The 141313-nt window shown below is 40.3% G+C and overlaps 4 protein-coding genes across 11 annotated transcripts; 1 reads left to right on the forward strand and 3 right to left on the reverse strand.

Moving 5' to 3' along the window:
• Positions 1-7854: 7854 nt before the first annotated feature.
• On the reverse strand, positions 7855-21073 carry LOC126648787 (lysozyme g-like). Its single transcript, XM_050332263.1, has 5 exons — positions 12203-21073; positions 11299-11388; positions 10019-10215; positions 9650-9788; positions 7855-9019 (listed from the first exon to the last, which is right to left on the reverse strand). Exons 1-5 carry the CDS (start codon positions 12243-12245, stop codon positions 8889-8891), a joined length of 600 nt encoding a protein of 199 aa, XP_050188220.1. The 5' UTR covers positions 12246-21073; the 3' UTR covers positions 7855-8888.
• A 150-nt stretch (positions 21074-21223) lies between these two features.
• Positions 21224-30094, reverse strand: TXNDC9 (thioredoxin domain containing 9). 3 transcript variants are annotated; one of them, XM_050332260.1, is made up of 5 exons: positions 29961-30094; positions 28193-28409; positions 25881-25999; positions 24204-24458; positions 21224-22757 (listed from the first exon to the last, which is right to left on the reverse strand). In XM_050332260.1, exons 2-5 carry the CDS (start codon positions 28379-28381, stop codon positions 22640-22642), a joined length of 681 nt encoding a protein of 226 aa, XP_050188217.1. In that variant the 5' UTR covers positions 28382-28409; positions 29961-30094; the 3' UTR covers positions 21224-22639. The 3 variants fall into 3 exon arrangements, with proteins under 3 accessions (XP_050188217.1, XP_050188216.1, XP_050188218.1); XM_050332259.1 differs by having other exon boundaries at positions 29957-30041; XM_050332261.1 differs by lacking the exon at positions 29961-30094 and adding an exon at positions 29181-29200.
• Positions 30095-31775: 1681 nt separating this feature from the next.
• EIF5B (eukaryotic translation initiation factor 5B) lies at positions 31776-67793 on the forward strand. Its single transcript, XM_050331254.1, has 24 exons — positions 31776-31872; positions 44109-44234; positions 44326-44413; positions 44811-45462; positions 45928-46148; positions 46436-46586; positions 47869-47964; positions 48986-49072; positions 50445-50534; positions 52708-53003; positions 53636-53743; positions 53890-54000; positions 54871-54938; positions 56082-56223; positions 57838-57969; positions 58641-58823; positions 58951-59112; positions 61399-61530; positions 62765-62896; positions 63005-63081; positions 63199-63363; positions 64334-64472; positions 65022-65183; positions 66018-67793. The coding sequence occupies exons 1-24, from the start codon at positions 31838-31840 to the stop codon at positions 66123-66125; spliced, it is 3663 nt and encodes a 1220-aa protein (XP_050187211.1). The 5' UTR covers positions 31776-31837; the 3' UTR covers positions 66126-67793.
• On the reverse strand, positions 67267-121143 carry REV1 (REV1 DNA directed polymerase). 6 transcript variants are annotated; one of them, XM_050331253.1, is made up of 24 exons: positions 120997-121143; positions 106704-106770; positions 105811-105943; positions 103904-104072; positions 100720-100869; positions 97850-98562; positions 95961-96068; positions 94363-94479; positions 89633-89765; positions 88536-88664; positions 87714-87868; positions 86763-86882; positions 85129-85349; positions 83940-84112; positions 81267-81369; positions 79436-79592; positions 78880-79082; positions 77041-77274; positions 72919-73027; positions 71661-71872; positions 71334-71493; positions 70387-70489; positions 68778-68844; positions 67267-67374 (listed from the first exon to the last, which is right to left on the reverse strand). In XM_050331253.1, the coding sequence occupies exons 2-24, from the start codon at positions 106758-106760 to the stop codon at positions 67267-67269; spliced, it is 3834 nt and encodes a 1277-aa protein (XP_050187210.1). In that variant the 5' UTR covers positions 106761-106770; positions 120997-121143. The 6 variants fall into 6 exon arrangements, with proteins under 6 accessions (XP_050187210.1, XP_050187205.1, XP_050187204.1 ...); XM_050331248.1 differs by lacking the exon at positions 67267-67374 and having other exon boundaries at positions 68422-68844; positions 89633-89762; positions 120997-121142; XM_050331247.1 differs by lacking the exon at positions 67267-67374 and having other exon boundaries at positions 68422-68844; positions 120997-121142.
• Positions 121144-141313: the final 20170 nt, after the last annotated feature.

Raw genomic sequence — 141313 nt, forward strand, 5'->3', positions numbered from 1 at the left:
GACCATGCAAAACAGCTTGAAAATCAATTACCCATCATTGGCACGCATGAAGACATGAATATATCTCACTGCTTGCCGAATAAACACAAATTCTTTCCAAGCTGATGGGGTATTTCTCTTGGTTGAGTAGGCAAAGTGACAAAAGAAGTCTCATCTCTTTGCGTAAGAGGCCCCAATGGCAGCTCTCCAGCACAAACCAGCCTTCAGCTGTCCATGAAAGACTTGTGACTTCATGAGACACTCACACTTCTGCTGCTGTTTCAGATCCATCTTTTACAGCATCTTGGTGACTTCCTCCAAACTTCCTTAAACTCCGATGTTTAATTCAGGAAAAATAAAATCAGTAATGTTCTGTAATGTTAAAATTAGTAATGTTTAGTGCTGTGCTCCCACCGTGAGTGCCTTTATTCCCTGCCCATATTCTGCATACCAACCTCCTTTGCCACAGCTGGGCAGTTTTGCCTGAATACCCCGAGACTTCCTTTATGCTCAGCTAGCTCTTCAGCCTCCATATAGAGCAACCTGACAGTCCTGCTACTGACATTTTTTGTATATGTGGTAAGTGCTGTATGTACCTATAGTACATACAGCAACAGCCATGCTGATCCATTCAGTGTCAGTGTCCATGCACTGTCAGTAAGGAAGTATTCACTGGTCACAGGAGTTGCATGGGGAAGACAATTCTGGTTTACCCAGAAGCCAGGTTGCAGGGCACTGGATCAGATCTGGTACCAGCTCCTCTTTACTCTTCTCTCCTGCATCTGGTAGGAGGGAAGGACTGCCTCTGGCAATTAAATGCTTCAGGGTGGACATCTGTGGGATAATCTGGTCCTCTATATGGCCCATGTGGCTCAGGTGTGCAGACATGTCTTGTTAGAGATTGTCCCCATTTCCAAGGAAAAGGTACAAAAATATGTTTCCAGGATTTTTATTGTTATGACAGGAACTCCTGATTTCTGTAACCAAACCTCTCCTGAACTTTGTCAGTTGCTTGATCTGAATCAACTGAGGGGTGCATGAATAAGTAGGGAATTCATAAAATAAAACCTGATTTAAATGACAGAAATGAGTTAAATTTCTCCTTTCCTGCCTTGCAACAAGATACTTTTCCAGTTCTTGGAGTGTTTGTGTAAGGCTGAGGGTTGCAGCAGTAGAGTCAGGTCAGCCATGTCCTCACTGTGTGGGTTTTTTCATGTTTTTGAACATTTCTCTTTATTGCTAATTAGCTTAATAAGGTGTGGGTAAGAAATGAGTGATCCTAGTTATACTTTCAGGGGAGAAACTAGGCTGACATCAGCTTCCCAAAGCAATTAAGCCCATTTAAGCTCCGTGAGGTTAGCCAGCCCATATCAGGAAGGCAGGATACTCTGGGTACTGGGACCAGGTCCCTTGTCCCAAAGCTGCATGATGGCCTCAGAGGGAGATGCAGGGGCTTGTAGATGATTGAGACATGTGAGAAACTGGCGAAACTTCATGGATGAGAGAAACAGCCTAGAAAGGTAGGCTGTACCTGAGCTCTAACACAGGCAACCTGTGTCACTAGAAATTGAAGAGCTTCTAAGGGAGCATTTCCACAAGAAGCAGGGGAAAATTGGCAAATGCAGAGGACTACCCAGTTTGAACTGATGTGATGTACAAGGTGGACATGGCTGACATTCAGTTTACCTCTGAAAAAACCAGGAGGGAAATAAAGAGCACAATCCCAATAAATGAGACAGACAAAATAGGCAGGAATACAGTGGCAAGGGTTTGGTACATGCAACGTTAAGCAATGAAGTGAGGGCAAACTTAAAATTCCTCCTACGCCGTTGCTGAAGACTTCAAAATCAAGCCAGGAGAACCCAAATTCCTGGTGCCAAGTAACAACCCTGAGATAGCAGACATTTCATAGGCTTGGGGGCTAGAAAACCAACAGGACACTGCATTGCCAGCCTCTGGAATTGCTGAGTAGGATGCAGAGGTGCATGAGATGCTGTATGTGAAGGATAAAAGTGTCACAGCATAAAAATATTACAGGAAAAGAGAAACATCCCTAAAACCTGTGGGTGGAAATGCCAGTCACTATCAATAAAAACACTGTAGTAGGACTATACTGTCAATCTTTTTTGAGTTCAATAAGTGTGGTCAGTGAGGACAGAGAAGCAGCAAATACAGGATGGCGATACGAATGGATGGATCAGTGCCAGGATGAGATGCAGAAGTGGAATTTTTGGTTGCAATAGATCCCTGCTTCCAGGAAAAGCTGGTTCAGAAACCCGCAGAAACAAACACTAGGGAGTGGCATGGCTTTGTTTGAGGGGTGTTAGTGGGAAGCGGCTCTGAGGTTGCGATCCTACGAAGTGAGCACTCTTAATATTGAAATGGGGAAAAGCAGGTCATGTGCATCCAATATGGGTGTACTCAGTTTCAAGGAAGGCAATTAAATAAACTGAGGCAAACATTAGAAACTGTCACTCCCAACTGCAGCACTGGCTCCACAGGGGTCCTTGGGATCACAGGCTGGTGCCCGTCCTGAGCAATATAGGAGAGTGTATTAAAGATGAATGTGGTAGTGAATAAACCTGGTCAGCTGAGAGACGGTCAGCCCAGCTCCCATAAGGAGCAAACCTGCCTTGATTCCTGATGGTGTTCTGGGATGATGTCAGCAACTGCATGGATAAAGGCCAGTGGGTGAAGTATAACTGGGTCTTCAGAAAGGAATTTAGGAAGATTCAAAGTGGCATTATTGAGGGACCTAGATGTGTCTTTGCCACCCAGGAGGCTGTGGAGGCCAGTGGCACCAGCACATTCCCAAAGCGGCTGGATGGATTCATGCACAGCAGTGCCATACAAAGGGTGGATGTTTCCCACCCCTTGTGTTAAACAGCTGGGAATGCTGAGGGCACAGGAGGAAAATGAACTGTAGAAAGCAGCCAAGTTTTCCTGCTGCTGCTGGAGACAGACTTTGGGGTAACCAATCACCAGTATTACCCACGTGGCATGTCCTATAGTCATCTGACACTTCTGGTTTAAAGGGGGGCTGGTGTTGCCTTTTCTGGCCTGAATAAAACATGAGGTTTTTTTTATTGGGAAGAAAGTCCCATAAGATGAGACTAATATTTTGGGGGGTTGAGCTCAGTGTGCCCAAGGCAACCACTAGAGAAGCCCTGTCCTGTGAACAGGTCACTGGCCAGGAAATCCCAGCTCACTTTTTCAGTGAGTAATGAAGCAGAACAAATGCAGTTATTCAGCACTGCATTGCTGTGCTGACAATTCCCTTTGTTTTCTGCATGTCACAGGGAGAGGGACATGGACACGTGGTTTAAACTGATCCAACTCCAGCGTTCACAGTCAGCCATCAGAGCAATCTGTTCCACCACGTGGCTTAGGGCTCTGGACCACGGGGACTTGTTTTTGATAGTGGTTTCCTGCTGTTTCAGTTGCTGCTGAAACAGGTTGTTTAATTGGTCCCTCTGCTTGGTGTCTATGAAAGCCAGTCATTGCAGCCCCAGACTCCAGACAGATCCCTGCCTGAGCCATGGAGGGATCAGCCCATACCACCTGCAGCTTGACAAGTCGATGAGAGAGGAAGCTTGCAACCTCACGTTTGCTCTTTATTGTTGGAAACACATTTAAACATCTTTCCCAGTACTGACATCAGTTGTGAAAACAAAACACAGGACTCTAACAGAGAAGGTTTTTCTTCCCTGTCTGTAATTTTTTTTGGTTTACCGACTGCTGATTCTGATGCAGCAATGTTAGCCTGGAAAGGTCCTTAAACACTACCTACTGCACTTCCTCTCTCTACAGCAGTATGGTGATAAAGAGAATAGGTTTAAATTAGATATCAGGAAGAAATTCTTTACTGTGAGGGTGGTGAGGCACTGGGAACAGGTTGCCCAGAGTTGTTGTGGATGCCCCACCTGTGGAACTGCTCAAGGCCAGGTTGGATGGAGCTCTGAGCAACCTGGTCTAGTGGAAGGTGTCCCTGCTCATGGCAGAAGAGTTGGAACAAGATGGTTTTGAAAGTCCCTTTCAGTTCAAACCATTCTGTGATTCTTTATGATGTACAACTACTTTTACATGTTTGTCATGGTTTTGCTGGTTCTTAAAAACTAAGTAGGAATTTTTCCTTTCCCCCTGCCCCCTGTGTGCAGAGCTGTTAAGTGGGTACTTAAGGCGTACTAAAGAAGCTGTCTTCTGGTTAATTGCTCAGAATCTCCTCTCCTGGGAAATGGGGGATGGGGGGTGTGAGGAGCTCTTCATTACTTTTTTTCTCTCCTCTCCTGGGAAACGGGAGGGGGAGGTTCTTTTGGGTTTTTTTTTTTTGTTTTTGGGGGGGGCTGGCTGCGGAAGCTGGAGTGGGGTCAGAGTGGAAGCTCAGTGGTTCTTTCTGTTCTCGGCCTGCTTGCCTGCTGTGGATCCTGCTTGGATTTTTCATCAGAGAGGAGCTGTTTTCTGGAGGTTTTTTTTCCCCTTCTCTGTTCCCATTTGTTTCTTTCCTGGCGATGGTCCTTGTGGATGTCAAGGAGAGAGGGAGGACTGTGCCACACGATTGGACCCGCTGAACAGAGTGAGTTTTGGGGTTTTTTTCCATTGGGGAGGACTTTTTTTTGTTGTTTCTCTCTCCCCTCTCTCTCTCCCCTTTCCCAGTGTGTGAGGGAGAGGAGGGAAACCCTTTTTTTTTTTTTTGGTTTCTCCAACACACCCCAGAGGGTGTTACACTCACGTGGCAACAACCAGTGATTCCACAGTGCCCAGTGCTGGTCAGCATAAAGAACTGCAGGCTCTGCATCTCCAGTGATCCAACAGCGCCACCTGGTGACTGGCACAGGACGCTACGAGCTCTGCATCTCCAGTGATCCAATGGTGCCCCCTGTTGACTGTGGTTAGAATTGCACCAAAGGGTGCCAACTGAACTGTTTACCTTTTTTTCTTTGCTTGTTTATTGGTTTGTTTTGAAGGGGATTATCTGTGGGTATAGGAGCATTGTTTTGTTGTTTTACTTGTTTTCTTTCATTGTTTCTGCCAATACACACATACCTTTTAATAAAGGGTTGTTATTTTTCCCTTTTCCATAAGTTTTTCCCCTCAGTTGGAGCCTTCTAATTTCGAATTTATAATTGCTTAGAGGGAGAAGTTTGGGTCTTTTTCTCATAACTCATCCTCAGCAAAACACCTGTGTCTCATTTAAACTGGGACAATGTTGGTCTTGGTTGTTCTTTAAAACGCCCAGGTAATGTTGCATTGCTTCATTATCTTGAAAGTTTTTTAAAGTATCCAACACAAATCTGCTGCCAGACTCACTGCTACTGACCCTCAAGAGTAAAGGGAGTATGTGGATCATTACCCTTCATTTGTTTTGCATATTAGAAAATCGTAACTGTATGCTTTTTTTTTTTTTTCAGGGAAAAAAAAAATCTAATTCTGTATTTCTTACAGGCTCTACTTTCCATCTGAGTTGTGATTGTCCTGAGGGCATTTTTCTTGGTGCAACAAACTCAAACATTTGCCAAGCCCCAATGATGCTGACAGCTGAACATCTGAGAGAAGAGTTAGCCTCGGTGCTTCATACACAGTGCTATGATAGAGATAGCCCCCCCAAATGGGATTTTCCCTCTTTTTTATTTCTTTTCTCCTCCTCCACTGGCATCAACTTCTTTGTTTCCCACTAGAACCTCCAACCCTTTCCTTGGGATTGTTGCCTGCCCGCTACACCTCCTCAAGTGTGTTGCACCTCTGTTTGATTGATTTCTGTACTTTGGTTCCTAACTGTTTTTCGTAGTTTCTAACCATCAGTGGAAGAGCTCGCATTCCCACTCAGTGCAGCCCATGGTTTGATAGCTCACGTCCTCCATTAATTTTACCACCAAAAATTTGAGACAAACTGGCTTAGAACAGACTTGTGTGGCTCCACTTGAAATGCCTCACCAGTTTGGCCAGAAGCTGCTGATAACCAGTGCTTTTTGTACTGAAGGCCCTTCACATATGAGGGCACTTCAGATTTCTGCTGAAAGCCTTATTGAGCTCATGATGCAGCACAGCCGTGGTTTCTCTTTTGGCCACTTCCCCAGTTAGATAAAGACTTTGGTTGGTCTGAGGTGATTTTTCCCTACCAAGTCAGGCTGCCAGAAACCTCCAAAGTCTTGCTGCTTTGTTGTCCCCCAGGATCTCTGAAGCAACCATTCAATCCTTTAACATCTTCTTCAGCGTTGCATGCAGATGTCCTGGAAAGTGATTCCCTGGACCTTTCTTTCCCCTCTAATTCGTCTTTTCTCTTTCCTTACCTGAGCTTCTGCTTTTGTCTGATACATTACTTGGTATTAGATCATTTGCTTTGCAAGATGTCAGGGTTTTTTTTTGTGGGCTGTGGGTCAAAAGGTTGACCAAGAGCACAACTGCAGCTGCCCTGTCTACACCAGGCAGAAGAGTAAGGACACAGGTGACTAGAGAAAGATGACAGAGAACAGCAATCTGAACTCGTTGTTTATCAGGAAAGCTTTTGCTCAAATCTGAAGGCAATATGTCAGTGTTGAACTTTCCTAATTATTTACTCCTTCCTACCAATTTATCAAGTTTCAACTCATTTTCTGCAGAGGTTTTCTGTATTCGCTGCAAGGTGCTGATACCCTAAAACAATATTTGAAACAAAATATGATATTCCCATAACTGGGAATTTTAAATAGACTTTAAAAATAAATAATCCTTTGTGGTGATGCTGCACAAGTCAGCAGGCAAGTCTGCAGGCCCTTGGGTGTTGCTACAATAACTTGAAGCAGCAGCTTTATGTGTAACACTCGTGTAAATTGGACTCCTGAGGAGCTCACAGGTCTGCAGGGATGGCAGCACCAGTAGTGGTGACAAGGTGCTTGCTGGCAGTGATTGAAGGGAACCAAACATGAAGGCAACCAAAGGAAGCTCCACTCTGGTTCACCCTCCAAACTCAAACCCCAACTTTTCACACACAGGCAGCAATGAGGTTCCCTGACCCATTTGAAGTTTATACTGATCTACCAAAAATGCATTCATAGGCTTTATGTAAGAGTTTTATGTAACATGTATATAAACATATCTATATTTATATAACATAAATAACATAGAGGTTTACGTAACATAATGCACCAAAGGCTTTATCCTATGAATTTTACCTAAGCTAGGTAAGTCAAGTAGAGGGGATCAAACCATGTGATAGGCTTCATACATTCATATTACAAAGTAACAATTTTAGTAAAATTATATAAATATAGTGCTGAATTCACTAAAGACTGAATAATATATAGTTCAATACCTGTGGTTGCTCAATACTGAACTGTTTACTGTAGTCTTAAAAAAAAAAATCAGTAATATTTGAGATACCCTAGAGTTCCTTTGGTCTCCAGAGGTGATAAAATGAATTTGCTTGTGAATATGTTAGTGATGGAGAATCCTTGCTGTGACAGAAAGCAGATTAGTGACCGGCAAGACAAGGGGCACAGCATTAAAAGCTGTCTCCAAACCAGCTCTCACATTTTCTGTCTTGACTCTGCCTGGCAGCCCCTGCACACACACAGCATATCCCTGTGCTGCCGGGCAGGGACTGCAAGGACATCACTTCTACATCAGCAAAGGTGACAGATGGCAGAAAGGTGCTCTGACACCTTCAAAATGGTAATTCAAAAGGCTAAATGTGAATGTCCTTATTCCCTTGTTCACAGGTTTGGGTCAGTGTCCGGGCTCAGGCCCAGCTCTTCTCATCTATCCAATCTCTAGCAGCATTTTCCTCTCCCTGTTCTCAGATTAAGTTCTAGACCCATTCCAAGAGTACCAAACTGGGTTATTTACTCAAGTTGTAGGTTGTTACCCATTGAGCCCCATGAAATTGAAAAAACCCAACACTGGAAGTTAACATTTGTCTTTATTTTCTCTCTTATTGTTAGTCTCAGTATTATTCTAATTAAACATAAATTGGCAGCCAGAGACCCATCCACATTGAAGACCACTTTCAAACAGACCTTATAAACCCAGAGCTAATTCACTCTTATTAGAAGTTGGGATTCCTGGCAGAGGGATGGATGCTGAAATGCTTTTAAATTTGGGGGAAACCCAGCATAAGGGTGCCGAAGTTAAATCAGGAAAGGTTATGGGTTTTTTTACCAACACTGTTGCTGTGATACAGCTCCTGGGGTGGGTACATACGGGGCTGACTCCTACTGAGGGCTGGTCTCTAATGGAAAGGTGTTTTGCACGCCTGCTATGGCACTTGCAGTACTTTCCATATAGAGGATTTCCCCTGTGTGAGGCTGCTTTTCACCCTGAGGAGGTCCCCATCCCCACCATGGCCATGGACTCCAAGACTTGGTAGACTAACCAAGTAGTGTTTAGCATTGCCCCCCTCAAGGCTGGCCACAGGAATACTCAGCTACTGCAGAGACCAAAGGCTTGGTGAGAAGTCTCTTCACTGCCCCTTAGCCAGCAGCATCAAGGGGAAGGAAAACTTTAGCTCAGGAACCTCATCCGCTGTATTGGCCATGGAGAGGGAAGGAGGTGGATGGAGATGATGGGAAGAGCACAGCTGATGTCCAGGGAGAGCTGCTTGTGTGCTCGCATCTGGGGGATGCATGAACAGCCCTGGGTTCAGCTCCAAACAGGAAGAGTCACATTCCTCACTCAAAATTTAAACACCGCTGGTCTGTCCCCATCTGCCTCTCAAAGGCCCCAAGCTTGTGGTATCTCATCCCTGTGGGTCCCCTGGAAGGCAGTGCTGAGCTCGCCCATCGGTGAGCGGGGAGCTGGGGTTTGCTGGAGCGAGCAAGGTGCTGTTGGCAATGCTCCCAGCATCGGTCCTGCCAGAAGACCTGCTCTGGGTACTGTGATCGCTACTGGGCTAGTCTGTGCAGAGGAGAGGCTCGGTGGTGGGGCGGGTTCATGAGTTAGAACCCGTTTCTCTTGAAGTACTGAGCTCGCCTAATCACGCTGTTGACGTAGTTGTTGTCTCTGCTGCATGGGTCTTCCTCGTAGACCGGGAGATTGCCCATTCTTGAATGGTAGGTGCAGATTCCCCCTGGAAAGAGTTAAGAAGGAGTTGTTTTGGGCTTGTACATAAGAAATAGAGTTTTAAGAGTAAAAATTTCTAGCTGAAAGGCCCATGAATCTCACCAAACATACACAACTACTTGGTAAAATGCTAACTGTGCATTGTTGTTGAAAAGTGTCTGGTTTTGTAAAATCTTTATTGCTATAATGAAGGAACCCATGACTCTCTCCAAATGCAGGTGGAAACAGCATACTGTTCCCAGAAAAGGGTGTAATCTAAAAAGGCAGTATCAGAGCAAGGATGGGAGAGAAAATTGTAGCATAGAGTGAACAAACCACCATGAAGATAACATGGACTATAAGGAAAGCTGGATCCCAAGATTCCCGGACACAACACCCTGCCATGATAAGTTCATTGTCTTGTGGTGCCTCAGTTTCCCCAGTGGCTTATGTTTAGTTATTCAGCTATTTCACATTGCTTATCTGCCAGTTTGGAACTGCCTCTTTAGATTTAGAAAACTGGGTTAGGTTGGGGTTTTTTATTGTAAGACATGCTGTAAAATCTCCCAGACTGATACTCTCTTTCCTTTAAAAGTGAAACCGAGAAGTGCACAATACTCCCAGTGTATCCCTTTCTAGTATACAGCCCATGGTGTACCTCTCAGCTGCCGATCCCAGGTCCAGGTAGGATGTCTTGCACGTACTTCATTAATTGAAAGAACCAGGATATTTGAGCACTGATTTATGTGTTCTTCACTATCCCACAGTGCATAAGGCTGCTGTAGCTGCCTGCTGATCTAGAAAAGACAAGCAAGAAAATGGGTTTCCCTCAGAATGCAACCCCTGCTATAGCTTCTTTCTCTTCATTGGACTCTCAGGCTGCAACTCATTGAAGTGACCTTATTCCGGACACTTAAGCACAACCTTTGATTTTAGTGCCATTTTGAATACAGAACAGTCATTTGGTAAGGTAGGGAGCTGGGATATGCTCTAAATTACTGTGCTGTTTCTCATCATGCTGAGGTACCTGCATCAAGCCGTACTTCTGCCGTCCCTGGTCCCAGCCGTTGTTCAGGAGCAGGCCCACACGGCTCTCCTGGGACATGATGGCACCAATGAGAGCTGGGTCCAAGCACAGGTTTCGGGCTACTCTTCTAATTGGGACCTCATATCTCCTCAGGCGCACGAGGTCTGCCTCAGCAGTCCTCCGTATCATGGCATATCCTGCAGCGTGGGAAAAGGCAGACTTACACACATCCCTGTCCAAAACCCTTGCCTTCCCCTCGAGCAGCTGTATCAAAGAAGTAACTCAAATTCTGAAGAAATTGTATCTACACCGAACTGGGCAGTGGAGCTTGAGGAACAAGCACAGACCAATATATTGGCTCTGACCGTAGCTGGGAAGCTGCTGTGCCAGTACCCAAGGGAAAGAGGAAGGATTCTTAGGAAATGGGACCGCACGTTCACGGTCCTGTTCTTCTGCTGTTCCACTGGAAATGTGGCTCTGGAGTCAGAAGAGTGAAATTTCAAAATGGATTCGAAAAAATAGATATGCATTACTACTGATCAGACAAACTGCAGTAACAGCTGTGTTCTATCTATAGAAAGGTGGGTTTTCTAAAGGTGTTTTTTTTAAAGCAATTTTGGAACAGTCTGGAAAGAAGCAGGTGTGTTCAGATCCATGCTTGGACACTGGCAGTCAAGGTGTCTGCCCTGAAAGAGCCCACATCTGAGATATGTGGCCAAATTCCTGGAGATATCAGCGGTGTGAACCTGACACAGTCAGCTGTGCAATGCACGGGGCGGTAACACAAGGAAAGAACAAGAGAAATGTGAAGGAGTTACCAAAAACTAGTCATCCAGAGGTAGGATGGCTACATCCTTGGGACCTTCACCCTGTAAAATGTGTCTCTGGCAGGTCACCACTGGTCAGCTCAGCCAACATGCCAGCACCCAAACCTGGCTCTGCACAACTTCGCCTTCCAGCACACAGGCCCTGGGGTTTTGTGAGGATGCTGATGCCAAAGTCCTGGCTGATGAAGAAGCCGTCTAACTGAAAAGGGGTGGTACTATTTCCCTTTACTCTGAGGCTGAATATTCTGACTGTAGGACCTGGGATTTGTCCTTCCACTTCCCATCAGATCTGGAGGCTTCACAGCATCCACCATTTTAGGAGAGGAAGTGTCACTTTCTCCCTTTTGGTTAATTGAATAGCTGCACCACATTTAATTTGGCAACAACAGTAAGTAAAGCATCTCTCTGTCAGGTAGAAACAGGTTGACAAATCAAGCAATGAATGATACCTACCACAATCTGGGGCTCTTACAGTTGTGCAGGACATCGTGGGGGCTTGAAGAGCACTTATATCACCATAGCAACTGTAACTCATGGATGGAGCTGAAATATTAAACGGAGGTGTTTGAACACATAAGATCTCGGAGCAGTATTGTACCAGTGCTGCAAGTGCATACAAGTTGAGCATGAGGGAATCACCCAGACCTGCAACCCACACCCCCTTTTGTTGGCCCTGCTTGTACAGTTGCCATTGCTCTCCATCAGAAATGCTATCAAAGAAAGCAGGGAACAGAAATTGGTTTTTTCTAACTGAATATGTTGAAGTAAGTGGATCTAATGAAAATTTAGATGAATATGTGCCTGCCCGTCAGGTCTAAAGGCTGGTGTGGGAGTGAAGAACCACAGTCTCTGCATTTATTTCAGAGGGCTCTTCCCATTCAATACCCCACAGTGTCCAGGACCCCTCAGATGATGGCTGGAGGCACCTGAGCATCCTGACTGGGAGTGTCTCCTATGTCCCTCCATAACCTTGTGAGGAATTAATTCAGGAGAATGCTTGCCTCAGGCTGTGAAAATTGCCCCATTTCCTCAGTGACTAAGGAACAAATAGCCTCCATCAAACAACTTGCCACATTTGTGAGACTATTTCTGAGCAGGCAGAGAGATTGGATAAGCTGGAAAAATCAAGAGGAGCTATGTCTGTGACTCCCTTTTGGTTTCAATCCCATGCTCCAGATGTGCTGGTTTAAAAGACATGTATGGGCAGCCTCATACAGCAGCTGAGGACCTTCAGCCACACAGGGTTTACAGGGAAAGGCAGAAAGGGAACCTCAAGCCTGTCTGCACACCTCCTCTCTGTGGTCCTTCTGCAAACAATTCCCAGTGTGCTTTTGACAGCAACCCAAACCCATCTTACCGACAAGGGCCGAAAGGCCCAGCAAGAGCAGTGCGGGGATCATGGCGATGGCTCTCCTCAGCTGTCCCAGGAGACCTGGAAACACAGCAGTTTGCAAAACGTGAAGAAATCACTGCTGATCTTCGACAGCACTGTAGCAAAGTTGGGGTGCCAAAAGCTCCCACCCTGAGGCACCAGACACGGATGGCATTTGCTGAAGAGGGGTTGAGGACCAGAGGTACCTTCTCTGCAGGACACTCTCCCCTTGAGGAGCTTGGGATCAGGGAGGTCCCTGTTGGCAGCCTGGGCCAGCAGGGAGCTTTTTAGCCCCTTTCAGTTCTCACTGCTTGCTCACATGGCCCCTCCTGAACACACGTACCGTGTCTTTACAGTGACAATGTACGCTGTCTTTGCTTTAATTTTATAGGTGTTTGAAGTCTAACGTGCTACAAAGTGCACATATCCACTGCTTCCTGTTCAAAAAGGATTTTTTTTGGCTTTTGGGAAAACTTGTCTTCAAAAATCTAGCAATATGACCCTTAATTCTCTGCTAAGAGCATGCAAGGCAACTCCAAGATTTATTTGGTGAAATAATACTTCTCTGGGCAATAATAGCAGATAATCACTTTATTAATAAATGCATCTGTTGTGCTTATTAGTAAAATTCCAAAATGTCATCAGATAATACCTATCAAATTCAAAAAACATTGACTGTGCTTGCCTTGCAGGTGAACACATTTAAACAGAGCAGCATTTATGGCTTACAGATACTTTTTTTCCCCAAGAAGATTTCAAATAAAAAACACACCATGAGTCTTGTAGGCAGTCATCACTAATGCTGTTAACACTTGAAAATACATTATTGATTTTAATCATGTGTGACCTTTTCTCTAGACTGCATTTCTACTGCAAACCAGACTGCACAGATGCAGAAACACAAATAGTCCACCAGTGTCATTGGATAGACTCCAATAAGTGAGTGAGCCTGTTCAGGCAAAATGTTCACAGATGGAGGGAGCTGTGCACATGCAGGAGCTCAGTTTGACCTCTGACACTGAGTACTTACAAGCCCGGATCAATATAGCTTGACCCAATATCTATAAATTCAGTGGCACATCCATATGGGTCTGCAGCAAAAGCTACAGGCTGTAGCTCTTTCCACATGTAGGAAATTGCCAGTTATAAAGCTTTAAGTTACCAGCCATTTTTTCCCCTCCCATCACAAAAACCTCACAGGCCTGAGGTAGAAACAGCATAGCAATCACAATATTGACAAAATGCTAAATCAAAACAAAATGCTAAATCAAAACAAAATGCTAAACCAAAACAAAATAAAAGCTTCTGGTTCTAAATAAATGTTCTAAGAGTGAATTCAGACTCACCTGTATTCAGTCAGCCTTCCTCTGAGGCAGGTCACTTGATGACTTTTATATATACATGTAGGAAGAGGTATCCACCCTATGGGCTTTGGAATGTTAATTCCTACCTAGTGTGATGACTGTTTTAAAGCACAATAAGTAATACATATTAAGAGCTTAGAACTCTTACGATTTGTTTCATCCAGAGATTTGCACAAGTAGTTGTTAGACTCAGGACAGCTCTGTGAGAGGAAATAAATACTGTTTTTTCTCCATCAATACGCACATTGCTGCACAATAAATGACTTGCAGAAAGGATTGCAGTGAATCAGTGGCAGAGGCTGGGCAAAAATCAGATCCCTGTCTAGTGCTCTCCTTGCTTTGTGTCTGAGTTAGTCTGGGAACATTTCTGGAAGGATTTTTTTGTCTCACTTCCTCAACGATTTCAGGTTGTCAAGCTTTTAATTAAGAATTCTGCTTTCGTATGAATTTTTAAAAGGGTAATTAAAGAGAAACATCTCACTGCTTCATTGCTTACAGCAAACCTAATTCAGGATGGGAACTTGAATACTTTGAGGACAGAGGCAGGGTTTGACTTTCAGATTTAGGGAGGCAGGATGCTGCAGCTGAAATTAGGAGGAAGGAAACTAGCCTCTCAGCAGCTGAAGCTAGCGGGGACACACAGAGGGTCTCTGAAAGACTTGTACCTTGTGACCAAAAGACTTTTCACATATCTAAAACATCTGAGTCACTTTGAGAAGGAAAGATGGTCTGGGAGGCCAGTGCCCTTCAATCCTGTCCCCTTTGCCACATTTTTCTCTTCCCAAGACTCTGCCCAGCATATGTGGGGGTTAGGAAGGCAAATTTTTTTTCCAGTAGCTTTCTGTTCATTATTTAATAAATCACAAATCCATCTATTCCCAATTGCTCTTTTGGGCTTGAGATGTGGCAGGTAGGAAACACTGTTTTGGTCAGACACTAATTACTGGTTTCAAAATCAAGTGATGGCTATTAGTCAGTAAAACACAGGAGATGATCAAGTGGGTCTTGTCACCTTAAAAATCAGTAAACACAAGTATCATAACTTAAATACTGAGATAGTATGAAAGAGGGAACCTTCACTGGAGAACTTAATCCTGTTGTTCCAGGAGGGTTGGAATGAGTTGAGTCTTAAGTATAGAACTCATAATGACATCTTCCCAAGATTACAACAATGCTAGGCAATCATTTTCTATGTATGAACCTGGTATCTTATTGTGGTATCTCAGAGTAGATTATCACTTAATTCTTTTACTGGGGTTTAACACTTCAGACAGTAGAGGTTTAACAGGTAGAAAATAAACATCACATGTACAGTGTGGCTTTAATATTTTCAAAAGGAAATAGTGACTGAAGAAATTCTGGAGGGGAAAAAAAGACAGAAGAAATGATCTGGGGAAAGTTAATAGTGCACAGCTTGATGGCAACAAACCGAGTAGATGTATTCATTTACCTTCTACAGAACACAGCAATTTATATTAGAAAGAGATGTATTCTCTCAAATATATTATAGTAATTTAGTATTAATATCCAGTTACATTTTATAAAATCAGCATCATGTTAGCGACAATAAACTAGCGTTTCTCTGTCACTGAACCTGTGTTCATGCCGATGACATGGGACCTTTTTTTGAGAAGTAGCCTCTGACCATTGGTAAGATTTCTTTCCTAATGTGTTGGTCACTTGCTGACAGTCCTTAAGATAAAGTTTTGAATTTAAATACTGTTTGGTTTTGCTATGTATTTTTCATTTATTAACCATGTAACCACATATTTTCTACATTTCACAGTAGTCACATGAATTCTTAATGCCTCCTCTGCATTGCATTGCTCTTTATACACTTATTGAATGACTGCTATATTTTAAGTGCAATTATTTTTATCTGTGCTACTGTAAGCTCTTAGGTCCCTGGGACAGATTCCTTGTATTCACATGATTTCCAGTGTAAGCCCAAATAAGAGGATATTTTCTCAGTAGCGCTATAAATTGGACTTTTTCTCGCTAAAAACCTCCTTATCCTCACAAAATTTGCTGATTGCCTTACAGAGTAAAAGCCCAAAGCAGGCAGCCTCTGTGGAAACACAGTGGTGCTCACATACACTGAATGGAGCAGGCCAGTGCGTTTGCCCCTGGCACTACCACGTAATGAGAGCTGCGTGATGTTAGAAAACACCGTCTTCTCCTGTGGGGCTGTAAACCCAGAGCATCGAATTCAGGTGAACCATTTAAGTTAAGAGTAGGCTGCATCTGTCACTAGTACAGAACAATTTTTCATTTTCATGACAGATTTAATTCAGAAAATCACATCAAGAGTACAGTACTGATACATATTCTCTTTGTCCTGGATTTTGGTCAGCACAGCAAGTGACTGGGAGGGAGGAGGTGGAAAGTTAAGGAAAGAGGAGGTGTTCACTTCTCAAATGGTATCTGCATCTTAAATTCAAGAAGCAGGAAAGCTTCCTGATATTCACAGGGGCATCCTGGCAATAAGTTGCAGTCAGTGACCACTGACATGGTTTCTCCATGGTCTGTCACTGACACTGTTACATTGAGTTAGAGACAGAACAGAGTGGACAAAAAAAAATGTTACCTGACAAAATAGCATTTTCCACTTGTTTTACATAAACTGGAAGGGAGAACACCTGAGATCTAAAGCACACCAAGGTTCAATGCCATCAGTTCTTTCCTACTCACAGATTTTGACATTGGTTTTTTTTTTATACCCTCATGCGAGGTGAAGTTTTTTCATTCCACTTAATGGAAATGTGATCGAAATGGACCACCATTTTTTAAATAGCATTATATATTGCATATATTATTCTCCTTCATGTTGCAGGTTACAGCATCACATGTCACTGGGTGGTGAGAATACTATGTAAAATTACCTGGAACAATACCACATTAATTATTGTCTCTGTTGAGTTTCAACCGGTTTCATAACATTGACAGGCAGATGCATTTCTCAGGTTGTTCCTTTTGTCTTGGGTGTAATTATAGGTAACACTCAGGTATTCACAGACTTTATAACTGCTTTATAGGGAAGCTGCCCATCACTGCTGACGCACGTTGGATGTCTACCACTAACTGACCAGTTAAAAATGCATCCATCTGTAGCATCGTCTCAGACAATCCCTCCAGAGCTGTCCTCCCCATCTTTTTAAAGAGACACACTCAGTTTAATAATTACATTTCTATAGTGTTTCTTTTCTACCTCTAATATACCTGGAAGTAATCATAGAATCATTTAGGTTGGAAAAGATCATCTAGCCCAACCCAGCACTGCCAAATCCAGCCCTAAACCATGTCCCTAAGTGCCACATTTACATATCTTTTAAATAGCAAAATACATATCTTCAAACTTGTAAGACAGAAGGCTCTCAGTTTTCACTGTGTTCAGAAAAGAACAGGTGCTGAGGGCCCCAGTCTCTTCCTTTATCTTGCTTTTCTGAAGAATGCAGATGAGCATTGAAATAACATTCCACTCTGCCTCTGTTTAGCCACAATATTTATGAGGGAGGAAAAAGTGTTTTCCTTCTGCTCTCTTAAAGTGAGATTTTGAATTTTACTGTAGCAAAGGTGTTCTGGCAAAGGGGACACTGGATTGGATGTTACGAGGCATCCAGCTTAAATACAGATCTACCACCTAAAGCAAGTCCTTTGGAGTTTGAGCCAGGATCCTGCATGTAGGTCAGGGGCAATCCCAAGCACATCCACAGTCTGGTGGATGAATGGATTGAGGAAAGGGACTTGGGGGTGTTGGTTGACGAGAAGCTCAACAAGAGCCAGCAACGTGCACTTTGTAACTGCCCAGAAAGCCAACTGTGTCCTGGGCTGCATAAAAAAGGACTGTGACCAGCAGGTCGAGGGAGGTGATTCTCCCCCTCCACTACGGTCTCATGAGATCCAACCTGGAATACTGCATCCAGCTCTGGACCCCCAACGTAAGAAGGATGTGGACCTGCTAGAGTGAGTCCAAAGAAGAGCCACTAAGTTGATCAGAGGGCTGGAGCACCTGTCATACAAAGATAGGCTGAGAGAGTTGGGACTGTTCAGCTTGGAGAAGAGAAGGCTCCAGGGAGAGCTTACAGCACCTTCCAGTACCTGAAGGAGGCCAACAACTGAGCTGGGGAAGGACCCTGTGCAAGGGCATGTAGTGATAGGACAAGGGGTACTACTGAAAGAGAATAAGTTTGGATTTTGGTTGCCCAGAGAAGTTGGTTGCTCTAGAAGTGTTCAAGGCCAGACTGGATGGAGCTTTGAGCAACCTCTTCTAGTGAAAGGTGTCCCTGTCCATGGCAGGGGGGTTTGAACCAGGTGATGTTTAAGGTTCCTTTTAACACAAACTGTTCTGTGATTCTATAACTATTAAGAGCATTTCTGTGTGCCTGGAATTAATGATTCAAAGCATTGATGACTGTCAACATTTTAGACACCAAACAGGAAGCAATTTCAGATTTTTTTCTAGGGCAGCACACTAACAAAAGAAATAATTAGCAAGGAGGAAGTAGATCAGGAAGGCAATTAATGTCGTTTTGTGTATTACAATCACCTGATTTTCATGCAATGTCATCTAGAGAAAAGCCAATCATTACTGGAGATTGTGTGGTTTGTGATGCATGTAAGTTAATTTTTAAACGTTTTTTTATAGGAGTTAAATGTTGAAACCATACCACCAGGCAGGTGACACTTGAACAGGTGGTGCTCAGAAAGGCAAAATATATTAACAGATTCAACACTGAGCTATGTGGCTACTGGATCAGTTGTGGTTTATTTTAGGCAGCTTAAACCAGGGCTGTAATAACTGATCCAAAAAAATGTAGCTTTACAACATGCACCTCATAGGATTTCTAAAAGCACGTTTTCTTAACTACTTCCTTTCCATCCACAAGCATCAAATCTCTCTCAGTGCACATGCACTTAAAATTAATTCACCAAGTTTGAACAAGAGTTTTTTGGGTGAGGCTTTGGGGTCTTATGTACTACTTCAGCCAGTTTGATGTGATACCTTTAAATTGATGAAGAAGGTATGAGCATAAGTTCCCTTTTGTAGCACAGGATACAGAATGGTGCTCTGCAGGGGGACAGGTAACAAGGAGCAGCTGCCAGGCTGCACTGTCTTGGATCACCACAATCATACCGGACAGGCTTATTGCTGAAGGCTCCAAAGCATGATCCAAGAACAAAAGTTCAGAGTAGACCTTTTCTTGGCAAATGTGGTGGAACCTCTATTTATCCTTTAAAGGGGGCTCAGGGGCAATATTCCCCTCAGAACATTCTAAAATATTTTACTGTAACATCAAGTACCCTCTACTTCCAATTCCTAGAGAGGCTTTTCTTCAACTCCAGAGCGTGACTCTCACTCTCAAACAGTTGTATACAGCTGTTCTAAACAAACAGACAGATCAACCCACTACTGAAAGAATTTTCCTTTCAAAACCTGAAATACCCAGCTATTGTATATGCAATGAGTACAAAAGCCATCTTATTTCTGCATCAGCTTGTGCTTGTTTGTGTGTGAATATGGGAGATGAAATTATAGCATTCCTCACACTGAGTTGAAGACACCAGCTTTGCTCTTACATGGAAGACAAAGGGCTTATTTTAGAAACTGTACTGTTCAAAGCCTAAATTTGCTACAGAAAATTACGTAGAAAAGTTTTCCTTTTAGAATTTCCAGATGGTAAATAGCACAATGGGGGTTACTTGGAACACAGGACTAGAAGGCATCAATTCATCTTTTGAGTTGGCCTCCCTCAATGACACTCATGACACAATGACTCCCTATGACATTTGCAAGTGATCCAGCCTGCTAACGAGGTCTGAGAGCAGCTGTGCTGTTGTCCCCTTCTACAGAGTTTGTTTCTTGTCTTCTCTCTGTCTGGGACTAGACTTCTTCATTCTTTCCAAATCCCAAAGCTCAACTCAGCACTTAATTTCTGGGTGGATTTCTTGAGCAGACCATCACAAGGGAAACACAAGATCAATCAGCAATCAAAGTGTCCAGTGAAGTCCAAACAATCCAGCATTAAGAGCTGAACAAACCAGGTCCTGTTTGGTTATTACTGCCTTCATGCATTTCTTCGATGTTCACTTCATGCAAGCACCCAGCCCAGACTGAAGCACTAATCATTACTGAAGTGACATGCTGAGTTTGGGCGTAAGGCCCCTCACTTCCAAGCTAGATGTGAACATTTCTCATCTCTTTGCTGTCAAAGAGCCTTTCATTGCTAACATGTGCCACACCAGGTACCATTTTGTGATTAGCCTGGACTCAGGAACCGTAGTCAGTCATGTTCTCATATATTCACCTATCTACCACAAGCAATTAACCATGTGCAACATGAGCCCTTTCTGGATGTTGAGTATCACCATCATCACCTCATTTATTAGACAGGTGGCCACTAGATCGCTGCTAACGAAGTTAATCTTTCTGCTTTTCAAGTCTGAACAGCTGGCATTTGTTTCAGCTGGTGTTCTCTGTATTGTGACACCTCTAGCTTGGCTGTCCCGGGTTTTATTATCATGGACAATTCATTAAATCAAAGGCACTGCAAAATCATTGAACTCCACAACAGAAGAATTTGTTCCTCAGTATTCACACTAGACCAATTTCCCATTTCTTGAAGAACTTATAGGTTTCTGCAAAAACAACATTTTTGGGTTTAGATTGTTCATATCAAAGTAATATGTGGAATGGAAATGTTACCAAGAGGACTGTTCAGTAACAGTTTTAGTGTTCATTCAAGACATGAAAGAACTGAAGGAAGATATGAAGGAAGAGATCTATAAGACTGCTACTTCAAAATAAAGTTAAACTTATTATTACAAACAGTCTCAATTTCCCTCTTCACCCATGGCAAGAGTGTCCCTGTCCACGGCAAGGGGGTTGGAACTAGATGATTTTTAAGGTCTCTTCCAACTCAGGCCAGACCACGATTCTATGATTCTACCCAAAGCACACATTCCTGCAAACTCCTTGTATCAGCACTGGAGTACGTGTGCTCATGTTACAAGCCCGATGAAGAAAGAGCTCCCAGGAAGAATGAAGGAAGATTAACCTAGAAAAAAAGAAATCATCAGCTTAAAGTGACAGGAAACCACAGACTCTGAGTAGGATTTGTGTTGAGTTTGTAATGAGGCTCTTCACATGTGGAACTGAGTAACCTCCAACAACGCACCATGCTGGAATCCTGACAAGCCCACGTTTCCACACAGCACGCAACTGCATTAGACATGATTTTATATTTCCATGGCCTATTCAACATTATTAGACTCAGAGAGGAGTCCTGCTAAGGCACTTATAAAGATACTGTTGGAACACTGGTTTCCTCAATTTCATGCAATTGGATGAAGAACAAAAGAAAAAGGAGTGCTTTCTAATGCATTTGGAGAGTTTGTGCATTAAAAAGGGTATCAACTCGAAGGAAGTCTACTTTATACTTCTCCTGGATGAAGAGGCAGCTGTGTACATCTTAAGCTGACTGCCTTCTTGCCTTCTCAGTGATCTTGTAGTGTTAAGACAGAACTATAAGTAGTTCACTAGAAATCTAGAAAGAGCTCATAAAACTTTCTGATGGACTCTATTAAAAGAAAATTAACCCACAGCACCTAGAGTTCCTTCTTTGAAAGGATGCAGTAGTCAACATTAGAATTAAAATAATTTTATTTCAATGTACATGAACAGAAATAAAATATAATTTTTTAAACTTAAAGAGATATATTGCTGGGCTGGCCCAATCACAAGTGTTCTCCACTACAAGGCAGCAAGACTGACTAGACCCACTTCACTGCTTTTTGGACCAAAAGGATTCAAATACCACCTCAAAAAGGGTCCTTCAGCACAAAGCAAATTATTTTTTTGAAAACAAAAAGAAAACTCATCAACTCTTCACCTAGTCAGAAATTTTACATTGTGCCCAAGGAAGATATCCCTTGAAAATTCTGCCCAATACTGAAGAACAGTACACAGTATGCGGTGCTGTATCTAAACTTAACGATCAAGGTTTCTCCCAAATACTTTTCTCTATTCTACAATCTTGTACAAAGCATCTCCTATAAAATCCACACATTCACAACCACAGAATTATACAAACCCATCAACAAGGCAGTTTTCAATATGCTTGTTGCTATGTGCTCTTACCCGCTGTATCAGCTCTGACATGCAGTGTCGTGACATAGATGGTACAAAGGCATTTCTCCTGGCCATCTGTTTCAGAATTCACAGAAGTTATGACTGTTTTTACAACTTATAGCGTGATGCAGTTAGAATTTATTTAATGTCATGATATGGCACCATAAGATAAGCAATCATTTGTTAAAATGCACAATTTATTTACTAATAATTTTGTTGGGTTTTACTGATAATATAAGTAAGAATAAATTATAAAAAACTGGAAGAGGAACTGATGGAGAAAAATAATTTTTTTAAAGTGTCTGTTACCTCTTTTAATAAAGAAAAAACAGAAAGAAACTCCTGTAATCATCAGATTTAACAAAATCAACAGGAATTAGTTCCTCACACAACACGGTTAAACTGTGGCCTCCTTGCCACATGAGGTGGATACCTGGATACTATGAGGTTTTAAAGAGATCTTTCTTCCATTATTTTAACCAGCAAATGCTCTCAGATACAGAGTTTCCCAAGCCACAGATTGTGGGGAAGCATTGCTATCTGCTCACCCTGTTTTCACTCCTCCTTGTGCATCTGCTTTTAGCCACTGAGACTGGATGCTGGGCCAGAGGGACCTTTGGTCTGACTTCGTACAGCTGTTTCTAAGTTACTTCAAAACGTTTCATAAACTTATACTTAATAAAACCAAAATTCATCATTTGCCATGTCATTTAGTTAGAAGGACTAAGATTTCTGAATTACAAATGACTTCCAAAAGAGGAAAAAAAATATTTAAGCTTTTTTCTGCTATGACTCAGTTGTATAAAACTGTATAGAAAAATGAGAATTATGTGCAGATGTAATGAAAAGCAGTAAGCTTTATAAAAAACATTCTTAGAAATGTATCACGCATAAACAAAAGATGATTTACAAATATATTTAGTGGCTCTTCTAGTCATCATCAGAATCTGAATCATATATCTTTCCTCTGATGGTCTTCTTATCCAGCTTTGTAAAGCTTGTTCCATATTTCTTTTGACTTTGAAAAGGTGGGTCCATCAAGTTTCCACTAGAGGAAAAGGGTAAGACAAGTTGATTAAAGACATATTCATACAGACAATAAGCAGTATCCTCTAATGACCTGTTTTCCCAGAAAGAAAACCGCTGTAAGAGAACACAACACCTACTCCCTAAAGCCATTTTAAGTAGCACTGTGATGTTGCCAGCATAGCATACTGACCTGAACCGTTTTTGTCCTAAATACAGTTTATCCTTTCACCATCTGCTATCCCACAGGTTGAAAGCAAATAACTATTTCTAGGCTCTGAGGAAGACTATGCCCTTTCAAGGAGCTCCAGAGAGCAGGACATTATTTTCAGAGCAGTGTGGAAACATGGCTCACTTTGCAAACCCAGGGTCTGGCAAAATGAACAAAAAAAATGAAACAACTTCCCCACAGCACAAGGAGCCAAAACCAAATACACAGTACCACTAAGGTCAAGTAGGAAGCAGAATTATGCCATAAGACAAGGTATTCACGTTTAGCAAATTCAATGTTGTTTGGTATAAATCCTGTGAAAGACTTTTCCCATAAAAGGCTGTTGTTGTCTAGAATATACATCCAAGCTGTCTTTGACTCCTTTGCTGATTTGCTCGTTACTGAACTCGGAATTACCACTTGTTCTGAGCTATAAATTTTAATTTCAGTCATTTCACCTGAAGTTCAACAGCTACTAAGCCAAACAGAACAGTAGTTTCTTTGGCTTTAAGATACAACAATACTTCTTGACAAAATTTGGACACTAGACATTTAAATAAATTCAGATTAAATTCAGAAGTTTAAAAATGTGCCAAAGACATTAAAAACAAAAGACCAAAATTAATCTAAAAAGATAAAGATGACATTTGAGCCACACTGGAAAGCAAAGCAGAAAATTTTGATAAATAACTCTCCTGTAAAGGTAGGCTATCGTGGTGACATATCTACTACTGCCTTCTGTCCTGTAGTCTTTAATGTGGTATCTATTATGATTATATTGTACTGGTACTCAAATGATTTCTTTACACTTCGTCGACTTATTTTCCTTTTCTGTACTGTTCATTGGAAAACAAACATATCCATGTGTGTAATATGGACTAAAGATGACTTGCTGAGTTTTCTCTGAGGTGGATTGAAAATGCTCAGATTTTACTGCGTTGCAGCTGCAACAAGAAGCATCTACAGCCAATTTAGAGAGGATTACATTACACACATGACTCTGAGGCCATATCAAAGCAGCACAGCTACTCCATACACCTCATGGCAAGAACTGGCTTTATTTCTATTACTATACAAAAAGGACAACATAACACAACGCTCAATACTTTGCCCAAGACATTCTCTTCTTTCCCTTGCGAGAGCATTCAGAATAAACTCTTGTATCAAAGTTAAAAACTTCCACAGATTTTCCTGTCTGCAAGTATGTTCTCCTTGCACTTTATCTGAAAATAAAACAACCACAAAACAATTAATTACCTGTAATTAATTATGTCTGCACAGCCTAATCTCCATTCTAAGGTTTCTGTAGTGAAGTCATCAGTGTTACCGAGATCAGTAAAGCCCACAACGTAGTCTTGCGTTTTTCCATCTTTTATTAGTGCTAGAGTGGGAATTACTTTGATTCGCAGTCTCTCGCACAAGAAAGGAGATTTTTCAGCATTTAATTTCAAGAATTTTGTCTCAATGTGCTTTTTTGCCAATACAGTCAAATGCTTGTCCATTATTTGGCACCTGTGGAAAAAATTACCCAAAATATGTAAAGTATTAAAATGAATACAGTGAATAACACGTATTTTAGAGAAAGTTTAAAAGGAGCAGTAAAGAGCTAGTTCTATCATGTTACTACCTCAGACATGACCTTTCTAATTAAGAATTTAGTTTCAATAGAAACTGTGTTTTAGAGGTAGCTGGATTCAATGACTAACAGAGGAACAGCCGGGAGCACCTTTAGTGCACAATTACACCATCCATTTCTCTAATTTCTTCCTAATTACTTCCACATAGACCTGAAAGCCTCTCTCTCGTTTCCTGAGGATCGCATTTATTGCTGAAATTTTACATTTCACAAAGCACTTCCTCTAAAGTTCCTTGTCCTGTCTGAGTCTACCAGACCCTTCTGGTTCAAGACATAAGAATCAAAGAACCTAAACCTGTTTCTAAGCTACTTTATTTGCAGTGACAGCTTTCAACTTCTTTGAGTAAATGTTAGCCAGATAGAACCACTTTGTGTGTTTCTGAAACTTAAAACACTGAACTTAGAGAATGTGGGACACAGATACCTCACTGCATAATCCAGCCTCGACCTCTTTCAATTTCTCACACTGAGGCTGTTTCAGTTTATATTCTGTGAGCTAGAGAGAACATAACACCTTTGGGGGGAAAAAAACCCCAACAAACCAAAAGCAGGACAACTGGCTCCTCCTTCAATAAACTACTCTACTTTCCAACTGCATTTTAACAGAACACATTGAAAGAGACCCAATGAGGAACAGCCTATACGCCAGACCTTCTGAAATTCTTCCAAGGAAGTGGGAGATCTCATTTTCAGTTCCTATTCTGAGTCAGGACATATTCTCAGATCTAGGTGTCTTGTACCCTAAGAAACTGACATAATCACAAAGGCACAGTCACAAAGGGAAAGCAGCTGCAATTTGTATCCAGAAATCCTTTAAAACTAAAAGGTTAAATTCTCAAGATGCATAGACAAGAGTTTGGTTGTATTTTATTCTTGTTTGCCAGATCTGCCCAGAATATTTCTATCTGGAATAACCAAAGACATCTTTCTGAAATGCTGCTCTGCTATGGTCACTGTGCTTACAGACCTGGCTGCCTCAAACTAAATCAATAATGAAACACAGCAGTCTCTCAAATACTGTAATAAGGTTATACATTTATGTTTTAAACAACTATATAACTACACATATATATAAAACTATATAATTGTTGTCAAGTCGTATTCAGAATAACTGTAATGGAAAAAATACATTTTTTTAAAAAATCAAATGTCTTGAAAATTGAGATTTGTAATAAAAGAATTTGAATACTTCTAAAAATGCCTACTTATTTAAGGGATTTGAAAGAATAAAAGAACGCATCTGTTTTTGTAGACACCTCTACACAAAAGGTTTCTTCAGCATGGCTTATATATTATACCTGAACGTTGTATCTCTATAGAAATGGCAAACAACATTTTTACTTTCTTTGACTTCTTGGAAAAAGTCTCTCTCACTGGGGATTTCTCTGTATTCTCCGTGTCCTTTTGAAAGCCATTCCTTTTGGAAAACATAAAAGGAAATAATTAGTATGGAGTTTGTTAGTCCTGCAAGCTCTACAGATTTTAGAAAAACTAAAGAGAGAGCCTGCAGTGAAAAACCATTTCATACAGTAACAGAGAAAACAAATTACATCCTGCGCTTCACTTATATTTTGGAAATACATAAATACCACTAGGCCTCGTTTTGGGGTGGCCTCTTTTTCAACAGCAGATATGTGGTTGAGCAGTAAGGCCACCTTGCTTATTTGGAAATACAAATCTTGTACAAAATTCTGTAATGCAGCCTCTCAGTAAGACAAGACTAGTTCAAAGAATACAGTAACAAAAATTCTCAGCATTTGAAAAGTGCCAATTGACAGGTTGGGCTACTCTCTCTGAAATGTTTTCGTACACTTCACAACTCTTCTCTAAAACTTAATCGAGTCACTACATGTATTAAATAAATTTCTTCTAAGTTTTTCCTCTGTGAAAAAAAGCCTACTAAATCATCTGCAATAGACGATGTTTATCTATCAAATATACACTGAAGGGATGTTAACATGAACCAGGCTCACAGAAAACTATCCAGAAAACACATATGCACCACTAATCCTAAAATGTATGGAGAAACAGAACTTCACGAGCTAAAATTTATATGTAACTTCAAAAACTGCCTGATTAAGTGTGTAAATACAGTTTACAAAAAGCTGATCTTCCAGATTTTCAACAAATACGCTTAAGGAAAAGAATCCAGCTTCTACATTACTAAAAGTTAATTGTAGTGTATTAAAAGAAGTATAAACTAAGCTAGGTGATTAGAAGTAGCACAGTACAACAAAATTTGACAAAACCCTTTAGTTTCCAATGGGCAGGGAAATTTTGATAAATCACTGTTCTTGATCTTGCAATTTTGTCTCAGCAGAGTGAAGATAAAAAAAAATAAAAAGGCTTCTGAGTGAACCAAGATATCCTGTAAGCTAAATTAGGATAGAGCAAAGAATTTCCTGAATATTGTATACATTAAAAATTCATAGAAGTATGAGCATATGAAAAACTCATCATGATGCAAATGATGATGAGTATGTGAGTATGCATTAATTCCTTTTATTCTGGAATAGTGTGGCAGCACACTCCTTTTACTGAGCAGTATCCCACTTCACATTTGCATTTGAAAGTGTATGAGAACAATGACTTAAGACCAAACGACATGGAAATGTTTTTGCATGAGATCTATCACATGTTCACATCCAAGTGTTATGACTTCTGAAAAAGGAAAACACTAGAATCAAACATAAACTGAACTTCTGAAAACAAGCAAATAGTGTGCCACTTTCTCTACTTCTGCATTTAGAGAATCCAAGCTGCTAATGCTGCCTGTCCTCCAGCATCTCAACCATGCCATGCCATGCCATTTTACTGCATTCCTGTTTCAACGCCTGGCATGAGTTTTTAAGGATTCCATCACAGGCAGAGCATCTCCTTTCAACCCACTCACCTCTCCCCCATCAAAATCTATTTCTTTAGTTAGGTTTGCTCAGGTGGAGTAAGCTAAGAAACCACAGCTTCCCTGTTTACAATGCAGGTCTCACACCATATGTTACCAAAATTTTGGTGAGAACTACTGTTCAAAGAGACTTTTGAGGGAGCATAAAGACCACAATTTGACATGAGGTATCAGGGATCAAGGGAGAATTTCTTTCCCATAAGAAGACATGAATGTTCATACAAAGACAACATCCCACTGGGTTAGGAGTGTGACAAACGATTCCACCCTAGAACAAGGAAAAATCCGGTATCATCCTTCTACAAAATACCTTCAGAGAACAGCATACATCACTTATATGCCATAAGTAAAAATCCAGAAGCCTCAGAAGGAAGCTTCTGAAGAAAGAAACAAAGAAGCCTAAAGGATTATGAACAGGTTGCCTACAAGGCTCATGCTTCCAGATAGTAAAGTTCAGTGAAAATGGACACACTCAAATCTCTATACAAAAGTCTTTCTCCTATCCGTATTGTAAACAAGAGGTCCTTCCTCCTGTTAAAAAACACAAAGCATGTACACATAGACAGACATTTGCTTTCCTGCATGGAAAGGTGAGGAAGAACAAAAAAGCCCCAAACCAGCAAAACAACCCCAAAACACCTAATTCACATACACATTTCCCTAGAGTTTCCCATGCTACACATCAAGAGTCTGTACTACAGGAATTACTTGTTTCTGCTGCTGCGTCTTTTTTAGTGCCTCAAGTCTCCTCTGTTTAAGGCGTTCCAGTTCATCCTCATCCATTTGGTCCAGCTTCTGTATTTCAGCATCGAGGTGTTCTTCCACAACCTTGGTAGACTGAAGGATTTCATTCTCCAGGACTTTCTGAAGTATGTCAACAGGGGTATCGGCAGCCATCTTTAGATGGAAAGTGATCTCTTCAGAGCTGTGGAAATAGTGACACAAAGAATTAACATTTATGCAAACACTTAATTAAAAGCCTGATCTCTCTTGCAGTTCACACCCTAGAGAAACAAAGCACTGTGTAGTTTGAAGATAGGAGTTCTTTTCTATACTACAACCCTCTTTGGAAAATACTTTCACAAGGAACATGGAAGGCAACCAAGATACAAGCCAAGTCCTGTTCTCTCAGCCCCAAAGCAACATAGTGAAAGTGCACAGGAGCCTGAAATTGCTTGTCAATATAAAGAAGAAAAAAATCACCAGTTCCAAAGCGGTGAGCCAGATGCACCTACCTTTAATAAATATTCTGAAACAAGAAGATGCAGTAGGAAAGCTCCAAGCTGCTGGTATAGGAGACATAAGATGTCTCAGAACAAATCTAAACAATGCTTAGTATGTAAGTTTCTGGTAGTAGTTTAAATGCAATTACTTTAAGCACCTCAGGCACATTAACATATTTAAATCTGCATTAACACTCCTCAGCTAGAACAAAGGTGAGGTGCTCAAGAGCAAATGCTTTAGGCCAGTACACTGCTTTAATTAGTACCAGAAAACTGCTACTGCAAACACCACCCTATGGCAAGCCCGCAACAGGATTTAAGAGCCACTACCAACTGCTGTGTGAAGAAACACAGCCCAAATCATTTTCTGTGGAGTTCTCCCCACCTAAAAAACATCAAAAGGCACAAAATACTTATTGGGGTGCACGATGAGATGTGACAACACAATCAGCTGTTCTCACCAATAAACTTACACTGCAGAAAACCGTCAGTGTAGCGACTGACAGTCTTGAAACAGGGACAGTGCAGTGTCACTCTGCTCAGATTCTCAACCTGCAGACCGCAGTTCTGACGCGCTGAGTTTGGGTTCCAGGGTACTCCTGGCTGTCTTTCAAAGCAGCCAAGCAGCCAGTGCCCTTGGCTCTACAAACACGTTGCAGACACAGGCAAGAAAAGCACTTTAAGTAGCGACAGGCAAAGTACCAACACGAGGGCAGCACTCCAAGCGTACTGCAGCACCAGCAGTGCCCAGCCTGCCGCCACATCCACTCGTGTCACTGCCACACTCCCCGACCCGCAGCACCTCGCCTTCCCTCACTCTTCCCAAAGAGTCTAACCTCGAAATCTCTCTGTTCCCTAACCCCCTTTCTTGTACTTCCAAAAGGAATAGGAACCTTGCCGGCGCAGATCGGAGGCCAGCAGGTCTCCAGGAGAAGGGAGGGAACTCTGCTCAGGTGGGGCGAAGGGAGACTCGTCCTCCCAACAGGGAGGAAAAGGCAAGACCAATCCCAGCCAGGACCTACGACAGCCCGAGGGCTCCCGGCGCCCCAGGGGAATCTCGGGTGCCAACAGGATCTTCCTACGCAGCCGGAGGGTCCGGCACCGCCGCCAGGGCCGCGGTTCCGCAGCTGGGCCGGGAAGGGGCCCGGCCGAGGGGGCGGCACACGGCGGGAGCACCGCGCAGGCGCCAAGCGCGCACCCCTCCGCGGGGCCGCTACGGACACAACGCTACAGACAAAAGACAACGCACCCACCCAGTTCCGGACGGGCTCTCCCGGGAAGCCGCCCCACTCGCCTCACCGGACCCGGCGCCGCCGCCGCCGCCGCCGCCCCCCGCCCGGGCCCGGACCCTGCGCCGGTACGGCCGCTCCCCTCAGCCGGCCGCGCCCCGGCCGCGCGCTATCGCGAGAGGAGGCAGCGGCGGGGCGGGGCGCGCGCGGAGCTGGCCGCCCGGCGCGCCGATTGGCCGGGCGGCGCGCACGCGGAACCCCTCCCGACGCGCTGATTGGCCTTCCCCCCTCCTCCTCCTCCCGCGCGCCGCCCCGGGTGGCCCCGCCCCCAGGTTGGCTCCGCCCTCCCCCTCACACCGCGGGGGGTGTGCCGGCCCGGGCGTTGCGCAGCTTCCAAGTCCGCCTCCTCTTTCTTTTCCCGGCGCTCCCGGAGGTTCTGGATGCTGTACCGGGAGGTGGGCCGACACATTCCCCCGGGGCTGCGGCCCCGGCACCCAGCCCACGGGGAACCCCGGGTTGGGCGTGTGCTGCCGAGCCCCGAAGAGGATGTCCCCTTAAGTAATGGGATATTAAAGCGTGTTCTCAAAAAGCGTGTTCTCAAAACAACTCAAGTGTTGTGCTTTTCGTGGTTTCTTTGAAATCTGACTCCTCGGTGCCGAGGTGGGCTGACGGGCAAGGTGCGGCGGGGAAGATAAAACTCGGCCGTATCTGCAGTCTGCTGGGTGGGAGAGACTGATAAGGAGCTACGGCTGTTCAAAGGCAGGGAGGAATAAGAAGCCAGGGTTTTAGGGAGCGAAGCAATCGTCGGGTTGAAAGGTGAAGAGGCCTGCTCTGTCCGCCCGAGGAGTTACTGTGATGACAACAGAACACCTGCAGCTCTCAGAGCCTATTAAATAAGTACACAGATTGATGGCTGTGGTCCCTGTGAGCGTTGTGATTCCTGCTCCACCTTGCTTTGCTCTTGCCAGGAGGAGGTGGGGTTGCACCAGAGAGCCCCTCTGCTCCAGTACACTCTTTGCTGCCTCGCTTCCTTGCTGTCTGTGGATGTCAGCCGCCTCCTGCCCAGCACCGTGTCTGCTCCCAAGGCTCCTTGGAGGGAAAGCTTGGTACACTGAGAAAGTCTGGGAAAGGAGGGAATTAATGACCATGCTTTTAGTGCTGCCCGGCAGCCAATTTCCATGCCATGGAACATCTTCCATCCCTGGAGCTGAGTTTGGTCATTGCCGCAAACACGATGCTGCCTCCTCAGCCCCCCTGTGAGGTGGAAGGCCAGTCACCTCAGGGTCAGGTGGTGGAGTTTTGGTTACACTTCACCTCTAACGTGTGTTAGTGCTGGGGATGAGGGACCAGTAGAGCCCTCGAAGGACTCGGGGAAAACTACTTGTGTGCCCAGAGGAGCAGTGTGGTGTCCTGGGCATGTGCTGCACCTGAGCTACCGCTTGGTCACTGTCCTGCTGCCCTGTTTCCTAAAAACTTGCCCCTTAACCTTTCCATTCCCACACTTTGACCTAGCCGTCCTATTTGCCTACAGGTAAAACCTTTCCAAACATGCTAATTTTGACTGTTCAGTCAGGTTTCGGGGACAAATGGGCCACAATCCTGCCAGCAAGCCCTGGGCCCCCTGGGGAGGCAGGATGAGAACTAGGAATTCGGGGCGCCAGTTGGACGGGGGCTGCCCGAGGGCCGGACCGCCGGGATGCGGGCGGGTTCCCGGAGCCGCTCGGCCGCCGCAGCGCCGCCCGTTCCCCCTCCGGCCGCCGGGGGGCGCCAGCGCGCGGAGGCCGGGCGGCGTGGCCGGGCGGGGGCGGGGCGGGGCGGGCGCGTGCGCGGCGCGCGGCAGTGCCATATGCGCGGGGCGGTGCGCGGGTGTCGCTGAGGGGCCGCGCGCCGGTGTCGCCGCCATGGGCAAGAAGCAGAAGAACCGGAGCGAGGAGAGGTGAGGGGTGCGGGGATCCCCCCCGGCTTGTCCCGCCCCAGGGACCCCTGCCCCGGGCCGCCCGCGGCGGCGTGACACGGCCCACACGGCGCTGAGTCAGGCGTCAGGCCCGGCCGGGGCTCGCGGCCTCGTCGCAGGCGGGGCGCGCCAGGCCCGGCTCGGCCCGGCCGTGCGGGTGTTTGTCCGTGAGGGGCAGGCGGCTCGATTTGCCAGCCGCAAAATAGCTGCTGAGTGCAATTGCAGTGCCTCAGGTGTGGATTTGTTAATTATTTTTTCTCTCTTATCGGGCGTCAGTGCTATAGATCGTGCTGTGACAGTGATATCTACGTGCTTCGTGCTGTAACAGGGATACCTGCACGTTTAATAAATGCAGATGTTGGATATTCTGCTGGTTGGGTGATAAGAGGATCGCCTCTGTGGTTATGTGCATATCGTCCTGGACACTACCGCATCGGTGAACTTTTTTTGTGTGTGAGAGTTTCCCATAGAGGCAGCTGTATTAACCATATGGAATGCTGACCGAGTGGCGTTGTGTATATGCACAAGCAGGAGAGAACGTGTATTTACGTGTCACTGTAGAAGTAATTAATACAAAGATACAGTCAGTTTGGAGAGTGTTTTTAGCTTTTAATACCTACAAGTAGTTAAATAAAAACTTATGTCTTAAAATGTGTATGAGCTGCAAACTACAACTTTTTTTCCTTAACTTTTTGAACCATTAGGTGTTCTTAATTTGGATCTAAATGTTACAAAAAGAAAGAGCAATAACGCAGTTACGGCTACCCTCACTGTTGCTGGGTGCTGAGGTCCCTGGTTTCGTCTTGGTGGTGCTGAGGAGCTGTTGTGGGGAGCTGTCACATCAGGTGTCCTTCACAAGGAGCATGTGGTGCTCGTGTTGGCTGGTTCATCTTGCCCACTCAAGGATCCACTTGACATCATTTTTATATGCTTGCTAATGTGACTTTGCTCTTCGCTGGTTCCTCCAGCGTGAAGCTCCATGGTTAGCTAACTCTATTGGTAACTCCAGATGTATGAGAGGCACTGAGTGTTAAATGCTGTCTCTTTCCTCTTACCCTTAAAACCAGTTTTGTCCAGGTAGGTCTGCATTTTTTTTTTAGCCAGCCTCTGTCAGGTTGTGGGGTGTCCCATGAGTCTATAGAAGAGTCCATCTCTGTTTATCCATGCCTGCGCTCCACTGCGTCCTGTCTCTTCGCTTCTCAAGGCCACTGCTCCCATACCAGGCCTGTATTTCTCTACACTGCATCATTGTTGTAGAGTTGTGAATATCTCATTCTGTGCAGTGCCTGCTGTCTATATGAAGCTGTGGTTGCAGCATGCTTGGGTAAACAAAAGAGAAGCAGTTGGGCATAGGCACCTGGTCAAGTAGAGAAATTGCTGTTGCAGCTAAATCGAGGAACAGCTGCAGGCGGGTCAAGAGAAGTTCAGCCAAAATAAGCCTTGGAAGTCCAGTGATGTTTTGGAATAGGTGTTACCTGCAGAGGTGACTTCTGTTGTCTGAAGTATCTTCTGCTGTTGGTTCTAGCTTACTTCCCTGGGAATGTCAAGTTCCCCTGAGGGAGAGACTGCATCACATATTTACATCTATAGCTTCAGTTTGAACTTTGAACATTCCTGATCAGTCTCCCATTTCCAGTAGAGTGAGAGAGGAACAGCTTTGCATAATCAAAGGCTCCCAGCTGGATTTGTGTGCCACATCTTCAGACTTGTGCTATGCAGTGTTGTTTGTTTCCTCCTCCTTTTCTTCTCTCCTTTCCCAACAATTATGTTACAGGTACAGTCCCTTACATCCCTTTTGGCTGCAGTTCCCAAAGAATGTGGCAGCTCACAGGCACAACTTACAGTGCAGAGGAAGCAGGTGGGAAGATGCAGGTGGTATGTTTGTGTGTTGTGAATACTGATTTGAGAATTGATGTGGTGGCAGGAAGATTTTCTGCTCGTCTTCTGACACAGTGAGACAAGTTATGTAAGGTACAAGTCATGTTCACTTTGCTTTTCTCCCATCACCCCCATAGCTTTGACTTACATAGTGGAGTTTCCTCCTCACTTGTTTCTGCTGAGTACAGTGGAGGTCATACCAATGAGTATTGTTATATGTCTGGGAAGCGTGCTGGGAAATGAGGCTGTGGATTAATTTTGTCCCTTTGTACTTATTCCTTGTTCCTGTGACAAGACCCTGAGCGAGATGATAGCTGTGGTGAGCAGGAAAAGGATGGGAATGCAGGACTTGGCTGTTATGAATGCAGATTGCTGCCCGAACACTGCAAATTGGTTCCTACTGTACGAGCACCTCTGTTATGTTCTGGTGGAACTCTGTTATTGACTCCTGCTGCTTGATTGCTGTGCATCTGCCAATGAAGAACATGTTTACCTGGAATGGTCAGATACATGGTCACTGTGTGGTGTGTTAAGTGCTTTGTAAAGGGTGGAGAGTGTCGGCTTATGAATAGCTTGTGAGCCGTTGGGAAGCTTTGGCATTTTTGTGTTTGTGTTGATCACTCATTTTCAAATAAAACTTCTTAGCAAATATTTCAGTGATAATGTGATGTATCTGAATTTTCAGGCTTTCCTAATTGAGGAGTAGGTATTCTGATGTGTAGTCTAGCTCGCTGTGGAAGTAGTGTTATGTTTTGGCTCTTTGATAGAGTTGTAGTGGCAGAAGGTATGTCAGAGTTCTATTCTGCCGGCTTTGGAATTTAGTTAGGATATTTTTTTTTTTTAATGTGTGGGAAGAAAGGCTGTTATAAACTACCAGAACTGTGCTTTGAGTCCAAGCCTTCAACTGCTATTGTAGATTTCCTAGTAAGTGTGCTATGTGCTCTATGTTACAGATTATTGCCAGCCTAGAATATGGATCTTTCCCCTTGATGGTGTTAGATTTTGATGTGTTTTTCCTCTTCTCTCAGCTTTAAGTCCTATTCCCCTCCTCTTAGTAGTTTTCCTTAGGTTCCAGTAGGTAGTATTTAGGTGTGTTTATTCTGCTGCCCTTTAATAAAGTGACCTGTTGCCTCAGCATACCAGTCTGATCATTCATGCTTATTGCTTTAGAAGTTCCAGGTGCCAGCTGTGATTCTGCAGCCAAGAGTGAACACTGCTGCTAAAATAAGACTTGCAGCGCTCTTGCTGATGTGTTGCTTTGTGTTCTACAAATTAAATTGCTAGTATTGTCGACTAGTCGTTCTGTTTGGCTCCTCTCTTATTAGTGTGTTAAGTAAAATCTTAATGCCCTGTAGGAAAGCTCTGCGAAGGCTATAATGGCCAGTCTTCGTAAGCGAAGATCCGGGGAAGGTCTTTACACCTTCCAGCCTGCGCATTGGATTTTTTAGGTGAGACACAGTGTGCGCAGAACTGAGCCCACCCTTTAATCCTAAGGTTCATCTGCCGGGGCCAAGCGAGCTTGGACGGTGGCAGCGAGGTCCTCAGGACGTAGATGGATTGCCTACAGGGCTAATGAGCTCCATCTGCCCGGGAAGTGCTAGAAAGTGTACAAACACCTGTAGTTTGGAAACATTGTGTACACCAGAAAACTTACAACAAGTGCCTCTATCTGCTTTTCAAAAGTATTTCCTTGTGCAAAGCTTTCTGCAGCTCTGTCAAGAACAGCTGATAAACCCTTGAGATCCCTGTTTTGCCCGTTCTCATCTGGAAGACGGAAGATTTTGTACTGAAAGGTGTAGTAAAATAATGCAAAATCAATTCTCCATTATAGAAAGTTATTGGCCTGTTCTATGCAAATTTGTTCCCCCAAATTTATTTTTTAACACAGGCATTTCATATATATATATAAGAAAACTATCTTTATATTAGTTGGATTTTTTTAAAGCAAAGCATCATTGTAAAAAGATTATAAGGATCTTTAAATATTTGTGATAAAGGCAAGATAAACCAAGAAGCACTACACTAAGGAGATTGTAAGAAGCAACTTTTCTTGTCAAAATATTGATTCTCTTTATCTATTACCTTCATGAAGGCATCTAAATCTTATGTATAACTATGTTTCTGAAAATTATGAAAATAGTACATCTCAAACCAGCAGGAATTGCAGAATCTGTTCTTTCATTTCTCTGAAAGCCTCTGGAAAGCCTCACTTATAAGAGGTTTATGGTAAATTAAGCTTTGCTGTCGTTGTTGACACTCATAATATCAAGCCAGACAAGCTCTACATCCCTTTCCTGGTTTTAATTGCATTAGTGCTGTCATATTTTTCCGACTCTGGGCTCATGTGTGTTGCTGGACGTTTATTCTGTGCTGTTCATCCCTTAGAAGCTGCCTAGGAGTGAAGGTTACAGTTCTGGACAAAGTCTCCAATTTAGTAACTTGTAACGCTTGCATAATATTCATTTTCCTCCTCCCTCTCACTCGTCCACAAGAATAGTCTCCTAGGACTGGTAGAGGAGATAATTTTTCTGCACACAAATTATGTGTGCACATAATTCAGTCATTAAGCTTGGCTTATACAGTGAGATGTGGAGGATATGGAAGGTGTGAAACACTGAACTTGGAGGTAATTTCTGTCATCTTTGCACTTTTCCTAAACAAACAAAACCCAAAAGAACTAGGTCAAGGAAGACTGAATGCTAGTTTTTTACTTAGTGTTTCATATTCCATTCTTTTAGGCATCTTATTCTCTTGAGATGTAAACACATAAACTGAACCTTGAATAGCTGCTTTCTTCCAGAGATCCGTGTTGCCAGCTACTAGCCACAACAGAAGCTTTTTATTTTGAAGTTTTGCTATATCTTTGTTTAAATGGGAATTTTAGGCTGTGGTGTGCCTTTTTTTTTTTTTTTTTTTTTTTTAAATCTGGGTTGAATAAAGGAAACTTTCTGTTTTTCTAGAACCTGTTTGGGTTGAAGGTTAGGTTTTCTATCTTTTTTTCCGAAGGTTTTGCTTAGCTGATACTTATGCCACTCTGTTTCCCCAGCCAGACTTGAAAGAGAAGGCATGGCTCTCTAATATTAAAAATGGAATCATTGCCTTGGGAGCCTGAATGAAAAGCAATTACCCTTTTAGTCAGATTTTACTTATTTGCTGTCTCATGTAATTAGGGAGCTTCACCAGCTTCCTTCATCTTTGAAAAATCACAAAGGTGTAGTTTCATGAATTGACTTGAGCTGTCAGACCTTTCAGACCTTTTGGTGCTGCTCTCCCTGTCCCCACCTACCAGTGGTAACTGCTGCCATTGCAGGGGATTCAGTGCTTATGTGCCCACGGTACAACTCAGGTGCGTGATTTGATCTGCCACCACCAACGTGTTTTCTGCAAGGATTTGTGGCCACAGGATTGCCTGCCTGAGCTGATGAGAGGGGCAAGTGTGACTGGGAATGGAGAAAGAAGTCAGTTCTCCCCTTTCCTGCCCCATAGCTCGAGAAAAAGGCAAGAGGAGGGTGCACTATTTCTGGGGCTATGATTTTTATTTTTATTCTTTAAGCAGTGTCAGCAGCAGTGGTGAGTTGCATAGCTAGTGCTCATATGGACATTGCTTCACTTTTTGGGCTGACGAAGGAGTGCAGTTCATTCTTTCCTGAATTTCAGACTGTCTCAGCATATGTAATTTAAGTGTTTTCAGTGGGAGAAAAACCAGGTGGCTGCTTCTGCTCTAAAAGGAGAAGTTTGTGGCATTCACATCCTTTGATAGGTCAAACTAGAAGAAGGCCAGGGCTTTGTTTTCATGTTTTGAATAGTCCTGCTGAGCCAGCAGATGCTTGCATTTTTAATGTCATAACCCACTTAAAGGTTGTGGGGTTTTGAACAATTAAATGATAACTTCCAAAGTGGTTTATGTTCTGTAGCAGTTTAAACCAGTTTCTCTAGAGGAACTTAAATTGGCGTTCTGTCTTTCAAACAATCTTAATGCTTACAAGTGAAAACACCTACAAATATGCCATCCAGCATTGGTAACTTGCTGGTTTTGGATAACCTTGTATTTAGAAATGCATCCTTGTTACACAGCTTATGACCTGCATATGGAGGATTGACAAGATGCTCTAGGGAAGTAATGGTAAAGATCTGTCTAAAAGTATTAGTTTTACTTGGTCTAAAACTATTACAAAACTAAACACAGGGAAACAGTTCAACTTCTTTTCAGTTGTTCTGAAGGTCAAAGGCTTTTTTTTTTTTTTTTAAGCAAAAGAAAATGACTTAATGACAATGATGTTCCTTTGAAGGTGGTTAGAAGAGCTGGTGTCATGTAAATGATGAAATATCTCCAAAGTTGCCTCAGCAAAAATGAGTCCTCTGATTACACAGGAATGTGGGCAGGGAGCTCACAGCAGTGATGCAACTTTCTTGCTGTGTGGACTTGCTGACTCTTCTGCCCCGTGCTCATTAATGTTTGGGTGAGTTTTTTTAGGTCAGGTTTTGATCATATGGTACTTTCTTACATTTCAACTTCACCTTTACAGAGACAGCCTAAACCAGATCTTATGTAAAAGACTTTTAACATAATTTGGCTTAGCATGTTAGCTGTAAGATGAAGGCAAGCGTTAGTAATCATGTTTGTGTTGGTCAGTGCAATGGATCAAAAAGTGCTTGTAATCTCTGAGTCTGTGAGTACTCTTCAGTTTTAGTTTCAGTAGGAGAGTGTTATCTTGTTGACTTTGTTTGCAAAGCTGGAAGTTGGATTTCCAGTAGTTAAGGATTTGTCTTGTTTTAAGCTGAATCCTTCCACTTAATTTCTGCAGTTTCATTTACTTAATTTCAGTAGAGTCAAATCGCTATGAATGATGGCAACTCAACTCCTTTGTATAATCCTGTTGTTCCACCCTTTCAGCTCATGAATGGATTAGTAGTTTCCTTTGCTCTTTATCTCACTGCTGCCTAGTCAGGATGCCATCTCTGTCACGTGTAGCTGCACGGTGCTTGTTTATAATGAAGTTTTTCCCTGTGATTTGGGATATGTGTTGTAGGTATGGTCATAAGGATGCTGAAGGTCCTAATTGTATGTGTTCTTAGGGAAGCACTTGAGGAAAACATGAACATTTGCTGATGGTCTTGCTAATGTAATGAGCTTGTCTGTTATTAAAGAATATCTGTGAAATGCTGTTGGTGTCAGTTGGCTTTCCTTCACTAGAACTGGCATGGAAAGCTGGAGGAGCTGATTTGTTAAGGAAGAGCAGTTATGCATTTTAGCTGCAGAAGTTCACTGAGCAAGGAAAAATGATAAAAGCCTATTAGCTCTTATTTCAATAGCTGTAGTCCTGTCTTCCTGCATTTGGCTTTGTTTGCCTTGGCAATGCCCAGGAAGTCTTTCAAATTTCCATGCCTAGATTTTTCTGTTACAGAGACTATATTGCAGTATCTGTCCTTTGTATGGAAGCTTCACACTCTGGAAATCCCTTAATGATGAGTATATTAACTATGCCAGTACTTGGAGCAGTTTTTTTAACCTTCCATGGAAGAGAGAAGTGATAAATAGTTAAAGTTTATATGTAACTGTTCTGACATACTTTGCTAGGAAGTGTTGGTAGTTTTTATCTTATTTCAGTATTGTAAGTTGAAGTCTTTGACTTGAAGCATGACAGCTTCTGCTCTGGGGAGCAGTGCACTGGTGAGCACCTGTAATAATGTAGACTGGGAAAGAAAAGGTAAAACTTTGAACTTTAAAAATACATCTTGCTAATTGTGAACAAGTGTTAGAAACTGAACTTCACTAAGTGAGGTTTTTTTAAGCAAAATGGTAAAGTATACCTGTAAAAGACTAAAGCAAACCCTAAAATGTGGAAACTAGGATTAATGTAAGTTTGAGCATCTGTAAATCAAAGCTTGTGTTAGGGTTAGCTCTGGCCTACAGATGGCTTCCACAGGGATTTTCTAGGTTCTGGTTGTTGCAGGCCATTGCATCAGAAAAAAAAACTTGATCCAAAACTGTGCTTGTTTCTTGTGTTTTAAAGAACACACCCCCTCAAAAAAAAAACCAAACAAACCAAAAAACCAAAAACCAACACCTTAAGGCATGTGCTATTTTAGTATTTTTTGGCATATGTGATTTAATAGCTGAGGGTTTTTTTAATTGTTTCTAGTCTTAAATATTGTTTTCTTGCTGTACTAGCAAGAGAAACGCAGCAGTATTGGTTTTTTCCTACAGAATATGCATCTATCAGTCACGAGATTTTTTTTTTCCACTTTTCTGACTCAATAGCTTGCAGCTGTGTGGGATCTTGTAAGTAGGAGAGCTACTGGCTGTCTTTGTACATCTGACTGAGCAGTGGTAGGTGACAGCTCTTTTTTTCCTGTTTTCATCTTCCCACTGGAAAAAAACCAACATACTTTCTCTTATAGGCAGGATTTGGGACTGTACCTTTATTTGTTGCTGATTTTGTTTAACATGTAATGTGAGCAGCTTAGATTGTGTTTTGGGTTAACTTTGCTAGTAGCCAGATTTGATGCTTTGTTTGCATGAGAGATGTTACTGAACTTCCTCTGTTGGTCATACCTGTCTTAAAAATCTCCAAAACTTACTTGGGATGGTCTGGATGATCCCAGTTTGGTACCGAATGGTGTGTTAGCACAGTGTTTAACTAGTGACTGAGTTAATATTCAGGAATCTATCCTTCAGTGGCATTCCTCATGTAATGTAGGTTTCCATTAGATTATGCAGACAACTTATACTGGAACCCTTTTGGGCAACAGTTGATTTTTTTTAAATGTCATTTCTAGGGCACTAAGGTAAATATTTTTTCGGTATAAAGTATGTAAATGTTTCTATGTGCTGTTTTAAAAATGCTTTGGAATATTTTTAAGTCCTGTATTGCTGTAATTCTGCTTTAATGGCAAAAGGTGGTGAAATTGTGTAGGGGAAATGCAGAGCACTCTTTCTTTTTGATTAGTAATGTAATTCTGAAGAAAAATAGTTTTGTTTGGTATCTGAAATGTAGTGATCTCTGTGTGCTTGTTATTGATTACTGCCCTCTGCTTTAATTAATCTGTCTGCAGTGCCTTTCTCCGCTGCAGAGTTTTGCCTTATATTAGGCACAAACCTCCATGGAGGAATGTCTGCAGCCATTTGTTTTAAAAATTGCTTGTTTTGGTTTGAGTGAAGTGCACACACCTAACTCCTGGTGTAATTTAATGGATTGCAGTGCTGTTTTAGCAGTATCAGAGCTCTTTTTATATCTGGCAGCAAAAATAGAGGCTGGAATCAAAAGATATGAATAAGAGAAGTGGCTTAGGCTTCACTTGTGAAACAAAGACAAAGGAAAATCAGGAAAGTAATCCCTTCTCTGCAGTGAAGTAGCACTTTGTTGTAATTTTTTCACTTTCTAGACCCCCTTGAGCCTCTTGTGTTGGGGAGACATGGGGTTATTTTTTTGGTGCAAAGCATTCTGAGCTTGATGGTCTAAGCTAGCGAGGCTGTGAAATCTCTTTACAAAGTCTTCATGCAAAAGCAGTTCGAGGTCAAAACTGAAAACCATTTGAGCATGTTCTGGTCCTTTCAGGTTGATGGATCAGGCCCTCTTAGGGTTGAACCCTTGTAAAGGCTGAGTGGAGATCTTTCGGAGATCTCAAGGAAGATGTTCTTGCAAGAGCATTTGTGTTTCTGAAATGTGTTTGGGGACTGCTTAAAAAATTTTACAGGTAGAAGTTCCTAAGTGTATCTAAGAATACCATTAGGAAAAAAGCTTTTCTGGTATGGATCTAGGTGTAGTGGGTTCCTTATAACATAAGAATCTCCCAGGATGAGGGAGAGTACCTTCACAATCTTCTATTTGACTTCCTTTTATTATGAAATCCTAGTGGAATATTATTAGAGTTTTAAAAGGTAAGGAAATTCAAGGTCAGTAGGGGAATTAAACTTGTAGTAATGGAAGCCAGTGTTTGAACTCCTTTAGCTTTCCAGTGATATTCTTGTTTGTCAATTCTTAAGAATTATAACTGTATATATGGCTGTATATATAATTGCATGCAGCCTTAATTTTACTTCATTGAGGCTCAAATATTTGAAGCTTGCTGTGTCACTTCTTAGTAAATGGAAGTGTAGTGGAAAGTATAGATTGTTTTTCAGAAACTAAGCAGTAGAAGCCAAGTTTTGAAAGGCTTTTGTACTATAGTGATGCCACTATTGTGACATCTGGACAGTCTTTATTCCTAAACTGTTCTTGCTTATGGGTGTTAATGTCTGTGAATTGATTTCTTCAGTGTTTGATTCTTTCCTTGTAGCAAAAACCCCTTGTGTTCTATGTTTGGACATAACTTTCTGCTAAGCTGTATTGTGAAAAGTCAGCCTTGAGAATATCCCTGTGAAATATAAACTGTTACAGTCCTGGTGCTTTGTTGTCTGTACAACCACATGGTTAAGATCCTGTAGTAGTGGGAGCAGTACGACCTTGGAATTAGTAGCAGTAGAGCATGTATTTTGGTCTCTTTAAACTGTTTCAAGCTTGGATTTGACTCAATCTCCTCCATTAACTCCTAGAGCAGAAGGAGGTGAGAAAGTGTACTTAATAAACTTGATATTCTGCAGTTAATGCAAAAAACAAGTGTGAGGGCCCATGTGTAGAGCTAGGTGTAGGTAGTAGAGTTAGCCTGAGATTTGGGCTTTAATTCTAGGTGTAGAGATGACATTTTTATTTCACCTGTTACCCCTGGTGTACGACCAGTTAAACTGCTGAAAAACCCAGCTCTTCAATTGCAGAAACATCAAGTCAGCTTAAGGGGAAAATGACCAAAAAGTTTATTTTCTCTTGAGGAGGTGAAGATTGATGATGCAGGTGCTGTACAGTGAGGTGCTTTGTTGTGCTGCTTTTTAGTTGTTCAGTCTACACAGAAGAAAATTTAAGATCTTAAAAAATACAAGTAATCAATCTTAGCCTTTAAAAAAATGAAGTGCATTGTTGTTTAGTTGTGCTACTGTCACATATAAACAGTGTTTGGTGACTTGCATATTCCCAGCATTTGGCATAAGTTGGGTTTGTGCATGTCATCATTCACTTAAACTTGTAAAATGATTCAGCCCTTTCCTTTTGCAAAGAGAAATACAACTTAGACTTACTGAATTTCAGGATCTGTAAATGAATAATTAAATATTTGATTTTCTTTATTAAGATTCAACTCCTGGGTTTATAAATTGGCGAGGCTGAAGCTCTCTGTTAGTTTAGAATTTCCTAATATCTTGAAAGTCCTGAATTTGGAATAAAATTAATTTCCCTTATTTTCTGGTTATAGTTTCTGGTACTTGGTGCGTCAGCCTTTGGCTGATTTGTCTTAAGTGGGTGGGATTAAGTGAAATTGTGTTTTCTGCCCATGTATCTGAGAGAGTTAAATGAGATATTAACAGCTTATTGATTAAATGGTTCTTGAAACTGCAAGTTGTGATAAAAGTAGCATCCTAATATTTGCTACTTTATAGACCAGTTTCTGTCTGAGTACTGAACTTTTAAGTGTGAAGCAGGGGATAAGTAAGTCTCCTTTCTTACAATTGTACTGTGAGCATGATTAGGTGGTAAAACATTTGTACAAAAACTTTCATCTTTCTTTAGGTTTGGGAGAGGTAATACTTAGGCAAGTGGTGAAAATGAACTGTACTGGGTTTTTTTTATGGACTGCTTTAAAGTCTGGCTTGGGGCTGAACTCTGTTCCTCTGTGTGACTTATTTTCTTGAAAGATAGAAATATTCAGTCTGATGGCAAAGCATAGGCAACTGTTACTGTAAGTTGGAAGCTGTAAAGAACTTCCACTTATTTGCTAAATAAAAATACAGCAGTTTTTCTGTTTGCTAAAGGGTGTTTAAAGGAGCAGATAAGTACCTCTTAGTAGAATTTCCTAGTTGTAAATTCCAAAATTTCTTCTATTTGTGCTTCATTTTTACACTTTGACTGTGGTGGCTGCTTTTCTATCAGTGACACCAACTGTGATTTGAAGGGCTAAAAAGCTTGTATTTTGGAGGAACGAAGTCAGTCTAGTTACAGTCTTCCAAGAAGTTTTATCAAATCTCACAGCTAAACTTTTAAAGTTAGTGTTGCAAGACCCGAATGTGTTTTACCATTCCACGTCCCTTCCTGTGGATGACATGTATGAAGGTTTTTTCCTTTCTGTCCTGCTGAGTGGAATAAGGTAACAGTGCATAATAGTTAAATGTGTGTGGGGGTTCCCTTGCATTGCTTATATTTTGTGATTGATTTTGCATTTTGAATCTTTTATTTGTTTTATGCAGATGGCTTCTACTTATGTAAACTTAACGTTTGAATTCTTGAAAATGCTGCTTTCCTTCTCCATTTTAGTGCAAAAGATGACATTGATATTGATGCCCTTGCTGCCGAGATAGAAGGTGCGGGAGCTGCAAAGGATCAAGAGCCTCAGAAATCCAAAGGCAAAAGGAAAAAAGAGAAGAAGAAACAGGATTTTGAGTAAGTTTGGGGTTTTTTTCTATCTGTCTGATCTTATTCCATTGTCCAAAACCTCAGTTACTTAAGTACCCTAACTTCTTTCTTATTTTAGTGAAGATGATATCCTGAAGGAGCTGGAGGAACTGTCAATAGAGGCGCAAGGAGGGAAAGTTGACAGGGAACAGCCTTCTACAGGAAAGGTGAACACTGAGAGGGAGGTGGGCTTTTTAACAGAAAATTATTAAAATATGAGACACCTCTGTCCCAGAGAAGTTGCAGTGATACAGTGTAGTTGGAGATTCTATGTGAAACGTGCAGCTAATGTGTTTTTTTAATTATACTTGATCATATTTTCATAATAAAGTCAATTTTTAAAGATTTTACCAAAAGCCATGTCTTTGTGGTGATAATTATGCAAAGCCAGTCAGAAGAAATTTGAATTGTGGGCTAACGTATGGTACACTCAGAAGGAATAGTCATTGCTTTCAAACTTTGTCTTCAGTAAAAGAGTTTTTCTTGGTATATCTCAATGCTACTTCTTAGCTCATGATGGCAAGTAATATTTCATGGCTGATTATTGAATTGTTTAATTACCAGGTTGAAAACGACAATGAAGAAAGCTTATCAAAACAAGATAAAAAAAGGAAAGGAAAGAGTAAAAAAGCCAATCTGGAAAATGACTATGACAGTGAGGAAGTGGAAGATAAAGATAAAAAATCCAAAAAACCTCAGAAAGCAAAACAAGACATGCTTTCTGGCAGTGATGATGATGATCATGAGACACAACTTAAGAAAAGCAAAGGGAAAACTCAGAAGTCAAATAAAAAACAAGATTTGTCAGAAGAAGATGAAACTAATGTTAAGAAAAGCAAAGAGCGTGGGGGGGGAGCATCTACAGGTGAGAGCGGTGATGAATCGGATGATGTCTCCCAGTCTAGAAAAGGACAAAAGAAAAACCAAAAGCCAAAGTCCGCTCCTGCTGCTGAAAGTGGGGATGATGAAGAAGAACCTTCATTCAAAGTAAAAACGGTGGCCCAGAAGAAGGCAGAAAAAAAAGAACGTGAAAGGAAAAAACGTGAAGAAGAAAAAGCCAAACTCAGGAAGCAGAAAGAGAAGGAAGAATTAGAAGGCGGTAAAGAACCAGGAAAGCCAAAAGAATCTCTAAAAAAATCCGAAGAGAAGGCCTCCCCTGAAATCACAGCAGTCCCTGGCCCTGGGGAAAAAGGAGAGCCTCCTGCAGGAACAGAGGGTTTGTAACATGGTTTCTAAACACTGTAGCTTTTATAAGGCCTAAGAGGTGGCAAGCAGTGAGGAAAGTTTGTTGGTTTATTTTGAATTATGCAAACTAGACATTTGGTAGCCTTGTCTGCCTCTCTGTGTTGGCTCACATGTGGCTGTGTTTTCTGGCCTGTAGTTTGTTCAGGTATATGAGAAAATAAAAGCCAGATGGTGAATTCTCATTACAATATATGGTTAGGGTTCTTTATTCCAAGAGTACTTTTTAATTTCCCAGTTATTGTGTTACTTTAAGGCTTCAGGCCCTGACTTTGGAACTTAAGAGACAGTTTTGTTGGTTTTGTTATGGAGTATTTGTGTAGAAGCCAGTGAAAATGTTCCTCAATTGGTGTTATTTATCATGTTTCAAACATTAATGTTATTTAGAGTATCTTTGAAATTTCTGGGATCTTTGAATGTATGCTGCTTCTTTCTATAGCTGATGACAATGAGGGGGACAAAAAGAAAAAAGACAAGAAAAAAAAGAAAGGTGAGAAAGAAGAAAAAGAGAAAGAGAAGAAAAAGGGTCCCAGTAAAGCCACGGTTAAAGCTATGCAAGAGGCCCTGGCTAAAATGAAAGAGGAGGAGGAAAGGGCAAAAAGAGAGGAGGAAGAACGCATAAGACGACTGGAGGAACTAGAAGCGAAGCGGAAAGAGGAGGTACTGTATATCTCACTCCAAGGATAAAATAAGGGAGAAAGTAATCTTAATCTGTATGCTTGCTGGTGCAGTTGGTGAATGACACTCTCAGGTACATGGTGTGACTCTTAGGGGTGTCCCTGTGCAGGCCTAAGTGTTGGACTTGATGATCCCTGTGGGTCTCTTCCTACTCAGCAGATTCTGTGAGTTAGTCCTTAATATGTTTCTCATGAACAGAATATACTGTTGAGCAGCTTTTGTGCAAAGCATGCTTTATAATTTCTGCATGTTTCCTAATCTTTTTCTAGGAACGATTAGAGCAAGAGAGGAAAGAAAGAAAGAAACAGAAGGAAAAAGAGAGGAAGGAGCGTTTGAAGAAGGAGGGAAAGCTTTTAACAAAAGCTCAACGAGAAGCCAGAGCCAGAGCAGAGGCTACTCTTAAACTACTCCAAGCTCAGGGTAAGCAGTAAAGTTTAAAATAATAATAATTTTAAAAAACCCCACAAAACAAAAAACCCCACTCAAACTTCATACCTGTTACTGCTCTGTGTTTGTTTTCACTGTTTGAAGTTAGGAGGGCAAGTACTTAGTGATTCCATGTAAAACTGCTCTGTTGTCAAGGAATGCCTTCCTTGCTCCCCCCTTTTTTTAAAGTAGGTTTAAATGTCTGTATTTTCATCTTACACTTTAAATATCCAACTTTTTAGTGCATTCTACTTGCAGTTTAAAGATGTTAGTTGTGAAACTTAAAAAAAAGCACTTAAAGAAGTGTCTTAGTCCAAAGGTCAGGGAAAGCAGATGGGCTGTGCTCCAGAATTTGTAAGACCAGCGATCTGGATCTTGTTGAATTAATTCACATGCCTAATTAGGCAAGTGCGTTGTTTTGCCTCAAGTTATCTAATAGTCCATGGGGATGATATGTTATCATCTTGGATTTGCAGGGGTGTGTAGGAGCTTTCCTCCTTTTATGTGAAATATAATCTGTTTCCATTACAATGAGCTGAATTGTATCCAGTATATTGTGAGTAAAATGTCCTGATTTGTTCTTGGTAACTGGTTTGTGACTGAAAAAAGGAAACTCATTCATGAGTGGTCTGTATCTTTGTAGAGAACGCCCTCTGACAGTTTACTGGTGGGTGGATGTGTAAATGTAGGAATCTTTGTAGCTAGTGAAATATTTGGGGCTCTTAAACATACATAAGGGCCATTTTTCCTTGGTCATTGCTGTAGTGTATTAGAATCCTTCTGTTTATGTGCCCCTATAACTGGATTTTTGTCAAATCTACAATGTAAATCACACAGTACCTGAAGGAATTTTGAGTGTTTCAAAAGGTGCAGCAGTAATTAAATTATTAATTTGTCTTTGCAACAAACTTCTGGTTTTGGTTGAATCCCTTCATACATTACAGCGCTTGCTTTCTGGTGAAAGAACCTGAAGCTGGTGAATTGAACCTGATGTTATTTTAATGCCTGAAACAATCAATGTTAAATAAAAAAGTTCCTGAACAACACCCCCTCCCCCAACAGGGAACAAAAGGGAAAATACTATCTGGTGAACAACTTTGATTGAGTTTTGCAGCTTTTGAATTCAGACTTTTAAAAAAGATAAAGTATGCATCAAACCTACTTTCCACTCTTTCTTCCTCCATCTTCTAATTTTGGAAAACATGTTCTCATTTAAACCAAAGTTTGTTTATCAGTTACCTGGGATTTTCTTTCTAACCTTTTTTTTTTTTTGCAGGTGTTGAAGTGCCATCCAAAGACTCTGTGCCAAAGAAGAGGCCAATATATGAAGACAAAAAGAGAAAGAAGCAGCAGCAGCCAGAAAATAAAGAAGGTGTGGATTGCATGGATTCTTAATAGATTAGTCACATTTCTGGAAGTGTTTGTGAAATAAATCAGCTAATGCTAAACTAATTGCACTTCAGGGTGCCTCTGAGGTTCTTTTGACACCCCTGCCCTCACATCCAAGTGCTGATGCCTTAGGATCCTAGAGTTGCTTTGAAGGTTGCTCACTTAATCTTTTGCTTTACAGTCTACTTGACTGTTATTTTTTCCTAACCTGGGTGTTGTCTTTAGATTTTTTAACTGTTGGAGATGTCCAGGATGTAAAGGCCTTGTACGAATGTGACGTTGAATGCTTTGTGTGCGTATGTAGGTTAAATACAAAGCAGTGTAAGTAATAATGACTTATAATTAAGTCTAAGTTGATGTCCCAGGATGAAAGGGAATTGATCCTCGGTTTAGTTCTGTTCTTTTATGGTGGAGACAGTTTGTTCACTTGTTTTCTTGCATATAAAAACAGATTTCAGTTCCTGGGTGCAAGTCATTCAGAGTAGTTCAAAGAGCTTGCATTTTTGGAAACTTAAGTTTATTGCACTAGGTAAAGTGGGTTGAATGTGTCAGCTTTTTACTTTTGTGGCTCATGGCTTTCCTCTGGAGGTATTACTGTGGCTCTTTTCAAGACTAATCCTTAATTTAAAGAATTCAGATTTACTTCTTTTTTTTCATTTGACATAAGTTGTGTGACTACTTACCAATTAGGCAATATGTGTAAAGAATTGAAATGGTGCTCATCTGAATTGTGTTGGTGACTTTTTATTTTTAATGGAACAGTAGGGAAAGTATGGCTAGTTCATTAGTGTTACTTCATTTTCTCTTATTTTTTAAAGAAAGGATGCTTTTAATGTCAAGAGCAATAGTAATCCTCTTAGCCAATGACTGACCTATCTCATAAAATCTGTTCAACTGCTTAGAAAGCCGAATGTTTTCCAGATAAGCTGGCGTGGAGCTGTATGTCTAAGCTGGTTTGCACTTTGGAAGAATGTAGCAACCAATTTCCTGTCTTACCATTTCAGAAAGTGTGGAGGTAACTTCCCCAGCTGAAGATGCTGTAGAACTGGAAACACCAGTGAAAGAGGACACTCCTCTTCCAGTAGAGCCAGGTTGGTAGTAAATGCTGGTAAGCTTCAAACCCTTCAACCTGTGTGTCAGTGCTGCATGAAAGTTATCATACCTCATTGGATGGGGCTGAGGGACCATTCTTTCTTGAGGTAGTGGCCTTTTTTTTTTTTTCTTAAGGTTGGAACTGAGGAATTTTATGGAATAAAGAGGCGTGAAGCTTCAAAATGAGAATGTAAAGGTCCCTTATTCTGGGTGAGCTCCAGTGTTCAATTCGCTTAGGCAGATAGCTCAAATAAGCACATCCAGTGCCTTATGATTCACTCTCCTTGACTTTTCATTTGCTCCTTACAAGGCTTGTCAGCAGTTAGGTGAAGGCAGGGAGGAAATACGCTGCCTCTGGTGTTGATAGTGTAATTATTCACAGTGTTTGTATTCTTCGTGTGAGATGTTTTGCTTTCACGACTGCTGAATGCAGTGGATATGGGTTAGCTTGTGCAAATGAGTTACCAACCTAGCAAGTGATTGTTTCCCTCATTTTTGCCTATGCACACAGTACTTGTTTTGTCAAAATCACGTTGTACCAGACTTCTTCCTCAGCAAGGAGACTGTTTCAATTTTTACCCTTAAGTTAGACAAAATGCAGGTTTTGAAAACAAAGCTGAATGTATGCTCTAATTCTGACTTGACTTGTTGCATGATTGCTATTCCGTTGCCATAAGAAAAGGTCTCACTGGCAGAATGTAAGTTCCTAGTTTCTAGCAGTGTGGAACCTACTCTTCATTTCAGAGAGCTGAAATTTTGGAATTCAACATGTGCTGCAACAAATATATATTGTATAATGCCTCTTATGGAGAGGGTTGCAAGTTTGCATTTTTCCACTTGTCTGTTATTAAAGAGTCTCTTCATATATCTGACTGAATTCTTGCTGAATTAATAAATTTAGTGCTTCTAAAATTCATGGTATAATTATGTTGAGGCACCTGGAGTCCTTTTTACAGACAATTTGTATTTTGCCACTAGTTAAAGTTATACTGCAACCCAACTTGCATTCGTGTTTCACTTTTGTTACGCATGGCTGCCTGTAAATTGGGCAGCTCCTCTCAGGGATCGTGGTTGTGGTAGAGGTTTGTGTGGCAGGCACTGGCACGATATACAGACAGGAACTAGATGAGTAGATTTGCTATGTCTTCCACAAACGTTTCACTAGACAAAGATGCTACGGCTATACAATTTTTGTGGAGAGAATTGGAGATTATTTCTTGAGTTCTTGTGGAATATGGAGATATTTGATAGAATTATGGTAACAAGTAACTTGTAAGTTGCAGCTGTCAGTATGTCAGAAGAGGGGGCATCTAAAAATGTTTTATGTTGCTGGACTGACTGCTTCTTTTCTTTAAATGTTGGATTTCTTAGTTTCAGAAGAAAAGGAGGAAGAAGATGAAGCTGAAGATGCAGGCTTGGATGACTGGGAAGCTATGGTTAGTGATGAAGATGGAGAGAAAGGTGAGCATGCAAATACCAAATGTGTGCTTTTTCTGGTTAAGGGGTTTCTTTGGGCTGAGTTTTCTGTTTCTGTAGAAAACTATTTTATTTAGATATTTTCTCTACTCCAATAGTACAAATCGTGAGGTAAGTGGTGATATAGATATAAGAACCTCTTCTCAAAGGCAGAGCTTTCAGAAGCTGCACAAATACTGCTTGAGACAAACCTTTGGAAATATTCACTGTTGTAGAGTTGCCACCTAAAATAAATTGGTTGGAATTTTTTGTTCTTTTTTATGGGACTAAAAATCCTCTTAATATGTGCTTAAACCACATCTGAGAGTTTAGGGAAACCTTTTACCTGGTGTTTTATTTCTCTAGTAATTGTTCCAAAGCCATTAACAGTTTCACTACACAAATCTGGCAACATCTAGGAGATGTACTCTCAAAGAAGTGGGGGACAAAATGGTGTGAAGGTTCATGGGCATGCCTTATAGTAAGTTCTCTCCTACAAGGAAAGGCTGAGAGAATTGGGGTTGTTCAGCCTGGAAAAAGAATGCTTTGGGATGACCTAATTGTGACCTTTAATACCTGAAGGGAGCCTACAAGAAAGATGGAGAGAGAGACTGTTTAAAAGAGCATGTAGTGACAGGAAAAGGGGAACGGATTCAGACTGAGAATGGGTTTAGTTTAGATATTAGGAATAAATTCTTTACTGTGAGAGTGGTGAGACACTGGGAACAGGTTGCCCAGAGAAGTTGTGGGTGCCCCATCTGTGGAAGTGCTCGAGGACAGGCTGGATGGAACTCTGAGCAACTGTGGTCTAGTGTCCCTGCCCATGGAAGTGGAGTTGGAACAAGATGGTCTTTAAGGTCCCTTCCAACCCAAACTATTCTGTGATTCTATGATATACTTCTTTCAGAGGCAAGTGAGGGAAAAAAGGAAAGAATTACCATAACATCCATATTCCTGTGTATATATACCAAAAGCTATATTCTGTCTGCACTCAACAACAATTTTTATGGGGAACTTAGAGCTGTACAACAGTCCAGGATAACTTCTCAGATATTTTCTTCCAGTTGGAGGAATGTGTATTGCTGTGAGCCGTCCTGAGCAGGAGTCAGTTACTGGTCCTAGTGCTTCCATAATGTGTCTGCATTGGTTCCTATTCTCAAAAGACTGTCAGGCCTGTACTTCTGACACCTGTGCTTTCAGGTGTGATTCTGTATCTACAGACACGTACAGCAGTAAGGATTTCATTCCAAAACAAGTGTGTTCCTGCGGTGCTGGACTGTTCTGCTTCCAGTTCTAAGGGCTGCTCAGACAGTTTTAGTCTGGCGCCACTGTGCTGGGGAGGTCATTGCACTTCTTGCTGCTTGGATTTGAAGGCTCTGCCAATGGGATCCAGAAGAAGAGCTTTCCTGGGAATTAGATTTAGTGTATTACTAAGCTAGCTGATGGACTTTTAGCGTAGTAAGGAAACATAACTAATCTCTAAGAGCGGTGAGCCTCCTAGCAGCACTCTAAGAAGGAGAATGCAAGGCTTTAAAGTGTTCCTTGTGTGTTCCAAGTGTTAGCTTGCCTCTTACGATTTCTGAAGTAATTATAAATGGGAAGCTTTCAAAGAAAGAAAATTACTTTTTGATAGTTCTTTTTCTTTGTTTAGTGAAGAATTTGTTTGAAAAATATTAATCTTCTCTGAATGGTCTAAGAAAATGTAGAGTTTTTTTATAGTTGTAGGAGAAACCACTTGTTCTGATTGTTATGTCTGCTTAAATGTGCACTCCTGATCAGTAGCATACAGAACCCATATAGTAATGAATTTGGAGTATTTTGGCTTTCTTTTTAAAGGTGTTGTTGCATTCATTCCTTTATGAAGTGCATACAGCTTTGAAAGATGTCACTTTGTCTGAATATTTGCAAGTAATGTCAAGCATAAATGTGCTGATAATATCATTCTTTCCCCCAGCCCAAACTTGCTCTGCTTGCCTGGATTCTAAACACGAGTCAGCAGCTGTGAGCATGAAACACTTTTACATTGCAAGTTGAAAAATTATCTTGACAAGCACTTATTGTAGAACCTCCTCTGTCCTCACTCTTCTGTAGTAGTCTCTCTTTTACTTTTTCTTGCCAGCTCCCCCGTAAGTGTGAATTTAATAGAGAATTTTTACTTTAATCTTTTTTTTTTTGACAGAGAGCAAACCTGTTCACATTGAAGTCAAAGAACAAAATGAAGTGGATGAGGAAGAGGAGGAAGAAGATGAGGAGGAGGAAGAAGAAGAAGAGAGTGAAGAATCTGAAGACAGTGAAGGCAGTGAAGATGAGGATGAAAAGACTTCAGATGAGAGAGAGGCAGATTCCCAAGCTATCGGAAAACAATCTATGGAAAAAAAGGCCAGCAAGGAAATTAGCTCTGATTCTGAATCCGACTCTGACGATGACCGCACTAAGGAAGAGCGTGCTTATGACAAAGCTAAACGGAGAATTGAGGTATTAAGATACAGTTGGACTCTTGTGTTGTATAAGAAACAATTTTCAGTTAATTGGAAAACCTTTTTGTTAAATTTACCAAAATGATAGCTGTGTCAGGGCTAATGTTTAGGTAGGTTCAGAAATTGTGTTAATTGAGAAAAAACCACCTGGTTTTGTCTGAAGATGAAGTATTTACTTTTAGGCAATTTGAGCACAAAGATGACAATTTCAGTGTTGTTCCCCTCCACCTCTCTCCCTCCTGGAGAAAGAGGCTTTTATCCGTTACAGGTAGATATTTCCAAGTTTTAAAAGCTGTGTTTAAACTGTTCAACACTTCTGTGGCTGCTGATGTTCTTGGTTTCTTCACCCAAGATACTTCTTCAGAATGCACCATCAACAAAGCTGCATGTTAGTGGATATAATAACTTAGGCTGTATAATAACAGTAGACTGTAAGCAAAACCAAACAAACAGGAACTTAACTGTTAGTTGAAAATTTTTGATTTGCCAAAAGAGAGATGACAGACCTTGAATTGCCTTGAAAATATAAGTCCTGCTAGTTAACACTGTGTTTGTATGTATGTAATCAAATCAAGAGGTGAGCTGTGGTTTTTGGTTTATGCTTACCAATTCTCATTGTCTTTTATGTAGAAACGGCGAGCTGAAAACAGCAAAAATATCAACACTGAAAAGCTCAGAGCACCAGTTATCTGTGTCCTGGGGCACGTAGACACGGGCAAGACTAAAATTTTAGATAAGGTAAGGTGTGGAGTGTGAAGGCACTGCCTGTGTGTCTTGTTTATGTGCATGTGGTTTTTTTGGTTTAAGACAGAAATAATTAAAGTGTGCTCAGAGAACTTTAGTGTCTCACGTGTCAGTATTTCTGGTCTGTTTTTTGCCTTTAGCTCCGCCACACGCACGTGCAGGACAGCGAGGCCGGTGGTATCACTCAGCAGATTGGTGCCACTAATGTTCCCCTTGAAGCTATTAATGAGCAAACCAAGATGGTGAAAAATGTAAGTTGCACAGCTTCAACGACTGTTTCTTAAATATGAAATGAAACTAATTAAGGATATGTGAGATTTCCTGACATGGACAGATGTACTTATCCCCCATCTCTAATTTTGGGGTTGTTTTTTTTAATTATTTTTATTTTATTTTTTTAATTTATTTTTTTATTATTATTTTTTAAATTCTTATCCTTCCCCCACCAAAGGGATAGGCTGTCTTATTTTTCATTTTCGTTGATAAATTTGGTTTCAATTAATGCATTGTCCCTTCTCCAGAAAAATATGCAAATACTGCTTACTCTGTTCTGGACAGTGCATGTAAGTGCATAGACTGCTTATTTGTCAGTATTTTGATTGTAAATGGAGACTTCTTGAAATCTGCTGAGTATATTTTCTGTTAAACTTACCATTTGCTGTATGTGCTGGAATTGGACCAGTTCCTGGGTGATTCATTTTATTGTGTTACAGAAATAGCAACTGTTCTATATTGCTTGGTTTGGATACTATATCCTATTTTGCTTGCTGCAGCAACTGACTGAAAAGCCTTGGCAGTGATGGCTTTTTTGAAGATTTTTAAAATTTATTAAATATGTAAAGTCAGGGGAAAGGAGAAAATCATCAAGTCAAGGATGATAAATCTCACTACCCTGTAGGCTGTCTTGTCTTACAGGTTTTAGATTATGACCACTTGATACCTTGGGGAATGTGCTACTTTAATATTGAAATGAGCTTTGGCTGATTTGGTTTATGAAGAGTGCTGGCCTTTCTTAATATATGTATCTGGATTCTTGAAGTGCAGGATATCAGTAATGTTGCCAGCTCTTGTTTTAATTCTTGTGCAATCTCTATAAGAGAACTAATATTTTGAAATGTTAGTTTGACAGAGAGAACATAAAAATTCCAGGCATGCTGATAATTGACACTCCAGGACATGAGTCTTTCAGGTAATGTTTTCTCACAACGTTGTACTTACTAGAAGTGACAACTAAAACATATTTTTAACAAAGTGCGAGGTCTTTGCCTAATTCATTGTGTTGGTTCCCATTTGAAAAAAAGCCCAACCAAACCAAAGTAGAGGAATAAGTGGATTTGCTTCATTTGCAGGTGCTTTTTATATCTGGTTAATTGCTGGCCTTTTATAGCTGATTAATTTTCTGTCTTCGTGCCAGTTGAGCCATGAATATCTGAAAAAGCATGTAAATAAATAGTTAATGTACTAAGAGAAAGATGGAAGCAGGAAGCTAGCTGGAGAAGAAAAGGTGAGAATTTCAGGTGACCTAAGTGCTATGAAAACTTAAAACTTCTGTCCTAGTCTCCTGTTCATAGTGTCAATGTTAAGGTAACTGAGTTCATAAGACTGGGAGTTACTAATTGCACAAATCATCTGAGTCTTAGAAGAGATCAGATACTGTCTGGTGGCATGCAGGCAAGCCACTAAATCAGCTTCAAGGTTAAAGCATGGCATGCATAACTGAACTCACTGGGATGAAATCTCCAAACAGAAGGATTAAGACTTAAGTATAAACCTTTGCAAGCATTGAAATGCCATGTTGTGGGGCACTTGTTAATTTCAAGATCAGTAGGTTGGCATCGTACCACTTACAGCTCCTCCATCTTCTAGCCAGGTTTTGTTTGGCACCAAAGATGTGATAGTCTGTTTATATTGTTTAAAAAATATAACATAGTGCTTATGTAGCACTGTATAAAAAAATGTCTTGTTCAGGTTTTGCACTCCTGTATTTCACTTTAACTGTCCCAGTTCTGGCTCAGAAGATGATCAGAACAAGTCTTACATGGTAAAAATATATAATATGAGAACTCTTGGGAGAATAATAGTTCTTATTTTTGCTTACACATACTTTAATAAATTCTATTAAATTTGCTTACGCATACTTTAATAAATTCTGTTAAATTTGCAAAGTTTCATTTGAACTTTTTTAATATAGTTTACATTTTTGAGGGGAAATAACTACTTGATCAGCTTTAACTTTTTGTTTGTCAGTGCAAGTTTGACACTGTACTTGGTGTTTTTATTAAAATTCTGTTGCTACATTACTGATTTTTTTTTTTGTCTTTTAATGCCACAGCAATCTAAGAAATAGAGGAAGCTCGCTTTGTGATATTGCTATACTTGTAGTTGACATCATGCATGGTTTGGAGCCACAGACAATTGAATCAATAAATCTGTTGAAATCAAAGAAATGCCCCTTTATAGTAGCTCTCAACAAGGTAGGATAACTTTTTACTCTAATAGTGTATTTCCCTATGCTAAAAATGTATTTGGCATTTGACAATTGTCTGTTTTCTTCCTTGAACTGGAATTTCTTGTGTAAAGTCTGATAGGATGGTTCTTGGATCCTGTGTTTGTAATTTTTGTGTCCTTGATACCACGATGGCTTTACAGGAGCTTTGTAGAACAGTCAGTTCTTCTTGGAGTCCTTACTGATGAATTTTGTTTACCTTACGTAACTTCTGTATTTGATTCACACTTCTGGAAGTTGTACTTCAGTTGTGTTTGGTTTTTTTTCTTGTACTTTACTTACATGATTTTTGTACGTTTTCTGATAAAATTCACACACAAGCTTCGTGTTGAGAAGTTACACTTTATTTTAACCACTGATACTTGTTAGCTTGACTTTAAGACAAGCTGACTTTAAGCACTCAGAGCAGTAGTGTTGATCACTGGTGCAAAGTGTTTTGGCCTTTGCAATATTAGATGGTAAAGTAGCCAGTTCCTTTCAGCCCTGTTTTTAGAAATCCTGTGCATGAGAAGTTATGCTGCCTGTTTGTGATGACTTGATGAATTACATATCATTCATATGAACATACAGATGAATTATGTATGTGGAAATTACTCATGTCCAATGACTTTGGAAGCCACTGACATGCTGACATACTGACAGAGAACTGTCAGAAATATTCGTGTGCAGTGTAAAAAGTGCAGTATACTTCAAAAAATGAAAGGAGCATTAAGATTGAAGATGGTTGGAACTGAGGAGGCCATTACCTCATTGCTGAAAACAGCTACTTTTTAAGAAGAACCCAAACAACCCACTGGATGGAAAGGTGTTAAAGCCTTATGGCAGAATAGTAAAGAGTTCAGTCTCAGTTTAGACATGAAGACCCAACTACGTTTCACAGCTGTCACAGGCCTACAGTGAGCCTGAGATTAAATAGCCAAAAGTTCCTGCATTTCAAGTTATAATTGTATTGTTTGACCAGGTTATAATCCATTTTCTTAAGATGTAATTTTGATTTTGTACAAATGTAATAGTCTTTTGGACTAAGTCAGTCCTGCTTTGGAAAGTTATTTGGGGAAGTGTTTTTTAAGTACAGAGTCACATCTTCTGAACAACTCACTATGGTCCCTTCTGTGTAGCAACACAGGAAAGGGTCCAAATTCAATAATAAGTTTTAGAAGTTCTATGTAAAACCAGTAGAGTCTCTTTTTGGGGGAAAAACCCAACACCTCATGATTTCTGAGGGTTTTCTGTGTGTTATGTGAAGCTATACATGGCTCTCTTTCTTCTGAATGTTTTATTTTAAACTTGATGTAATTAAAACATATAAACCTTTTCCATATGAACCTAGATAATTATAGCTTGAATTTTTAAAACCTGAAGTAATACTTCTATCTTGAAATGATATCTGATATTAGGTAAATACATAAACAGAGCTAAATATAGCGGCTAAAGCAGATAAAAAATATTTAATTTGAATTACTGGAGCAGATAGATGGCTGGCTAAGGTGGTTGGTAAAGTATTTCTCACTGATAATGTGGCATAAGCATAAAGATGCCCTTTAGTAAGCTGCATAAGATGACCTACTGCTGTATTTTCAAGATTGATAGGTTATATGATTGGAAAAAAAGTCCAGATACAGATGTAGCTGTCACCTTAAAGAAGCAGAAAAAGAACACAAAAGATGAATTCGAAGAACGCGTAAAAGCTATCATAGTAGAATTTGCAAAACAGGTAGGCTGGAATATTCAAGATTCTTTGCTTAACAAAAGTGATAGAAAAGGGGTGGGTGGGTGGTGTGGTTTGTGTGTGTTTGTTTTGGGGTTGTGCATGTTTTTTGTTTTGTTTTGGTTTTTCCGTCTTCCACAAAACAACTCAGAATATCAAGAAAACTGTTGCATCTCCCCTGACACATTGGTGTTTACCTCTCATAAAACAAACTTTGTTGTTGTTACATTAATCTGTTCTAAATGCTTCATCCTTGAAAGTGTTAGTGTGGAGAAAAGTAGCTAATTGCTGTGCATGGTCAAGTGGAGTCATGAATAGCAGATGAAGTTTTATGTCCCTGTTCTTCTTCTCTTTGGGAATATCCCGAGAGAATCTCATCTGTCTCTTTTTCCTTTGGATGCTGGCAGGGTATGAATCACATCAGTTCTGGGAACTTTTTCTGTTAGTGACATACAGTGCTGTGTAGAAGCTAGATGGGCTAATTAGCTTTGTAGTGTTATCCCACACTGCTTCCAAGTGTGGATTGAGGCTTCATGTTCCATAGCATACTGTCAGTAACAGTGTTGTTTTTTTAAACTGGGCTTTAAAAAATGCAGTGGTACTTGGGTGGGGTTGAATGTTTCTGTTAACACTGGTGTATATGTTTTTCCCTGTGTAACTATTAATCCTGATTCCAGGGCTTGAACGCTGCCTTGTTTTATGAGAATAAGGATCGCCGCACTTTTCTTTCTCTTGTACCTACCTCTGCTCACACAGGGGATGGCATGGGAAGCCTGATAGCTCTTCTCGTGGAGCTCACGCAAACTATGCTGACTAAGAGGCTGGCTGAGTGTCAGGAACTGAGAGCTCAAGTCATGGAGGTAATCCAGCAACTCTTCCTAGAAATTCACACAGAAATTTCTCCCTTCCCTGTCCCTTTTTTTCTGGTAAAAAATTGTATGTTTGAAGTCCTTAAATAGGGAGTAACTTTTTTCACCTTTCATTCAGGTTAAAGCACTCCCAGGCATGGGCACTACCATAGATGTTATTCTGATTAATGGACGCCTGAAAGAAGGAGACACCATTATTGTTCCTGGGGTAGAAGGTCCTATAGTGACTCAGATTAGAGGTCTTCTGCTACCTCCTCCTATGAAGGAGCTACGAGTTAAGGTACGGCAGCTGGTTTTAGTGTACTGGCTTTTAAATCCAGGAAAAAACAAATTAAGCTTTATGAAAAATGGGAATGTAGTAGAGTTCAGCTGTATTAGCAGTATCTAAGGGTGGCCTCAAGGGAAAGACAGCGCACATCTGGCATTGTGAATGTACTTGTACGTACCTATTGGTGTGTGTGTTACAGTACTGGCAAGGAAAAGGATCGAGGAATTATCTTGCAGTGAGGATTAGGATGTGCATGCTTTAATAAGGGATTCAAGCGTTTGACTACGTGTGAGAGGGAGATACCCATCTTAAATGGAAACTGGAGTGTACTGGTACAGTGACTTCTGTGTTCAAATTACATCATTAGTAAAAGTGGGGTTTTTTACTAACAAAAATCATATATACTTAGGTTTGAGAAAAGTGAACAAGTGAGTTTCTGGGGCTGTTTGGGGAGTGGCAGTGACCAGAACTGCTGCAGAATCTGCAACCTCTTGGCATTTTCAAGAATTGTTGGTTTTGCTGCCCTAGTCTTAATAGCCTGAGGAGAGAAAGTGAAATGAGGAGGTGACACAGAAACAAAAAGCTATAAATAAATTGATAAATATATTAAGATTCACGCATACAATTCAGACATGATTAAAAGAGGTGCTCTGATTTTTCCTGCTTAAAAAAGTGCCTGCGCAGATTTTGTTTAAGGCAAAAAGCTCCATACAGATAACCTAGGTGTATGTAATAGGATAGGCCTTAAAGGTTTGGTTCAGAGGTGTAAAACTAGTGTCCCTGCAGAGCACTGTAGTCCTTGGTGTTTAATCTAGTTCCATCCTGCAAATGTAGGTACTCTTGTAAGTAATGCTAATAATTGCTGGGCCCTGGGCTGATGTTGGTATGAGATGGTTGTAGCCTCAGAGGTGCTGAAGGATGCGGTGTTGGTGCTGAAGGATGCGGTGTTGGTGCTGAAGGATGCGGTGTTGGTGCTGAAGGATGCGGTGTTGGTGCAGAGGTAGAATCCGAACAAGATCCTTTTGACCTGCTTTAAGTAGAAAGACAAGCCCTTCTTTCCGCTTGGCCGGATTATCGGCTGTGGGGTGGGACAGTTGCCTTGGCAAATCTAAGGCTTCCTGCTCTGGATGCAGCTTTACAGTAATACCTTGGTAAGGGCTACAGAGGGACAAAAGGGAAACGGATGTTTATGCTTAGGTTTTGTTCTCTGCTTGGTTGGAAGCTGCTGAGTGTTTTGCTATCATGAGGAATGAATTGAAAGCGTTTCCATCCATTTGCTTCCCTTTATTTGAAAGCAGAAGGTAAATCGGTGTGTGAAACTCCTAGAGACTCCAGGGTTGTTTTGGGGACTGAATAGCAGTGTAACATAACGGGTTCCCATCAACATCTTCAGATGAGTTTCTGTCCTTTGGTGGGAGATGGAGCACAGGGTATCGGCATCATGATGAATGCTGGATTTGGGAACCTTGAGCTGGGCAAGTGGATCCAGGATAGCTGTTGCGTTTTTTTTAAGCATACAATGAGGAAGCATTTTGATTCAGCTTGTTTATGCAGAATTGTCATCCTTGAAATAAGACCCAAATTTTGGGGTAGAGGGCTAAAGCATAGAGGCTTGCAGGAACAAAGTGCTTACTGAGGAAGGAAGCTGCCTTGCAGTTTTAAGAAAAGGATCAGACATCTAAACAAAAAAATAAAGAAACAAACCAGAAAATCCTTCCAACATTGATTTAAAGATCTTCAGAAATAACTGGTTTTGTCTTGCCTTGGGGCCATGCCTTGAGTGTGGAGAGATCTTCAAGGTTCCCCTGCATGGGAAGGAGCAGCGGGGAAACTGAGCATGGAACTATGCTGGATGAGAGGCCTTTAGTGGGAGAGTGAGACAGCTCTTCGTGCACAAAACCTAGGGCTGTGTATCAGCTAAGCTTTAGTGCTTTTGTTGAGCAGTTGGCATCTTCCCCTCACTTCTCTATGGATTTATTAGCGAGTAGCTGCCTATTTGCTGCTTGCTCTTTTCTAACCTATGTTTCTTTTTGGCCCCTTTCTCTGTTTTTAGAGGATTTCCCTATGCCCTGCCCCCCTTAGCAGAGGTGCAGGGACATCTGAAGGGAGAGGAGTGTGCAGACAGGAACATGCAAATGCAAAGCAGAGACAGTCACTGATGAAAGACGGGAGGTGCTGCACTTCAGTGTCTGCTCTCGGCTGTGCTTGTGGGTTGCAATTTCTTCAGCTGCTCGGCACTTGTGTTGCTGTGCACCATCGACACGAACTCTTTGCTAGTGTGTATATTCTCTTTTTCAGAACCAGTATGAGAAGCACAAAGAGGTTGTTGCTGCTCAAGGTGTGAAGATTCTTGGGAAAGATTTGGAAAAAACATTGGCTGGTTTGCCATTGCTTGTAGCTTATAAAGAGGATGAAGTCCCAGTCCTCAAGGTGAGGTGGCTAATGTTGAAATACAATACACTAACTTGAGTTCTCTGGTGATGAAACTCATTCAAATGTTGAGAGCTCAGTACACAACTAACTGGCTTTTTTGGTTGCTTTAAAAACTGTTCCAGTAACGTGCTGTAGTCTTGTGCCCATGTGAAGCTTTGATGTCTTTAGTGTCTTGACCATTAGCTTTTTCCCTGATATTTTGCTGGGGTCTCTCTGTTGGTAGAATGAGATTTGAAAGCAAGTATTATGGCATAGTTTGACTGTTAATTACTGATTTGATATTTGTTGTGATTTATACATATATTCTAATTACATTATATTAGGTACATATCTGCTAGTGGAGTTCTTCAAACTGTCATAATTGCAAAGCTGATTTAAGACTTGGGTAATTTCTTTTCTGACTTAAAAAATGGTGGAGAGGATGTAGCTATCCTAAAACCCAAATTGTGGTGAGATGTTACTGTTCTCCAAAGGCAGGAAAGTATTTTGGAAAGGAAACTCATGTGTTAATAGTTTACTCTTAACTGTAGTTTTACTTTAGTCTTCTGTCCACTTATTTGTACCTCTAAAGGGAGGTTTAACTTTTGGGATGTCCAAACACAGACCTAGTTGGTTGGTACATACAAGAATGTGTATAAGGGAGTAGATCTGTGGTGACCTCAAGTAAATGGCAACACCCATTTATCTGCCAGAGGAAGAGATGGGAGTGTTTGGGTTTAAAAAGGGAGGTGCTCTGAAAAATGTGGTTTTGACTCCTCTGAAAGCAGCGAAATGGCCTTGCTGCTCTTGCGTCCTGTTTTGTGCCCAGGCCTGAAGAGTTCAGGATCCTTTCCAGCTCATGGCTTTAGGTGTCAGGTTTAGCCATGGATCCTCAGGCAGCCACAGGCATCAGCACACACTAAGTGTTTGCTCAGTCCTGCCTGCAGACAGGGGAGAGCAATATGCATTCTGCAGAGAAATGTTACTGACTCCCAAGATGGGCATTTGCTGTTTTATATGATCACATTCTTGCAAAATCCTCAGGTCTAGTTCAGCTCAGGCTTTTCTAATGTGAGAAACAATCACAGTGTCTGTCACAAGGCTGTGTGTGACTTACACTGCAAGTCTGAGCTGGGACCTGTCAGTATGGCTGTCATACTTTCACCAGCTCATGAACAGGAAGATTTTGTACCCTGAGCCATAAATAGCAAGAGAACTAAAAATTTCCTTTTTTTTTTTTTCTCTTCTAAAGGATGAACTAATACATGAACTGAAGCAAACACTGAATGCAATCAAATTAGAAGAGAAAGGTGTTTATGTTCAGGCTTCTACTTTAGGCTCTTTAGAGGCATTACTTGAATTTCTTAAAACGTCAGAAGTGCCAGTAAGTATTTCTGTGCCGTATCTGATGTTGTTGGTTCTGTGTTTTAGTCACTGTTTTCTTTTGACTTGGCAAGTTTAGTGACTTGATTTGTGTGGCTTTCTTCAACAGTATTCAGGAATTAATATAGGTCCTGTCCATAAAAAAGATGTTATGAAGGCATCAGTAATGCTGGAGCATGACCCACAGTAAGTAACTCTGCTTGACTCTGTTGATAAACGTGCGGTGGGGCTGCGGGAAGGCGCAGTGCCCTCCTTGCTCTGGCTCTGTGCTCTGTCTGGTAACTGCTGCACTGTTCCTTACAGGTATGCCGTCATTCTGGCATTCGATGTGAGGATTGAGCGCGACGCACAGGAAATGGCCGATAGTTTAGGAGTGCGTATCTTTAGTGCTGAAATAATTTATCACTTATTTGATGCCTTCACAAAGTATAGACAAGACTACAAAAAACAGAAACAAGAGGAGTTCAAGTAAGTATGAGCAGTCATATTCTGGATGCTTCCCAAGTAAGTGTGTTGCTTATTTCAGTATACCTGAAACTGCATTTTACCTCATTTCCTTGGTATTACTTGGTGATGGGAAGGAAGGGGAGGGTAGAGCAATAAATTTTCAAGAATTCAGTGCTCCAGACTAATTGTTTACATCTGGATTAGGCATAGTAGGGTTAGAGTTGTGAAAGCTGTGCAGCAGGTACAAGATTCAGCTAGAACTGTTATGTAACATGGAGTGGTTTTTTTTAACGTTTGCTTTCTATACTTGGCTTCTGTTTCTAGTTTGTGACAGATGAGTTAGTGCTCACAGCCTAAGAAAACAAAACTGAAGGGATTTGGATTCTATTGTTTTATATTTTACGCAATTCCAGTGTAGAGGGCTTCTTTCCGACTGCAGTAACATGAATATGCAATCATTTAAGGATTTATAGGGACCCAAAATAAATTTTTGGAATCGTGTCATTGGGGGATCCTCAGTAAACTAAGTCAAAATAATAAATTAAAATGTGTTTCAATTCATATTGATCCTAATTTGAGTTTGCATACTTCAGCATTTAAATGTATTTGTTCACTTTACAAACAAAAATCTTGACATTTTTTGAGTCCCTTGTGATGAGTTAAGGCAGCAGTATTTCTACTCCTGTGCTCTTCTGTGGCTGTTATTATACTGTAAAATTCCTACTCCTTCAGTCTTGGTCTAAGTTGAGTGCCCAAGCCTGTTAAAATAAAATCCATGCCAGCCATGCTTGATTATTGTTCCCTGTAGTTCTTGAAGATCAGGTATTGACTGGAATTAGCAAGTTTGGAAAGCAGGTTTTTTCCTGCTTGATTTTTCCCCAAGTGACACTCTTAGAAAAATGCTCAAGAAGTGTGGGAGAAGGCAGAGCTGTTAATGCTACATAAGCTGTTCCAGTATCTCTTTCCAAGTGCCTTTTCTTTCATCTTCCAGGCATATAGCAGTGTTTCCATGCAAGTTGAAAATCCTCCCTCAGTTCATTTTCAACTCTCGTGACCCAATAGTGATGGGTGTTGTTGTGGAGGCCGGCCAGGTGAAGCAGGGGACTCCCATGTGTGTACCCAGCAAAAATGTGAGTAAGCGCCTCTTCCCAGGGCGTGTTTGATCCACCTGGTAGTTCCTGGGATGAGGCACCGTGGAATGTTTGCACACCTTTCCCCAGTGCACAGATTTGGGGCAGGAGGTGAGGTTCAGACTTGTAGATCGAGTCTCTCTTCTGGGGGTCAAGGATCTGATTGCCAGCAGAGTTGAGCCCTGCCACTGGACACAGGAAGTGTGGCTGGAAGGTACCTGCCTGAGAGCCATCCTGCTTCCCCACTGCCCGTTCTGTGCTGTAGTAACGAGCACAGTTGCCATTCCTGGTAGCTAAGAAGGGGGGGAAGTCAACTCCCAACACTTTGAGATAACCAGCTGATATCCCAGTGAGCTGTGGGTGGTTGATGTTGCTGCCCTTTCAGTACGAAGCACTTGCTGTGCCATGTTTAGCTTTGGCCACGCTGAGGCGGCAGCTCCAGCAGTGCTGTGCTTCCTGCAGCAAGTCTGCACATACAGAGGGAGCTTGGGAAGGGTGTGTGCATGGGGGGGTGTGGATGTGTCTTACAGCTGCTTCATTGTATTGCAGTTCGTTGAAATTGGAATAGTTACAAGTATTGAAATAAACCATAAACCGGTGGATGTTGCAAAGAAAGGCCAAGAAGTGTGTGTTAAAATAGAACCAATTCCTGGGGAATCACCTAAAATGTACGGACGACATTTTGAAGCAACAGATATCCTCGTCAGTAAGGTAAGAGCAATCTGTGTTTTTGGAGAGGGCTTAGGACAGAGGGGCAGCTTGCCTGAAGTGGAACTGTTGCATGAAACCTAAAAAACACGCAAGGACCTTCCCCTTGGAGACTGACAGACACTTGGAACACGGTGCGTGTGTAGCATCGTTCAGCTGAGTTTCCTGTAGCCTTGGTTTGAGGTCTGTAGTGGTGTCCCCGGAGAGGCCTGGAGGAGCAATGGGCTGCGGCTGAAATACCTTGCAGCTCCCAGCACCCAAGAGGGTAAAATGCTACACTTGCTATTCACAAACCACTGTCCATAGCTGGTGCTCAGCAGTCCCCCGGAGCATCACAGCTGGTGTTGGAAATGATGCAATAAACAGCTGCCCTAATTCTGGAACACTGGGCTTGGATGGGGAGATGATCACTTGCTCAGTCTTTACTGTTGGATGCAAAGCCACAGCTCTCCCCACTCCCAACTGCTTTAGTCACCATGTTTTAAAACATCCCCTGCCACACACATACTGGGGGCACGTGCTCACAAATGAGGGGTGGGAGTAGGGCCTGGGACAGGGACAGGGAGGGCGTGCTGGTCCTGTGGGCCCTGGTGGAAGAAGGAGACCTCTCCAGTTCTTGCCTTACTGCATAAGGGTGGGATTGTCTGTCCATCTGCAGAGACAGACCACATAAGGGATGTGATGAGAAGTGAAGGGAAATGAATGGGATGGTCATACAGCTCACCTGCTGTGCAGACTGATGCCCCTTCTTCAGATTAATTATTTCCAATGTACTGAAACTGCCTTTAATGCACCTGCACGCGTGTGTTTCTGATGGGATTGTCTTGTGTGTTACAGATCAGTCGTCAGTCCATTGATGCTCTGAAGGACTGGTTCAGGGATGAGATGCAGAAGTCTGACTGGCAGCTTATAGTAGAACTGAAGAAAGTGTTTGAAATCATCTAGATAACTTTTTACAGCAATGGGGAGGAAGGAATAAATGCACTCTTCCTGTTCTAAAAAAAGTTACCAACAAAGTCGTATATTTAAGACAGTGTTGGATATATGTTTGGGAGGAAAATATGTGGGTAAAATGTTTTCCATGAGAAACCAAGAAATTTACACTGGTTTGACAGTGGTCAATTTACATGTTCCCATGGTTCCAATGTGCCTGTTCACCTCTCCTACTGCCCTTCCTAAGACTGGCTGCTGTTTTAAAGTTTGCCCTTCCTTCTCTCACACCTTCCTTCCACCCTTTGTCCCTCCCTCTCCAAAATAAAATAAATTGAATTTTTATTACAGAACTAAAGCTCTTTCACTTTTCTACTGATGAGAGCAGTGCTGCAGTATTTGATTAACCAAGCTTCTGCAGACTTTGTGATTCTCGGGACATTTTTGATGTAAGAAGTACTTCTTTATTTATGCATACCTCTTCCCTTGACTTTCTTTTCCACCGTTCTTCTGCTTTGTGCCTATAGAAATTTTTTTAAATAGAAAATTAGGCAGTTGGATATCTCTGTATTTGCTTTGTGTGAAACGATGTTGTAAAGCATAGCTGCCCACCTTTCACTGCTTGTACAGTTCATGGAAGTCAACCTGTAATCATTATAATGCAGAGCCACAAATAAAGGAGATGGACAGAGTGTAGCCCATTTGTTTCACAGTTTGCTTCAGTAATCACAGTTTCACTCCATGGGCTGTGGCAGATGTGGAAAGACCAGGAGGGGCTCTCTTGCCTCTCTCTGCTTGGCAAAATGGCGGAGGCGCATTCCAGCAAAGGTGTCTCTTCCTCTGGCTGCACTTCCCCCTGCAGTGTGTGCAGGGTGCTGATGTCCATGTTCCTGAAGCACTGGAGTGGCAGGCCAGGTGTTCAGTATGGCACAACTCCTGGAGGAGTTCAGAGCTGGCATCTCCTCTCCAGCTGCTGCTCAGAGCGGCGTCAGCACCTGCCAACAGCTGCCTGCCAGGGAGGTGCGACTCGGGATGCTGCATCAGAGCTGTTGGATCATCTGACACCGTGGGACGGAACCAGCTCCGAAGTGGATGTTGTTTGTCATGACCAGGAGTCAGCCTGTAATTCCAGTGATTTCCTACCCTACCTTCCCCTCTACCTCCCTGCTGGATGACAACTTGATGTATTCCTGTTCAGGTTATCTCTGGGTATCTTACAGCTCATGCTGACAGGAGCAAAACAACCGCTCTTCAAAAGCACAAGCTGAAACAAAATCAAGAAGGATCTTTCATGCAGCCGAAATTTTTAGCATTTAAGATATTTACAAGAATTTAACTTGCAACAAGCAGTTTGATCAGATTTCTTCTGTCACTTTTTTTTTGTTGGAAAAATATGAATGTTATAATTGGGATTGTGTGGACTCGATTACAAAGGAACATTTATTAACTCACCTTCTTTGCAAATGGAATTTAATTTACTGGAATTGTTTTTTTGGTTAAACTTCAAACTTGCCCTTGAAAAGGACCTTTTCAGTATGGTTGGTGTGTGGTGCAAATTCCCATCACTGGGTGAACAGAATTATCAGAGGGAGAAGACTGCATTTAATTGTTAACATTTTCTTTTGCAAACTATGCAATCATGAAAACTACACTAATAAAGTTCTTAAAAACACAGATGTCAAACATTGTGGTCTTGATGTATTCTTGATTTGTTTTCTCAAAGCTGGGTGTTCTTTCCACAGGTAAAAATGCTGGGAAAAAGACTGTGCTTCTTTAGTGGCTTCTTGTTGTGGAACTTTAAAATACCTTCACTAAAAGACTTAAGGAACCTCAGGAGCTGGGGCGATTTATTTCACTTCTGCTACTCACTACAACCTATTCTGCAATGTTGCAGAAAGGAAACACAGGCTGGGACGAACTGTGGTATTTTAGAAGTGGCTCTGTCTTGAGCAGGAGCAAGGCAGAGGACAATGCTCCAGGTCAGCCTTGTTCTCCTACAGAAGCACGGGTGTCCAGAGGTGACAGAACACACTTGGGCTTCAGCAGACGCTGTGCTTTGGGAGTGGCCAGGCCACTCTGGTTTGAGTCTCTGAAGGATGAAACTGAACTAATATTCTTCCCTCAGCTTAAAATCTGTAATAAAGTGTAGAAGAAACCAAACGTGGCCAGGTGCACGTACAGCAGCCTCCTCCATGTGCTGAGGCAGTGCCACTGTGCAGAACTTTGTGAAATTAATCAGAGCTGCAGCTTCAATAAAAGGCGCTTCACTACATTCAAACTGAAGCATCACAAAATAGAATCAGTACAAAAATATACATACAGTTCTTTATTAAACAACTGTAAACACTTCACTGTAAAAATCCATAAAACTTTATAAACAAACATTTTGTAAATAGATTCTATACTACAATAAAAGAATTTTAACACAATTATTTACATGCAATACTGACAAATTTGGCACTTTCTGAAAAGAAATGTACAAAACACTTTGTTGTTTAAAAAGAAATTTGAAATTATAAAAACTCAGGGCATTACTATCATGCACTTTGCAAATACCTCACAAGCACTTATGGCACAGCTAGCGGAGAGCTCCAGGCTCTCATCAAGCTCTTTACTACAAGTTCAGATAACTTTTAATGTGCTTCCGTAAGTTTGTTGTAAAACTACCTGAACATTGTCAAGAATGAAGTCAAATGCCATATTCCAAACTGATTCCACAGATGACTGCATTAACCTGAAGGTGAAAAGGAAGAAGAGAGTGAAAATTACCATTACAGAACCAGACTTTTACAATCAGGTTTGGTCATCACAGGGTCACAGCAGTTCACCACAAATGGTGTTTTCATTCAGCTCTGGTAAAGCCCTCCCTATTTAAATACACCAGGTCTTAGATAATCCCACAGATTCCTCTGCCACCCACTGGCAAAACTTCTGGTGTGGGCAGTGTCACAGCAGGTTCTAAACACTCACATCTAGCAGTGCTGTGAGCCTGTGATCGGGTGACCTTCCACCCACCTCACATGGAGATCAGAAATTACAGGCTTCTGGATCCTCATCTTTCCTTCCTCATTCCGAGACACAAATGCTGTTTCTCCCAGCAAATGCCAAGAGTGATGGACACATTTAAAGAATAGGTTTTGGGGGCACTAACACAGAGTTTATTGCTAAGAACAGAACCAAATCATGGAGGCCCACGGAGAGCTAAGAGTTACCTCTATGACTCAGCTGCCACTGGAACCACATTAAGCAAATGCCCAAGGAAAACAAAGTAGCTCTGCACTCTCACAATCTCCTTCTAGATCACTATGCTGTGGGAGAGCAGAGGTTCCTACACTTAAAGCTTTGGAGGACGTAACTTTGGTATCGTATGGACAAGTGCACATCATCCAGCTCCTGATTCCTTGTCCCACACTTATTACAGGGCCTTGCAGAGACACACTGCCATCGGTACAGAGCTCGCATAACTGGACCAGGAATGGGACATGATGATTTCTGAAGAGTTTTATAAAGAATTCACTATGCAACATTCATAAAACAGTTCACTGCAATCACTGTGTGTTTTGCATTTTCTAGGGCCTAAAGACTTCCCGTAATACAAAATCCTAGTGAAGTTTCTACATTGCTGTAGTCTTTTAGGTATTGATTATTCTGTGAAATATATATTTTTCAGATATAAAACATAGAAAGCTGAGCTCCACAGTTAAGAACCAGTTAGTAAGCAAGTCATAAATGGAATTTGGGTCTCCTGACTCATGGGAAGAGTAATAACAGCATAATAACTATGTAATAGGAATGGATTCAGTAAGTTGGAGGTGAGACAGGATCTGGATACAGCAAGAGAATGAAGTCAGGTCTAAGATACCATGAAAAATTAATGAAAATGGGATGAAAAGAAGGGACAATGCTGATGAAAACTGCATCCTTTGTCTAGAAACAAAAGACTTGCCCAGAGAGAAGTTGTGGACGCCCCATCTCTGGAAGTGTTCAAGGCCAGGCTGGATGGGGCTTTGAGCAACCTGGCCTAGTGGAAAGTGTCCTTGTCCATGGCAGGTGGTTGGAACAGATGATCTCTAAGCCCCTTCCAACTCAAACCACTCTGTGACTCTAAGAAATACTACTTAAGTGCTACCCCAGTTTTTATATAAAATTTAAACCTAAAATATTTATACTCATCAATGGAACATCCAATGGGCTTGTGGCCTCACAGTGAAGCATTTAGTGTATAAATATTAACAAAAATAGTCTAAAATGTCACAAGTACTAGCAATGAAGTTACCTTTTCATGTACTTAACAACCAGATCTAACTTTTCCAAATCTTTTTCTTCTATTAGATCAGTACAATACTTCACAACCTGTAGAATGTCTTCTTCCATAGGATCTGTAATACAAGAATCATTTAAAAAAAATGAGATCTTCTAAGTATACTCAGAAAATAATCATAGAATAATGGGAATACAATAGAAAGAAATTCTGCAGTGTCAGTGCCTCAGGGGCCAACCTGACAATTGCTGTATTCCCACATGACCCCCAACATCAGAAGTTGTGCACAACACAGGACTGCAAGGTCCTCAAATATCTGTCTTGTAGACATCTTTTTCTTCAGTAAGAACAACTAACAGCCAAGCTAGCACTAACCAAAGGGAAAAGAGACTGGAATTTAGAATGGAACGGCTGTTTTAAAACTTTTAGAATAGTAATGTCCAGGGTAGGAAGGTCAGATTTTCCAAAATATAAAGGAGTTGTTATTTGTTTCACATAATGTTAAAAGTCAAATCACAATGTAGCACCAGTGTTAACACTTTGGCACTTCTTTTTTTCTCCTCTAGTTCTTTCCAGCATTTATTTTGAGAAAAAAAACCAACCGTGCATTCCTTTGCCTCTAAAATTACGTTTTCATAGAAGAGGAATTTCCTTTCAAGAAGTTTCACCCCAGTGGTTGTAATACATGTAAAAAATCAGGAAAACCTCCAACACAAGTAATATCAAGGCACAAGACAGATGGGTTAAGGAGGGAGCATGCAAATTTTCATGATGTTAAACAAGACACAGGAGCTGGCAAAACCACAGAGTGACAAGTGATAGAAAGAATCAAGTTTCTCCAAGACTTGCAGTAAAGATTTCAAGGTTACTGTGAAAAAAAAAGGAAGAAAGTACAAGAAGTCTACTAAAAGTAGTCTTCCTTATGTTGTATGCCAAGATTCCCACTAGTGTGACATCCCCACCTGAAATAGTTGTGATCCATTCCTTCAACAACGCCTTCACATCGTTGAATTCCACAGCTCCAGCAAGGTTTGGTGCTTGAGGCCTAAATGAACCCAGCTGCTGGTGGGTCTGCAGAGCTGAGGGGCCTGAAGAATCCGAAGTTGATGGAACTGCTTCTGGCTGTTCCAAACATAAAAGTTGATAATGCTCTGACAAATATGGTAAAACCATGTATATACACACAGATAAGTGTCTGGCAAGGAATCCAGTAAAGGACACCAGCTGCATTTGTGAACATGAACTAAGTCTAAAGAAGCACACAGTTCTACTATTAGTGTGGAAAGTACCTGAGCAGCAGTTCCTTCTTGTTTCAAGAAACCATCTATTAGCTTCTGTGGGCTTCCAGATGTAGCTGGCATGTTTTTTGCAGGGCTACCAACATGTCTGTTTTTCAGAGGACTCTGAATCTTTCTTACAGGACTGCCTGGATTTTTTTTCCGTATTTTTTTCTTATTTTTCGTAGTTGTATGCTTCAGGTTTAAGAAAGGATTTTTTGACACTGAAAAACACAGGAATAGTCAGTTGTTGATACATTTAAAACTTAAAACTTTTCCACTGAAAGGGGAACTCTGTATTTTGCACAAAAATCTAAGAATCACGTGGGAGAACACAACCTAGATAAAGCAACCTTAACATTCACATGCCATTCCAGATCCTGGCAACGTTTTAAGTATTTGAAAAGCACTGCTAGACATTACTGTACTCAGAGGATACTCAGCTATTTGTCAGCCTTTCAATATGGAGTATTTCAGTACTCCCATATAAGCAACTGGTGAAACTTGAAGTCTACTGGACAAACTGCCTCACCTCAGAGCACTGTCCCACCAGTGGTTATCAGCAAAGCCAGCAGTGTTGAGACCCCCCAGTGCTTTTACGAGAGTTCATGAAGGAAATTGTTCTCGCTCCGTCATACTCACATATCTGTACTAGTTCACTGGCTATGAAATCAAGGTGTTATTATAATAATGCAGTATTTAACTGGCAATGAACCCAATGACATTTCCAACCGATTTCATGAGAAAGCACGTTCACAGGGCATTAATCTTATTTCTTTCTACTGATTAGAAAAAGGAGACCTGGATGATCAGCTCAGAGTAAACCATCTGACTACCAGACACATGGTGTGATGTAGCCTACCTCTAGCTGCCCAAAACCCATATCAGTGTTTCAGAGAACCATGAGAATGCTCTCTGAACACAGCTGAACTACTGTAGGTACTGAAAATGCAAGACTTTAAATCACAAGACATATCAAGTTTAGATTCCATTCTGCAAACATATGGCCATGGGTAAGTTTAGTGCCAAAGTCCCCATGAATTGAATTAATTACCCATTTGAGTAAAGCTGGGCATCTGTTTGCAAACTGAGACCACAGCTGGTTGTAGCTGACAGTCTGTCAAAAATAAATACAGAAATTCAATTGAACACAGCATCTTCACAGAAGCTTTCTTTAGCTGTATTTTCCAGTTTGTTATTTAGGGTTGGGTAACTGTTTGCATAGTAACCAACTCCTATACAAGACTGCTGTACAACTGTATATTCTCACCGAAAGTGTTAGCAGGTTGCTGCTCAGATTGCTTTTGCCTTTGATCATATGCATCTTTCAGCTCTGCTTGCAACTCAGCAGGTAGTGCAGCGAAAACCTCGGGATCCACCTGAACAGCAACAGAAGATTCATTTGATTATTTTAATAGTGAGCAGCACTGTTTGCTTCCCCCTAGGTCACTCACATGAGAAAGGTATTCACATTTTATGCCAAGCAAAAATAAATGAATTTATTTATTCTGTAACACTGTAAAACGTGGTGTACATTTTCTTTGTGCATTTTACTTTGTAAAAACAACAATTTTTTCCATCTAACATTACCCTACTTTAATTATTTCATAAAATTACTCTTGTGGGCCTCTAATGCACTAACCATCTTACCTATTAACAGCACGATTAAGCCTAATTCAACACTCCATTCAAATTTCAAAACACAAACATTGTGACAATCAGACTTTTGTTCCTTCTTTTTTTTTGATACTTCTGTTTCCTGGAAGCTGCTACACAATTCAAAATATTCTTGGAAATAATCTCACTTCTTTAAGTCCAGAAAAAGCCAAGTCCAGCTATGTCTTTAACTAGCACAAAAAAGGTTTAATTTCTTTCTCCCACAGTTGTCCACCCCTTGTCTGACTGATAAAACCACAGTCCCTTGCAACTGTCCCAGGGACTTGAATTCTAGACAGGAAATAATTTGTTGCCAATTGTCAGACACACTCATATGGACAAAACAAAATTTCTTGTATTATCAGTTACCTTTCATCACTGCATGTCTGAAGGAGGAAATTAGTGACAGGCTAGTCTTGGAGTTTCCCATTATTATTGGACAGTGTTTTCAGCTCATAATCAGCAAAATCTAATTCAAAAAACCAAACCTATCATTTGAAGGATTAAATCTGCCAGTGGGAGAGTGCCCTTCATTTCACTAGTAAAATTCAGAGATGTGCACAAACAACAAAAAATTAGCCAAAACTACAATTACTACTCTAAGGGCACAATACAATTTCTATCATTATCTGAGATACTGTATTTCTTACATGTACATATGCACATGAATCAAAATTTTCCTCCTATTTTCCAAGGAGATTTGATTTTTAAAAACCAAAATATATATGCCATGACAGGAAGGTAAAGTGTGCTGTTGACATGCATGATGTCTAAATGACCTAGATCATAAACAAAGACGTGCTCCTACAGCACAGGTTAAAACTCATCAATTTAGCACAACCCTTCCTTCCCGTTTTTAGAACTCCATGTGCCAACAGAAATTTTTCACCACTCAAAATATGCGCTAATTAAAGGAGGAAAAGTGAACGACTCTGACCTCAATTACCACATACATTGTGCACAACAAAGCACTATAGTGGAATGCAGCCAATTACACCCAGAGGTGTAAGTTGTTTTTTTAAATATAAATTTTATTTAATAAAGCTGTTTTAAAAAGGTTAGTGTTCTCTGTTTAAGCATTTGAGAGTCAAGAATTTGGTCTGAATTGGCACTGTTTTTTGTGTATATCACTTACTAATTCATGTAGAAATAATTCAGTACAGGGAACTGGATGCACTTTTACTCGCCCTATCACTGCCCTCTCAGAGCATTAACATGAAAAAATTCAGTGAAGAGGAGCCATCAGTCAAGTTCATATGAATTCTACACTAAAAACTGGACTTTCAGGTAATTTACTGTACAGACAGAATGTTCTAACATAGCTATCACATGCCTGTATCATATTCATATTATGGAGAACCTTGTTTTATAAATTCATGTATTACCTCAGCATACAGCTACAGGTATTTTTGATGTGCTTATATAAATTTCCTTAGGAGGAATCTATACCATGTTAAGACAATGTAAGGATGAGATGAAAATTTGCCACTGCTAATTAATGCCACTACTACAAATCTCATTCATTTCTAAGCATCTCTAATCTTTACTTTTTGCATCCTATGCTTCTAAAAAATTCAGCTGCTACAGAGAAGTACAACTGCTCTAAATTTTAAGATTACTCCAGCAGTTAATGGAAACAAATGCAACCTATCTGGATTCCTTTTATAAGAGAACCTTACCCAACAAGAGACATTTTCCACACGTTTTCTAATGAATAAATTACTATCAGCCAATTAACTTCGCACCTGGTAATAAAAGCACAGCTCAGACAAAAGGAATGAAAGGTTGAAAAACAAACCTAATTAAGCTATAAAAAGATGGCAGGGCATAATTTACATCTGCTGAGCTGATGTAGCTAAAGCACTCCACTTGGAGTGGCTGGCAATATTTCTATACCTGAAACCTAATACTACTTATTTCACTGCATCATTTGCCAGAAAGTAAATTTAAATGTTTGTGTGCAATCACAGAATATACACTCCCACAAAGACTTAAACAGAAAAATATGTGTCAAACCATATTTAGAGTAAGATGGTATTTTTGAATTAAGTTGATGTTGATTTTAACAGAGAAAAAAAAAATCCTCCTGTGTTAATGAACTGGGTGTAGCATGGTTTTTTTCCACCAAGCCTAAGGGAAGCTATTAGACCATACTATTCTAGGTAGTAAACTTGGACCTAATTTAGACAATGAATATTGTAAATCTTACTCCTCTTTTTGTCAATAAGGAAAATCTGGAGTACATGCACAAAACACTAAAATAAATGCAATGGATATCCCTGACAAATAAATAGGAAGTAGCCAATTCTTCTTGAACTACATCTTCAAGCAAATAGGCTGCTCTGCTAAGCTGCATTTTTGGATCAGAATCACAAAATGCACTGGGAGACAGAGAAAGAAAAGCCAGTGTATAAATTAATTTTTCTAAGAAAACTTCAAAAAGTAAAGCTGTTCTTAAAAAAACCCAATCAATTCCTGACTTCTTAACTAACAGACAGATAAAGCATAAGCACAAACTAAAAGGAATTTCTATAGAAAGCCATATGCAGTTACAATTTACGCTGAAAAACAGTACTGAGTGGTAAGACAAGTGTGGAGGGGTGTACTTTAAAGAACAGCATAATTTGACACACAAATCCAAGACAAACTCTTGTTTAGAGACAGATGTAACTACATAATTTAAAACAGCTGGGGTATGTAAAACTCAGATACTATTTACACACTAATCCACAGGGAAAACCAAACTTTGCAATTCAGGAATAGAAACTGACACAACTGTTTCTAAATCAATGAACTTGAATCAAGGTGGGGAAATTTTAGTTGTAGAATAGACTACACATCTTTTTAATAACACTTATGCATTAACTATTTAGTGAAAACAGGACAGGAGTTTTTACCTGATTTTCTCTGGATTCTTTGTCAGCTGAGCAGCATTATGCCTTAGAAACAGCAACAAATCTCTCTCTCGTATCTCTTCATTTGATAACAGCAATGACACAACAAACAAAAATAAAAATACTGCTCTGTTCTAAATTATGTATATACAAGATATTGTATCTCTGGGTACCCCAATCTTTGACTTTTTGAAAGATTATTTTTAATTTTTACACTACATTTGTTCAGCACCATCTTGGATTGAAGGGTGGAATAACAGTAGAAGCATCATTACTGTTACCTGCTGCCCCACCATGTCCCTGTTTTGACAAACAACTCTGCACTTCTCTCATCCTGGACATGCTATATATGAGCCCATTAAAAAACCACAGAGATAAGCATGACCTTCAGCCATGACTGCCCTTCTCCCAGGAGCGTGATACAAACAACCACATCTGCAGAAGCAGTTAGTAGAAGTTGACTTTACCTCATCAGAACATACACTTAAACAGAGGGAGACTCCTGTGAGTAGCTAAGCAGATTTAGGACTGCTTCAGACCTACAGCTGCAGTGCAACTCCGCTGCAATGCAGAAGAAAGGCTCATTGCAAAGGAAACCATAAATGATGAGACTTTACATTAAACAATAGCAAACCCATAGGTGTACTAATGACTATAAATCTTTTATAAATATTGTCATGCCATGTTTGTGACACGTAAAGTAATATTTGGCAGACTTTTAATTAAAGGACCATAACCAATTTTGGGATGTTACAGGTTCTAGTTAATGCTGTCTCAAGAAAGGCCGTTAACTTCCTACAGATGAAAAGTTGTTGTTTACTGATACCACGCAAACATCCTACCTGTGAGAAAGCTGGCAAAGCTATTACATCGATTCCCATATTGGTATTTGGTTCTTGGAGCTCTGGTATTTGTAAAAGCACTGTTCCAACTGGTTGTGACAGAAGTGCAGTGTTACATCCATTTATTGGCTCTTTCTTGCTATCTCCATAACTCTCTCCCTGTTGAATGGTGCATATTTGCTCTACTTGTTCTCGGAGATCAGGCGGCAGAGCTTCTAGCACAGACTTATCTATCTACAAATAAAGAAAAGCTTTTAGAGTTTTCCAAGGAATAGATAACAGAGTTATTTTAGTGCAAAAATTAGTTATATAGGTCCTGAATTTTCCAAAACCCCTTACATTTTAATCTGTGTATGCAAACACAATTAGGAACCTGGCAATTACACTCTGCAGCAGCAAAATACCATTTAAGACTAAGCAGCTCAGTAAATATGAATGCTCAGTTTTATCTTTAATGGTATTATACACATTTGCATACTGTCAGACTCTTGTAATAGATTTTGATAATGAAATAAGCTTTTACTTCGTATCAATTATTGACTCTAAACAACTGTGATGACCCCTCAGTGCCCAGAAGTTGCTGTGTACAATGACAGCTGCACCAGTGACTGTATGAATACAACTGACAAGCAGATGCACACCATAACTTTTCTCACAAGTAATATTTGAGTAAAAATATGTAGATAAATGCCAGTGTTTGCCTGTAAGTTCTGCTGAATAAGACTCCATAGCAGTGTTAGAACACTTTATATTTTGCCTTTAGGAAGAAAATCAGGAATTTATGACCAGATTCTGGATTTACTGAGAAGAACCACAAATACCTATGAAAATCTACTTGCCTTATGCTAACTGAGAGATTTTGATGAAAGCTGTGGTATTGTTAATCACTTCAGTTACTCTTCTACGTTCTGTTTGTGTTCACTCGTTCCAAATTTGCTACATATATTACTCTATAAATATTTTCTGGGAATCCTGGGTGTAAAATACCTTGCTGTTGCTTTCTTAGCACACAGTACACAAAAAGCAGTGTGGCACTAACCCTCATCCCTCCTTCCCTGTACCAAATTTCATATTATATTCTGTATTATAGTATGGTTAAAAGCGAAAAGAAAGATTAACTTATCGTGCCGTAAGGCCACCAAGGTTTTATGAATTCTACTACACAGCCAGTGCACTTTGCACTTGTTTGTACATATTTCCCCTGTAGCAGCATCTGAGTGCACAGAGCTTTGCACTGTTCAGTCAAATTACTTTTAGATCCTGACCTGGTTTGGTTGTTGCATTATAGCAGCAAGTTTTCTGCCCAAAGTGTAATTTGCTTCTTAAAAATTTATAAATATGTGGAAAAGCTGTTATAAGAACATCAACAAATGCTTTTACAGATTTAAATTACTGAAATTAAAGTGACAGATTTTTACAGAAGAAAATCTGCAAATACCTAAAAGACCTAGAGAATTCAGTGCAGCTGGCTCACAACAGACCCTTCTAACAGATGGCTACCTGAATAACATCTGAAAATAAAAGGCTCTCCATTTGCTAAAATGTACCAAAAAAAAAAAATCCCCCAATCCCTTAGAAATATTTTACTTAAACAAAGATTGTCATCCTCTCATTTACAGGGTATATCCTGTATAAATGTTAAGTGTGCATCCTAACTTCAACATTATTTATTTTATTAAGGCAAAATAGTTTTGCTTCAGTAACAGTTACTTATTGTGCATCATACTCTACTGGAACGCTTTTTATTTAAAAAGAGCTCCTTCTCAGTCTATGCAAGTAACACACACAATCCCAAGTTAGTACAATATACTGAAGATGTTTAATATTCTCAGGTTTTACCTGGGAAGCAGATGGAACCTCAATACTCAAATTAAGCCTGGATTTTACGCTGATGGGAGAATGCATGCCATTCCATTTGACAGCAGACTCGGTGTTGCTGGCATTAGAATTGAGACCAGGTGTGAGATGAGTACCACGAGGTGGAAGAAAAGTGCAGGTTCTTGAATTAGAAGATATTTCAAGGTCCATAGCAGCCACAAATACTATATATATGAAAACAAAACACAGAAGGATCATCTAAGAGTGAAAAATAAGCTGAAGATTCAAGACACAGTGACGTTAGTTTCCAGGGTTATTTGCTTAAGAGTTTACACAATACATAGCATAATTATAACACTTTCTATTCCAAAGTGTCCTTTGTTACTATTAACTAAAAAAAGTTTGGAATAACCTTATACAAAGATTTATTAGTAGCATTTTCATTTGAAGCAGCAAAATCCACTCCCAAAAAGTTTATGTTAACTAATTTATACTGCTAAAATATTGAGTAAGTATTCCAAAAGGTAATGTATGTTGGGGTCCTTCAGAACTGACCATTATCACAAAGCTTACTGACCTTCCTTATGTTCTTCTTCTGAGTGTTTTTTTCCTTTCTGAACATGAAAAAGATCAATAACTGAATGTGATCCACCAGGTAAATGTCCAGATTGTACTGCTGAGTGAGCCGAAGTAGTTTTACTGATGGGAACTAACTGTTGTACCTGAATTCCAACCTAAATCCAAAACATAAATACATTCATTTGATGAAGTTTAAAATAAAATAAAATTAAAAAAATATCTGTAATTCTATCACAATAGCACTGCCTTCTTTGGAATTGGCTGCCTCTTGTGTGTGGGGGAGAGGTCAAATAAAAGTATGCTGAAATACATGGAAAAGGTCACAAAAACCAACCCAAACAAATCCCAGGATCATCCAGCACAATCCAACAACTAAGAAATAACAAAGATAATACCATATTCTCTGATACAGAAAAGTGCTGTCAACAGGATCATGAAACAATGTGTTTATTATGAAATTTCTTAGACACTAAGAAATATAGAATTAGTGACCAGGAAGTGATTAGTATTAAATGTGGCTACCCACACAAGAAAGCAAATTTTCCCCAAGGACAATCTAAACTATATCCATCATTTCAGTCTATAAATGAAAAAAATAATATTGTTTCACTTCTACACATGTTTTTCAGAAAGTCTCAAAGGATCAAAGTACTTTGGTGGAAGTAGTCTATTTCAAGACAACCTAATTTTTCATTTAACTCCTAAATACCGAAGGAGCAGAGGTTCAAAAACAGGGTCCAACTAAGAATGCACTGATGCATTTCTGTGAGTTTATTGCCAATCCTCCATCATTTTTAAGAAAAAAAATTGACACTTAAAAAAAATTGTACATAGGACTCAGAAAGCATGAAGGATAGTGTATATTTCTACCAGGTCTTCTTCTATAATTACATAGCAGGGATTTTGTTTATTAACAGTTTCTTAGGTGCAATAACGGGAAATGACATAATCGCTGTAAAAAGTTTTTCTTTGCTCTTTTTCTTTTTGCTTTGAAATATTTCTAGGTTTGAGTTCTAGAACTTAAACAAAGCCTTTGGAATACTGTGTTTGATGTGTTGCACAACTTTGCCTTGGGTTTTTTTCTGCCTTTTAGGACAAAAGCTTGAGTTAAAGTGTTATGTGAAGTCCATGGGACAAGTGAGTGCCTTTATCTCCCCGAGTGTGGGCACAAACAACTAAGGGTATCAGTTCAGAATCCTTTTTAGAAAGACAGAAAAAAGACACTAAAGCATGGCTTACCTCATTTATAAAGCTTAAGGGGACTAGCTCCTGCATAGACATATGCATTGGGGGTGTCTGAAGTCAGCTGAAAGGACAACCACTAAGGGATTCTGGATGGTTCTGAACTTTTTTTATATCATCTAGAACTTAATGGCCCCTCCACAACTCAACAGAGCCACCTGGTCAGAAGTGGTACATTGTTCCAACATTCAGGGGACAGTAACTCTAAATTAGAATCCTCTTAAATCAAGAGCTAAGGAAATCAGGTGAAACAGAATGACATAAGAACTCAGCAAAGACAGCAAAGGAGACAGACAAGAAACTAGAAAAAGACAGGGACAGGATGACAAATATTTCCTCACCTTGAAGCCAGGGGGCTGGCTCTGCAAGGTAACATTGTGAATCAAAACCCTACTGCTATATCCAGATGACCAATAAATACTCTGTGCTCCATTTTAACAAATGGCTGATGCCAAAATAGTCTTTTCATGGGTTGACACTGCTATGACAAAACCACTGAGATGAGCAAGACTGCTCTAAAATAAATGACGAAACACAACAAAGCAGGTTGATCAAGACAATAAATTTCAGTTTTCCCATTAACTCACCCCTCGCATATCTGAAATGTTCAGTTTCATTGTGTGAAACATGTTTAGAGTTTCTTTCCCAATTACTTTTGCACTGTCTGTTGCATGGTCTAGAGTCACAGTCCTAAAAAGAATAAACAAATATGGTTAAAAAGGAAACCGTTTCACAATCCTAAAGAAAAGAACAATTCTGTATTTATTCCAGAGAGGGCTTAAAGAAAGACAGATCATAATATCTTGGCATACAGAAACTGAACACTGTTTTTTTGTTCTGTAGTTCTTTTTTAACAGTAATTAAAACTAAGCATGGTCTACAGGAAAAAAAAGCAAGTTACTTACTAATTGAACATTCTCAGTGAGCAGTCCACATAATAAATTGTCAAATATAGTATATATTTATATACATGCTACCTAATGAAGCCAGAAAAAAACCTTTCACTTTACAGTTCACACAGAAATGCACTCATGAATTTCTATCCTTCACTCAAGATTGAGTTTACTCAGTATTATTTCAGTTGTCAATCTTCAAACATCTACAGCAAGAGTTTCAGAAGGAACTCAGATGGAGATGCAGATAAAGGCATGTGGATTACAAACAATAAAGAACTCAGATTAATGGTAAGTGACTTTAAATAATGTTCCAAAGACTTATCTTTCTGCCATGGGCAATTTTCTGCAACAAGTGTCACAAAATGACCTGGTTGTTGAGTTTTACAAATTGTCACCTGAGAGCTTAGCAGGGCAGCAGCAGTGCTTGGCTGTTCTGGATTCTCTTATGGCCTAACATTTGAGACAGGTAAGGACAGAATTTCAAGTGGAAGACTTCTCACTGAGGTAACCCATGCATTTTTAACTCTGATGGAGTGAGCTTTACAGATATAAGGAAGTGTTTTGACAGGGTGCCATTCTGAGGGTGTTACTCTACTTTTTAATCCATTAGAAACCACAGTGAAAAGCAAGTAATCTCCAGAAAGGTCTAGTTCTGCCAATATGAAAATGAAAAAGCTTCCTACTGTGAACAATATGAAGATCTCCCTAAACCTTAGACGCTAATACTTTTACGAAAAAGGGGATCAATATGAGTTTGAAGTTACACAATGTTTCAGAAGAATATTTCAAAAAGGTCTATTCTGTACTATCAGGACTTGATTTCAAAGATGCAGTAAAAATACCACTAATGTCTCAGAAGCTGAATAGCTAAATTTTTTTTCATTTTAAGCGTGTCTGCAAGTCTGAATTGTTTGTAGTACTATGACTATTATTCTAGGGAATCTTGACCTGTAGGATGAGAAAACATAGCAACTCATTCACCTGTGAGGTGAAGGAGCAAAAAAATGGGTCATGAGCTATAGCTACAAAGCAAATTTTAAACTGAAGACAAAACCCAGTCACTTGAGGAGACATCACTCTGAGACTGCAATCCATTTGCTCGGAACCAACCTCTCGTTTATGCTGCTGCTGCTAAAAAGCTTTTCACTGGACTGAACAGAAATGCCCTAACAAAGACAGGAATACAATACCTATATCATCAAATAGCATAATCATAGCATCATCCACTTTATCAATAAAAACCAAAGAACAATCAGAAATAAAAAATGGGTAAGAGTAACAGCACTGCTTGTGGAAGCTCCTACTCCTTTGACAGCAACCTATAAACTGACTACCCAGGCAGAACAACTGGGTTATCCCCATTCCTCACAGATGGGTAGCCATTACAGAGAGCATCCCGATGAGATCAACAATGCTACAGGAAGACCAAGTAGAAGAGACTTTATTACATGTATAAGGATCCACAAGAAAAAAAAGGCACTTCTGATGAGGAATTTAAAACTACATGAAAAGATCTAAGTGCAAAGGTCAAGAGACATGAACAAGTTCCCTTCTTGAACAGCTGAAACATGAGGCACAGTCTTTGACCTTGAGATTCTACTTCCTAAACTCCACTTTAAACCCTGTCTTTTCTAGGACCAAAAAACTTCTCTGAAGACTTATTGGTAAAACAACAAGAAATACAAGATTCAACGCTAACAAACTTGTCTGTACTAAGACAGATGACTGCAGTCCAAGGTGACTGATGCCAGCTCCAGTCTTCAGAATCCTACGTGGCCTCTCAGTTTTCTGCAGCAAATCATGTTGGAAATACTGTCCCAGCCACCATGCACTCTAGAACTGGAAGACTACAGAACTGTCAGACATCCTTCTTGACAAGTACAAAGTACAATTTTCTTTGAGAACTGACTCCAGCTGTCACAATCAACATGTAACGAACAACCTATCAAGGAACAGCAGAAAGCCTCTCCAGGGAAAGTACCCAATGTCACACAGCTCAGAGAGAGAAAACAGTATGCAGCAGCAGAACCTTTCAACTCGACTGGTCACTGAAAGAAATAAAAATGCTGTTCCGTGTGTGCTGTAGTGCAGGATGTAAATATGTCTTCTATAAGCAAACCCCCAGCTCAATCCTAAGCAAGCTGGGGAAAGGTACACCAACAATATATATTTACATATGTATTACTGATGACCAAAACACCACATATGTACAACCCAAACACAAAGGACTTTTGATACTCCTTTTTATTTCAGTGCAAGTTTGATAGATAGACAGAGCTATCAAGCACTTGAAATTTCTGTCCTTTCTTCCTCTAAATTTTGGTGCTCAACATCTGCAGAAGTGTGTTCATGCCTAGCAGTTACCTGGCAATATTATCACAGATTCCATGACCTCCATATTTTGCAGGCTCCACTGGTGCTCCAGCCTTCCGGACCATAATTTTAAGGGTCAAACGTTTACCCTTCATACCAGCAGCTTCAAGTCTACGCTGGATTTCTTCGGAGAGGCTGAGAAGGAAAGCTTCTGCTTCCTTAGGCTGAAGAGGAGAAACAACAGATTTAGGTAATTACTAGTTTTCAAATATTAAAGGTAAATCATTAAGGGTTAATACAATCCAGACTGTGTAAATTGAAAAGAGCAAGCTGATTCACTCGCAATGCTCTTATTTAACTTCAAGTGTTTTGTTTACATGGTAGGTCGCTGAAGTTAGGTGAGATGGTAGATTCCTATCCTAATGCTGAAATATAGCCATAGTAAGTCCTTTTGGAAACAGGTCTTTAAAAATTGTATTTAGAAACCAAAACACAGAATTCCAAGTCTAACTTTTAGCACAAACCTAGAAGATGAAGAGTGGAGGGCTTATAAGGAAAATCTTTTTCTCCATGAGGAAAGTCAAGCAGTGGAACATGCTGCTCAGGGAAGTTGTTCAGTCTTCATTCCTGGAGATTTCCAACGCCAGACTGGATAAAGTCCTGAGCAACTGCTCTGATTTCATAGCTTCCCCTGCTTTGAGCAAAAGGCTAGACTACACAACATCATGAGGTCTCTCCAAACCTGTTGAGTTCTTTCTATAGTTTCTATAAATACTCAAGTTCTCAACAAAAAGCTGAGTTACTTTTTAAATACAATTTTGTCAACAACACTCCCCCCACCCCAACAATATTTGTAAAAAGTCCAATAAAAATGTTGTACTGGAGCAGCTGGTGACGGTTCCAGGCACTGGCATCTTCAAATAATCAGAATTTAAATGAAAGAGAATGCTAGGTGCTGACAAACCTACTGCAGTTCTCTGCAGAAAACTGTACCAGACTTGTATAACGAATGCAGAATAGCCAGCTAATTTTGTGCAAGCTTCTTTTCAGTCCAATACTTTTGCAGTCTCTCCTCCCATTTTATCGTTTGGTCTCCTACTTCTTCATTTTCCTCATTTCTATTTCGTGGCTAAGATGGTGCTCTAACAGATCAAAGTGTAAGTGAAAATAATCAGAATATGAGAAGACTCTTCTACAGCTGAAAGAAGTCACTGCAGAAAAGAAGCAATTTTGAATTTACCTGTGTAAACCTTATTCCATAGTTGATTTCTGCTGAAACAGATTTTCTTTCTTTTTCTGTACGAACAGGTCGATCATCCAAACCACGACAAAATCTGTAGAGCATTTGCCCTGTTTTTGGACCAAATTCTTTTTGTAGTTTTGACATCGAAGCACACTGCAGATCTCCACAGGTTTTAATTCCCAAAGAAGCCAGCTTAGATTCCATTGTCCTGCCAACTCCTAACAACAAAGCAGTTAGTTCTGTTAGCCCTACAGAATTCAGAGCCAGTTCAGTTTTGAAAAATTGAAATTTTTCTTTTTAAATCTACACTCGGTCATGTCAGATTAACAAATAAATATATACCATATAAAATAAATTCTGCTCCATAAAACATGGTTTGAATGGAAACTTTTGCTGTCTTCACATGTATTTCTTTAATCTGTTTCATATTTTAGGTTAAGATGTCATACTGCAGCGAGTCTCTTTATTTCTGGGGAAAATGTGAACGACTCCTACTTGCAAATTGTCTTGACAAGGTACTGCCTGTTAGAGAGTATATAGCTCTGAATCCTCACAACACTCACTCCAAAGAGAGTGTCCAACATGTAATATGTTTTCCATCATGTACAAGTGATTTAATCTAAAAGAAACCCAACAAATACTTTGACCACTGTTCCACTGCTTCCTGGGTAGAAAAATAATATTTCAAGTAGAAGTGATAGCATACCTGTATTACTTGTGCTTTGAATTATCAAGCACTGGAAATTGTAGGTATCCATGGCAACAGCACATATGTAAGTGTGATAAACTGAAGTGTATTTCTGGGTTTTGGAGAGATGGCCTGTTACTTCCAGAAAATATTAGTCCTATGTGTTCAAACTACCAAAATTAGCAAAAATTAGAAATCTCAGGTAATCAGATTCTTTGATAATGTGTTTCTCTGTCTAGGTGACGTTATTGACACAAACACTAACAAGATTTTACTATGAACATGCAAGTGAATTCTGAAAGCTTTAAAACAGTCCAATCAAAGTCCAGTACTATGTAAGTATCATTCTGAAGAAGAAATATCTTCTGTAAGTCATGCCAAAGAGAAATGGTACTGTGCTGCAAATTGTATTAGGCCACGGAAGGGGTTACATAAAGAGAATTTCTGATAAACCTGCATCTGTCTATGGATGTTGTTCCTACCACTCTTCCATTTAGTTGTTCTACTGCTGCCTATTTTTTACTGCCCCTTCTTTCTCTTTTTCTCAAACAGATAAAAATACTACTTTGAACATTTAATACTAAAGATACGTGTGTATACATGCAGGCTGAGGTCAGCTGATCACTAAAGGCGTAAATGAGTGCTTACTCAGCACTTTTTGCACCATTCCTGTGTCCCATTACACCACATATGTGTACTGAGTAACACCACAGAGCTACAGGCCAGGAAACACTTTATGTTACAACTTTATGTTCCTGGAACAATAAGAAAATAAAATAAAGCCTGTGTTCATACAGTTGTATCCTGTATATCTTTACTGTCTATCACATTTTGGATCATAAATGTGCAACAGCATCTAAACTTGTTTAATTCAGAAAGCAGATTTGTAGCTGAAACTGGTTTAGTATCAGGAGGCAAAATGTCCTCTAAATGACAGGAGTACCTGGAAGACTGGTAACAAGTTGTCCTCTGATAAAATCATCCACTTCTTCAGGTTTCAAGTGATAGTGTCCATCTGGTTTTGCTTTACGAGTTGCCATTCTGGCCAGCAGAATATTGGAACCTGTAAAATCAAAAAGTTAAACCATGTCTGTGGTAACTTCTGTTGATTTTCAAGTAGAATGCTGCAGTTCAACACTAAAATAAAAATACACGAAGTATAGTCAAATTCTTTAGAGAAGAATTTAATTAAGTATATTCGTATATATTTGCAGTGTCTACTTCTAAAGTATGAGCTAGCAGCATGTGTTATTCAGCAGTGAAACTACAGTGGTACCTGCAATTGCAAAGTCAATAAAGGAAAAATTCTGCTTACAGTCATGAATTCCAGCTTGTCTTACAAGTGGATTTCATACACTTACATGCACTCAGCATAGGTACTTACAGATACTCAGCTCTAGTATTAATTAGGGACAAAAACAAGAGAGGAAGGAGCAAGTGAAAACAAATCAAGGAAGTCTTTTCAGATGTGTGATTTCATATCCAGCAACTCCTACAAATCACACAGTTCTTTGCTTTTAATACCTTCTAATAATTATGCAAAATCATGTCACCTTATAAACTCTTAGTGCTATGTCCATTAAGGAGCACAATCTGTGCTCATTTTTCTATTTGCTGGAAAAATACAGTCGCATTTCATAAAAACGAACGCAGAAATATCATACAGATGGACTTTTAACATACTGTTCAGATAATGAAGGAGAGATGATAGCAATTTTATACATTTTTGCTTAAAACTTTCCACTTATGAAGATTTTCTTACATTTTTATTCACATTAATTTAATGTAAATGGCAACATCTTCCAAAAACACTTAAGAGTTCTAGCAAACTTACATGGCTTTGATACATTAACAAAAGCAGTCACTGCTTGTAAACAGAAATGAAGTTACTTACCCATCCCAACAGAAGCTGTGCATTTAGTTTGGTCTCTGATTTCAGTGCGGATAGCATTTGCAAACTCATCGGGAGTCAATCTGGTCTCTGTAAGGATTTCAGTGATATCTACTAGTGCTTCATCACAACTGACTGCTTCGATGTTGTGAGTATAGCTATCAACACAAAGTAAAGGAGGTGAAACACCAGCAACAGCTCACCATCTGTTAAAACAAATATGTAGCAAATAAAGTCTTCCCTTTTGTGGTGGCATTTCCCTGCTTACTTTGTATCACACATTACTTAGACATTAAAAACGCTAAATCAGCAAATTACAGTAATATTATTAATGTAGGACTAATTTCAATATGCATCATGATTTTAAAGGAACAGCTAGAGGAGTTGAGTATTTATTTTTCACTGACAGTAACAAATTCTTAGTTTTGTTCAAGTGTATTTTAAACCAGAAAGTAGTTTCTAATAAACGTTACTCCAAGAACCCGTTCTTAAGTTACTCAAAAAACACCTCTTGAAAGGATCTCACAACTAAGCAGGGGATCTGCTTCTTGTGGTGTAATCAGGAAAAAGTTTAACTATGACTCTTTTGGAAGTCAGATGTCGATTGTTTACAGGATCTGGCATCAAGATAAAAGAATGCTCAGAAGCATGGTTCTCAAAATAAAAATTACTACAAAGGAATATCTCAAATAGGAATAGCTTTATTGAAGCTAAAGAGTAACATGGTGATAAAAATATAAATTGAATAATAGCATTCAGCAGTGGCAAAGAAAATATGCTTGATAACTCTACCATGAAAGATCACGTAAATAAACAGCAAGTTACCTTGCTAATATTTCATATACTGTCCGTGCAACTTCTTTGTACGCATCAAAATCATAAGAAACCGCTTGAAGATTTGGACACAGCTTTTTTGCTTGGCCGAAAAACATTCCATTCTTTATGCCAACTTGTCTGAAATTAAATAAGAAAAACCCCAAGTAAACACAGTGCAAACTTTCCCAGAAATTAATAGGGAGTATTTTCAAATTGATTATTTGTCTTTTCCCCAAAAGATGGGAAACAGAATTCGGTCTAACCGCTAGCAATTTAACAGGTAATAAAATAATTGCAAATAGAGTATCTGAATCAGCTGTGTAATATTCAGCCATGGAGCATGAACAACCTGCCTTTAAGAAAATGCTGAAGACAAAGACTCCAAAAAGCACTGCTTGCTACCTTCTGCCTCAAATTAAAACCACACATATACTACAGTGACTAAGATAGCTGGATCTTATATTAAAAGGTGCAAGCTTAAATAATTAGGCTCCTGTTAATAAATTAACTTTCTGAGATACAAATAGAAGCCTGCCTGTCCTAGCAAGGTCAAGAAAGGTTCCAATGAAGAAATAATTTCTGGAGTATTATTTCCAACTGAGAAAAAGATTATATTTCTAACACTATGCTTATATTTATAAAAGTTGTTTCATACTCTAAAGATTTATAAGGTATGTTACTGGAGATGCTCAGCATAGTCTCTGCAAGGAATGCTTTAAAGTTTAGTAGTCACACTTTCTGTCTTATTTTAAGTAAAACCTTTGATATGTGTCATTAATTCTATAAAATAATGCAATTCTAATATAAAGACATGAAGATAACATTATGAACTCAAGGGCATCACAGTGAAAGGCATAAGGTTTTCTTTAATAGGTTTTATTTCAAGTAACATGTACGTTGAGAGCTATTGAGCAGTGTCTAAAAAGAAGCATCATCCATAGGGAAGACCTTCTGTTAAATTCTAACAACCTATGTAACTAAAACTTTGAACACATAAAACTTACTCTCTAGATAAATTTAAAGAAATTAACAACTGCTATTTTTGGATGTCTTATGCCAATCTGTATGAGATTTTTCAAGCAAACTACTGGGTAACTTTTACCTACCTGGCTTCATAACTACAGGAAGCTATTTCAGCCATGGACAGAACAGTGAGATCGACGTCACCTCCATTCAAATGTGTGGAATCTGGATGCTCCCAGGCTGATGAGTCCAACTTATCAGGTACTCTCATTTCTGCTGGGAAAATAAAATTTATCTTTGTTATTTTTCCCAAGAGTTCAACAGAATGAATGTAAATAAAATATAAATTATGCATTTTATTTTATACAATTTCTATACTGTTATCTGTTTATGAAGAGGTTCTCAATTCTATATTGATTCATATTACGGACCAGACAAAAAACAAGACCCTCTTCCCCTGTAATGCCTCTCTGTGGACAGGTCTGTACATACTACTAAAAAGAATATTAATAGAAAAACTCCATTTCTATTTTCCCTCAAATTACTAGACAGCAGCTTGTTGGTGACTAGATACACCATTTTGTAAAGTAAGAATGATTAGCTTTAGTGACCACAAAAATAATCAAACACCTCTGGCTAACTGCTACAACCATAACCTGTAAACAAATACAAGACACTAAAAAATTTACCAACTGCTTGGCTAAAGAAGACAGTTATATTCCTTTTTACAAAAAGCACACCTATTACCAGAACACTGAAATTGCATACAGAATAAAAATCCACTTTTTATCATACTTAAAATTATTTTTCTAATAGTCTAGATACCAAGTGATTTTTAAGAAGTGAAATAACCAGGATGCTAATTAGGTTAAATGAAAAAAACACTGGCTAGAAACTTATATTTCCTTTAACACTCTTATGGGGATATTAATTAAAAGAACTTCTGCTTTTGATTACTAATAATTCTCTTATTAGGATATGTGAACTTCTTTCAAATATCATCATAAATTTATCTTAGATCAAAATGACACAGTTACAAATATCGCAACCCCAGACTTAAAATGAGACAGACCAATCCTAATTCTATAAAACTTTACTGCCTTTTCTTATATAAATTTTAAAGAATCTCCAGGCCCACTACATACTGAGTACTAGAATGATTTCCATGACACTGAATAATGGAAAAAAGTAAAGGATTTTCCATTTCTTTCTATCTGGGTTTTCACAGTATGTAAACCTCAATATACTGTTATACTCTAACTACGGATCAGCTCGAAAAAAATTAATAGATGCAAAAACTATTATGCTGTCCCAAACTCCCATTAGAATCAAAACAACGAGGCATCATACAGAAAAAATGCTTCAATTTATTTAAATGAAATCCACTCTGCAGTTCTCTTTCATTACTGTAGTCCATTTAATACCATACACCCTTGTAATATAGTAAATGGGGACTTTTCTTCCGAGTGCCACCGTGCCTAATCGGATTCCACAGAACTAACACCTTATACACGGACAATCTGACTGAAAGGAAACATGGTGCTATGAGCACGTATGAGTAGCTATTAAGCCAGAGAAAGTGGTGTAATGAGTGAGTGGAGATAGCAGGGGTAGAGCCTGATTCATGTGGAAAACTGCTTTTTTTCAGAATTTCTGCTAAATTACAGCACCTTTTTATGTGGTAAATATTTTAATGTATGATGAGCTCAGTAAGTTACCTAAGATGTCTGCAACTGAAAATTAGAGCAAAATTATGCCCCAAATAAAGATAGGAATGACAAGAACAGCTTCTTTAGTCCATGCCTTCCTGTGCCCTGGCCTGAGATGTTGCTGTCATCTTGTCTATCTTCACTGGGTTCGTCGACTTTTTCCACATCGCAGCAGAGCAGATCCCCCCATGAGCTGATGGAGTCACTTCATGTGAAATTCAGGGCAATGCAGAACACATTGTCCTCAATAGAAGGCAAGGTAGAGAACCTCTCCTCAAAAGCTGGGAAACTAGACAGGCACATGGTGAATGTGGAGCAACGGATGGAGAAATCAGAGGCCAGGACCCAAGTCTGTGAAAAAGAAATCGCTGAGAATAAATCTGTGACTAATATGATGGTTTAAATCTGCTGCTCTTTAGAATGAAAAGGGAGATAACTAGGGTTGAGGGAAAGGAAGCCTAGAAAACATTCACATCTTGGGCATCCTGGCCATGGAAAAGAGACCCCAAACTATGAATCCTGATCAACATATGTTAATCTTTTTTCTTTAGAACATGAATGTTAAAGATGGCATGTAAGTAGAGAAGTAATTTCTACTGCCCAGAAAGCCTATCTTCAATTTGGGGACTTAGGGTGAGAATGATAGCAAGTTTTTAAATTTAAAAGTTATGCATTTTTGGATGAATTAATACAAGAAAAAGAAAGTATTTCATAAAAGATTCAAGATTCTATTGGCACTAGATATTTGTGTTGCAATGCAGATCAAAGCCAAAGTATCAGTATTACTAAAGAAGTAATTCACAAATCATAAAAAAAAAAAACTTGCTGAAGCAGCAGAATGCAGTATTTGGTCAAAAGTGATTCATGAGGATTTGGGTTTTTTGGTTTGGTTTCTTGTGGTTGTGGTTTTTTTGAGGGGGTAAGGTGTTTTGTTTCTGTCTTTTTACTTGGTTTTTAATTTGGAACCTTTTTTTAAATAAGCAAGACCTGGAGAAGGCAAAATCAGAGAATACCTGGAAAATATGAAGCACCAAAAAACAAAGTGGGTTCCATGTTGAAGCATGGATGTAAAATGTGCTCATGTTCTAGCTGCCCCCAACTAGCTTTTCATTTCATTTTATAACATGTTCCCATTGTGTATGTTTAATGGCCTAATTTAGCTTTTGTATTTTTGATATTTTAGAAAAAACATTTTTCCATGCAATATGTTGCCTAGTGGACCGTATATCCCTCTGGCATGGCACAATTAAACACATGCTGTGAAGTGTTTGTGATGTCTGAGAAGCCTAATCAGCAATTCCACCTTTTCATCTAAGACCTCAACTAACTCTAATTTCTTTGCCCCAAAAGGAAGACAAGCCATGTACTTATGAGAATGCAAGCAGAAACAACAGCTTGGGGTTCTTCTGTTGATAAAACCATTGTATATGAAGATAAAAAATAATAAGGAGACTAAAAAATGTTATGAACTGCAGCTAACGAAACAGAGACTATAAAGAGAGTGTTAGGGAAAAATCCTTTCACCAAAACAACAGACTGCACAATCAGCCTGAGTATCAAGAAAGAAAGAGCTAGCTGCCTTCCTGTGTGCAAGCCAGTGAGATTGGATGCTGAAGTTAAAGAAATGAATGTGTGGATATCCAGAAAAAGCTGCTGCAGTAAGAAACTGAGCTTGTTATACAATGAGGTTGAAATCTGCTGTATCCTTAAGCAATACATACAGTAGAAGAGATACTACTGAATTTGTGAATCACAAAGAACATCCTGATATCAGCTAAACTTCCGTAATTTCACCACCACTCTCCAAACATCGCTTGATCGTATTAAGTTACACCCTTAACCAGCGTAAGGTTCTAAAAAAAGTCAGGAAGTCACTGTATAAAACTGAACTACCAATGAATCCTTCATACACAAGTTATACTACAGAAAATCCAACTCCTTAAAAGCCACATCTATTTCTGTCTGGTGCATACTGAAAAGTCCTTAAAGGCCAGTGGGTTCCACATAAATATATTCTACCACAGTTTTGAAGTGTTATTAAACTACAGCAAAAAGATAAATAAAATGGCATCACTTCCAGGATATGTTGCTTCCAAATGTCTTAAAAAAAAACCCAGAACAAAACTGGAAATTTCCAAAATACTAGTTTTTCATTAACAACCTCAGAAGAACAACCTGCCTTTTCCCCTGTCTTGTATCACCAAAATAACTCACTGAGGTGTAAACTTTACAACAACAATACTTGTTACCACAAGGTTGGTAAAAACTGCATATACAAAGGAGAAACTTGCCATCCAAATCTTAACTGAAATGAAATAGCAGCTGCCCCTTGTATATGCACTTTCTACCAACCTTGTGTTAAAAACTAAGCTTCAAGATGATTAAACAAAATGTTGTTGGCCACCGAAGTTGTCAATGTTCAGCAATATACTTTCTCATACTAAGTACAGTTTAGGTAGTATAATAACAAAACTTGTTAATAAAACTACGGTTTATTTACATTAGTACACTACTACTTGACGACACAAAAAGCAACAAATCTCTAAATCACTGCAGCCAAGTATGGAATTCTCGAAGTACAACAGATGCCCTGATTTTCAGGAAACAAAGTACTGAACAAACAGAACTCATGGAGGTTGCACAGACTTTCCAAAAAAAGGACCACCCAAATCAGCTCATTGTACACATAATCAACACATGCAACTCAAAAGCTAACTTTAATCACTCAATCTCTTACTGGCCATGTGCTATTGTTTCTAATTTCACGTTAAAAACCTGTAGTAGACTTAAAATTTATTTTGTACATTCTTCTCTATAACTGACTTTCTTGGAAAAAAAGTGATCCTGGACAATCTGTATTTATTTCTTATTTTAAATAACTACTTAAAATCTATCTTAAAGTCAACCTCAATGAAAGTGAGTAAAACCTAAAATTACTCTAAACTAATTTACCCATACTGAGCAAAGCTAACTAACAAGAAGTCACAGTGTCATGCTGTTCCTGAGGCCACAGAGCACCATGTTGTCCAAAGGTATTTCTTTTCTGAAATCCCCCACATGAAAGAAACAAAATTTATCCACGGTGCACTTTATTAATAGTTTTTAAGGAAAAATTCTTCTATAACAGTAATTAAAAACATACAGACAGACAGACTTATCTGTACCTGCTTTGCCATTCAATAGCTTATTCTGGTAATATTGCTGTTCAAGCTGGGGGTTTGCACCAGGGCGCAGTGGTGCCTTTCCTGCACCTCTGTGGCTAGTGACAGCTACTGGCTTTCCTGTGGAAAAAAACACATGTACTTAAAAGTCAACATCTGTAATAGCTTACCTTTTAGTAACAGCACAACTAGGATAAGATCATAACGCCTTTTAATTTACTTTTTATAGTTTCTTTCAAGTTTATATGCTCCTACAGCATTAAAGAAGAAACGGCTATGAAAGTGATTTGGAATTGTGACAACGAATCTGATGTCTTAAGTGCAGTCAAGAGCAAAAAAGAGAAATTTTTCAGAAGTGAAAATATAGCTGTAAGAGTTTGCCTCTAATAAGTATAAATGGAAGCTGTGAAACTTTACTAATGACCTATTGATTCATTAGTTAGATATAGCAAACATTATACTGATTTAAAAAACTTCAACGTGTTTATTAGCTAAGTAAACCAAAAGAATACCAAAACACTCTGTTCCACTTGTTTAACTGTACAAAACCAAATCTTTAGTAAACTTTTGACTTTTCTGTAATATCAACACATCCATGGTGTTTCTAACGGAAGCTAATTTATGCATTGGAAGTTCTGGCAGACGTCTGTGGAACAGAAAAAGTATTTGCAGAGAAGTCCTACGTTCTTTACATGCCAGTAGTAAGAGTTTGAAACTTGGCAGGAAATAAGGTTTTAAAGTTTCAAAAGTAGCAGGAGTATCTCTGTCCTGCCTTTGGACAGGAGAGAGCAAAGGAACCATATGTACAGTTTACTCTTTCCCAAGGTCTACGATGGCTGGGTGTGAGATGGTCACCACTGCACCAAGACTTCAGACTTGTGCATCTCTGAAATTCAGTGTTTGCACCAACTAGGGTCTCCATTCCTGAATGGTACATTTGTAATAAAGAAACCCACCAAAACTTGCTAAGGTGCTCCACTAACTCTCCTATGTTCTAAGAATGATCATACAATTCAGGCTTCTAAACGCCTTCTGAATTGTTCAGCTTCAGGTCTTATAATAATTCATGTGTAAGATAGAAAAGGGAAGGAGAAGCAAATTTTCCTCGAAAAATATGCATCAGGTAAAGAGACAATTCTCAGCCTTGACCTTTCCACTTTCCTAGTTAAACAAAGCTTCTTAAACTACTTCAGGAAAATTATTAGCACACTTTTTTTTTTTTTTTTTTGAAACAGAGAGTGAGCAAACCACACTTTTGGTACAACTCATATTTGGTCTCTGATTTCTAATAGGGTAAACATAAGACTCAATAAGATAGGTGCAATATCACAGGAAATAGTTACTATAGATTTTACAACTCTCTTACTTTAGATACTGAGAGGAGATAGCAAGGAGAATTCCAATTCTCTCTTCCACTTGACTTTTGGATTGTGAGAAAGTAAACAGGACAGAAACAATAAGCAGATACGAAAGTTGCATAGTCTGACTATCGAAGACATAAGAAAAATTACCAATATACAAAGCTAACTTTGTAAGTGTATACGTTTGGTTTTTTAAAGGCTCAAGTGAGTAAACTGTAAGACACAGAATTAAGTACTGACCTTTGAGATCTGGTCTATTTCGGATAGCCACAGACACAAAGAAGCAATCCATATCCACGTGCATTATACAGCTCTGTGGCTTGGCTGAGCTCGCAACAGACACATTACCTAGTATGAAGATACACCAATAGAAAGCTTGAACCCTACTTTATACACTTTGTTAGTACTCATAGTAGTCATCAAGGACCATTACAAGTTTTTACCACCTCTAAATCATAAATATTTTTGTTTCCTCTCACCAAGAAGGTATTTACTCTGAGAAAGGTAAACATAAACAGTTCACAAACAGCATAAACAATGCATTTAACTTCAGAGTTTCTGTTTTATTTTCTCATAATTAACACCTTCTACCTAACAAGTTCCCCCAATCCAAGGAGGTTAACACATGTTGTGGGCACTGGATCTTAATTTCACCATGTTAACACTGAATCTGGAACAGAGAATTTTACTTCTTTTTGTTCATCAATCAGAAGATAAAAGATAAAAATAAAGTTTAGTTGCACTGAGAGCTACTGTTATTCTTCATGAAACACACCAAAATTAGTTTTAAACCTCCCACGCATTTGGTGCTGTACCTATACTCACACAAACATTCAGCAAAGATGAGCAAGATACCTCCAGATCAAGAACCTAAACACCTAAAGCACTACAAGTACTTCCTAGAAGTTGCAAGTCTGCATGTCTGTGTTGCTGACTTATTAGAGAAGGCAATATTTAACAAAAAAACTTAATCTGAACAATGCATAACGTGCAACAAAGACTTCAACACATCAACTGTTCCACTTAACATGTGAGTTAATTACTGAGTAATCAGAAAAATGTTTTCCTGTTTTAAGTAATTTACAATTTGAACTCATTGTTTGAAAAATAAGGACTGTCTGATAAAGTGTGTATTTACAATTCAAGTAATCAGGTTAAGAAGCTGCTACTTGTCAACTGAAACACAGGCATTAACTATTTGAATCCTCTAGGCCAAATCAAAGAGAAAATAAAAATATACTACCTAATACCATATTTTGATTAAAAAATACACATTTAGGTAGTTTATAAGCTAACAGGCTTGAGAACTGGGGTGTCTTAGCACAAACACAGAATCAGTTAATTTATTATCTAACAATTTTTCGATGTGGTAATTTATCATCAAGCATATTTTTGTATGATTACAAGTGTATATTTTTAAGTACAAGAGTTGGAATCTCTTTAATGGTAGACAGCTAACCTCTTAATTGAACAAGACTGTAAACAAGGGATTCTAAAGATGCAAAATACTTTATCTATATTGGTAACACTTTGCCTCTCATGAATTATACAAGTTTTTTCACTTTGGTCCTTGATGCAATACCATAAAACATTTCTCTTCACGGTGCGTTCAGAAGTCTCATATGACACTGCTACCCATTTAAACAGACACAGAGCTTTATAAAACTCTTACTATCAAACAAATTTTAATTTTAACTCACTTGCAAATGTCACTCATCTTTTAAATTTTCATGCTGAACAATAACGTTTTTTCTTCTGTTTTTTCCCTACAGATTTTCACACAGCAACTACAGACTCGTGTATATTTAGATATATATATATTAGTATTTTCTCCCTTTGATCAATCCACATGTCTTGGTAAAGTCAGGAATAGTATTTCTATGAGGAGGAATTCAATATAGACCAGAGTATCACATTAAGTCACATTTTAAGTTAAGAAAACCCAAACAAAGCCAGAAGCAGTTGGATCAGTTAGTTTTCACTGCATCAAAGTCAGCAAGTTTTTCCAGATAGTCTGACTGTAATGTCAATATTGAATACATACTAACCTATGTAGTCTCATTTAGACACGTAATGTACAAAGATATAAGGCATGTTCTCAACATAAACCTCCTTAAACAAGTATCTACCTGTGTCAGTTTTAAGTGCAGACCTGCCTGCTTTCCATTTTTTTAATTTTTCCCTTCCTGGAAAGACACCGCTGTTTTTTCTCTGCAGGCTGTTGACAAACTCTGTCAATTCACACTTCCACGTTGATATATGATGCAGTCTTGAACGTGAATAAAAATCAGAAATAAAACTACAATCTGAAGGTTTGGACACAGGTAAGGAAGCTGCCTTGCTAGGAGCAGGTACAGAAGTGCTTTTTGTGCTTGAAGGCCCCTGAACAGTGGAGTGGTGAGCACCATTTATTTTAGCATTACTGTGCAAAAATGAAGATGAGGATGAGTTACTCATAGTCCTGTGTGGACTCCACGAAAAGTCTGTGTTTTTGTTGCCTTGCTGCAACTGCTGCACTGTGCAGTCTCTAAAGTCAACCATGCCTTTTTCAGTCTTCCCCTCCTCCTGCACAGGGCCTGGAGAGAACCTGCTTGCAACACCGTTGCCGGAGGGCACCAAGCAATCCTGTGTCTTTAAGGCACTGGTAGAAGTGTGTGTGTGTCCATTAAAAATGGCAGTGCTGTCTTTATGAGACTGAATCCCATTTTGTTTCCGTATGGGAAGAATCTCCTCCAGCTCTGTAAATCCAAAATCGTCACTTTCTTCTTCCTCTTCTTCATTCCAGCTACTTATTCCATTGGGTGTGATCTCATTTTCCATTTCACACTTTTTAACGTGATTTCTGAAACAGATACAATGATTAAATACCATATCTTTCATAAATAAAGGCACATTTACAGGTCATTTCAAGTGCTAAGTATTTATGTTCCTAATTGTTACCAGTATATACTTAAGCGGTTTTTACATTCCCAAGACAATTATCTCAAACTCTGAGCCACATCCTCTCAACGGCACAAAATACTGTATTGCCACATCAAAGATTTTGAAGATTTCATGTATTATTAAATGGCACTACCAGGAGTTTACATGGGAGTGACCATGCTCACATCAGAAAAGCTATTGCCAAGGCCTTTAACTTGGCAAGAGGTCTCCAACTGTACTGCAATAATTATTATTTGTTAACAGAACTGTACTACCACACATAGCATGAATGCTGTAGGAATATGCAAACCATCAGAAGGAGTTCTATTTTTATCAAGAGATGTGATTTTTCTTATCTAGTTGCAAACAAAAAAGAAGAAAAATATACACAAAAAATTATTTTTTGAGAAGTATTTTCACAGAACCACAGAATATTCTCAGTTGGAAGGGATCCACAAGGATCAGAGTCCAACTCTTAAGTGAATGGCTTGTACAGAGAAAGAACCTAAGATCATGGCATTTTTTGTTTTTTTCTCAATTAAATCTAGTCAAGCTCTAAAAATCAAATATATTCTTAGCTTTTGAGAAAAACTCCAAACAAATTACTTTTTAACTTTAAAGCATATAAAACAAAGTATTTTGCCACAAGTCACTGGCAATTTACATTTACTCTGACAGTGTAGAGACAAAAGTTTCCACTCCAAAAAAATTAACTCTGGGTATTAAACCCAAAGATTTCAAGAGCTGTAAAAACTCTTGATCTGCTGACAAAACCCAACAAACCCAACTATCCCTCCCAACTCCCAAAGCTAGCAATTTGAGTACACAAAAAGAGGTGGGAAATAGCTATCTGGTATGGCAGTGAAACCAGAAAGCCAATTACTTGTGACAACAGTTTGGTTAAGATTATCAGAAACATAAATTATATTAAACATAGTATTTTTGAGGAGTGGCATGGTTGAAAGGGCAGGCTTTTAAACTAATGTTTTTACACTAAATTGATAATTTCAGAAGTCTGAATATTCTTTTCATATAAAAAAACTTTAACAATGCAATAATAAGAGGGGATGGTGATTGTACCACTCACGGTTTAAAATACTGGCATGAAATACTGCTTAGGGTATTTATTTCGTGGGACTGATTTTATTTTTCCTAAATGTAAACAAATCCCACTCATGTAGTAGAGTCTCCTCATCATTATGCATTAACTGGATTTTAAATAAATCAGCTGACTGTGGAAGAACTCAGTACAAATCAGAAAATACAGTATCTTGTACAGTATCGTTGGTCTGATTTGAGCAGTAGCATTGAACCAGATGACATCCATGTATCTTTTCCAACTTAAAACATTCTATAATGTTATGATTCTTGCCTCTAAAGAACAAACATGTACTTCTTGCAGGAACCTTCTTAAAAAAAAGAAAAAGAAATCTATAGAAGAGTTCAAGCGGAATGTTTCTTTCCAAATTCCAATTCCTCTGCCAGTTAAAAAGTTTCACTGGTGCTTTCTGTTCTAGTTTCTTCTCAAGGTCTTAGGTCTTTTAGGATACATTTTTTATATTGTAATTCCATTCTTTAATCCATCTTGTCTCTCAAGAGTGACTTAAACCTTGGTATTAAGCATATGTAATGTATGCTGTGACTTTTTTTTTTAAGACACTAAAAAAAGAGTTTAACAACTAGTACACATTTATATTCATTCCTAGGCAACTTTAGCAAAAGCAGTCAATTTATACCAGTTTCTTATTTTTGAAATAAAGACCTACTTTTCAGTGTCACTAGTCAGAATCTTTTAATGTATGCCTGTTGCCTCCCTACAGATATATTACATCCTAGGACACCAAGGTCATATTATCAAGCAAAATGTGGTCCAAAGACTAGAGACAAGGCTTGAAGCCAAGGTAACTGTAGTTCTGCCCTCAACTATTTATACAGCTATACCTTACTTTTAAATTTCAGTGCCTCACAGGTTCTCTCATAAACCTGAAATGAACTTTAAAAATGCTATATAGTTATAAATGCAAACCCATCATGGGTGCATGATGAGCATCTGCATTGCAGGATCTGAAACACTTACACCCTGTTGACATCTTTAGCTATATTGCTTGGACCTGGTATGGCATCTTCAGGTTTGCATATGCTGTTAAAGTTGAGACCTTTTTGAACACTTGACTGCTTGGTGTAAAGCTGATAGGGAATGTGCGAGAGGAGACGTCCAGCTTTAATGCTGAAACAAACAAACAAACAAAAAGAACAGGTTACTGCTTAAGAAATTTTTTAAAAAACCCAACCTTCTATGCTACAAAAAAACCCCACCCCCCATGTGCAACATTACTTTAGTCACTACCTTTTGCTGTTCAACGTACTTGCAGTTCCTTCCACAACCCCTTTCCCACCTCTAACTGGATTGAATTGAAAAGTAGTTTGTGATGTGATGACCAGTACTACAAATGATATTTGTATAGTAATCTTGGTCTCTTGTCTACATCCATTTCACTTTCCAACTGACACACACAAAGGTTAATTATTTAATTTAAAACCCAAAATAAACAGTAAAAAAGCCATGATGAGTGGTCCAGGTTACTCTACCTGAACGATGCTGACTGAGCTCGTCAGTTTGGAACAATGCAAATGCACATGTTCTAACCAAATTTGGGTAGAATTTGAAGGAAGTCAGCCAGGATGTGGTTCACTATTAAATAAGAACTACTTTTTCCATTCCACAGGGCTAATTACCCCTTCTTGTGAGAAAAATCACTGATGCAAGCTAGACAGAGGAATAATTTCCAAACACACTTTCCATAAATATCTACAGCAATCATTCCAGTTATATCCTATTGTGTTGCAATGTATCTCCCTCTTCTTTTTCTTTTTCCACTGAAACTGCAATTATATTTAAGTAACTGCTAAATTCCTTAGGGAAGTCACACACTTAGAAGGGAAATCATCTCAAAAATACACCACAGTTGATGCTGGCAGTAGAGGTAACAGCCTTCCCAGCCTACACTTCACTTCTTTGTATACAACTCTTCATACTGAACACTGGGTCAGAGATGCCGAAACTTTTTATAGCAGAAGAACCTCTTCCATATCAAAGCAGATTAATATTAGTATTTAGTTTTGAAGATACAACCGGATTCAAAATTTTTAAGAGAATTTAGCTCAGTGACAGACACTGTTCTTCTGTTCTTCCATACCTGAATGCTTTCTCTTGGAGATGTGCTTTTTAACTAGCTCCGATCTGTACTACTGTCAAGGGAGTTGAACAGTAGAACAGAAGCCTCTGGGAGCTTTCTTGTTGCAATTAGAGAAGAATATAGTGGGAGATCACATTTCCCAATTAGATAAATTAAAACTAGTTACGCATATACAAAGAGACCTGGTAAAGTTTCTATGGAATTAGGATAGTAGAGAACAGCCCCAAAAATATACCAATTAAATATCATTTATGATATTTATATTATTCATATTATGATATATGAATATATAGCATACATAAAGGAATGTAATTTACATTAAACATTGCCAAACAGAGTTAAAAATACACATGGTAGAGTTCAAAAACTTTCTTGTAGAGAAAGTGGTGATGCAGCAACTAAGTTTTTACAGTGACTGATTAGACTTTTTCTCCTATCACGTGATATTTCAAATAATTGCTGTAATTTCAAGATTAAAAAGCCCACACTTATTTAAGAATTGGTTCATGACTTCAAGATTTTAGCTACTGGAGTAGCTGCATTACTAGATCAATCCACAGTTGTTTTTTTATCAAACTGTAATTAAGATACAGCAATAGGAATCCTATTTTAGATGTGTCATTCAGTATCTTTCCCCATTTCACATTCCCTGGAATCAGAGAATTCATAATCACTGAAAAAATTAGGTTAGAAAGGACTTGGGGGTCTCTAGTCCAAACACTGACCAAAGCAGGGTTATCTTTAAATCAGATCAGGTTGGTCAGGGCTGAGTCCACTCAAATGCTGAGTATCTCCAAGGGCAGAAATTCCAGAACCTGTCTAGGCACCTGTTCCACTGCTTACCCTGTCCTACTGTGAAAAATCTTTTCCTTATACTCAGTCAAAATTTTCTTCATTCCAACTTGCGACTATTGCCTCTTGTCCTTTTGCTGTTCATCTTGAAGACCTGGCTCCATGCTCTCCTTAACCTCCATACAGGTACTGAATGAATCCCTAGCCTGTGTGGTTGTGTGAAATTAATTCTGCCTCATATTCAGGATTCCGTATTTTATTTTGTTGAATTTCATCGAGTTTCTGTCACCCCATTCCTCCAGTTAGTTGATACTCTCCAAAGGGCAGCCCTGCTCTCAAGTATAAACAACTGCTCTCTTCTAAGTCATCCACAAACTTTTCACTGCATCACCAAGGTCCATGTTGTTAATGAAGACATTAAACTGCATCTGCCCTCAGTATCAACCCTTCAGAAACGCCCCTTGTAAGCATTTGCTCGTTTGACTCTGAACTGCTGACCACTACTGTCTAAGTGAGGCAGTCGAGAGTCGAGTCAGTTCTTCACTCAGCTAGCAGCCCACTATCCACCTGGTTATCTCCCCAGTTTGTCTTCAATAATGCAGCAGGGAATTGTGTCAAAACCCCTAATGTAGTCAAAGCAAATCAACCGCTCTCCCATTGTTCAGTCATCTCACCCACAGAAGACAACCTGGCTGGTCAGTCATGACTTGCTACCCTAGACAGAGCTTTCAGAAAGGTTATCTTCCATTCTTCAGTGGCTGTGATGAAGCTGATCACAGTGAACTTTCCTAGATTCCCTGTAACCTCCTTTGCTTTCTGAAGACAGGTGTGACTTGCCTTTTATCCAGTCTTCTGGAAAAACTCATCTAATTGCCATGAATTTTCAAAAATGACAGAGTGGTATAGCATTGGTATCAGCCAACTTCTTTGGCTCCCTTGGGTGTATTTTATCTGGAACGGTAGAGTTTCCTTAAGTAACCCGTAATTTACGCTTCGTATACCTTTGGTAGCATTTCTCTTCTCCAAACTCTGCCGCTAAACATACAGGCTTTCAAAGCTTTATGAATGTTCTTAGTGAAGTTTCTTACAGAACAATCCCCAAGAAGCAAATCTTCAGTGTAACAGTGATATTTTTACAGCTGTTATAAGGACAGATTAATTTTAAAGTAACCCATAATCTCAAAAGGCAATCTTCTAAAATGCTTTTTTTTTTCAGATTTCTTTTCCCGCCCCAAAAGGAGAAATCTCCAAATGCAGTAGACTTAAACTCACCTTTCCATGATCCACTCTGGCCGAACTACTTTTTCTCCTTTCAATTCTTTTATTTTGGCATTTGGAAGATTGGTGGCAATGATGTGAGTTGTTTTTGATCTGGAATAGTACACGTGATATTGGCCTCCATGCAACATCATTAGCCGTCTTAATTCATCAGCTGAGGGATCTATAAAATTAAACCCAGAAATACTTTCTGTTTTGTGTCAGCAAATACAATAGGAAAATCAACTTTAATTGATAAATATGATGCCACAATCAGAAAGAGTGAAAACCAGTATTTTTCTCCTGAAAACCCTTACAAGTTCTTCAAAGAACAAATCACAAAAGTATTTAAGAAATGTAGAAAACTGTGTTTTTGAAAAGACTGATTCAAAATGTAAACGTTCTGCTTGCTATAGAAGATTGTCCTGGACCTTTCCACAATATGTTAGGGTGGAGGGCAGGAAAAAATACTCAAGTAAATTTAATGCTAAACTACATCAAAAATCACTTTACATCAAAATAACACAAAATCAGATTAACTCACATATCTTTTCACCAGAGTATGAGAAACTAGTTTATACCAGAAGTCATAGAAAATAAATACTATAAAAAAAGGGTTTAGCAACAGTATAAAACTCCTACTATAAAATTTCTGCTTTACTGAAGCAGTTAACTCACTCTTTCCTCACCAGGTTATTCATGAATTGTTTCTGGGAACAGTGAATATCTTAAAAACCAACAACTCTTCTTATCTCCTGAATTGTGTTATTTTGCAAGCAGAGGTGGGGGAGGGGGGAGCAGAGGTAAAAGTTTTAGCTTTGAAAACGTTTGCAATGGTGTCACACTGGTCCCAAAGGTCTGAGTCAGTACAAACAACAACAAAAAGTTAATCAATACAGGAGGGAAGAAAGTTGTTTTAAAGGATACAGTTACAATTCCTTCTAGAGGTCTACTGTCAACTCTCAAAATATGTCTAACACTTCATTATACCTCCAACTTTTACGTAAAAGTAGCACACATTTTCTCTAACTGTTATCTTTCCTATTCCAGCCTTTTGGACCCATGTTTTGTAGACCCCTATTTAGGCACTAGTACCCTAAAGAATACACAAATACCAGATTTTTCACCAAAGAAAACTGCCTGTACTAAATAACCAATTCAGATGTATTAGTAGTTTAACATATCCACCTTAACCTATTTCAGTCTGTTTGAGCCCTGTGCTTAAAGCAGCGTTAATCCATATCATAGAAGCTGCACACATCAGTTACACAGTAGTCACAACATTCCTGGCATCGATCCTTGAAAAAGGCTTCTGGGGAGTTTCAAAAAGGTTATTAAGCTGCTTTACAGAACCCAGGAGAAGCATGAACATAAGTAGGGTAGATTAAAAACCTTACTTCAGCTAACATGCACTACCAGTCCATCACAGACAATGCACGTATGTCTTACCTCTTCTCTTGTTCCTCCTTCTACTATTAGTAGGTTCTCTGTCTCAAGCACTATGCCACTCTGAGAAAGAAAACCTTGACGTACCCATCCAAACATAAATTTAAGGCATACAACCCAACCATCAGTATTTTGGAAAATTAAAAATTTAATATATGCAAGAGTATGGAGGAAGTTAAAAGGTTTCATTTCAAATAAGATGATCATGGGACACGGAAAAACCTACTCCTATTTCTACCACTCATCTCTCGTGTAAATGATTTAGTAAAGCAATATTTATATTCAGAATGTAATTTTACATTGAAAACCTTAATCATGAAAAACAAAGGAATAAGCAAAACATACAGTAATTGTCAGGTATTTGTTTAGGTGTAAATTTACATATTTTACAGTTCTTTACTCCTATGAGGATAATAAACATTAGAACTACACAAAACAGATTCTGGAAAAAAATAAATAAAAAAAAAAAGGTTCACCTGTCAAGCCGTTGACGTAGATGGCGACTCCACTGAAGATACTTGATGAATTTTCATCCCTCTGCTGCTGTATGGCTGAATCTGCCCGGAACTGATCCTCCAGTTTCTTAACCTTTGCTGACATGTACCCGCCCTAGTTTTTAAGTTAAAACAAAACACAACCCATCAGGTTGGTCTCATTTCCTAATGTTTACATACAAAAACTGGTCAATTATAAGATTGAAAAGGTAAGTAGCATTGCTTCAAATTGAATTTGGTTGACACACAAAAGACATTCATTTTCCAACTGAAACAAAGCAAATCCTCCACCATAAACTCTTATCTAGATAACTGCATCTTCTTACCAACATGGTAGGATTTATCTCATACTTCTTTTATCTTTTTCCTATAAAAGAAGATTCCATCTATATAAAAATTCTTATGGAATAAAAAAAATGAAGAAATAAGGAGAAAATGCAAGTTTGGATTCTAAATTGGGGCTCCTTGCCTAAAGAAACAATGTAGTTCCATGTATTTCCAGTTCTTAAACATACATGAGAGAGTAGTAATTTATGTAAATTAGGTGCCTCAGTTGTTGTTTGTCCAACTACAGAATGTGGTGGAGACAACCATAAATAGTTTTAAAATTACTCAGTGTATTTTTTAAATGGGAATTTAAAACTACTCAAGGGTCTGCACTTATTAATAATGCAATTTAGTAGATTACTGAGAACGAAGACTTCAAAACTTGGTAACTCAAAAATTTCTTTTGAACTTAATTATGTGTTTTCAAGCAGAGCAAAAGCATTTCATTTACAGGTTCCCTTTAGCACATATAACAAAACTGTAAACCCTATTTAACCACAGCGCCATTAACCTCTCTAAAAAAAAAAGACACTTGGTTTTGAACATACCCATATTCCCCATCCATCGCCTTCGGCAGCCCGTTTCCGCCATCCACCCCGCCTCATCCTGAAGCTTCTGCATAGAAAGAACAATTGCTTGATCAATTAAATGTTCAGCATTTCAATGATGCACTATAGGCCATTTACAGACAACCAGAAATATTACATGTTTTTCAACGGGCTTCACTGAAGTATATGAGTTTCACAGCCAATCTAGAAATGCAAAATTGCACAAAAGCTAGTTCCTCAGTTCTGTAGTAATGCATACCGTAGTTCCTTCTATGTATCAAAAACCACACATGCATATTTTATTGTATTCTCTCTAAACACAAAGAACTCATTACAACGTTCAGTTTTCAGTACAATTAATTAGATTCTTCCTGTTCATCACACATCTCCTATTAAAAAAAAGAGTAATAAAAGGTTCTTAAATGCAACTGCTAACATTCATGCAAAATATTGCCCAAGTCATAAACAATCTTTTATTTCCTATTCGATATGAAATACATAGTGTGATGCAGGCAAACACCTCCTGGTATTAGAGAATGGATTAATTTCACCAATGGATTTACAGCTGCTTATAAAACGTCCAAACACCTGTTGCTCCAATGCAATACAACACACAAAAGCAAAAACACCAAAGGCCATCTTACAGTCAATGAAAAGCCAGCTGTTTAAATGACCTAGGAAGATCTATAGTTAGGTTTGTGATTTGATTCTTCAGGGCTTTTTGTTTGTTTGTATTTCTTAATAATAATAAATAAATAAACTCAACCAGCCAAACTGCAGTTTTCCTTTATGCAAGACAATTATCCCTGGACCACGAGCGCAACACAGCAGTGTCCCCAGATAAGCTATTAGCTGGTTAGAACAGAACTCTTGGATAGAAAACGTTTGGACTGTGGCCAACTGTTCCCTGCACCCAAGTGATTCACATTTACTATAGCTGCTGTAACACTGGTGTTAAAATATTGATTAATGACGTAGTAAGAGGTCACTATTACAGAGTGACCTGTAAGAGGCCTGCTATTAAATCTCTCACTTTCTAACCAAACTTGTTCTCTAAATAAAAAGACTATTTTGTCTTTCAGGTCTATCAGTTCTTAAGAGTACGAGGACAGGACTCCGAAACTGGAAGAAAAAAAAAAAAAGGTGTCTACCATGACTACCATAAGTGTCCTCTTTCATTAAATATTTGATTCATATACCTTTATCTTCCATAAAAACACAACACATTCTGGTCATTTACCTATCCAGGCCTTCTACTCCCTGTTCTGGAGACTGCCTCATTTATCATATTAAAATTCTGATTCCTATAAACCTGGCTGAAAGTGAATTCCAGCTTTTCTTAAATCCCTTTTGTATTAGAGTTACCAAACAGGTATACTTTGAAAACCACCCTGGATTGCAGGCAGGTTTGATTGCAAAACAAGACATAGCAGCAGGAAAAGTTTCTGTAAGTACAATCATTTTCATGGACTACTGCAAATATGCCAAATTAGGCAACCACAGAATAAAGTCAAAGCAGGTATAACTACCTTGAAAAGACAAGCTTCTGTCTTATGTTTCGGGACCTCTGCAAACACAGGAAGATCGTGATGCACCTGGTTCTATTCTTACAGTTGCTGTAGCTTGTGTACCGACACACATGTATGTAATTATGAAGATTAATCACATGTCAAGGTGATGAACTCTACACCAACAACCATAACAGAGCAACCCCTCCTCACATTGCTTTATTTTCTCTCTAGGTACCTGCCTTTCTTACCCAGAGACGTATTTCCAAGACATTGAGCCTTCCGAAATTAATTTCTAGTTTATATCTAACAGATACCACAGAACTCTTAAGGAGCACTGAGAAAAATGAAAAGGAGATGAGCTAGATGACCACATAAAATACAAAATTGACTTTTTTCCTGTAGAGGACAGTATATACTAGAAATGGCTTGATGACTTCTTTCACATGGAAAATCTGTATTTTTCCATCAGCTGAAGTCAACTGTAATTCACATCTATCACTTCTGGCTAAGAAACTCTTGAAGAAAACAGAAAAGTGCAAGTTCATTAGTGAAGACATCATCTGTTTTTAGATACTACAGGTATCAGTGTATGAGCTCATAAGAGACACCACAATTTTAACTGATTACCTTTTCTCTTTCTTAATAAAGGATGACAAAGTGGTTGCAAAAAAGGCTCTGTCTTCATAAGGAGCCACATGGAGAGGATAGGAGGCAATGGATACAAAAGCTGCACCAGAAGGTTTCATCTTGACATAAGAAAAACATTTTTTAGAGTGAGAACAACTGATCACTGGAACACAGGGACATGGCAGAATCCTCATCACTGGAGATTTCCAAGTTGCAATTGGTCAGGGTGCTAGATAATCCCATCTAAGCTTCCTTATTCATAACCAGTTGGACTAGTCTTTTGAGGTCACTTCCAATCTGGGCTGTTCTATGATTCTAAGTCTATTAAAAAGAAGACCTCATACAAAAATAAAACTCTTACTCTGAAAAAAGCCAAAGATTGTATGAAATGAACACTCTAAATCACAACTCCAATCACCAAGAAGATAGGATTTGATAGGTAGTTAACTTTGACCCCCAAACAGGCAACCTCCTGCTTAAACTAAACTAAAATAACTAACACCTGATAAACTGGAGAACTGCCTTCATAAAGGCAAGCTTTTCTGAAATCTTGAAACACATTTAGTTTTTATTTGGGACATTGAGGAAGAAAGACCTCTCGTCTAAAAACCATTAGAGCTGAACAACACAACTAGGGAGGTCAATCAAAATAAGAATCGTGCATATGTGCCTAGTCTGATTAAAATTAGGATTCGGACAAAGCCACTTTAGGTCAGTGTGCCAAAAACATGACAAATCGACTGCTCAGAAGTCACCTTCCTAGAGCCTGAAAAACTAGAGGTATTAGGCTGTAATGCCTACTTAAAACGTCTGATAACAATTTGCCATTTCCCTGGCAGATGTGATTTTTGATTTAGTCCACTTAAGCCAGTCCACTTCAATTCTAAACATACAAGTTAGGAACACAGTGCTTCAGTGATTATTAGATGCTTCTTGCTCAAGTCTTGAGGGTCATGGCTTATTTTTTTAATGCTGATTTGAAAACCTGGGAAACTAACTTCTTCCTGAGTAGTTCCAGGAACTGAATGATGAGCCAAGGTTTTTAGAGACTACAAAGAAACCTTACTGTTAAAGACTTGCACTTACAGTGTGAATATTTCCTAGAAAACGAAGACAGCCTCTACAGCTGCCTTGCTGAAATCTAAGGAACAAATGATCATGAGAAATATCTTGCACAGGATACATTAAATCAGAGGAAAATTTAATCAAGATTTTAAATATGCTCACTGCATCATGAAATAAGAAACGTAAGGATGGTACGATGCTCCCTGGATAGGAATCGTGATGAAGGGATGAGTAAGAGAAATGCTCGGTAAAGAACCCTTGAAATGGGCGGTGGAGAGAGTGTAGATGACTGGAAAGCAAACACCCATCATGAGCAGGCCAATTTCAGACAAGAATTAATTTTTCTTGTAGTTCTTTCTTATAGTCCCTGACTTGTTTCAGAACAGTTTTCTCTGTTTTCACAAATTCAAGAGCACAAATGCAGAGATACTCAGTGAAAGTGAACTACCAGAGTTACCAGTTTTTAGGTTATTTCTAGAGCCTGAAGGACAAGCTATACAGTGACGCCTGCCCAGAGAAAAGCTTTTTAAAGAAAATTCAAATGCTCATATTCTGGACCTGTGAACACAAAGAAATCTTCAGCAATGAAAAAAAAATCCCAACAAACTCTGAAACTCCACAAAAGCCTAGAAAGATAAAAATATTTCTAGGAACAGCTTTCAGGTTTTCAGTGCAAGAGAAACAACCTTTCAAGAAAAAAAAAAAGGTCAAGTTAAGAACTCCGTGGTCAAAATTAGAGTAATTTCATTCTGTATCTCCTTCTAGACCATGTACAAATGGCAAAATCTTATCATTCTACAAAATAGGATTAACTAAAATTCAAATTTTTATTGGAAAATCCTTTTCAAAACTGAAGCTAAAAGAGAAATGAAGAGTTTTGATGCTCTGTACATCAGTAGAGGCTCAGAAATACTCAGTACAGCCAAAGATATGTAATAGCCCTTTGCATACTGCTTCATAGGCCTAGCATTATACTTCCCAATCCACAACCACTTAATCCTGTTACTAAAGACTGTTAATCAAAGCCAGTAGATTAGGTAATGGAATGAAATATTAAGTGTACATTTTATGAATTCTCTAAACATGCCTGTGTGTATTGAAGAGTTACAGAGCAAGGAATGTAGGTGTGAATGTTGATGTTAGTATTTGTTTTAATCTCATCCGTAGCACACACAGTCTGATGCAGGAAAGTTATTTCTTTAAAATACTTTAAATTCAGGTTGCTGTGATTATAAGACAGTGGCTTTCCATTATCCTGGGCAGCTGGGATAACATGGATAAGGGACCGACCCAGACCAAGACCACAGGTATTGTGATATATGTGTGATCCAGCGAACATGGATCCTCCTGGGCTTTTTAATTCCAGGTCATACTAGTCCTGCCTAAACTTGAGTTGTTTCTGCCATACTCTTCAGCAGTCTCTTTGCAAAGTATATATAGTGCAAAGTATTTTTGCTATCTCTTCAAGTAGCCAACATGAACCTGGCAGAATATACACTTCATGGCTCTGCACTACAAGAAAGCACATGAACTATTTCCAAAGACAAAATGAGGCTGCACTGTGACTCAACAAATAACCCTGCCAAAGTTGTGTCTAAATACATGGCACAAGCAATGTTTCATTCAGATAATTCAATTTTAGGTAACTGAAAGCTGCATGAAAGTATAACACATTCTAACAGCTGCTTTGCACTTCTGACCAGAGTAGACATGTCACTGTCCCCTCATGCAAAAGAACCTGATTTAATTAAAATATTCACACCCCACAAGTCTTATTCTTGAAGGTGTAACTAGCAGAAATATGGGTGTCTCAGGTCACTGATAATCAGTATCAGAATCTTTTGCTTCAACTGTAGATTTGATCCAACCCAGCTCAGCAGGGCTTAAAAGCTGTTTCCATCAAGTGGGTATTTTGTGGCTTGTTTGAGTTTCATACATCCACATTCCAGCTCCCACATCAAACTCACCACTCTACTTGGCACTAGTCTGCAAGCTCTTTGAGGAAAGAACTAACCTGCGTGTTTACACATTTCTCAGCACAAGAGAGTCCTATTCTTGGCTGAGTCTTCTGGAAAAGAACTGCTGCTACAGGGTATAAAACTGTTTTCTACCACATATTGAAGAGTTCAGAATCCAGCAGATGAACTCACACAAAAAAAGTTCAAAGGTTTTTTTTAAAGACACTATATGCTTAAATGCCTGTGATTTTAAAAAATTCAGAGCTAACAGTACTGTTCCATATTAAAATTAACTAATTAGTATACTGCAAAGCAACTGAATTTTATTCCAAGTGGAAAATAAACTCTCAGTGTGAAGATTCTTAAGACGGTTGAGTCAACTTGATGGCTGACTGCCACCAAAAGGGACTGTTCTGCTCTTCAACCTCTCCTGGCCTCACAGGCTTTATGCCTTCTTCCCAACCTCTACACTGCTTCCAAGCTCACATGACCCCTATGTTCACATTGATGCCACTTGCAATTCAGCTCACTAAAAAACCCAGAAGAATGACATAAAATTACAAGTTAGTTAGTTTCCTGCAAGTTCCGCAAGATGAACTGACTTACAAAAGCATCAGACAAAGCCAAAGCAGACAGGCCAGAAAAGAGAAATGGATGGGATCCTAATATCAGCCATTTCTAGAAACCAGCTCTTAGGGTCATGGTTGTAACTACCTGCAGGGCAAATGTACATGCAGAGTTGCAATGAGCTGGTTACTCTTCACTGACCAGCACTGCTTATGTTTTTCCCCCCAACAAACTGAGGGGAAGGCTTCCTCACCTTTTCCATAGGATAAGGGTTTTAAAGAACCTTACAATCAAACAGCTCCCCATCTTAGGCTACGTATGCCCATATGATAAGCACTCCTAACTACTTTATGTTACAAGGTCAACCAGGAAGTTCTATTCTGCAGTTCAGTCTTTGATGATACTTTAAAGCAAGGTAAATGAAATTAGCTGAAGGACATTTCAAACAACAGCCGTCGTCACAAACGCCCAGCACCACCTCCATCTTCTGTGGGTAAAACTAAGAGTATAAATGAGGAAAGAACAAACTTTAAAATCTTGAGCAAATTAAATATTAGACACAAAACAATTAGCACAAGAAATTTAGATACAGCATTTTTCTAAGATGTGAGCATCCATGGCATTTGCTAGAAAGGTGAAATACCACACAACTCACACAAAGCATGGGAAAACCCTAAGTCCTTTAGAATCAATTCCTTATGTGTAGATGTCTATTCTAAAACTGTTCTGTGTATACTTTCATTTGAGCTTGACAGTAAAGAAATGATACTCTGACCTTCAGTTCAAGCACTCCCCCAGAAAGAAATGTAGGAACTCTTTCCTAAACTAATCCAGTTTCCAAACTGACTATTTTTGCAACTCAAAATGGTCTTTATTTCAGATTAGTCTGGTTTACAATAATGGTCTAAATGCTATACACACAAGTAACAACTAAGAAATATTGATTTCTTTCGCTGGCTAAACATCACAGTGACATGAAGCAGTTGTACACCAGGTAACCATTTATATGAGGGTAGTACAAAACAGAAGTGTTTATATCTTTTCACGACTTATTTGGAAGTCCAGGGCACATGACTGTTTTAGTTGTCCCAGACTGAGTAATCATGAGCACAGGGTTCAGAAACCAGCATAATTGCAGACTCTGCACCAGCTTTGAGCAATCTCTTCTCAAGATATCCTTTTTGCTTTTATACACGGCATTTTAGATGGTTAGTTCCTTGAAAAATAGCAAGACAGATTCAATTTGAGACCAACTGTCAATGTTTCATTCCCCTCTAGGAATAACAGTCAGTAGCAGCTACAGTCCATTTAGAGCTTGTCACAAGTAGTGGTTTAACTTGGTTAAATTTTTCTTCTGCTTACAGAAGACTCTGGCCTTCAGTTTCAACATTTCTGCATTTCTCAGTAAAGCCACAACCCTCCTTCAGAGCTCCTCAGTGATGACTGGCTTTGCTTCACAAATTATCATGGCTATATGTAACCATGTAGCTCAATTCACTTTTTAGTTCAAATATCACCTTTAACACATCTGCTCTTACTGTCACAATACACTGGCAAGTTTCAAACTTTGACTGGCTTCATAATTTCTCTTCTGTGCTTAAATGCTTTTGGAGCTTCAACCCCAAAGAGGACTTAGCACATTCACAATCTTTATGCCAGCTTCTAAATGCATAGAATCCAGAATAAAATCCACTAAGTAAAATCAGAATAAGAAGCATAGTTTATGGAGTTAGGACTCTCAACAGCAAAATAGTAATTGGATTGTAAATCACCAAAAGGAAATTCTCTCTTGGACTTGAGTATCTGAAACAATAAATGAGAGGAGCTGGGTAGTCTTCCTTCAAGTTCCTATGTTTAGCTATCTACAGTATTTGAGAACAGAGAACTGTGTTACTCTTTTCTTTGAAGATTGGGATCTTCATTTTCTACCTAATGAGCCAATAGAACTTGTTTAGGAGGTTTTTAGCGTGTGCACCCAGTCTGACAATCCAGTCCCACAACTCCTGTCTTACCCAAGTAGCCCATGCTGAGGTGTAGGTCAAGAAGTCAGCAGGTAGCCTAAATAAACCATGATCCCTCCTCCCAAATAATGAGTAGAGTTGTTGCTGCTGAGTGATTTAGGACTTTCTAAGACTTCCTAGACACAACTGAAGGAAGCATCCTTGTAACACTAAAGAAAAACTTAACAAGGCAAGAAATTTGGGTAAGTGGAGGTAAAATTATTAAAAAATAAACAACTTGAAAATTTTCATGAGGTGATCAAACAAGGGATCTGTGAATGTTCTGAATTTCTTAACATGGAATTCAGAGGAACTGCGCTTTTCAAAACCTCTGACATACACTACCTTTAGCTTACCCAGACTTCAGCCCAGCAGATGGGTGAAATCCTTCAGAAGAGACTACATATTTTTGACTGATTTTATGTATTTGTTTGGCTATACATGTGTGCAAGTATACCTGTGTGTGTGTGCACACACGTACGTGTCTATACACACAACACACCGACCTTTGCTGCTGACCAGTTTGATTGCTCACTGCCCAGATGAACCAGCGAATGGCACAGAAACAAACCCACACTCTGGGCCAATGCACTGACTAATGCAATGAGAAGGCACACAAGGTATAACAAGACCAAGTGCAAGGTGCTGCAACTGGGTTGGGGCAATACAGGCTGGAGGATGAGCAGATTGAGAGCAGCCCTGAAGGACTTGGGGGTGCTGGTGGATGGGAGGCTGGACATGAACCAGCAGAGCACACCTGCATTCCAGAAAGCCAATTATATCCTGGGCTGCATCAAAAGCACCATGGTCAGTAGGTCAAGGGAGGTGATTCTGCCCCTCTACTCCACTCTGCTGAGACCCCACGTGGAGCACTGCATCCAGCTCTGGGGTCCCCAGTACAGGAAGGACACAAACTTGTTGGATCAAGTCCAGAGGAGGGCCACCAAGATGATTAGAGGAATGGAGCACCTCTCCTATGAAGACAGGCTGTGAGAATTGGGTTTGTTCAGCCTGGAAAAGAGAAGGTTTAGGGGTGCCTTATTGCAGCCTTTCACTACCTGGGAAAATACAAGAAAGAAGGAGAGAGGCTATTTACAAGGGCAGGTAGTGACAGAACAAGGGGGAATGGCTTCAAACTGACAAAGAACAGATTTAGATTACATATTAGGAAGAAATTCTTTACTGTGAGAGTGATTGAGGCACAGGCTGCCCAGAGAAGCTGTGGACACCTCATCCCTGGATGTGTTGAAGGCCAGGCTGGATGGAGCTCCAAGCAATCTGGTCTAGTGAAAGGTCCCTGCCCATGGTAGGGGTTGGAACTAGATGATCTTTGAGGTCCCTTCCAACCCAGGCCATTCACTGATGAAGCTGGGTTTTTTTAGGAGACATGCCCAAGGCAGCTGTGCTTTATGGTCAACCCAATGCTATCACTGAGGAGGCATTGATACAGCCCAGGCTTTTCAGGAAAAAGAGAGATAAGGCATCCACTTTGCAAATGTTAGATGATGTCAGATACTAAGGAGGACCATCTCTCTACTCATATATGGGCAGCAAGCCACTAAGAACACAGTAACTTTACCAGCAAAAGCACTGATGACCAAAGATTAAGTATTTAAACAGACAGATTTTCTGTTCATAGCAGCTTTTGAATGACATTACTTAATTTTAACTGACATTGCATAGTCAAGTTCCCAAGTGTTTTTCTAAAATTGTCTTTGAACCTCTCAAAGCTGCAAAATCTTTTTTGAAGTAAAATCTTCACAACATATGGCTTCTATGCTTAACCTTGAAGTTTCGAGTTTTTACTTGAGTTTTCTATATCTTTTGTCAGTCTGTGGATATCCCTTTTTTTCATCAACTCAGAACAAGACTAGAGAATCAGACAAAACTAGTAACTGGAAAAATTAAAAGAAATTAAAATATTTTTTCATCTATTGCCTAGTTTATTTGTAGGTCCTCTGACACTGGATACCAAGGATGTTAAAAGTCCATATATCAAACTGGATGATATATTCAACCAATATATCAAATTGGTTGAATAGATAAATGGAATAAAAAGATACTATACTTTCTTTGAGGTAACAAACTACAGAAACTAGGTGACAAACTACAGCATATAAAGGAAAAGTATCCCAGTATGTTTATTATTACTGAGGCAAACTTCAGATCTGATCCAGTATATTTCCAAGTTTCCTCCTAGATTCAGAGAAAGATAGAAAGACAGAGCACAGTGGTTCTGTGTTTTCCAGGAAAAATACAGTTTTAAGTTCTTTGGACAAAACAAAAATGCTTTATTTCTTTAGGATCCTTAAATTAAACTCAATTCTGAATTGTATTCTTGGCCTGAAATGGTTTTAAGTTGGTATTTTAAGTACCTCTGACATCAATATTACAGTAGTACTTAGTGGAGACAGATTGATAGAAAATGGACACAGAGCAAAACTGGTTTATCCCACAAAAAAACAACACTTGTAGAACTTGGGTTAAAAACCAACACAGAAGTTACAGGAATCATCGTGGAGAGGCAATACTTAAAATTTCAAATCAGCCAGAAATTACAGTGAAAAGTCATTACCCCTACCTCTCCCCAGTATTGTTTTATAAAGAAGATTATTGGAACTGCTTACCAAATCATGCAATTTCAGCAGGAAATTAGAGGAAATAGTGACTGAAAAGGCACTATTAGAGCCCAGTGCTCTAATGTTTCCTGAAAACAAGTGGTAGATTCAGAAACCAGGAAGAGTATCCTTTCAATACAGATCATTATTTTAGTTCTTTACTTCAAATGGGAGTTGCATTCAACAGACAGAATGGTAAAATACATTCACTCAGAAAACTGCACTAATCATTTACCGTACGTGCCACGGGGTCAGGGACTTTGCTACTTGTAAGAATTATCAGCAATTTCATGAAATCCTTTAAAAAGCAACAGCTCCTAGGTTTCCAAAATGATGTAAGTGGAGTGCAACCATTTGTCCAAGAAGCTGACTCATCATGCCCTGAACTCACAGCTGATCTGAGTCAGCTCAAAAAGATGAAGTCATGAATATAGTGGACAGAACCTTATTTTACTTTGGACCTTCTCTGACAACTAGAAGCTGACAAAAAATGCTAGCAACAGCCCCCAGGATGCCGCCAAAATACACCACCTACCTCACTCTGCCAGAAGACTGCCAATCTTTAATTCAATACAGAAAAACCTGAGAGCAGTTCTTGACCCTACTCTGTGCAGCTTCAGCACTGCTTTGTTGCTTTGGTATTCAAACCAATCCACCTGCATTTTCCAGAATGACTTTGCAAGGTATCTGAGCAGTGTCTTCTAAGCAAAATCAGCTTTCTCTTTTTCAGAATTATTTCATAAAATAAGAAGCTGAAAAGATGTGCATGAATCAAGGCAAACCAAATAAGCAGGTTACAACCAAGAACTCTCTCACACTGGGATCTGGTTAAAGTATTTACAGGTATTGGGGAACAGAAAGCAAAAACAACAGAAGAGTTAACCACAATATGCCTAAGCTTTACTTATGCAAGCAAACGAACCACCAGCTTAGCACTATTAAATAGACAGAATACCAACTTGGAGACAGGAAAGGAGTCTGTCCCTATGTCTCCTGACCACAAAAAATAAATAATAAAATACTGCTTTCCCCAAAATCCAACCCTGAAATTCAGGGACCACCATCTACCCAGGCATTTAAGGCAAAGAATATGGAAGATACATTCCTTGCTATGCATATACCAAACTAAATTTGTCTTCTTGAAGAATTTCATGGTCACAGAATCCTTAACTACAGTAGCAGTAGTTCTTCAGTCAGTTTTGAAATAAAGGCCACAGGAATGGAAGATATCGTTATAGCCCAGGATTTAAAGCTGTTTTGCACACTCATCCCTCTTCTGCTGAAGACTGAGAAAGAAGAAGGGTTTCCTAATTCTATCTTATCTTAGCCCCAGCTATTCCACATGAAATACCGAAGTGAGGGGATCTCAGATACAGAGGCTCTCTTCCCTAAAAATATTTGTGTCTCCAATTAAAATGCTGTCTGGTTTCCCCAACAGAACAAAAAGTTGTTCCTAGGGTAAAACACTACAAAAATGTCTCTTAAAAAAGGATGCTTCCAAAAGTATACTATATGTCATATGTCTGAGAATTCCTCATCATTTTTTGCATCTACTTAGGTTTGCTCTCTTACTTTCAACTCTTTTCGCAACTCCACAGCCACTCTAATTTCTATTTATTTCCAGTTTTTCCCCATTTTGCCATGCTTTGGTAAACATGTGGCACTATCACCAAATTAATCTACATGGTATTCTTGAGGAAGGGTTTCAACATTTGGATATTTAGATCCCTATTTATATCTATACCAGGCAAACATGCTGTTAAGAGCTGACAGAGATCTCAGTGTTATTAATAACACTATGATCAACGCAGGAAAATGTTGAACAAAAAACCAAAATCATTCTTCATGAAATAAACAACAGCTAACAAATTACAGAGGGAAAGCACACAGCAGGGTCAGGCATTTTTTCCTGCTTGCCCTGAACAATTGATTTATTAAAAAAAAAGGTCTGTGTAATCACATTGATTTTTTTTCTAAATCATTTTTTGCTACTTAAAACCAGATTTCATTCTTACTTTTTAAAATCCCTCGAGTAACTGAAAGAATTGGTAGAAAGATTGGAGAATTTGCAATGAAACTTCTTTCAAGAAGTCATGTGGGTCAAGGGATAAGAAACGACTAATCAAAATTGACACTCAGTTCCAACACACTGTCACTGCATCAGTGAGTGAGTAAGAGTATGTATGTAGTACCCAGACAGATGGACTGGTCTGAAGGGCCCATTACTGAATAACTTAATTGAGACACGGATACTGTACACAGAAAAATATACAATCAGTTTACTATGGAGGCTGGAAATATTCTAATGTATTTTTCTTATTAGACCTTTGCTTTTAGAACAATCTTTCTTCAACATCAGTGAGTCACCAGGTAGGTGTCTGCACTGCCTCTACTAACACTGTCCTACCAGTGACCTCCAACAGTGTGACAGCTTGGGATTATTTACTAACAGGGATTTGGTACGTTATCCATTGGAAGCAATGAACTGAACGAAAGACCAATATGGTGGGAATGGGAAATAACCACATGCTTGAGGCAAGATAGCAAAGAATTTGTCAGAGATTTGTATTTCTGTGTTAAATATCATAAAGCTTAGTAAGACGGGACTATTCCAGAAATAAATTTACACTGTAAGCTTTTGCAACTAATGGAAATTAGGTAACTGTTTAAACCAGTTCTATCTGAGCAAAAATTGCATCTAAATGAATAATGAATTTAGATCATAAAATTACAATCCCCTGGGTTTACTTCTTTAGACTATGATATCAAATTTGAGGTTGGATTTGGATTTCAGATCAAGAGACACAACAAACATGAAGTCATCTTTTCATTAACAAAATCGTTAACACAAGCAGAATATTCACAGCCCTGTGATTCTGAAGACTGTAACATTATTTTTAAAGCATCAGATATAATGGGATATTACAGCATACAACACACAGGTTTTCTACCAAAAAAAACCCCAACAAACGTGCTTGTGGCACTATCTTCCTCTCCCTTCTTAAGGTTAACATGACATTATCATGCATTTCCCATCAGGAGCTTCTTGCTCACTATCACAGGTCAAATCGGTGGTAATTGTATAGCAAAACGCATCAGAATCTTATGGGTAAGGGGTGAAGAAGCATCAGCGAACGCATCTGTCCCTCGGTGTTTGTAAGCACGGGCTTACTCATCAAGCACAGGTCCTCCCTCTTCCCTTCAGCACACCGGTTATACCCAGCACTATTGCTCAGCAAATACAACTTGTCACAAACACGACGGGAAACCGCAGGCAAGATACACGCTGCTACATCGCGGGGAGCGTTGAAGAGGGCACGGCCGCGCCAGGGCTGGGGCTTTCCCTCTCCTCCCCCTCCAACCTCTTTCCCTGCAGTGACCCCTTGGCGCTGGCAGAACGCCGTGACACAGCCTCGCTCGCCCCGGCTCTGCCTGGGGGGGGACCCGTGTTGTGTCTGCGGCGCAGGCCCCATGTGACAGACACAGAGAGACAGACACGCACACGGTCAGACAGACAGACAGACAGACACCGCACAGGTGCGGGGAGGGGCGGGTGACCCGGACACGCGCACACCTGGCGCGCACCCGCGGCGTCTCGCGGGGCGGGCGGGAGCGCGCACACGCGCGCGCCCAGGGGTCCGTCCCCGCGTCCCCCCCTCTCTCCCGCGCGCGCGCGGGCAGCCGAGGCCCCCACGCGCCGGTTACATAACGCCGCGCGCCGCCCCCCTTCCCTTCCCGCCCCCCGCTCCCGCGCCGGGAACAGAACGGGGAAGGCCCAGGCCGCGGGCCCAGGGAGGGGCTGAGACAGGGCAGCGGCTGCGGGCCTCGCGCCTGCCTCTCCGGCTCCCCCTCCCTTCCTTCTCCCCGTCCCCGAGCCGCCCCCCGCACGCCCTATCCCCCGTGAGGCGGAACGCGCCCGCTCCGGCAGCCCCGCCGCCGCCGCTCACCTTTCGCCGCGTCCCAGACGCACATTCCCGGGGGCGCCGCCGCCGCCTCCCGCCCTGCCGGGCCGTGCGTGCTTCACATCGCGGCTCCCCCTCCGGCACGGACGGACGCACGCAACCACCGCCTCCCGCCCGCCTTCTTCCTCTTCCTCCTCCTTCCCAGCGCCAGCCGCGCCTCCCCCCTCTCTCCCTGCCTTGCTCCTCTCCCCCCCCCCCTCACGGTATCCCCGGCACGGCTCCTCCTCCTCCTCCTCCTCCCTCCCACCCCCGCCCCTTCCCGCGAGCGCGTCACTGGAGAGTCTCGCGCCACCAACCCGCCGACGCCGCGCGGTCAGCAAACGGCGCGCGCCGGGCGGGCAGGGCCGGGGGCGGGGGCGCCCCCTGGCGGGGCCGTCACCGCGCGGAGCGGGGCTGGGGGGGCGCGAGCACCGCGGGGCACGTGACGGCGGGGAGGGGCGGGGCGCGGCGCGAGCAGCTCGCGCGCCCGGGTGGGTTGCGGGGTGGCGGCGCCCCCTGGCGGCCCGAGGAGCGCCCCGCAAGCGGGGAGGGGAGTTCGCCCCGGGCCGGGCCGGGAGCGGAGTGCTCAGCACAGCCCGCACCTCCCGCTTACAGGGAACGAGCGGGCGGGGAAGGCCCGAGTTGGATTGTGGTGCTGCCAGCATCCCTCTCCCGGCCGGGACCCCGGGAGGAAAAGGCGGGAGGGGGGTCACGACCCGGCCTTATCCCTGCCCCGGCTGGGTCCTGGTGGCTGAAGTGGGTCTGAGCCAGGTTCAGGTCTCACCAGCCTCACTCTTGAACGGACTCCTTCCGCAGGAAAAGGGCCTGCTTGTTACTCTTGCTTGCTGGACATGGGAATAACACCCACTGGCTCCTTGCATATGGTTATGTGTTTTTATTTACAGAAACACAGAATCAGGTTGGAAAAGACTTCAGAGATCATCGATTTCAACCTCTGACCAGTAACCACCTCGTCAACTAAAGCACTGAGTGTCACGTCCAGTTGTTTCTTGAACATTTCCAGGGACAGTAACTGCACCACCTTCCTGGGCAGATCATTCCAATGCTCAGCAACCTTTTCCATGAAGAAACTCCTCCTGATGTTCAACCTGAACCTCCTTTGGCACAGCTTGAGACTATGTCCTCTTGTCCTGTCACTGGCTGCCTGGGAGAAGAGACTGACCCTCACCTGGCTACAACCTCCTTTCATGTGGTTGTACAGAGTGATGAGGTCACCCCTGAGCCTCTTATCTCCAGGCTAAACAACCCCAGCTCCCTGAGGTGCTCCTCGTAAGATTTGAGCTCCAGACCCTTCACCAGCTCTGTTGCCCTTCTCTGGACACGCTCCAGCACCTCACTGTCTTACAGTGAAGAACACAAAACTGGACACAGTACTTGAGGTGTGGCCTCACCAGTGCCGAGTACAGAGGGACAATCACTGCCCCGGTCCTGCTGGCCATGCTATTGCTGACACAGGCCAGAATGCCATTGGCCTTCTTGACCACCTGAGCAGACTGCTGGCTCATGCCCTCATCAAGATCATTGATAAAGATATCAAACAGTGACTGGCCCCAGTACTGAGTACTGGGGAACACCACAAGTGATTAAGATTTAAGCGTGAGGGTGCTACCTGTTCTTGCCTGCTAACTTTAAAATCCAGTGTCCATTTCAACCCAGTTTGATGAAGGGATCTCAGACTCACCAATATGAAGCTTTACAAGTTTCATTAGAAAGGGCAGCAGTGATGTTGCATGAGAACTCAAGGTAACTTACTTGACAGCCAGCATACTCCACTGCCAGGCTGGTCACAGCACGTGTGGGCACTTCTCCAGTTCTTCCCCAGTTGTAGCTCATGGGAGAACAGTTGGGATACTTTGAAATGTGTCCATGGGAAGGCTGAGAAGAAGGGAAGGCCAGTTGTGGGGGAAGGCATACGCTATGTGGGCTATGTGGACATCCTTGTATAGGAAAGTAGGTGTGATAATAGTAGGAGAAATAAGACAGAAATCCTTAGGAAAACCAGCCTTATTAATTGTGCTGCTTACATAATTATTACTGAGTTACATGTTCTAATTCTGTTATATGCAATTTGTTTTATAAAAAACAAATAGCTCCAGTCCTACAACTGTGTTCACATAGATCTGCTAGGAGTCCTCACTGATACTAGACAAAATTCCATTTTCCTGAACCACATCAGTCTACCCACATGGGCCCAGTTCCAGGGATGAAGTGGTACACGTCTGTCACTGTAAGACAAGGGTTTATGTGGAACCTTCTTTTCTCCCCCTGCGTTGCCAGAGCAAAGCAACAGTTGTCCTATTCTGTGAAAAATGTTACAATTTCAAGTATTTTTTTGCTCTACACTGTGTGATAAAATCAAGACCTTTATGAATTTCCAGACTTCTACTCATGGCTAGTTACATACTGCTCAAGGTACCCATGCAGGATAAGGAAAAGTTGAGTTCAGGTATGCGTAGGTGGTTGACCATCAGCTATTTTAGCCAGGGTGTTGTTTCTTCATTTCACTTGGAGAAATACTTACAGGAAATCTCCTAGCACCTTCAAATATTTGGCTTTCACTCAGTATTTTAATGAAACTCCTCTTCAAAGTGTGGGTGTTTCCTGATAAAGAGAAGCACTAACTGGAGTTTTGACCAGCTTTAACCTGTCAAATTTTGGAGACACTGTGGCTGGCCACCTTCAGACTAATTTCCTCAGCAATTATATTACCCCACCTCCTAAAAAAAAAAAAAAAAAAAAAAAGAAAAAAAAAGGTTCTGAAAAACACTTTCTTAAGAAAAGTTATGTAATCTAAAATATATCCATTTCACTGGGCCAGCATTCTCCACTTTTGCTGAGAAATGTCTCTACTAATCCCAGTCCTTGCCAGTCTGGAGCAAACTGTTGAAGTACTGCATGATTGGGTGTGTGCATTATTTTTTCCTTACAGAGCTATTTCTCTAGGGGGCAGTTGCGGAGCAGAAAGGCAGAAAGACAAGTGGAATAGGGATTAATTTAGGTTTGCAAGAACAGCTTTAAAATGGTTAGTCAATGATTATATTTTATTTTTAAATAGAAACTGACATATAAGCAAATTATAAGAGGAACCAACAATTATTTAGAGAGGCATGTGGGGACAGCTATTTTGTTTTGTGAAGTAGAGCTGGGGTAAGAGTTACTAGTGAAAAACCCTGAAGTAACCATACTATACTTTCAGCAAAGAATACATACAGTTACTTAAAATAGGCCAATCTTTGATTAAGAAGAAACAGGAAAAGGAATTAATGTCCAAAAAAAGGATAAAAATAGGGAAGTTTAGGAAAAGGGCCAAATATTAACAACAGTAAATTATTTTCTCTGTCTCGTAACACCCTCACACTGTAATTCATCTGCGCCAGTGAGCTCCTGAACTAAAGAGAAACATCTTAGGTTATAGTAGCCAGACTGGGAATCGGGTCATATGGTTATTCATTGGTAAATATTTACAGGGTGAAGCTTGGCTCAAAGCATGCTGACTTCAGTAAAAGCATTCTTGCTGTCTTCACTGAGTTTGGAATCCAGTCCGAGGCTGGGGAGAGAGGCACTGTATGTTCTGTGGGACGGCAGTCTTAGCTGGGGCATCTCAGTGAGGTGTGTTATTGTTGAGCAGCCTTTACCTATAAATCTCATTTTCTGAGTCAAAATCTGCTCCAACTTACAAAAAGTATGTCTGATGTAATTTCAGCAGCTTCAACACAAAGGCATTTCCAGGTGAAATACGAGAGGCTCAGTGTCATGCTACTTGCAGCCTAATATGGGAGGCGTGACCGAGCAGTGACTGTGGCTGCTGTGGTCTCTGAAGGCTGCTGTCATAAATATAGAACAGCTCTGGGTCTCTTATTGTCAGAAAAGGCATGTAAAGCCACCACCAGATCTCTCCCCATGCTGATATTTCTGTGTATTCTTTCTAGTCTCACGTGTTTCCCAGAGTGATGTTGGGCTGTCATAGTACACACAAACACGAGGGTCAACAGAGCGCCAATCTTCTGATATTCCACAGAGAAAGGAGGAAACTTTGCTCTGGCTATTCCACTGCTTGCCATTTTGCTAGTGCACAGGTAGTGTACTTCCAATTGCTTGGCTCTACTAGAGCCAGCTGATTGTCTAGTAGAAGGCGTCTTGCCACCCTCATCCCATTTCCAAACAAAGAGGCTCCATAAGGAGAAGCAACCAGTTGGTGCCCAGTGTTTTTCACAGCAGTCACCTGCCTGCAGATTCTGTAGCTCTTGCTCTGTGACAGCAGTCCCCTAACGAGCAAATAACCGGTGGTAGGTCGGTCCTTACTTCTCACTGTGGTTTTCCTGCTTGAGGAGCTCTTGGAAGTGTCATCTGTGCTAAATTCATGCTGGGTGGGAGACTCCCCAACTCAGGTTCAGTTTTCAGCAGTAAATGCAGAAGTGTTTTTTATTCGGGCAGCACAGGGATGAAGTTGGGGGCACTGAATTCACCTCAGAAGTGTTGACTGGGCTCTCTGGACCTTTCATAGCAACAGGTTCAGCCCTGTAATTCAGGTGTTTTTCTCCGCCCAAGCCACGGAGGGCTGTTCAGCACAGATGTGCGTGATTTATTCCCAACGCCCCTGCCTGCGAGTCGCTCCGGCTGCGGCCGTCGCTGCGGTGCTGATTTACGCGCAAACACGTGTGTACACACGCACCTCCTGCAGCAGCAACCCGCCCGTCGGGGGATCGGCCCAGGCCAGCCCTGTCCCGGGGTGGGGATGGGCCCAGGACAGCCCTGTCCCGGGGTGCCACCGTGCAGCAGGACGGATGCGTGTCTGCCCCCGCCTCCCGCGGGCAGCGCCGCACGGGGAGGCAGCGGCTCCGCTGGCGTCTCCCGGCGAGGCGGTGCTGCATTGCGGGCACATCCCGCCCCCCTTCTCCCGCCTAGAGAGCCCTGGCGACACACCCGCCGTGTCCCCGCTCGGGAGGAGTCAGTCGGAGAGCCGGGGGAAAGGAAACGTGCTCGTCTGCAGTTTCGCGTATCTCTCGCAGGGTAGAGGTAATTATGAACGACAGAGACACATTTCACAACTCCTGCAGTGCTGTAGTAACACAGCCTGCTGTAGTGATGCCCTAAATATCGACATGTAAAAGCTGCAGGATTATTGCAGTGGTTTCCTGACCAGGCACTATTGTTTCATGGTAACCAGTGAAACTGCTGTTGTTAAATCTCATCCGCAGTGTTTGGCTGTAGCATTAATATGTTACATATCTTTACCTACATCTACTTTTTAATCATGATGCCAGTTTTCATAAGCTCCTAAAACATAATGCACTCAGGTTTTTCTAGGTGCAATATATGTTTTATTAAAATTATGATTAATTAGTTCTGCTAAGCAGAGCTTCTCTTGCTCTTTCAAGAGTGAAAGAACCTAATGATTTCTAGCCAGGGAAGAAATCTGTCTCACATGAGTTTTAAACATCACAGGAAAAGAAAAAACAAAACCACAAACAAAAACCAAACAAGAAAACCTCTACAGGATAATATACACTTGCAAACAATATTTTTTTTTCTATTTCTCAACATGTTACGAAGAACAGTTCTGAAAGGATAAAATAAAATCAAAACTTGCAGAGAGCAGCAGTCTGCATTTGGGCCAGGCTTTAGGGGAAATGGCTGTAGAGCTCTTTGCACAGAAGGCATTCTCAAGGCAAGAAATAAGACCCAGGTAAAAAAAAATGGTGGGAAGAAAAGCAATTATGAAAAACAGACAAAGGAAAGACTGTAGGAAAGAATCAGAGCCAACAGCTAGCTTCAGGCATTTTGCTAATGATGGAGCAATATCGTTGTTGTGTCGAGAGCCCCTGGTGGTCTAGCGGTAAAGGCGCCGCGCTATCACCGCGGAGACCCGGGTTCGATTCCCGGGCAGGTGGAGCTCGTTAGCCCTTAAAGGCAACCCACCTACGTCCTGAGGACCTCACTGCCACTGTCCAAGCTCGCTTGGCCCCGGCAGATGAACCTTAGGATTAAAGGGTGGGCTCAGTTCCGCGCACACTGTGTCTCACCTAAAAAAATCCAATGCGCAGGCTGGAAGGTGGAAAGACCTTCCCCGGATCTTCGCTCGCGAACACTGGCCATTATCGTTGTTGTGTCCACAGCACCAGTGTTTGAAAAGAAAGTTGTCATCAACAGATACTTCTGTGTGTTCAAACTGCCCAGCTAGGAAGAGTAAATAATGCTGCCATGTGAGCCTGTTCCCATGGGCTTATTTTGCCAAGCTACTTTACCCCCAGTAGTCATTCTGGAGAGGTGCCATAGTGTCCAAAATGGAGCAATGCATCAGGCCTATTTTGTACAAAGTGTGAATTTACTGAAGAGTCTGAAGATTCCTCGGTCCTTTCTTCCTCCTACTCATTACTGTTGGTGGGTGTAACACTCTTAACTGGTGCAGATTCTGTGGATGCAGCTGAATGGTGAAGAATCCTCCTCCAGTCATATGTCAGGGCTGCATCTGCCCTTAGAACTGGGAAGAACGCATAAAAAGAAGTTTTATTTTGGCTAATTTCATGCTGAAGCACTCTAGGACAACGCAGTGGATTTTATTTTAGCTGAAAATTGCACATCTGCAAAGATTTCTGCATCATTCTGATACTGCTCTAGAATCTCCATTTCAGCAGTTCCCTCCGTGCAAAATTCATTTTGTGAAGAGCAAATATACATGAGTGGATTGCCGTCTGCAGCACCATTTTTAATGTATCTGAAACTGCGGCTCTCTACTCAAAGATATTGTTAAATAATAATTTACTCTCTGTATATAGATACAATGTGTGCCTTTTATTTTCACTGACCTTTTATTTTCATAGTCTTCCTAGGCTAATGCTCGCTGATTATAAGTTTTGCATCTCTGCTTCAAAGAGGAGTTGAAATGGAGTCCTTGAACTCATTTACTGTGATTCTTACAGTTTCTTCATTCCCAGCTGAGCTGTGAGCGTTGTTGGACACAGACATTCTTGCAGAGTTTTGCCTAAAGTGGGTGCTTGCTACAACACAGGACAGTTTGTTCAAAACAACAAAATTACCATTAGGCAACTGGAAAAAACCTCAAACCAACAACAAAACCCTAGGCAGGTGTATTGGATCATGATAATATAAAGAAGCCTCAAGCTGTGTTTCTCACCTAACTCCCCAGTTTCTTTATATTCAGAAACGTGGATCTCTTCTCCACAGCAGATGGACTCCCTGCTGACTGCAGGACTTTGCAGGCCCTTGTTCACCTGTTTACAAGTTGCACAAGAGGAGAGTTCTTACTCTCTGAAATACTATTTTTCTGCTGTAAACTCTAGATATTTGTGTTAAGGAAGGGGAAAGATTTTTCTCTTACAAGGTCAGTTACCTCCAGTTTTTCTCCCTTTTTCTACTTGGAGTCAGTGTCTTCTTTCTCCTCAGAATCCTTTGAGATCTTAGTTATATGGAAGTCCATACATTTTACTTCCGTTGAGTGCTGCCAAGGGTTTTCTTTGTTGGCACTGTGATGGATGCCATTGGCAACTTTCAAACAGACTTATGTGTTCTTTTCTCCCTGCACAGAGAGCAAGGCATTATTGCTGGGGTTCTTTCTCTGTAAAGCCATAGCAGAGCTCAGCTTCTCCATGGTGGAAATTAGTCAGCGTATTTTTTCTGTCTCTCAGGGTTTGAGGTACCTGAATAACAGTGAGTACCATATCTGGAAAAAAAAAAAGCTACAGATTCTATTGCAACTTGCAGTTAACATGCAGGAAGGATCCTGAAGTACTTTGGAAGACATAGCTGCACTCTGGCATAGCTTTGTGTGTTGTGTCTCGTGGTGTCTCTAAGAATGCCAGTACTGAAAAATGCCGTTGACATCAGTGAAGTGGATGTGGTGGATTTAGTGAATGCAGATACAGAAGATGCAACTGGAACCAGAAATTAAGGATTGAATTAATTTCTCCTAATTTAGCTACCCAAGGTTGAGCTAGCCTTGAATGTACCTGTCTCCACTGACTGTACAGAGATCCTAGGGTGACTAGCTCACAGGTAAAAGTCCATATGCTCCGGAATGTCTGATATTAACTATGATAAATCTTACTTGCAAAAATAAGTCTTGCATATTCTTCTCACTTTTTTGCCATGCGTCATGGTCTTCTTACACTTTATCCTTTGGCTATTCTGGGCTACTGGCAAACACACTGACACTCTTGAGAAAACAGACTCTTGGATGGGTCTGGCCTACTCTGGCTCTCAGCCAGCGTGGACTCCCAGAGAGAGTCAGAATTGCCACATCTCTTAAAGAGGGGATAAACAAGTAGAATGTGGATAGTAACATGAGAAAAAGAGGACAGCATGCCATCAGGATGAAATGGCATGAATGTTACAACCAAGCTAGTAGTAGAAAGCAGTAGGAAAAAAAAAAGCTTCTGCTGAGACTAGAGGTAGGAAAAAATCTGGAGGATGTTTGTGAGCCAGAGGAAGAGACTGGTCAATACAGGTTTGGTTTTTTTTTTTTGTGGTTTGTGGTTTTTGTTTGTTTGTTTTAATGTAGACAGAGGCCTCTGCAATTCTCTTGGAGAGACTTTCAGTTGCTTCAGATGATGAGATAGAACAAATCATACATTCACTGTGGGAATGCTGGAATCCTTCCCTTTTTGCAAAATTCCTGTCTTAAGTTCATTGGATGCAAATTTGCCAGAAGGGAAAGCAAAACTGAGGGTCTAAATGTTAGGATAGAGAAGATTTTCGTAAGTTCTAGTGAATTATATAATATTACAGATGCATGCTGCAGTTGCATTCCTGAATTCCAGGCAGCTCTATGAGGCTGCGTGCTGCACAAATCATACGACTGTGATGAACAGAAACAGGTCTAAACCAGATTGGAGGAGTTTTACTGTTTAAAAATGCCAAATATTGGTTGCCACTGTTGTCCTGGAATGCTACTTCAGACATGGAACTAAGTGAAATTCAGCTTGGAGCTTCATTGTTTTATTAGAGACATGAGACTAAAAGGAAGACTATGAAAAATCTTTCCACTTATGCCTATGATGAATTCTTCTGACTTACATATTAATAAAGAATGCCATGAATTAGCAAAACTCTTCTCCTACTACTCTGTCCTAGCAGAACAGAGGATATGAGTGTGAGGATAGGAGTATGGAGTGAATGCTAATTTTTCCATGTTCAGTTTGAGGTAAAAATTGTTTTTTTCAGAAATGCTGAGCATTTAGAACTCCAGCTGATTTTAAGTGTGTGAAAAGTTTGGGATAAAAAGTATTATCTCCAACCACAGCCAAGGGCGACTTATTTTGGCTGGGTATGCTGGTTTCCTGGCTGCGAAAGGCATAGCACAAATTATGTCCTCTGACATTTGTAGCTTATTGAAGATCTATCTATGTTTTGCACTCCTAACTAAAATCACCATATAAAACCAATAGAAATGGCAGCAACAAGTATTATTTGAAGCCAAGCTTGTTTTTTTGAACTTGGTGTTCAGAAAATCAATGAACTTTAAAGAAAAAATAGATAATTTTACATGTAGACCCTAAACCAGCTGCAAAATGCTATACTTTCTGAATGTGGTTGTTTTCCACATAAGTAAATTATTAGAAAATTTGCAAGCAATGCATGAGTTGTCTAGTTCTTCTCTTACCTGAGTGTATCTTGGATAGGCAACTGATGATACCTCAAAAGTGTGTGCAGTGCTTTCAAGGGAAGACCAGAAAAGATCATCCAAAAGATTGCTCACTCTGAGTAATCCAAGGCATTTTTTTCCGTAAGTGACAAACAAAACAAGGCAAAGGAAATAGACCATCAAGTCAGGCTTGCTATTGCTAAGACAGAAAAGAGTTTCCAAGAGAATGCCATGTGGCACATATTTCAGCACAGCATAAGGCTTGCCCATAAGCCCTGCTTTAAAAGCATCAGTGCTTAGCCCACACTATTCTGGTCCTCAGAGCTGGGAAAAGAGTGTGTGTCCCCAGCTGACCCCTACTGCTTTCGCACACATCTGGTCTTCCATGCCTGGGACATTTCCTGAGGGGTTTTAGAACAAGTTCATAGAGTCATAGGATGGCCTGTGATGGAAGGGGCCTTAAAGATCATCTAGTGCCAACCTCATGTTGTGGGCAGGGACACCTTCCACTAGACCAGGTTTCTCAGAGCTCCATCCAACCTGGCTTTAACACTTCCAGGGATGGGGCATCTATAACTTCTCTGGACAACCTATTCCAAAGCCTCACTGCTCTTGCAGTGAAAAATTTCTTCCTAATATCTGATAATATCTGATATTCCTAATATCTTCCTAATACCTAAATTTGAAGCCATTACCACTTGTTCTGTCACTACCTGCCCTTTAAATAGTTGCTCTCCATCTTTTTGTATTCTCCTTTCAGGTACCAGAAGGCTGCAGTTAGGTCACCTGAAAGCCTTTTTTGTGATGGTTTTTCAGAAATTGCACTCTTGGACTGAGAGGAAGTTGATGTTTTTGCCCGTAGGGCTATAGCGGTGCTGGTTTCTGTATGGGTGAAATCTCATTTTGTTTCCATGTTTCCTTTTCTCCTTTCTCCATGTGCACACATGAGTAGACACACAAACAAAAACACACAAACAGGACATGGTGTGAGGAGGAGATGTGGCGTGTGCCTCTTCTTCCAGGACTCACTGTGGGAGCTGTGAGTTGGGCAGCGGAATATGTGTTGTATCTTGGTGTAGGCACACTAGGTGGGGTCTCTAAAAGCTGCAGCAAGTCCACCTTGGTCTTGGAGCCCTGTTGTAAGACACTTGCCTTGCACTGTCCTCCAGCACAGGGCCTGGGCCTTGAAGCCGTCCTTTATCTCAAGCAGCCTGGATCTAGATTTTTGCCAAAGCTAACCCTTCTTTCAAATATGCAGCAAGTGGCAAATCCAGGTGGGGTGCTCTGCCCTAGGTGTGAGAAGATCCTGTGGATTCCCACGTCTCTGCTCCTGTGCCTCAGATGAGCACTGTGTACATGAAATCTCCAGTGGTTGGATGGTAAAACTGGAAGCACAGAGAAGTGATAAGGAACAATGCAAGCGGATTCAAAAGGGATTTGGATCATTTAGTTGATGAGCCAGCAGATGGCAAATGCTGCTTGGTGTAGAAAATGAAAAGTAATTAGTCTGGGAACAAAGAGCAAATGTAGGGAAAGGGTGTTACATCTAGCACACTGATCAAACCAAGAAAGGGGTTACTGTGGAAAAAAAATGCAGGGAAACCATCACTTCAGTGCACAGCTGCAATAAAAAAGGCAAACAAGACACTAGACCGATGGAACAGTGAGCTATAATGCACCACGAAAGAGGCAATACAGTCCTCTGGAAGATGGTTATTAGGCCCCTCCAGACTACTGCATAGAGCATGGGTCACTGTCTCGGGAAGGTTATGTTTGGAGAAAGGTGCATTATAAAGCAACTAAACTCTAATGGTTTCAATGATTTCAGTTCTGAGGCAAAGTTAAGAGGCTCATTCTGAGGGGTCAAAGAGACCTTAAAGAGATTTAAAAATTACAGTAATGATCAGCACAGTTACCAGACAATACTCATAGTAATACAAGATTATAAAAATTAAGGAAGTGGTACTGAGCAGACAGCAGAAACTTCACAAACTGCTGCACAAACAACAGGACAGTTACCTTCTGACCTCATTGAGTTAGCTGAAGTGGAATACAGCTTCAGGAACACATAGCTCAGTCAAGTGAATGATGCACAATTAAAGTACATGGAACTGTCCTATGGAATAAGCAGGAGGACAGTAAAGATCCAGCTAAAATTGAAAATGATTTAAGGGAAGAATCCCTCCCCAGGGATTTAGGGTCTGTTTTAATTTGGATTCAGTTTGAGCAGATTCCAAAATTGTATCAATCTGCTTGCTAATAGAATGAACAACCTTTGCACACAAGTCATACTGGATGTGGGTTCCCCCAAACCACATGCAAAGAGGAGAAAAGGAGAAGGGGAAGGTAAACATTGCCCTGACTTCTTGCAGGGCTAGATTCAGGCCTGGTTAAGAAAGAGAAAAGTTGTTGGGCTGATGCTTATGAAAAGTTGGGACAGCAACAGGCTGAATTTGAGGTCAGCAGGTAGCTTACCAGGCTAGGAAGGAGGGAAAAACTGGATACATATGTACCTGCAAAAGAGGATGTAAGCACTAAAATTTCAATTTCACAGGTTTCAGACACCAATGCCTGCCTAGAAAACTACTAATGACTAGAAAATTGTGCATGGTTGTGTAGGCATTAGAGAGGCACTTGGAGTAAATTTTCTGACATGTGCTGTGGTGCAGATACAGAACTGCTACCACTGTAGCTGGGCTGAGGTGGATGGAGCCCATATCTCCTGCTTAGCCCTGAGGTCCTGAAACAAGTACATATAGTTTAGAGCATATGGATTAACCATATGGGCCTTGACAAGAAGCCCAGGGACAACAGGGGTTCCTTTCATATAGCGCCATGGCCAGAGAAGACAGGATGTTGCTTCTATTCGGGGTATATCTTCAGGATATAACAGGTTCATATGCACAGGCCTCCTAACAGAGAGCTTGCTACTGGATTAATCTTAAGTCTGATCGAGCTTTGCCTTTTCTGTAAAAGGGAATGCAAGACAGGGAAAAGGAGCGGGCAATACTGAGCTTGACTTAGGGATGAAGTGAGGAACGTAGCAAACACTGTCACTCCATGTCTGCAAGGCTGCAACTCCGCAGTTTTAGCCACCCTATGATAAAGAAAATTGGGATAAAAACACCTTGTGCTGATTAACTACGGATGGTGCCATTACTGTATCACTAGTGGAAAAATGCAGGTTTGAATTTGCTGACATTGTTGCAGGTAGACAAAGGTTTTCAGTGCCTCTGAAGCTTATGTGGAAGTGGGAAAATAGAAATTGTGTAGTTCATGTAGACTGATGATCAGGCCTTAAAGTGAAACTGCTTGCAAAGGAGATGGAAGGACCTCAGAGAAAGATGTAGGATAATCTGCCCTTACAGAAACCTAATTTTAATTCTCCCATAGTCAGGTACTGGCTTAAATTCTAAAACCCTGTCTTTTTACTTTTTCCAAAGTTTAGCATAATTGTTCTGACTGGATATTCCTGTGATCCATATAGCCATCCAATCCTTCTTTGAATCCTGCACAGTTCTTGACCTTAGTGCTTCCTGTGGCGATATCTTCCACTGTCCAATTACACATTATATGAAAGAGAATTTCATTTGATCAGCTTTGAATACATGAGGTCTTCATTTCATTGAATGTTCCTTTATTCATCTGTTATGCAGCAAGGTAGAGAGAAGTGTCAGATACTTCTTCTCTAAAGTATTTGTTATTTTATCTCACTGTGTACCTTCTTACGTGCCTCCTTTCTGAGATAAACAAATCTCATTCCTTTCAGTCTGTTCCAGTGATAGTCTCTGCCTCTGCCTTTATATCTCCCACCCCCCAACTTGCTCATTCTCATTCTTACTCTCTGACCTCCACTTGTTTCTGCAAGATCTTTTAAAGCTTGAGAAGGGGCATGGACAGTATGCCAGCAGAGAATTCAGAACTGACTGGTCTAAAGGGAGAATATTTTCTGCATTATTCACTGTCTCATTCACTGAGTAGCTGAACATCTAGTTAGCTGTTTGGGTTACAGCTGTACCCTGAGCAGATGGCTTAGTTGAGTTGTCTGTACTGTTTTTTAGACAGTTGGTGCTGAGCTCATCACCTCAGACCTTAATTACTGTAACCAGCTCCTCTCTGGCGTCTCTAACATTCACGCTGTCTCATTTCATTTGGCCGATGTCTCGCTACTCAGGAAGTCTGCATTATCCGGTAACCTGACCTTATCTCACTTTCCTAAATCTTTTTTTTCTACCACATTAAGAAGAAAGGTCTTATCCTTAACTGAAAGAGGCCTTTTCATTGCTTCTTTTTGCTATCTGTCTGCTTTTATGCCATCCTTAAGCTCGTCATGGCTTTCTTTTCATGTATTAATTTTGACATGCATTGCCCACACTGTCCATGCTGTCTCTATGGTAAGAGCTTTTCTATGCTGATCTACAAGACCATCCTAAAAGTCTATTTTTTTGGTACTATCTCCAAGATGCATTGAAGGGTAGTAAGGCAGGTTCATCTGGAATTACTGTGTGGTATGTCTGTAAGATGTGCCTAGATCTGAAAGCACGAGCAGCATGTTGAAGATGGAGCTCCCCTTGATAGTTAGCAGGAGGTGTAACCCTTCCAGCCCCCTCAACACAGCTTGATACATGGAACTGTAGCACAATCAAAGCCAAATTGTGCCTTCTATGTCAAAACAACCACAACTATTTCACCATGTATGTGTTTGCCTGGATGTACTAATGCTCTGGTCATGAGACCCTTGTTTTCTGGCTGTACTTTCTTGCTCATGGGGATTGCTCTTTGGAAAGTTGTAGATAATTCGTGTCTCATTAGACAGTGACCTCCAGGGGGCTGTCAGGGGAGCCAGGCACTAAAATAGTTAAATAGACTATCCCACTTTCCATCCTGTTGTGACTCAGGGCAGAAAGCTTTCTTAGAGTTCTGGAGCTGAAGGTGTCTCTCTCATGCAGCTCCTGTGTGCTGTTTTTTGGATGGGAGCTCTGTTTGCAAAGTCCTGTCTTCTACAGCTAAAACTCCAAACATTCTTGAAGCAGAGAAAGGAACGACTTTCGAGTGTTTCTTGGTTTTTTAGCCTACTTCATACCAAAGTGCTGTTTTGCTGTGTTGGCTAGATGAATACGTCTTTCATATTAGTATGTAATATTGGAAATTAATAAATTCTCACAGCTGCGAGTAAATTGGAAGTTGACTGAATGTTGTTCAGGAGGTATCTGAAGAATTATCTGGGAAAGTGCCATTGAGAGGATACCTTGTGCTGAAATCCACAAAGCTTTTGTTTCTGTGTTCTTATGTGAAAAGGAGCTGCAGTGGTATTAGGATCTGTCCAGTTTGTTTTAGAGAGGGCAACTAGGATGGTGGACAATTTGCAACACTACTTAAAATTGGGAAGACACCAATGAGTGGAATCTTTTTCTTACTTTAATAACAATTTAATAAATGCAATGTAATCTGAATGTCACCTCTTCATTATGAGCCAGTTGTGTCTGACCCACATGTTTTAAATTGGCACTTGTAAGGTGAATGGAAAGGTGAATAGAATAGCTGAGCTGAAGATGCAAACCCAGTTGGGTCACTTCTGTTTCTTTGGTGTAAAATTTTCAGAAAGCATGCATGATAAAGGTATAATCAAAAGAGAATTTCTGAGTGCTTTCAATGTTTCAGCTGCCTTCCATCTTCTCAAAGCACCTATTCATGCTTTCACAGGAGCTTTATGGAAGCATGTGAAGTGGGTATCAATTTATCCCTATCTTATGCTTGGAGACAGACCATATAGCTTTATCCTCTTGTGGCTTTGTCTGGATGATGATGATGATTTTTGTGAGACTGACCTAAAGCAGCAAGACAATACAAAATAAATTTTTGTGTACACCTCATTCATTGTGTTTAAGCTTAAATCTTCTACTCCTGCAGTGTTTTAACTCAGACAACTTCATACACAGCAGAGGATTTGATTTGATTAGAAACTCTTAGCTCAAGCTAGTTACAGGACCCAACCCCAGATACTTAAATCCCTGCATAGTCAAAATTTATCTTCTGATAAAGCAAGAAGAAATTGTCTGCTCCATCTAAACCTTTTCTTTAAACTTCTATTCAACATCATGAAGAGAATTATAAAAACAATCCACTGAGTCCAGATTGGACAGGTTGCAGTCACTTGTGGAAGCAGATGACACTTTGTTCATTGTTTTGCGTCCTTGAAGTTTAAAGAACTGTTATCACTGTTAGTTTCCTCTTTTTTTTTTTTTTTTTTTTCCCTCCAGTTCATCCGTGAGCTTAGAATGCTAGTAAGAACTACTCTGTTGATCACATCAAAGGACCATTAAGCCCAGTGATTTTTTTTCTGACTGCTGCTAGTATGAGATGTGCAAAACCAATATAAAGATGGAGCACACGTGCTGTGGTGGAACAGGTCCCAGGCCCTTAGCCGAGGGTGTACTGTGGCTGATGTTGGGACTGTGGAGCCTGTCTCGGGAGTTTGATTTTCTGTAGTCATTCTTCAAACACCAGTATTAAGAAGTACGTGGTCACAACATGCAGCTTGGAGTAGGGTCTCTTCCTGAGAGAGGGTCTATATAGGTTAAAAAAGGCTTGCTTTCAGGCTGTGAAAGATAACCCGCTATACTGACCTGAAAAAAACCCAAGCAAATAGATAAACAAACAAAAAACCCTGGAACTATTGCCCTCTGGCTCCCCTGTTTCCTAAAAGGTTTGCTCCGTACCCTGAAGAATACTTGTAGGAGTGTACTTTGCCTAATCCGGCAGGGTGGAAGTCTTGTCTGGGGCCCTGCATCAGGTGCTTGGTGATTTAGAAGGGGCTGGAGATTACTGCTCTGCTTAAGCACTACTGCCTGGATCCAGGAACTCTTCCTTCAAGTGAAGGTTCATCCAAGCCATACAGATCCCTCCACACAGTACGTAGGGTGGCTTGGGGCCTGACACAACATTTGGGGCCAGGCACTTGAAATGATGTATCTTGCTACAATGTCTAAATGCTATACTAGCCATAGCTGCAAAAGATCGCTCTTAGTACTCTTTGGAGGGCAGCAGTGAGGGCTGGGGATGTCTCTCAAAGAAATCTGTCAAAGATGGGTACCCTTTCCCCAGTAGCTTTCCAAAATGGATATACTTATTGTGCTTAGTGTCCATTGTCTTTGCTTTACCTGGAGGAATTTGTAAATCATAAGCTGTCCATAGCACTGTGAGACTACGAATTTTTTTCTGGGGAGCAGGAAAAAAAAAGGAAAAAGAAAGATCCATATCTGTAAGACTGTGTTCCCCATTATTTTAAACTGGGCGTAGGCATATGTACACTCAAGTCACAGTTCCCAGCATATGTAATCTTAGCTTCTTATAGCTGATTTGTAATACTGGTTTTTGAAAAATGACTACAGAATATGAAATCAGTACAAATTCACACAGTCAGGAGTTGCATAAATGGTCTTGGGAGGCACTGTAACAGTACATCTCTACTGATCAGTAATTCTTTATAGGACAGATTTCAAGCTAATAATCTCTATCCAGGCAGCTGGGTGACCTGGCTTTAATCATAAGGAACATCCAGACATGCTGGTGGTTCCTATTCTTAAATCAAAGAAAATGTAAGAATCACATTATTATGAATGTGAGCCTGACGCAAATGGAGGACGACGACAGGTCGTGCATTTCAGCAGGACTTATTCCAGGGTTTCCTTTTGTATTTTGTCTTGTGGGCTTGCATGTCTAGTGAATAAGAGCACAGCCTATTCTATTTCAGAATAGCAAACACTACTGCCTATGCATACTTTCCTCAAATTAGGAGCAGAAACTCCCCTAAAATGCAAAGTTTCCATCTATTTTTATTCCTTTTATTCCTTTCTTTCACTACACATACTCCATCTGCAGATTTTGAGGTTTTTTTCTGTTTGACTTTGCAGTTGGCTTGATACCATTCAAAGTGAAGCCCTGGGGCAGAATTTTTAGCAAATAGCAGTCAAAGAGCTATGGTAAATTCTTCATTGCTCTGTGTCTTTAAATCAAGAGTGGGTGCCTTAATAAAAGGTTAGGCTTCTCTTCATCAAGTTATTAGCCTTTCATAAAGGAATCCCTTGATGAAATGTTATGGCCTGTGTTTTCCTGGGAAGTAAGACTAGATCATCGTAATGGGCCCTCCAGGTCTTTAGCTCAGTGGTGCCTGATTTCTTTCCTGACCTTGAATTGCGCTGAGAAGAGGAAGTTTAAGAGGAACAAGTCAGGAAGTAAAATTCTGCATGAATATTTTGCAATATTGCCAGCAAACTGCTGAGGTGTTCAGGGAGAGAGGCAGTAGCTAAAGCAAGGAGCTCCATGAATTAGCAGAAGTTAATGGAGCTGTGTATGATGTGTAGGACTGAACCAGCATTGGTGGGGGAGATGTCAGTGGGCTCACTCTGAGCCTCAGTGATCTTGGAAAACACAGCTATGGGCACCTGTCTCCCTGGCGCGAGGTATGTCAGCTCCTCAGCCACTGCAGGCAGTGCCTGGGGAAGCTGTCTCCATCTTTGGACGATGGCAGTGCCTGGGGAGACTGTTCTTTGCCTGTTTTCCTGTCCTAACAGAAGTAACCTGGCAGTGATTGGGGGCAGTGTCAGCCCATCATGAATCACAGCATGTCATAAGACCGAGCTTGTTCCTGAAATACATGCCCCACCCTCAGTAGCAAAATCTCTCCATTTGTGTGTTTAAACATGTGATGGTTACAGTCCACTAAAGGCACAGGTTTGTTATGGTGGTGAGTCATGAAAGTGTGGAACATTGTTTGGGAAGGTCATTTCTTCTGGCCTGCACCTGAGATGTTCAGCCAGTACCTGCCCCAGCTGTCAGATGCTGCTTGGGAAAACATGACTTCCCCGGTAAGAAGTGGGAAAATGCTCAGCCCCTGACTCCCCAGGTATTGATCAAGTAGAAAAGATCCACAAGATGTTATACCACTTGCTAAAATGGTCTAAGTACGGAATAAGTACTTCTAAGAGATGTGAACTGCTGCTGTGCAACTGCTGAGATTGTGGCTGTCTTGACATTACTTAGAAATGTCAGTGGCCTTTATGCACAGGGGCTTGTCTCCTACATCTGCATAAACAAAAGTCTGGATTGGTGATATGCTCATCCTGTGCCTCCCTAAAATGTTGTAGTGACTCTGCTCTCCTTTCCCCAGAGAGTGACCTCTTCCCACATCTTTGGTTCTGATGGACACCCTAGGTAAATCTGGTACCCTGCTAATGAGATCTGCTTTGATGAATGAGCCTTTCCTCCTTCCTTGTAGAAAGGTTGCAGATGAGCTCACCCATGAAGGGGGCTCACCATAAAAGTAGGTGACTTAGGCAGGAGCAAAGGTGACTGCAGTGGGAACCAAAAGCTGCAACAGAAAACCAGGCAATTATTTCCCTCGGAAAAAGGTTTAAGAAAGAGACAGATGAGGCATAATTGAGACAGAAGGATGTTGAATTCATGGTTTATTGTCACATTAAAAAAGTAATATTACTGATGAATTAATATTTGCTTTTTAATATAAAAGTGCTTATTCTTACAAATCCTTAAGGCTCATTCTGTTACATTACAGTAGGATTTTTCACCATCCCAGAAACTGTGCTACATGAGTTTTATATGAACTGCAGACATAGCAAAATCTCCAAACGGTAAAACAAGTCATTAATAATTTCATTGCCTTTGTATGCATTAATCTGTTTAATTGTGTAACATAATTTAACATGAACACAAACGAATGCAAAGTTTTTTTGTATCTTCTTGTTTGACTTGGAACTGATCCCTGAAAGATTTCTATTTTGCTTGAGCGAATGGAACAAATACAACTGGTTCTGAATCTCGACTTTTTACTTGTACAGCAAAAGGGGAGGAGTGAGAGGAGCGTTACAGATGTAGCATCTACCCTATGTTTCTTACTAAAGAGGACAGGAACGAATACAAAGCACAAGTACTGTTTATGTGTGATCTATTTATTTTTGTAATGTCCCTATGTTGTAGTTTTACTTAGGAAAAGCTCCCACTGAAGCCAATGTAAGTTTTGCCTGAGGGAGGAATAAGACCAGGGTTCTCACGGGGAACATTTTACATTAAGTAGTTTATTATGTTTTTGTCTCACAATGGAAGAATGAAATAGGTGGAAGTTACTAAAGCTCTTGTTTGTATTGATCACAAGTGGAATATGATTTCTGGCATATACTATGTTACACACATAAGAGTATACCATATTTATTTGTAATCGTAATCAGAGCTATATTAGTTGGATGGGCAGTGAATATGCTATTTCTACTTAAATTTTAGGTATTTATTTACTGTAAAGACTTTTTTTTTTTTGTCAATAATTGGGTCAAACTGCAGCAACTAAAAAAATACCTAATGCAAAAGATAAAAATAATTTAAAGTATTCTGGAGCAAGGCGGGAAATGCTAACCCATCTAATAAATAAGGCAGTTTAAAGCATTTGTGACAGCTACCATGATATATGTACATAATTTACAGCATAAATTACTGTACAGAATACTCTGTTTATTAACCTGTGTAAACAATATTGCCTGCTGTATGGGGACATATTGTGGGATTATGGTCAGCAGAAAAACTGCTGTAGAAGGGTGAGGGAGGTCTCGGGTAGCACATCCTCAGAGAGAAACACGAGCAATATTTCATGAGCTGCAAACAAAGCCATCCTGACTCGAATAATTTTATGAA

The sequence above is a fragment of the Myiozetetes cayanensis genome, unplaced genomic scaffold, assembly GCF_022539395.1.
Source record: "Myiozetetes cayanensis isolate MyiCay16 unplaced genomic scaffold, myiCay2020 scf5-8, whole genome shotgun sequence".
Lineage (NCBI taxonomy): Eukaryota > Metazoa > Chordata > Aves > Passeriformes > Tyrannidae > Myiozetetes > Myiozetetes cayanensis.

Excerpts from the sequence above, each read along its gene's own strand:
- LOC126648787 (XM_050332263.1), bottom strand. The coding sequence starts at position 12,245 with ATGATCCCCGCACTGCTCTTGCTGGGCCTTTCGGCCCTTGTCG. Across the intron at positions 11,389-12,202 it reads GGGCCTTTCGGCCCTTGTCG|CTCCATCCATGAGTTACAGT; the intron begins GTAAGATGGGTT and ends TTAATATTTCAG. Across the intron at positions 9,020-9,649 it reads CTGGGATCGGCAGCTGAGAG|GGGGAATCTGCACCTACCAT; the intron begins GTACACCATGGG and ends AACTCTTTCCAG.
- TXNDC9 (XM_050332260.1), bottom strand. The coding sequence starts at position 28,381 with ATGGCTGCCGATACCCCTGTTGACATACTTCAGAAAGTCCTGGAGAAT. Across the intron at positions 24,459-25,880 it reads TATAGAGATACAACGTTCAG|GTGCCAAATAATGGACAAGC; the intron begins GTATAATATATA and ends TTTTTTCCACAG. Across the intron at positions 22,758-24,203 it reads GCAGACATAATTAATTACAG|TGGAAACTTGATGGACCCAC; the intron begins GTAATTAATTGT and ends CTTTTCCTCTAG.
- EIF5B (XM_050331254.1), top strand. The coding sequence starts at position 31,838 with ATGGGCAAGAAGCAGAAGAACCGGAGCGAGGAGAG. Across the intron at positions 54,939-56,081 it reads CCAGGACATGAGTCTTTCAG|CAATCTAAGAAATAGAGGAA; the intron begins GTAATGTTTTCT and ends TTAATGCCACAG. Across the intron at positions 62,897-63,004 it reads TTAAAACGTCAGAAGTGCCA|TATTCAGGAATTAATATAGG; the intron begins GTAAGTATTTCT and ends TTTCTTCAACAG.
- REV1 (XM_050331253.1), bottom strand. The coding sequence starts at position 106,760 with ATGAGGCGGGGTGGATGGCGGAAACGGGCTGCCGAAGGCGATGGATGG. Across the intron at positions 71,494-71,660 it reads AAGAAGGAACTGCTGCTCAG|CCAGAAGCAGTTCCATCAAC; the intron begins GTACTTTCCACA and ends TGTTTGGAACAG. Across the intron at positions 68,845-70,386 it reads GTTGTTAAGTACATGAAAAG|GTTAATGCAGTCATCTGTGG; the intron begins GTAACTTCATTG and ends TTTCACCTTCAG.